At 38.2% G+C, this 115,315-nt stretch overlaps 2 protein-coding genes across 2 annotated transcripts; both read left to right on the top strand.

Moving 5' to 3' along the window:
- Positions 1-20,049: 20,049 nt before the first annotated feature.
- LOC139716319 (small ribosomal subunit protein eS17-like) lies at positions 20,050-28,715 on the top strand. The gene is made up of 4 exons (XM_071627878.1): positions 20,050-20,059; positions 23,457-23,608; positions 24,540-24,711; positions 28,332-28,715. The coding sequence occupies exons 1-4, from the start codon at positions 20,057-20,059 to the stop codon at positions 28,404-28,406; spliced, it is 402 nt and encodes a 133-aa protein (XP_071483979.1). The 5' UTR covers positions 20,050-20,056; the 3' UTR covers positions 28,407-28,715.
- An 11,110-nt stretch (positions 28,716-39,825) lies between these two features.
- Positions 39,826-102,827, top strand: LOC139716371 (RNA polymerase II elongation factor ELL-like). The gene is made up of 11 exons (XM_071627917.1): positions 39,826-39,966; positions 63,817-63,864; positions 71,806-71,924; positions 72,374-72,502; positions 72,957-73,355; positions 74,200-74,320; positions 91,697-91,806; positions 94,422-94,638; positions 95,594-96,177; positions 97,490-97,706; positions 98,357-102,827. Exons 1-11 carry the CDS (start codon positions 39,832-39,834, stop codon positions 98,468-98,470), a joined length of 2,193 nt encoding a protein of 730 aa, XP_071484018.1. The 5' UTR covers positions 39,826-39,831; the 3' UTR covers positions 98,471-102,827.
- The last annotated feature ends 12,488 nt before the right edge of the window (positions 102,828-115,315 follow it).

Here is a 115,315-nt window from a genome sequence, read left to right on the forward strand (position 1 = left end):
TGCATTTGTATGTGAACGTGTAGGAGAATTAGAAATGATACGGAGGGCTTTCTTTTGCAATAATAACACTCTATTCAGCAGTGTCTGATGAGTATTGCCCCAAGCTAAAATTCCATAATTAAGGTAAGGGAGTATCAAAGAGGAGTATAACACCAGTAGGGTCTTTTCAGGGATATAAAATTTCAGTCTATTCATAACACCTATATTGCGAGAAATAATTTTGCAGATATGATCTATATGTATTTTCCAAGAAAGTTTATTATCTACAAAAATACCAAGAAATTTAAAATATGACACACTTTCTAAATTACAATCATTCAGAACTATTTCTGAGTTCAAAGAATCAACAGTATTGCTGAAAAGCATATATTTTGTTTTTTGAACATTCAGAGATAACTTGTTAGCTCTGACCCAGTTGGTCACTTTTTTCAATTCCGTATTTACTTGTTGAACTAAAGTTTAGAACATCGATATCGTTATGGGCAAGAAAAACACTGGTATCATCAGCAAAGTGTATAAAAGAAAGTAGCTCTGAAACAGAGGAAAAATCATTGATATAAATAATGAATAACAGCGGCCCTAAGAGACTTCCCTGTGGAACGCCACACGTAACATCTCTTATAACTGAATGATTATCTTTAATTGAAATAAACTGTTTTCTGTTAGCTAAATAACTCTTGAACCACTCCAAGGCCTTCCCACGTATTCCATAGTGCGATAACTTATGGAGCAAAATGTTATGATTAATCGTATCGAAGGCCTTGGAGAAGTCCAAGAATATACTAATTAAATGAGAATGGTTGTCGGTTGCATTAACAACTTTATCAATAAAATGAAGAACTGCATGGATAGTACTGTGTCTCTCTCGAAAACCAAACTGGCAATTTGTGAATATTTTATGCACATTACAAAAATTAATAGTTCTGATGTATATTATTTTTTCTAAAACTTTCGACAATGAAGATAATAAAGAGATTGGACGATAATTGCTGACATCCAGATTATTACCTTTCTTAAATATTGGAATTACTTTAGCCAATTTCATTTTATCAGGAAAAATACCATTAGAAATTGACAGATTAAAAATGTGGGCCAAGGGATCTGCAACTGAGGATATAACACCTTTAAGGATACAATTATCTATATCATCATAACCGGAACTTCGTTTGTTTGTTAAAGAGGATACAATGTCGATAATCTCATGTCTATTTGTTGGAGTTAAAAAAAATAGAATTTGGGTTATTCTGGCCTAAAAATTCAGTAAAATTCTGTTCTGTAGCCGGAATACCATGAGCAAGCGTTTCACCTATTTTTGAAAAATAAGAATTAAAAATATTTGCAATATCAACAGGGTCGTCAATTGTTTCATCATCCCACTTTATTTCACAAATTTCTGCTTTTTTATTCGGAATATTCATAGCCTGTTTTAAAACTTTCCAGGTATTCTTAATATCAGATTTGTATCTCAACAGCTGCTGAGAATAATACCTTTTCTTTTCCAAACGTAAAATCCTGGTTAATGTGTTTTTATATGATGTATATTTGTTCTTTGTTCGTTCAGTTTTTTCCATTTTGTATTTATAATACAATCGATTTTTTCTGTCTATTGAACGGAGAATTGATTTAGAAATCCATGGTAACCTAGGTGTTTTTTATAATCCATTTTACTTTTTTTGCTTTGGAATAATAACATCCAAAAGAAAATCAAACATTTCCATAAAATTATCAAAAGACTCATTAACATCATCGCTTTCATACACTCGTAACCAATCAGCATTTTCAAGAGCAGCATCAAGACTGGCTAACTTTTCACATGAAATTTTGCGTTTGAATAAAGGAGATGAAGGTTTTGCGTCATTGACTAAGGCTTTCAAAGTAAAGTGGGTCATAATTGGATAATGGTCGGTCACATCTGAAAGAACTATAAAAGATTCGGGAAGGGGTAGGGTATTGCAAAACAAATTGTCAATTAAAGTAGCAGAGTGATCCGTGATGCGAGTCGGTTTGGAAATGAGTGGCAGAAAGGATGAAGACAAAAGTGTTTCAAGAAACTCGTTGGGAATATGATCATTTCCAGATTTTAGCAAATCAATATTATAATCACCAAGAAAAAAGCAATCCTTATTTTGAAAAACTGGGTTTTTTAACACGTCTGAAAGATAAGTCACAAAATCTAAAATATTTGAATTTGGAGGTCTGTATATTACGCCCAATAACACATTCCTACATCCTGGGATATAAATTTCTACAAAAAGAGATTCAACGGTGTTATCCATTCTAGAAATGTCGTTATGAACAATACATTTGTAAATACTTGATACGTAAAATGCCACACCGCCTCCACTTCTGTCCGATCTATTACTGACATACATATTGTATCCGTCAATTGCAAAGGAATCTTCCGTAGTGGAAGTCAACCAGGTTTCGCTAAGTCCAATGACAGAAAGTGATTGGCTAGCATCGGATTCTAATAAAAACTTTAACTCATCGAAATGCTTATTCAAACTTCTTATGTTTAAATGCAACAAAGAAAATGTGTCTTTACAGAAACTAAAGTACATATCTTTACATTGATTTACTGTTACGTAATTACATAACATATTCAAATTTAAATCGTTAGTAAAATCATAAGGCAGTTCATTTACCGCTGAATTAAGATTATCGGCAACTAAGTTGTCATAAGGAGTTGTTTGAGTAGTAGGTGCCTCATCAACTGAGTCGGATTCAGATGTTGTGAGCCTACACAATTCAAAAAAATCATCATTTGGCACGGAATGAAAGGGTGCATTCGAGAGATCAGCCATAACAAAAGACGAGATTGCCTAAAATATAAACCTGCATTAACAGTATAGGTGTAATGGAGAAGTGCCAATTTATTATGCAAAGGGAGAATAACCAGCAGACGGAATGTGACAAAGCACGGGAAATAATCGATGCACATAGCAATGTGCATGGGTTGCGTAAATACCTGAATAAATAGAGGATCGTTGCGAAGGAAGAGAACTGGGAATAAAAGAATGCAGGATAAGTTGAGCTAGAAGGGTCAGTAACAATGAGAGAGAAGAACAAGGAATACACAGAACAGGTGAGCGAAGATTCGAGTGTCTCGGTGGGCTTCCGATAAATGATAAAAAGATAAACGTACACAAAAAGTTCGGCTGAGCATAATAGAAGAGAGAGAAATGAGTGTATGAAAACTGAAAAAGCCAGATTTATGGCATAGTGACGTAACAAAAGCAATAAAAACATAGCTATATACAGACAAATGACTGGTATACACATCGGTAGCAAATTTACTGCGAGTAAAACGGGCAATGGCGCCTTGAAAATCCACATAGGCAATAAAAAAAGAAGACAGAAATACTGGTGGTACAGAAATCTTATCATTACTATATTTCCATAGGATGTGCATCTATGTGCTACCTGTGTACCCTTTCTATACATAAACCTGGACATCCTACATGCTAAATACGAAAGGGTTACATAATTCATGCTCTATACACTAGTACATTTCTCACAAGGGAAGACTGCGAATACTCGGGTAAAGGCCCAGAATTCGTACACTCAGATCAGACGAGTATTAAAAGGTATGGACTATCCTTTAAAAACAAATATTTTCGTTAGAAGGAAAATATAACATAGATGAACATTGATAATCGTCTTTATCAGGGATAAAGAGGTAAAAAATATGATATATGTTTGTCTGTTTTTTTTCCTCGCATAATGTTATTTACATTCAAAAACTTTTTTTTTTCAACATATCCGGGCATCGGGAGATACTCCAGCCACATGGTGGCGCTGTTTATACATGTGTTAAGGGCTCAGTTGCGTATTCGTTCTTCCAAACAGCAAACTACTCAGTTGCGTATTCGTTCTTCCAAATAGCAAACTCTTATTTATCACTAGCATTCAAACAAACCAAAATATGCAATCAAACAAGAGGACAGTAGCATTACTAGGGAGAAAAAAAAATCCAGCAAGATCACAGTGAGTTCCAATAAACAATATTTCGAAACTTGCTTTTCTAGCAGACTACAGCAAAATTTTCACCTAAAGAGGCAAAATATTGTGATGTATGACCCTGTAATTGATATAGGGATTGCCTCTAAAGACAGAGGTGATTACTTGAATGAAAAACTGGTGATATATTACACTTATAGATTCACATATCATTCTTGAGCTGATGTCAAGTATAAAACTGCAAACAGTAGAATGATTTGCCCCTTAACATATCAGACTACTACATCCCTTGAAATGTCTTCAAACGTAAATTAAAGTCATTCCTCTTAAATGATTACTCTCGGTCAACGAATGAGGTCCCCGTCTGCATGTCATTGTCGATCTCGTCAGTGTGACTGGGCCGTCCGTTGAGCGGTCTGCCGTCACGCTGTCAGTAGGCCTATTCTCTTCGTCACCATCACTCTCCACTTTGTATCAGTCTGACAGGGCGCTTCAACATCTCCGATGACACCAGTTGACTATTTGGAGTTTGTAATTGCACTCCAAATTGGCGTAAACCAAAGTTTTGTGTTATCGTGACTCAGTTTTTCCTAATGTCCTGCTGCTCGCCGGTTCAGTCATGACAGTCAGATCCTCATCACATTCACAGCGTAGGTCGATGGTGCATTCAACGTCGATAAAGATTAGTTGGTTGACTTGGAGGAGGGGGGGGGGGGGCATGATGTACCAAGAAAGGGGAACTTCTGACTTTATCTCTGTGGTCTCCAACTATTCTCAAAGTTCCTCAAAATTCCAAAATACTCTGCAGCCTTTGCTTCACGACATAGTGTGAAGCCGCTCCCATGTGCTTGCCACTCTAGGGCTCACACGGGTAAATAATTCCCCATAGAGACGTGTGTTAAAATCCAAATTTCAAAAAATTCTGTAAAATAGCTGGGAGAAATGAGGTGTTTCATCTTCACTAACCTGAATAAGTGAGATATTACCTTTCATCCCTCAGATTGCCAGGGTGGGTTGTTCTGCTCTAATTCTGTCCAGGGGTCCGCAAAGCCAGACTACGAGTTCTTGTCACTCAAAAAATCACCTATTTTCCGTACACGTACCCAATGAAATATAGTCCCCTCAAATTCCATCAGAAAAGCTTTCATCTTCCAACCAAAATGCAGTTTGTAGAGGAATTCATACTCAATATCTACAGCTATTCAGTTTTTTGCCAAACAACATCATTGATTTTTAATTAATTTTTTTCTTCATTTATTTTGGTATCTTTGGTACGAATTTGTGAAGGGGTCTGGGACAGTCCATTTTATTTACAGGTGTGAGCCCTATAGTGGAGGTCATATTTCTTATTTGACTTTTAAACATCATAAATGTGTTTTTTATGATATTTGCCCCTACATCATATGAGAAATTACACTCTCAAGGATTATAAAGCTTCTCAAAGGGACACTTTTAGAAAATCATGCCCTTTAGGGTTTTTTTTAATAAATCTTGCAGTTTTGATCAGTTCTTCATAAGATGAATACATAGATCCAGGCAGTTATTCTTGATTGTGGGTGTGTCATCATCACCTTATAGCCTACAAAGTACTTGATAAGACTTTGTTTTGTCAAACAGACTAACTTTATATATTTTGAGCTGTTTCAGTGGTAGCCAAAACAAAGAAATACATTAAAATAACACAGTCATTCAAAGTTATGTGATACTGATGACTGACTGCTATGTACTAAGATCTAGTGACAAGAACATAATATTAAGAAAAGAAATAGTAGCAAGGCAGAGTTGAGGAGGGGGGGGGGAGTAGAGGAGAGAGGTAGAGAGAGGGGGTAGGGAGGGGAAGGGGAGGAAGGAAGAGATCTGACACAGTACAAGATACACAATACAAGATTAACACAGTCATTCAAAGTTGTGTGATACTGATGACTGACTGCTATGTACTAAGATCTAGTGACAAGAACATAATATTAAGAAAAGAAATAGTAGCAAGGCAGAGTTGAGGAGGGGGGGGAGTAGAGGAGAGAGGCAGAGAGAGGGGGGTAGGGAGGGGAAGGGGAGGAGGAAGAGATCTGACACAATACAAGATACACAATACAAGATTAACACAGTCATTCAAAGTTGTGTGATACTGATGACTGCTATTTACTAAGATCTAGTACCACAAGAACATGATATTAAGAAAAGAAATTGTAGCAAGGAAGAGTGGGGGGGTAGAGGAGAGAGGTAGAGGGAGGGGGTAGGGAGCAGAAGGGGGAGGGAGGAAGAGATCTGACACAGTACAAGATACACAATACAAGATTAACACAGTCATTCAAAGTTGTGTGATACTGATGACTGACTGCTATGTACTAAGATCTAGTGACAAGAACATAATATTAAGAAAAGAAATAGTAGCAAGGCAGAGTTGAGGAGGGGGGAGTAGAGGAGAGAGGTAGAGAGAGGGGGTAGGGAGGGGAAGGGGAGGGAGGAAGAGATCTGACACAGTACAAGATACACAATACAAGATTAACACAGTCATTCAAAGTTGTGTGATACTGATGACTGCTATTTACTAAGATCTAGTACCACAAGAACATAATACTAAGAAAAGAAATTGTAGCTAGATAGAGTTGGGGGGAGGGGGGGGGGGGAGTAGAGGAGAGAGGTAGAGGGAGGGGGGGGGGAGTAGGGAGGAGAAGGGGGAGGGAGGAAGAGAGATCTGACACAATACAAGATCAACATAAACCAGCAGAGCTTGTATGGGATGAATACTTCCCATAGACTTGCATGTATTGCGTGCATTCTCTATAGGGCTCACACGGGTAAATAATTCCCCATAGAGACGTGTGTTAAAATCCAAATTTCAAAAAATTCTGTAAAATAGCTGGGAGAAATGAGGTGTTTCATCTTCACTAACCTGAATGAGTGAGATATTACCTTTCATCCCTCAGATTGCCAGGGTGGGTTGTTCTGCTCTAATTCTGTCCAGGGGTCCGCAAAGCCAGACTACGAGTTCTTGTCACTCAAAAAATCACCTATTTTCCGTACACGTACCCAATGAAATATAGTCCCCTCAAATTCCATCAGAAAAGCTTTCATCTTCCAACCAAAATGCAGTTTGTAGAGGAATTCATACTCAATATCTACAGCTATTCAGTTTTTTGCCAAACTACATCATTGATTTTTAATTAATTTTTTTCTTCATTTATTTTGGTATCTTTGGTACGAATTTGTGAAGGGGTCTGGGACAGTCCATTTTATTTACAGGTGTGAGCCCTCTAACTGATTTCTCGGCTGAGACATGTTTTTTTATAACTAATTTACTAACAAACTTCCTTTCCCTAAAGCATTTCATTTGCTCAATCTTATATTGGGGTGTGGCGTTCACTAGAAATTAATTCCTTACTAGTCAAATGTTCAATTTGCTCCTCCTATTCGTTTCTGTGAAAACTCAATTTTCTATGATTCATCCATCTCAATTTCTGATTAACTCGCCCGCTGTCTTTTAGTTTCTTCATTCACTTGTTCTCTGTAACCACTGGTAAAAACTTTATTGTTTCTTGGTTATCAAAATGATAAACCAAATGAATATTAGTGTCCTTATGGCAACCAACGTCATCGTTGTTCTGGGCCATTATCCCTGAATTTGTCTTTGGAGTTCCTGTTTGACCCACTCCACTAAACAATAGGCCTAAATGCTAAAATAGAGGCACAAATTCTGGCAGGAGGGCCACCTTCTAGCTCAGAGGGTCATTTATGTTTGGGGATCAGAGGGCAAAAACACGTCATCACGTCATTCCCCGTAATGTGGCGCGGGGCTTTGGGGATGGAGAGTGCTGACCACTAGCGGGGAAAGTAGCCAACATCAAACTCATCAATTCCTACGACCGTAGACTTTTCTTGGAAGAGGTGGTTTTGACCAAAAAAAATAGATAAACGGTTTCATAAACTCCAAGAAGGGGAAAAGACTGAGCATATATTGACCTCACAGGGTGTCTAGGAAAACGACTGCAGTGTGCTGTTTTCTTTTACTCTCTATCCTATTCTATTCTATTCTATTCTTTATTATAAACATGTGCTAGTAGCCATCTGGGCTACAATTGTGTTTGTTTTGTACATCCTATAAAGGTCACCAGAGGTCAAAGGTAGAGCCCTATCTGTGCTCTTTGGAATATGAAGACAATTTCTTGTAAAACAGGTATGCTTGTTTTTTACATCTTAACCATGTTTGTCATTAACTAATGACACTACAGATCAATATTATGACCTTTTAGAGGTCATTGACCTCTAAAAGGTCACTAGAGGTCAGAGTTAGAAACCTGTCTTTGCTCTTTGGAATATGAAGACAGTTTCATTGCAAAACAGATATGCTTGTTTTGCACATCTTAACCATGTTTATCATTAACTAATAACATCACAGATCAATATTATGGTACTTTGAGGTCATTAACCTCTAAAGGTCATCAGAGGTCAAAGTAGAAACCTGTTAATGCCCTGTGGAATCAGAAGATTTGTAGTACAAATGCATATTTAGTGCAACGTAACCAAGATCTAAGCCTATCATTCACAAATGCCTCCAAACATCAATATTCCGATATTTAAAGTTCATTGACCTCTGGAGGTCATCAGAGGTCAAATCAGACTTACCTCCCGATCTTAAAATGAATCTTATGGTATGTACTAACACTGGTGAAAGTTTCATACTTTAGTCAAATTTTGCACAATTCTCATGATTTTGAGGGCTTAACCGCTCTATTATAAGAAGCCTTAGTATTTTATAGATCCCAAAGTCATTCATTTCTATGCAACCTGGAAGAAAAAACTGTATGCAATGCTACAGAAATCGTATTCGGTCACATCTGCATTCAACTCTCTGTCTACTGGAAAAATTACTTATCATGTATCTTACTGACATGTTTTGCTATATTTTTACTGCGCAATGAGTATATTGCTTATGTTTCTATATTTGTGCGAAGTTATGTTATCATTTTAAATCTTTGCACTTGTTATTCTCTGTCTTATTGTCTTTGTAAAGTTTGTATTGAACTTGTAGATTGAGTGGGAAAATAAATGAAATCAAACCAAACGAAACCTCTAATGAAAACTGCGTAGCGTCGATCCATTAAACTGTATTTACGATGTACAGGACTACTGAATATTAGTATCCCAGCAACATAAAAACGACAGGTGGTGTGAATTTTGAAAATCACTAGCGTATAATAAATGAGGGGCCCTACCATGAATCCCTAAGGGACGCCTGTTTTCTAGCTATATTAAGCGTTAAAAGAATTGTACAGTTTTGGTTGAGATGAGGGCTTCATGTTTCAAATTTTTGATGATGATTTTTTTTGTGTGTGTGGAGATATTAAGAAGGTTTTCACGGCATAATGAAAGAGCACAAAATCATAATTTTAAGAGAAATTCAAAGACTATTTGATGAAAATTGGTTTTGAAATCGCTGAGTTATCCAAAACAAAGCAATCCTAATAACAGATGGGACCCGTTTGGATATACTTCAGCCATTTCAAAGCTGACTTTCATCAAATAAATTTTGAATTAATTTTAGAATCGTATAATGCTCTCAGGCATTTCATAAGGAAGTTAAAAGCTGAATCCTCACCTCAACCAATACTATATCATCCCTTTAAGATACCGAAAGCAAACTGATGTTTGAGAGGAATTATGGCTCCAATACAACTCCGAGGCCTCCTGTCCGGATAGTCCCATAACGAGACAATTTATTCATTTCTTCATTTTCATTCATTCATTTATTTTTCCATTTCCAACAGAAACATTGAAATATTTTGCAGAAATTGAACATAACTACACATAAATTTCATCATGATACAAAGTAAAGGATAAGTTTACAAAATATTACAAGTATACGGCAATGCTGGAAATGGGAAGGAATGCTAAGAAGCATGCAGTGCTTGTATTAGGGTAGTCTGGTATAGTATTATGTGACTGTTTGTGTCGAAGGCCTTGGCGAGGTCCAGAAGAACACCGGACTGTAATCGTCTGTGGGGTATACATCGTCTTTTGTTTGGTTTTGAGCTGATACTAGTATCTTATCAAATAAGAAAAGGAAATTGCATGTGCTCAGGAGTAAACATACATTGCGTTAATAATTCAAATGCTCCACGTGAGTCATAATCTTGAAGTAATCAGTCAACAGAGTTCGAGCTTTCATTGATTTTTTTTTACATTTTCTCTGAAGGCCAAAATGCTCAGAGGCCACTTTTTGCATTAGAGTCTTTGCAACAGGAAACACATGGATATTTTGTCATTTCATGCACAATAATTATTATATCTAACGATAACAATAATAATAAGGTCTTAATTCTCCAGGGTAGCCTCTTCAGTGTCTCCACTGCTCTACCAGAGGGCCCTGCCATTATTATTACCCTATAGCGTTGGCAGGTACCCATTTATACACACCTGGGTCGAGAGGGACATGGTGGGTAAAAACATCTTGTCCAAGGACGTAGGGGCTGGGCAGGAATCGAACTCGGATCCTCCGATCGGGAGTTGGGAGTCTTATCCACTATGCCACAGCGCCCCTACTCTTTATGTCAGAGCGTGGCATATTTAAGAAAGATAACAATTATGCATCAAAATGAGTTACCATAGTATATTAGAGGGAAAAAAATGAATTGGCAAGCATCGTATCGAAGGATTCTGGACATTAAGCACAAATAACTTGTTAGCAGCCATCTACGGTAGATGTTAAAAATATGCGTGGGCCTATATAGATCTCGTGTGCAAACACACTGCATATTAGAGACAATTAATGCTGATCTACTACGTCTTGAAACGACCGAACACCTTAACAGTACGATTGTATGTTGATCTATTCAGATGCCCCAGCCCCCTTTTGAGGGGAGGGGGTTTTTAATGAGCTATTTTCACAAGGTCATAATGAGTCCTGTCATGAGGAGCTATGAGCGGCTTAGTGTATAATATAATGACAGGGCTAGTCACTTCACTTTTTATCTGAGAAAACGACTGGATAGTCTATATTCGGCTGCAATATAGCGCTGGTCTCCATTGGGTCCAGTTGGATGTGAGGCGTTACCACTTCACCGGGTTATGCACCCTGCTCTTTGCGATGAATGAATGAAGCAGAATCTGTCTGAGGACAGAGTGTTTTGCCTCTTATGTATGACACCCAACATTGCTCAGTTACACTCAGGATTAGATTCCGGGATTTCTGGATCTGGAGGCAGACGGCGCTATAATCCGATTAAGCAAAATTATCACCCGCCGTTAAATCACGAGGTCCCTTTTCTTTTTCTTTTTCCGATTCCCCTGGCTGCAGCCTGCGTTTGTCCTCTATCTTATAGACAAGGTACATAATTCTCATTTGCCTAGCCCTTCGGAGGGTTGCTTGCTTCCAAGCCAGGGGAATCGGCTTACAAACAACCGTTTTCCTTAGCAGACACATAAAACTAGTCATTTCCGTTGAAAATATCCACATATCCACACAACAGTCTAAATTACCCTATTCCTATAAACCTAAAGTACACGTGTCTCCTTCCTTGTTCTCGACTCGGCGAATGGCATTGTTCTGTATCCTGGCAGTAAAGCCATTCCGGAATGATTAAAAAAAAATCCGTCAGTTACAGGTCCAACACAGTTTGGATGTTCATTTGTAATAAAGTGAGATAATTAGGTTAACCCAATCTGAAATGTTGAGGCTAGTCCGAGAGTGATAGCCATGTGGGTATAGGCCCTATAAGAGCTAGAATCGATGATGTGAACAGTTAAGACATTGGGGAGAGTTTTCTTCCCTCCTTCGATGATGTTAGCATTCATTGGGGACAGACAAAGAACAGAAGTGTTGTGATGAAACATTAACAATTACACTATTTACACTGTCATTGCAACTATCAACGACTTTTCAGGGTCTATTCTTATCATTACAGTAATTGTCGTGGGCACAAAAGAAGAGCTTTTCTTTTTTTTTGCAAAATGATCTAACTCCAAAGCTGCTAAACGCAAAAACACCAAATGATAAGAAAATAAGGGATGTTTTAATTCACAATTTGAAAAAAAAAAATGCTTGTTGAATTACAAGCGAGGTACAGCTCGAAATGTTTTATTTCGTTCTATTTGATGACATAGTCATTGTTGAAAATGGCGCTTAGTCCATTTTCAATGAAACTGTTCAAATGTATTCATAATGCACTGACTCAGCCAAAGAAGCATTAGCTAGTTATAACAGCCCGATATCTGACTGAGATGTTCTAAGTCCTAAGATGGCGCTGTTGATCCTGTGGGGAAAGATTAGATGTGAGGAGAAGAACATAGCAAGATCAAAACGAAACCTGGGATCATCATTAGTAGCATTATAATTATTTTGATAGGAATAAAGCAGAAAAAGATAAAGGTGGTATAAAAGGGAAAAGAGAGAAGATGGTGGATTCGTTATCAGTCCGAGGATGTTTTAATCGCATTATGAATTATTCTTGAGTTGATATTTGTTTTTGCTGAGCAAAAAAAAAAAAAAAAATCAGCAATGATTGACAAAGAAGATACATGTATCATCAAATTTCGTACACACAAGACCTCTTATTAAGCACATCTAAAAAAGACTTGACAATATATGTGTTGCCATGAAATATATTGTATGTTCTTTAATACTACCGTCAAAACGCAAACAAATTAATGTCGCGTACAGTCACGACAGTAGTCTGGCTTCCAGACCCTCTGCCCATACTATTTCGCTATCCATGATATTGACGCCCTCAACGTCGAAAACTAGTATAGTTTAAGTTGATTTTCTCGCGCAGAGGGTCTGGAAGCATTCGTCTTGGAGTTAATGGATTCCGCCCGATTTTGGGCGGAATCCATAAATCTGTCAGCGCTCCCGTCCTCTGAAGCGCGAAATTCGAATTATCCTGCTCAGCGTGTTATCAGAGCCGGGTGGTGGGAGGACTCTCCCTACTACCTGTGTGTTGGCATTGCGGCGTGTGTGTACCAATAGTGTGGATGATGTATACTGTAGTATGCAGGATGAGGGTGATGGTATACATTCAGGGAGGCGTATATTATTCTACCTCTCTGCACACGAACATTCGGACTTTTCTAAGATCTAAAGTAAGGTCGGATGGAAGAATCGGCAATCGTAGACAGTGTGTACTCCATGATGTGTATTCCTAAAAGTTTTCGATGTTTTTGATTGTTACTCACGTTTTTTCCTGTTTACTACTATAGATGCGTACAATGGTCAAGTGAACTATATGTTTCCAATAATTTTGTGTCATTGTGTCTATCGACGAAATAAAAAATCACATATCCTTGTTACTTATGTTATAAGCTCAATGAGGAATAGGTGTCCAAGGAAGATTTTTTTTTTGTTTCTTCATTTGTGCTGGGTTTATTTTTTTTCCAACTAATGTAGGGCCTATAGTGCAATACAATCAGTAAAGTTAACAATTGCGAACCACATTTCCCTTCCTTCCTTTACAAAGTATCTCAATCCCAGTATTTTAATGCATAACCATCTGAGTCGTTTTCTCGTTTCCACTATGTTGTCTAATGGATTTCTTTTTGTAGGCTCGACTTGGGGAAAACCAGCAACATTTTTTTTAACCTTTTTTTTTAAGTAGGCCTTATGAGTATGAATGTAAAAACCGGTCTAATTTGACTACTAGTATACTGAATCCTACAAATAAAGCAAAATTCACGGATCTTTGACCAATGAAAACATACAAAATGGATGCATATTTTGATAGAAACTGGCAATTTCAGATACACATTTTTTTTTCTATTTGATTATGTGATATTGAGTTCACTTCAATGATTTAATCTTAAAGGGTGTGTACAGTTCTGGTCGTGGTGAGGATATAGCTTTGAACGTTTTGCGAGATATTCAGAAACCTTCTCAGTTCTAAGGGGTATCAAAAGTTTATTCGATGAAAATCGGTTTTGAAATGGCCGAGATAACCAAAAACAAGGTGAAACAAAGAGATCCTAATAAAGTTGTGGCATGTCGCCTTTTATTATTAGCACTTTTTTTTTGGATATCTCAGCCATTTGAAAACCAATTTTCATCAAATAAACATTGAATCCTTCTTAAAATTACATGCTCTTTCATATTTCATAAGAGGCTTTTCATTATCTCACTGAGGAATGTTCAAAAGATGAATGCCCACCTCAACCAGTACTGTACAGTCCTTTTATAGGTGCTATTTATAGACGTGGAATGCAATCATCAGCTCAATGTAAATGAACATTATCTGAGGTCCCAAATCTTTCCGACATTCATCAATGGCGGCGAATTGGTGCTCAAATATCCAAATGAACAGCATCAACAGTGAAGTATTTTAATTTGGTTTTTTTTTTTTGGGGGGGGGGGGAGGGGGATGGTTTGGGTTTTTTTCAGAGAGAAGAAGTTAACAATTCATGTAGACATTATTGTTGTTGTTGTTGTTGTTTTAAAGAACGAAAGAAGAGAGAGAGAAAATGGGGCCCTATACAAATAATTCGCCCCAGACAGCACTTAACAAAAAACAAACATTATAAATCTTAGAGAGATATAGTTATTGTTCTCATGATATCAATGATCATTTTCGACGAACAATGAAAACTCTAAAGAGGTTTCCCAAATCAGGTATCCGGAATTGTGAGTCTCAAAATCAGGCATCTTTGTGGATGAAAAAATTGAGGCCCTCTAGAAAAGCAAAACAACAACAACAACAACAACAAAACCCTGCAAGTATAATAGACTTGATTGTGGCGATATTGATTGATGCACAACGCCTTCCGCTGTATTTGTTCGTATTAATCGATAACGTTAAACTCATACTTAAGAGTCAGAACGATGAGATACATTACAAAAACACATACAATTTCTCCATCTGAAAAGCATAGTGCTTCCACATGCTCTGTAAAATATGTCGATGACAAGCTATTATTATTGCATAAGGCAGGCTAATATTCGGAGAAGAGCTATGATTCAATTATGACCTGTGCACGGGAAAAATATAAAAAAATTTTATTCAAGCTAAAAGTATCTGAATTGGACATATTATATTCTTTAATTTTTTTTCAATGCTTTCATACGTATAATTCTCATTGTTATAATTCGTTACGTTCCGAACAAAGTTCGCTAATGCGAATGATTAAGTTCATTATTCCGAAAGTTTGTCAGTGCTGAAATGTAATAAGTTTCGTGAATCAAAAATTTATGATTAATCCCAAAATGAATGCAGAGCCGTAATTCTCCAGAAGGTTTGTTGATCAGATCACGTTATTCGGAATGACGAACATTATTCAATAGCATCAGATGATATTGAATAATGTTCCTTATTCCGAAAAACTTAATTAGGTTCTTTATTCCAAAGTTTCGTTTATCCCAAAATGAATGAAGGGTCGTTATTCCAAATGCGCGTCAATCTGGTGATGAAATAGGATTCGTAATTCCGAAAATAAAACATGTTTTATTTTTCAGCGAAATGCGGTGTTGTTATTGTTAAGATTAATATTACGCAATGAAATTTAAGGGAAGAGCGCTGGAATACAATTGGAATTTTGGATTGCATTATTGATAGAAAACGAATATTTCCTCTTCTTGCTCCGTATCCCACCTTTCCCATATACTCTATAGCCAACATCGTCATCGGGATGAACCATTCTTTGCCACATTCACCATTCAATTATCGGAATCAGGAATGTAACAACATCAATATTTACAAAAGGTCACACAAGTGCTCGGTTTTCCCACCTCCCTGGTTATACCACCTATATGGCCTACATGCTTACATCCTATAGGTCCAAGGAGCATATCAACTATATAAAGACATGCATATGGTGAAATGGAGAAGTTTGTCGTCGAGGGATTAAAAAGCAAAAATTACAGGATGGAGACCAAAATTAATAGTTGGTTGTGGTGTGCCATAGTACCGAACTTATTTCTGTTCTCTACTTATCTACACTCAATTTTCATTTTGCATTGAATGAGGTAATAAAAGCAGCCAACTTGCGTTGCTTCTTATATATAGAAATAAAAAAAAAAACAATTAATAGTCTTACGATGGGGAGATAATTGTCTCTAAACATATCATTTGTCATAAACTTGGCACCTGTTTCTTTTATAGAAAGTTTATTATGATTAACTAATATGGACGGGTCTCTGATAATATGAAAAACAATGAAAAAAAAAGTACATGAGCATCTTTTGAGAATTTGAATTTTGGCCGTTAATTTTGTTGCATGATGACCTTGGGAAACGAAGTCTTTCAGCTGAAAATATCCAAAACCAAGCTGCAATGATAATTCATTATGATTGCACTGTATACGTCCACTTAATATATGCCAGCAATGAACCATGTTAATTGCGACTTAAACTAAATAATTAGTATTCTTTCTTGCATATATACCCATGGATGTTCTTAGCAAAACAAGGCTTTTTAAGGGGGGGGGGGGGGGGGCATAATTGCCCCGAAGCGCATCATGCTTCAAACAATGGCCTTCTGTCAAAGAAATATTTTTTTTAATTATTTGTTTCATTATACATAACCACTTCAGACAAGGTTTTTATCATCAAGTGACTTTATGAAAAATAAATTGGAAATGAATAGATGTGGCTCTTATCGCGCGTTCTTTTAAAAACTGGTTCCCCTATAGATGCTATAATTGCTAAATGAATGGATGTTGGAGCATAATAGTGGTAAGAAGTGACCTTGTACAGCTATCAAGCGGGCTATTTCAAGGGATAGAAGATGCCGGTGTATGGAGACATCTTATGTTGAGGGGCCACAATACCCCAGCTCACCTATGCATGCAAGTGTACTTCATTTTTCTTGTGTGTGTTCATACATATCCCGATGTTATTATCTTGGTGATTATCATAATTTTATGTGTGAGATGAAGAAATAAACAATATCGTTATATTTTTAAGTTTAGTCAGTTGCCGCAATGTTTCCACGAGAGGGACACGATATAAGAACTGATCGGAAGAGCACGTTGCTAATCATCTGTTTCTTTTTTATTCACTAGCTGCTATTAAGTTATAGAAAGAAGGGTCTCAACTGAACGTATTCATCAGCAAACACGAACATAAAAAATACATGTACATAGAATAAAACATTCATATCACATGGGCCGCCCACCCACAACTCATCTCCACATACAAAGTTTTTACAAAAAATTTTGCACAATACTCGATCTGCTGCACTTTCTTTTTTCGACTTCATTTTTCGCTCTTTGGATGCCATGTGTCTTGGGCATGGTGTATAGCTCCGTGCATAGTGTGGATATAGTGACTAAATAGGCCCTATAAGAAACAGGATTATCGCACCAGAAAACCTTTCCATGCAGTAAACAGTGCATGGAAATACTCCACGGACAGTGGATGCATGCATGTAATGTATATGGAGAGTGTCCTTGGGACCTCTGGGTGAGGATGCAGGCAGTCAGGCACAGGCGCAGAAAACTGCGCCTGTCGAAAAGCGCCGATTTCTGCTATCATGAATATTATAATGACAATACCCATCATGCCACGCGATGCTCGTAGTGTAAAAGGCATGGAGAAAATTTAGGTGATGAAGACACCTAATCGATATTAATTTCGTACGAAAATTCTAACCTTGACACTTTTCTGATATTTCCTCTGTAGTAAGCCAAATACCTAATCTTGCATAATAATCATTTCTAGGGGAATAAAACCTTGACATCTGGCGTAATTCTGGTCGGAATACATAATTAGGTAAATGTTTTTTGAATGGCCACCGGTTTGCCCTCTTTTTAGCCTTGTGCAACAGGTGTTGGCTAGTGTAACAGAAATGTACTCCTTCCTATCAGACCTTCCTCTCTCCCTTCTCCTCTCTCATCCCCTCTCGTGGCTTCTTTCCCTTTCTCTCCCCCAGCACAGCCACCTTCCATCTCTCAACGCATCATCTCTTTCCCCCTCTCTCTTCTCTGTGGTACTCTCCCCGGCAGGTTGGGTTCTTATCACTGTTGAGTAAACATAGGGCAGCAGTTTAAAACAAGGAAAGTGTTGTGAAAGTGCGGCCAGGCTCTCTGTGGGGCCTATACCTCGTACCTCCCTGGTCTTGAACTGACCATGGGCAAAGCACAGAGGCAGGGGCTATGCGATAGGTATTGCAGTTTTAGATTAGATTCCTCAGAGACAGAGTTATACAAGAGAGCACATAATAAACATGAGTTATCAGAGTTAATTGCAGATGATTCTGCAAAGGAAGCAGAACAGCGTAACATCGTAACAGCAAGGTAATCCCAATGACTCCTACTTCATTCTCAATCTCACTAGCCTATTTCTTGATTTATAAATGAGCTATGGTCAGTGTGGAGAGACCTATATAGCGCATGGTGTTTGTTGGTGAGAGCGTATGGCTCTGGATGTGCCTGATGCATGCTGTATATTTCGATATAATTATGGTGATACAGTGCAGTATACACATACATACTATCGTGTTTTGGCAATTTGTCTTGCATACAGTACTTAGTGCACTGCAAATCAGTAAAAAGCAGTAACGGGCGCCTGGTACACAGACGATATCAATGGAACCGACTGTTCGCGAAAACTACGAGAATCGATTGTAGCGGGCACACTTGCTCGGCGCTCGGGCGGATAACCCCAAAGTAGCAGTTTTCTGCGCCTGGCGGGAGGCGCAGTTTTCTGCGCCTGTGCCTGACTGGCAGGGGTCACTAACGTGACCTCTTCCTTATTACGTAATGACAGAATGATCGCCCTCGCTCACTGGGGGTAAATTTAGGCTCCTCCCACTTGAAGCGAATGTGCCCAGACCCTTTGCCTTCGGCAAAGGCGGCGACTTCGTCGCGGGGCGGCGACTTCGTCGCCGCGGAGTCCAGTTGGCAAAGGGTCTGGAAACCAGACTAGACTGACAGTGGCAGATCCAGGGAGGACCGCAACTGGCGCACGCCCCCCCCCCCCTTTATTTTTTGTAGAAACAAAAGAAATAAAAAGAAAAAATGGGGGAGGGGTGCGTGCGCCCCCCCCCCCCCCTCCCCCTTTAATTTTTTTAAACACGCCCCCTCTTTACGGAATTCCTGGATCCGCCCCTGGCGTATGATATTTTCGATAATCAGTATGAAAGAAAAAAACCACAACAAAGTTTCGTCTTCTCAATTATCGCAGGCATTGGCATAATAGGCCATTATGATCTCAGCTCTTCAGTAAAAAGCGTACATATAATTTTATATATATATATATGAAGAGTTTTTTGTTGCAAAAACCGATAAGTCCATATTTGCCAAATGGAGATATTTGCCATTAAAGGTCAAGAAAAATAAAGAGAATGATTTCTTTTGACCATAACTTCAAAAATGTACCTTTTTATGTAGTGACCAATATATCATTTAAAAGGTATTATTTTGTACTTTATGACAGAGACCGTACTTCAAAATCTTTAAAAATGGACTTATCGGTTTATATCATAATTATATCACACACATAATCATATACGTTTTTGAAGAAGACAATCGCTGTCGATGTTTACTTTTTACTCGAATTGCTAAATGTTGTTTTAAGATCTCTAAAAGAAGTTAGTGGGTATGTGGGTTTATTTTTGCAACTTAAATGAATAAATAAAGTGTCTACTTACGGTTTTGTTTATTCATTTGCAAGTTGTTTGTTTTTAATTGAAAATACTCAAGTAGGCCTATTTTCCAACCGATGGGCCCAGCGGTTGTTGAATTTCAATTCTAGAATAATTATGCAAAAGCTCAGTCCCTCCGCTAGGTCACTACGCTTAGCTATTTTCAAACAGTTTGAGCAGTATGACAAAGTCTTGAAATAACTAAGAACAGCGACAGTACATCTTTAGGGCCTACGAGAAAGATCACTCCCCTCTTTATACGTCCAGCTCCTCAGACAACTTGTACCAAAGATCCTAGGTAGGGAGGTGACCTGATCCTCAAAGAGATTTTCCTCAGTGACTGGGGAGGAGAAAAATCTCTTTGCCTGATCCTACACAAGTCATGATCTTTGCTCGAAGGCTCTGTCTTTGCAGCTTGTACCAAAAACATATGTTTTAGTTCGGTGGTACCAAAGAGCGTACGCTCGCTCTTTGGCTTGTACTGTTAGCACGCCATCTACGTTGCGTAGTCCTCTTTGCTTTACGCTGTCGTCAAAATGGTTAGTGGAAGTGTAATTGGCAAGAAATCTACTCAATCAGAGTGATTTAGCTCTTGAAAAATCATGAATTATAAAACGTTATATTCTTTGATAATGTGTAATGACAGAGAAAATGAAAATTAAGACTTCATTGTAATTTCAAATGTGATATGTAGTAGCCGAATAAAAGCTCAAATATATCAACGGATGTCACTTCATGTGTAGTCCCATGTACTAATCCTTATGTATGTTTTCTTGTGTGTGGACTATAGTGTAATAAACAACAGTAGTTACATGTGTTTCATGATATTATATTTCACTTTTTCACCCTAATATCAGGTCGATAGGACAATGGTGTCCCAACAGTAGTATTGCTCTATGCGTAGGCTATCATATACTATCACTTTTACGTAGGAGACTCGGTAGAGGAACCTGACATGAAGCTGCTAGAAAATATCTTTCTTGCAGTTGCAATGTTACAAAAAAGCTACCATTCTTTACAACATGCAAATACAATGACGGGACTGGTTCCCCTTATATGCAATCGTCAGTACAATGGATGCTCAATAGGAGATTGCTGCCAAAGTATTTTGGCACTAATACTCTTGCACCTGTTTGTCAGATGATCTCCAAACATGCACAAACTCACTCCAACACTGGCAACAGCCTTGAATATTTGCATCTTACTTACTGACTGAGATTCAAGCACAGGGGCAGTAGAAAAGGAATTTTCACCATTTTGGCACTTTTACACTTGTCCGAATAAATTGATCGCAGTTGGTTCGTCATGCAATAACTGCGTTGCACAGGAGCAAACAGTGCAAACACGTTCACAGCATGCAGCGAGCGCCACGATTGATCTGAATGTAGCTATCATGTGTGCATAGGATAGTGACCAGAGCAAGTTCTTTTTTGGTATCTTTGAAAAGATGATACATTTTCCGCCTTTCTCTCAGCTTAGTTGCACCAAGTCGTGATACTATGAATCAAATGATAGCGATTGATTGAGGATTGAGGTTGTTCATGCTGTATGTGTGTGTGTGTGTGTGTGTGCATGCGCAGTCAGACCGTAGCACGTATGCTAATGAGCCGATCCGGCAAGATTTATTCAGCACTCTCGATGATCTTCGCATTTGAAAGGTGTCTCGTCGTGCGAGATTTTGCAAGAGTTTGACAGGGCTATGGTTTTCACAGTGTAGTGACTTGTACATACATTCATCATGGCTACAAGTCACAATAAATTGTTCTGCAGACTCTGATCTTTATTTTGATACTAAATTTGCATCCATGCTTTTCACGGAAGATTTTGTCGTCTAAAAGTTCGTTTTTGGTTCCTGACCGGTTTAAGAAACTGTTGTTTCTGATTTTGGCTTTTTCGTAGAGAGGAAGCTTAAATACTCATCATATATTGGAGTCAAGGAGATGCAAGCATGATTTATACTAGTTTTTCTGTTTTGAAATGTCTGTAAAATTCACTCCTAAGCCGGAAGTATGCTCCACACAAAGTGTACAGTGGCGCGAAAGAGCTCTCTCATTGGACAGTGCTCGCATTCAGCACTTGAACTTGGCTTGAACTACACGCGTGCCAAGAAACCGCAAGTGGCATCAAACTGTTATGTAGCAGCGTAATGGCGTAATGCAAGCGCTGAATGCAAGCGCTGTCCAATGAGAGAGCTTACTCTTGAGATTGCACGGTTTCAAGCTGATCAGCACTGATATCGATGTATATTTTACTGGTTCCTGACCGGTTTAAGCAACAAATTGTCAAGATGTTTACATGAATAGAAAGATTAAGAGGTAGACTACCAAATAATGCATTTTCATTGAGATGCAAAGTGAATTCGGTATTCTTTTGACGTCTTGAACGTGTACTGCACGAATTACTTTTTTCATCACTTCTCAAGCTCAAATTATGCTATGATACTTTTCATTTACAATAATTTGAGTTACATGTGAAGATGGTTTACATATTTTCCTTGAATTTGCTACCAAATTTGTGAATATAAGGTGTATTTTTGTTGCCGAAAGCCAAAGGACAAAATCCCCTTCCGCAGCTCATTGCATATGCAAGCCTAGAGTGGGCTTGCATACGAGTTGAATAAATATGAGCGAATTATCGGGTGCTGCGGTCTGACTGTGCGTGCGTGCGTGCGTGTATGTATGTGAGAGAGAGAGAGCAAAAGTGTGTGTAAATGAAAGATTGTGAAAAATGTTACTAGACAAGGGTGAAAGAATATTAATCCTATATGGCTAGGAAACTAGGAAAAGGGGGTAAAGGTAATGAAAGAAAATATGTAAAAAAAAAACAACTCAGAAAACAATGAAACAAAAGGTTTACAAAAGAGAGGGGTGGAAGGAAAGAAAGTAGAGAAACTTGCATTACAAAGGAAAGCAAGGGAGAGATGGATACGTTTGAAAAAAAAAGAGGAAAGCAAACAGAAAATATAGATTGAAAACAGAAAAGCACCATTAGGTAGAATAATAGAATGAGAGATGAATCAAAACTGGATGGAAGTAAAGACGAATAGGATTAAGGAAAGAAGGAATTATACAGGTTGAAAAGGAAATAAAGAAAATGATTCATTAGAACGACACATAAGAAAAACATTGGAGAGGATAGAAAGGAAAGACCCTTGTAAAAGGAGGGAAAGACAACCCATAAAGGAAACAAACAATATAGGCAGAAAATACAGTTAAATAGGAAATTGAGAAAGTTAGAGAAGAGAAAAACTACGAAGAAATGATTGATAGGAAAGAAAGGAAAATTTAGGTATAGATTCTATCTGAAAATGAAAGAAGGAAAGATAGAAAAGAAAGAAATATATAAGTGGCAGCACACTCGATCACTTTGAAGCTACAACTGCTAATGCAAGACTTGCCCGATGAATAGTTGAGAAAAACAGATTTTAGCTTTTTGATGACACCATAGAAAAACCTGTGACGACAGTCAGACCAAATGATCAACCTTTAGTGCATGCACTGAATGTATTCATACTGTGCTTGTGTACAGAGCAGCATTTCAAGAGATTGAGATTTTCCAACAATTTTGTAACACTTGTAAATACTAAAAGTGTTAACATTTAACTTCTATTTTACTTTGGAGACTCAGATGCAAGTATTTAGGTTACTGAATAACAAAGGTGAGTTTGTGCATGTTTGGAGATCATTTGACAAACAGGTGCAAAAGTACACTACATATAGCGCCCAGCATTTTTTAAGCTGCCTTTATATACACAGTATCACAGCCTTTACACACGTCATGACATTCAAGTAGGCCCTATAACAATAAGCATCATCAGTTATTTCCTTGGAAGCAAATATCAAGACATTTCTTTCAATAAGAATATTCCTACCTGTGGTATGCATACATGCTTGCTAAGAATCTTTCATGAAGATTTCATTCATAAAATAATTTCAGGGTCGTGTCAGGACAAAGACGGTGAAGAAGGCTGCCAGGGTGATTATCGAGAAGTACTACACCCGCCTCACCCTTGATTTCCACACCAACAAGAGGGTATGTGAGGAAATCGCCATTATCCCCAGCAAGCGTCTCCGCAACCAGATTGCAGGGTAAGTGCTCTGAAGAAAGAGGTTAAAAGTAGAAAACTATCATCAGTTGGGGAGATGGTACAATAGGAGATTAAGGCTTCTACCAACCTTAAGTAACTTGCTGGCTAGCTTTCAGAGAAACGGTACAATCACTTGGCCTGAAGAAGTCCACAGGAGTGGACGAAAGCTAGCTAGCAAGTCACTTAAGGTTGGTAGAAGCCTAAATCTCCTATAGTGGGAAAAAAGTGCTGTATACGCCAAACATTTCACAAGGTTTTTATTTTCACGAATTTCATGAGTCAGGTGCGATATGCAAAATTAAAGACATGCGAAAATAATGACTCTGATCCCGATATAAATGTGACACACATGTATACATTTTTCCGTTAAGTACAGTACTCCACGATCGTGAATTTAACCACTTGCAGAATTGTCGGGAAGTCCCTATTCTCGAAAATTTAGACTCGCTGCATATAAGGCGTATACAGTAATTGTCTGTTTATGCATTACTGCTGTAATTGCAAATAAGATATGGTCATAAATTTATCTCAGAGTAGAGTAGATTCACTAAACATTTGCATTGGAAAACTAGTGGATATTTATAGCATACCTGTAGATTGAATACTGGTTTGTCATACCTGCAGTTACTCAAGTCAACCATTATTCTATGATGTATTATTCCAAATTTGTCGTCAGTTTTGATATTGGAGTTATGTGAATACAAGTAGGATGCAGTTTTGGATGTTTTATATTTACAAGTTCAAATTTGAATTCCAAAGCTCAACAAATTCCATTCGCTTAAATGATTAGCATTTGTTAAATAAGGAAGATCAAAAGCAATGGATCAGCAAAAGTATTTGTAAGGTCAAATGAATATGAATCAAATAAGGGATCTTAAGAGTTAATATTTCTGACCAGAGCTATCTGTCATTGTCATGTGTCTGTGGGACAGATTCGTGACGCATCTCATGAAGCGCATCCAGAAGGGTCCCGTCCGCGGCATCTCCATCAAGCTGCAGGAAGAGGAGCGTGAGAGGAGGGACAACTACGTGCCCGAAGTCTCCGCCCTGGAGCAGGACATCATTGAGGTGGACCCTGACACCAAGGACATGCTGAAGCTTCTGGTGAGAATTTCCTCCCGTTCTCAGGGGCAGCGAGTCTGATAGTAATATTGTTTGTATGTCACGCAGGGAATAATTTTCCTGGTATTGCATTGCAATTTGCCATGCACTTCTACACCACTGCTACACATACTGTTGTTTTTGTTTGTTTGTTTTTTTTTAGTTTTCTTCCATAGAAGTGTACAGGACACCATCTTGAATATTGTTCATCAGCTGAAATTGCTAATCAAATATGAGTACGAAAATTATTCCCCGTCACGAGAGATTATTAATTGTAATGAGTGAGGTGGTCATGTGATCTTACCAAGGATTGTGAAGGGCGTTATGTAGATAACTACCAGATGTTTGCAACAAGAGCCACTTTTGCAAGGATATGAAATATTTTTTGGCCTCATAGATACACAATGGCACAGTTCAAAGGCCTCAAGGTTTTGTAGATTTTATATTTGCACAGAGAAATTTAACTGGAAAAACATCAAACAGTTGAAATGTTTTGCATAGAAGTTAACCAAGCAGAGTACCAACAAAGAGGTTCCATTATGATATCATAAGCACAACAGAGATATCCTTACTTATTCCCTTTACCAGTGGTTTATTTGACATTTGTGGTCACAACTGTATATTCCAGTTTAATAAATTGCATAAATTGCATCTGTGTACCCACATCTGCCAGAGTCATAGACTCCCAAAGTGTGACTTCAAGCCATTCATCACCATATAAACTTGTTCGAAGCTACCTTATATAGCCAGAATGTCTGCGAACACAGGTGTTGCTAGCAATGCTTACTTGGTTCCATTCCGCTGCAAAGCATTCCGGTTATAACGAACATGGAAATTTTGTTGTCACGAAGTAAACATTCAGATCCCAGAATTATCATTTACATGACTTTATGTATGCATTATTAGTTTGGCATTAATGAAATGTTGATATAATGAAAGAAAACTGCTGTACCCGAGGGCTTTGTTATAACAAGAGTTGCCTGTACCTGAACCCTTGTGCATGGATACCAGCATTGCTTAGTGCAAATTGATATTAATTTCCACAGTGGCAAGATAGAGATTCAATCTTTTCACATCAGAATCAATTGCTGAACACAGTAGGAATAGGAAAAAAAAATCACCTTTATATCATTCATTTTTAATGAACATGATACATATACAAAAGAAAATCTTAGAAGCAGCTGGATAATATCAGAAGTAACTTTGAATGACCTTATTTCAGTGTATACTAAACTCCTCAAAAAAAAGTTCTGCAAGTGGAATTTGACGTATCATATTTCTCTCAAAACTATATCATTTCATTCAAACGTGACATCATAAGAAAGCCTGATTATTTATCTTTAAAATGAAACCTCACTTGCTGTGATTGGGTGTTCTTGGAATGTGCAAAACAGCTGAGTTATGGGGACAGATCAAAAGTGAAAAGTTGCAATAATTCTGCTATTGATAATGTACAGCCTTGGTGAAAAAAGGTCACTGGAATAAGCAATGCTGAAATGACAGCACTTTCAAAAACTCCCGTTTCCTAGACATTAGATGACTGTTTGGTCAACCTTTATCTTTAATTTTAATCTGCAGATACTACTGCATTTTTATGCCTCCGCCACGAAGTGGTGCCGGAGGCATTATGTTTTCGGTTGTCCGTCCGTCCGTCCATCCGTAATGAATTTTGTGGACAGCGTAACTAAGAAACCTTTTGAGGTATCCTAATGAAACTTGGCATGTATGTGTATTAGGGGGTGAAGTTGTGCCTATCAACTTTTAGGTGCACATGCTCAAGGTCAAAGGTCAAAAGGTCAAGGTCAAATACGTAAAATTTCATTATTTCCACCATATCTATGCAATGCCTGAAGATATTTTTTGAAACTTAGTGTATACATGTATTACCCAATTAAGATTCTTTGGTGAAAGTTTGGGGTCATGAGGTCAAAGGTCAAAAGGTCAAGTAAAGATATTAAAACTTAACTTTTATCTCTGTATCTTGGAAATTGTTCAAGGTATCTTCATGGAACATAGTATATGTACTGACTGGCAGTGAATATCTAGAGAATTTAGGGTTCATGGGTCAAAGGTCAGGGGTCAAAGGTCAAGGGCAACACTTCAAAATTTTACTATTTCCCTCATATTTATGCAATGCTAGCAGGATTATCTTTTTTTATTTTACACTTGGTGTATGCATGTATAACCTAATAGAGATTCCCTGGAAGCTTTCTTTTTTCTTCTGTTTTTTTGTTTGCCTCAAAGGTCAAAAGGTCAAAGATCAAGGGAAAGTGCTGAACTAACTTTTTCCTCCATATCTCAGAAGTGGCTCAAGTCATCTTGAAACTTACTACATATTTATGCATGTTGTGCCTGACAGTGATTATCCTATGAATTTTAGGGTCAAAGGCCAGATGAAAATGGTAACAATGAACTTTTCATTATAGAAATTGCACTTTTTCTCCATACCTTGAAAATTACTCAATGCATAAACTTATGAATGGGTCAAAGTCAAGTTAAAGTCCTTAAATCCCCAAGTACATGCTCTCCTATTCATCCAATTAAACCTAGGTCAAGGAAGGTGAACATTCAACAGATTTGTGACAAACTTGTCATTTTAATATTTTTTCCAATTTTTGTGAAAATGTAATCACACATTGTCTACATGTACTATAGACGTATTAGGAGAATCATGCATTATGGCGGAGGCATACCAGTCGCCTTAGCGACATATCTAGTTTAATTCATGGATGAAGCCTGGAATCTAATGATAATCTCACAATGCATTCTTTTCAAGCACATTCCTTCCCTGAAACGACAAAGCAAATGGGAATTACACTGTTTAACATAACATGTTTGCTCTGTTTTGCAACATTTCACATTTGGCCTTTCCTCATACTTAGTCATGCTGCGCATTCCAGAAATACCCAATCATAGCAAGTGAGGTGTCATTTTAAAGATCAGTAATCAGGCTTTCTTATGATGTCACATTTGAATGAAATTATATAGTTTTGAGAGAAATATGATAAGTCAGATTGGACTTGCAGAACTTTTTTTGAGGAGTTTATAAAAGCACTCGGAGAGCACAGACATCCAAGCAGCTCATAATTCCACTCGTATGCAAATTATGCTGAAAGTGGCCCTATTTCCCAATTTAAAGAATCATTTCCAGTAGTCTCTGCCTTATCCTCCTGCTGTGCCCCAAGCACACCTCTAATGCCTGCTGCTTGAATTCCATCATTTGTTGGCCATGCTGGTATTTGCCAAGGATAGAGAATCCTTTGAAGAAATTAAAAAAACAACAACAACAACATTAGATCCAGATGATGATCTACATCACTACCTAAGTGTAATCATCTGTTCTATGTGTCATCAACATTGCCTTTAAATTTCATCCATATCCTTTCACAGTATTTTGAATTATTTTGCTATTGGACAGACAGATAAACCAATATCAGCAAACCAATTACTTTCTGGCGAAGGTAATAATTATGTAATGTTAAGTTTCTTCCATGTCTTTTGAAGAAATTACAAAAACTTTATATTGTGCAAATGTCAACAAAGTGCCCTACATCCCCCCCCCCCCAATAAACATTTGTTTGATGATACAGAGATGTGTTTTCTTTGCATTTTTTTCCTCTCAGGATTTCAACATCACCAACCTGCAAGTGACAGAGCCAGCCGCCCCTGGCATGGGATTCCGTGGGCCCCGTATCTAAGCACATCGTCATGAAATCATCCAGGCAAAAAGCAAACCCCTCGTCAGGTGTCTTGTCTTGAGGCATCAAGATATTTCTCCCACTCCACAGCATAGCAGCGCAATGACCATGTCTTAAAAAGGACCCAACCACACGAGCCTCCCCACTTCCCGCAAGATGCCAGTGCTGATGCCACTGTCTCAATACCTGTCCAAGGTGGCGCTTTGAATAAGTGAAGAACTTATGAGAGAGATCTCAGATCTAGGCAGTTTTTTGTGGGTTCTGTGCATGTGTACAAAATAAAGCAACACAATTCAACCTCAGTTCATTTTGGAGTGCACAAATGGTTTTGTTATGTCCACGGTCTTGTGTGCTGTTTCTTTGAAGGTATGCCGGAGTAATGATGCACTACGTAAGTCTTTTATCCCTGTGATGTGGTGGATAAGCACTGTATGGAAAACAACAAATAACAGTACTGCTATTGTTGGTTGCTGCTGTTGCTGTTGTTACTATTTATTTTTACCTCATGATTGTAATGATAATGATGATGATTATTATATCATTGTTATGATCTTATATGAAAGTCACCAAAAATTAGTGAAAGAGCAAAATTTTGTACTGTATATTTGAAGATTTCGAATTCCTCTTCAACAAATTCCTCTACCTGTGGACAATGTGATATAGAAAACATACACATGCTTCAACTTTGCCTTTAAAGGACAAGTTCACCTTCATAAACTTAAGGATTGAGAGAATGTGGCAATATTAGTAGAACGCATCAGTGAAAGTTTGAGGAAAATTGTACAATCGATGCAAAAGTTATGAATTTTTACAATTTTTGTGTTGGAACCGCTGGATGAGGAGACTACTAAGGCTCGTGATGTCATATGAGTACAACAGTGTAAAGAAAATGTAAAGAAAATTCAACATATTTCCACTTTTTTCGCATAATAAAAGAGCACTTGACTTGCCTCTTTCTAAAGGCAATGGGAATAATATTACCCATAACATATGTCAGTAACGAGTCAAGGGAATGTGTACTTTTTTTTAAAAGATGAAATTTTGTGAAATTCTCTTTATATTTTCCTTATATTGTTGTACGCATGTGACATCATACACTGCAGTAGTCTTCTCATCCAGCGGTGACTGCACAAAAACTTCAAAAATTCATAACTTTTGAACGGATTGTCCGATTTTCCTCAAACTTTCAATGATGTGTTCTACTAATATTGCTACATTCTCTCAATCGTTATATTAATGAAGGTGAACTTGTCCTTTAATGTTATAAGGCAGCAGAGCCATCTGGCTTGCAATATTTGTGGCTTTTGTGGAGCTGGTTCCAACTCTTCAGAAATGATGATGCCTAGTTTGGAAGTTTTCATTTGGGTTGAATTGTTGGCTTAAAAAGTATATATCCCATCCTGCTATTTGAAAGTGACCTTATTTTTGTGCTTCAAAGCCAACAATACACATCCATTTATCCTGCAACAGATCTGCAGAAATCTTGTATTTACTGTAATGAGTTAAAGGAAACCAAAACCCAAAGAGAAATGTGGATTGAGTGAAAGCAGCAACATTAGTAGAGCACATCAGTGAAAGTTTGAGGAAAATCGAACAATCGATGCAGAAGTTATGAATTTGTAAAGTTTTTTGTGTTGGAACCGCTGGATGAGGAGACTATTAGAGGTTATGATGTCATGTGTGGACAACAAAACATGTATGTAGAAAGTATGAAGGGAATTCCACAAAAATTAACTTTTCTAGCATAATGAAAGAGCACTTGACTAACTGCTTTCAGAAAGCAGGGGGAATAATTGCTACCTTTAACATATCTCGGTATGAAGTTGGTGGAATGTGTAATTTAATGAAAAATGAATTTTTGTGGAATTCCCTTTATACATGTGATTTTTTTTTTGTGTGTGTGCTTTTGCACCAGACAGCCTGTGTGTCGTGATGATGATTGATGCTTGATGCGCATTTTGTGTGTAATTATGCCTCCGCTACGAAGTGGTGCCGGAGGCATTATGTTTTCGGGTTGTCCGTCCGTCCGTCCGTCCGTACGTACGTCTGTACGTACGTCCGTACGTAAGTACGTCCGTACGCACGTCCGTCCGTACGCACGTCCGTCCGCTTTCGTTTACGCGATAACTTGAGTAATATTTACTGGAATTTTACCAAACTTGGTCCAAGTATGAAGTATGATGGGGCAATGATTTGATTAGATTTTGGGTGAAATCGGCTGAAGGTCAAAGGTCAAGGTCAAATCATGAAATTGTATCCGTTTACGCGATAACTCAAGACTGGATGGAGCAAATTTCACCAAACTTTGTTGGAGGATGATGTATGATAAGAAAATTACTTGATTAGTTTTTCAGTGAAATCGGACAGAGGTCAAAGGTCAAAGATCAAGGTCAAATCCTAAAATTTATCTGTTTACGTGATAACTCAAAACTGGATGAAGCAGCTTTCACCAAACTTGGTCCAAGGATGATGTATGATGGGACAATTAGTTGAGTAGAATTTAGTGACATTGACAAGAGGTCAAAGGTCAAAAGGTCAAGGTCAAATGCTAAAAATGTTGCTATTTCCCCCATATCTATGCAATGCCCGCAGTTATTTTCTTGAAACTTAATGTAGACATGTACTACTGCGTAAAGATTCTCCAGAGAGAGTTTCATGTCACAAGGTCAAAGGTCAAAAGGTCAAAAGGTCAAAGGTTAGGTAAAAATGTTGCAATATCACTTTTCTCGCAAATGGTTCAATGTATCTTCATGGAACTTGGTGGATATGCATGTAAGCTGACTGGCAGGGATTATCTAGGGAATTTAGGGGTCATGGGTCAATAGTCAGGGGGGTCAAAGGTCAAGGTCAACTCCTTAAAATGTTACTATTTCCCTCATATACTAGTATATGCAATGATAGCATTATTAGTTTTAAAATTTAATATATATATGTACATGTATTACTTAATAGAGATTCTCTTGGAAATTTCCAGCCAGAAGGTCAAAGGTCAAAGGTTAAGGGTCAAAGGTCAGGTTTATATGAAAAAAAAAAGATATATTTTGTACTGTAATTACACTCTTTCTTCATACCTTGAAAATTATACTCAATGCATAAACTTATAATAAGGTCGGTCAGAAGTCAAGTAAAAATTTTCAATTCCCCTAATATGTGTACAGGGTCTGCACTCTTTAATAGACAATTATAGCAAACCCAGTTCGTGGAAAGTGAATATTCAAGATATTTCTGACAAGCCTGTTATTTCGATATTTTGCCAGTTATGTGAAACTGTCATCACACATTGTGAAGACATTGTACTATACACCTATTGGGAGAATCATGCATTATGGCGGAGGCATCAGTCGCCGTCGCGACATTTCTAGTCTGTGGGTATGGATTCTAGAAGTCACAGGTACTTGAAAATTTTGCTGCATTTCAGAGGTACTTGTCAAACTTGCAACAAGAGGATTTAGTTTCGACCGTTAGTTGACTGTGTATGAAGATCTCTGAAACATGTATCTCCCAGGAACCAATTAAATCCACATAAATACATAACAAAGCAAACAGTTTAATTGTGATATCATACACTGCATCAGCCATCTCCAAATGCCCAAATGTGACACAAACAAACACGGACACACAGACATACAAACAAACAAACATACATATGGGGTGCAGAATTGACACAGATTTTGACTGTAGGAAATGTCCAGTCCAAGTGGGAAGCTGTGAATATTACAAGCTTCAATAGAATGTATGATACATTGTACAAGGTCATCCTTTGTGTGTGTGTACGTGTGTGTGCGTGTGTGTGTGTGTGTGTGTGTGACTGTATATGTGCATTTCCTGAGCAAGCAAGCAAATTTCCAGGCAGAATATGAAGGAATTAAAACTAATACCACATGATGATGACAAAGTCAAAGAGAAAGTATGTTTTGCAAACAAGTCAAAATAACTGCTCCACAAGCATCGTGCGTATATAAGAGTTAAAATTTGGTTCATTCCTCCCGTTCTCCCCCCCCCCCCCCTCCCCATAAAAAAAAAAATAGTCACCATGTCTCAGCTGAAGATTGGTTTCCAATGATGATTATCACTGCAAGATATATTTTCTTTCATTTGTTTTTGCCATATGACGCAAACGGAGCTCACATGTTAGAATTTCACAGTCAAGAGCAAATGAACCACCGACTTACTCTATCGAGCTCCCAGGTTTCTAAGCCTCGTGCATTTTGTCACATTGATTTACATAGTGACACACACACAATGTAATGCCACACTTAACGTAGTTACAAGTCACCCACTTTACAGACTGGTGATAGGGAGGACGCGCGTGGGGTGGGGGGGGGGGGGGGGTTTGGGTGGGGTAGTATGAGTTAAATGTACATTGTATTTGATACCGTCCGGTATATCGAGATATAGCTGTAATGTAATTATCACTAGTCTATTGCCGCTAGTTCACACAAAATTTCCTCTTCTGAACACTGCCTTAATCAAACATCTGGATGTTCTCTGCAAAAACTCATTTCTGCTTACACACTCCTTTGAACCAATAATAATTCAAATATGTATACAATGTTGTAAACAAGTTTTTGACACCAGCACTGCCTTCTAATTAACTTCATCTTTTTTGTTTGTCCACACTCGTTATCACTCATAATCTCCCCACAAATTTCACTCTACACTTTACGACCTATGTCGAAATAACAGAAAAATACATTTACAAACTGTAGTAAAGTTTCGTTGCCTTACGTATTTTAGCTAATACACTACAGTTTGCATAACTTATTCGCTCGTCTGGCAAAACAATAACACAGTATTAGGGAGCAAACTTTCAAAGATTAGCTTCTTTTGTTCCGGAAGGAATTGCCAGATTTCCGTCCAACCTGTCGGGGTGTGAGCAGCAGTGGTCTATAAGCATGCATTCCCAGACGTAAGTTTCCTTTCTCCCTCTATAGATAAAATGTCCTGAACTTTTCCAAAGGAAAGCATAAAAGAGAAGAGAGGAATTGGAGAAAATCTAAGAACAAAGAATAAAAGAAGAAGAGGAGAAGGAGGAGGAGGAGAAGAAAGAGGAGGACAATTCGGATGAAAGAGGACATCGTTCATCTCTTCATTATGGGTCCATGATCCCTTATTGGACTCGTCAAAGAAATCCAGCTTATCGGAATCTTAAATTGGCCTTATCCAAATCTTGTTTTGTCTTTTTCCTAATCAGCTTCATCTCCGACAAGACAAATCATTCATTTATCTCCATAGTTGGTTTTTGTTTTGTTTGTTTGGGGTTGTTTTATGTGTGTGTGTGTGTGTGTGTGTGTGCGTGTGTGTGTTTATTTTTTTTAAGGGGGTGGTCGTTTGTCTTACTTCCGGAGGAAGTACGTCTATTTGGAGTATGCGAAGAGTTGCCTGCAGTGATTTAAGGATACAGTTTGCGTCATTAGTTCGCTGCGATGCCAGTTCGATATTGCAAACTCTAGGCCTATTAATCACAACGTAAACTTCCGGTTGCTGTAAAAATTATTTTTCATGAGCATGATCACAACAGTGTACATTGTACTTGTATGCGCGACAAGGAGACGTGCCATGGTTGTGTGTGCCGTGAAAACATCGAGTTTTCAGTAGGGTCACTATGAAAATTTATAATAGCCGGAGAAACCGTCAAAATGGTTTCTCTTGCTTTTCAGGAAAGTAATTCGGAGGTCCCCCCCCCCCCAAACAAACAAACAAACAAACAAACAAACAAACAAATAAACAAACAAGCGAACAAAACACAACATATATAGTATAGAAATGGGCCTTGTTAACAATGATGACTATAGTCCTACTTTAGTTTGATATCAATACATTGTATGTAAAGCGGAATCATCTTCAAGCTTTTCCATCTTTCGAATAAAATCATATAAGCTCTAATTCAAATCTGAATATTATATACAATGTATATTTTAATCATATAGTATATAATATGTAAAGGACTATGTGTACACACACTCACTCACAAAATGATCTGTCAGACACTCACGAGAACAAAGATAATACAAAAGAAAGAGAGAGAGAGAAGTGGAGATGGACGGAAAAGCAGCGGAGTTGAGAAAAAAAAGGGCGAGGAGTTTGAGAAGACGATGAGGGAGAGGAGAAGGAGAAGGAATAAGTGGAGAGGAATAGAAATACACTGTAGTAAGACAAAAGGGGTGATGATTTGAAGATGCTGATGCGTCAGAAGCGGAAGAGATTTGCTCTGGTCTTATTTTCTCCAAGGACTTACAGGGTTAGGGTTATAAGGGTTGTGATAGAGTTTTAGGATTACATGTAGTTTAATATGAGGATTATGATTAGGCTTAGGGTTAGTTATGATTGTGGGTAGGATTTATGTTTAGTTTAGCGTGCAGATATTTCATGGGACAATTGTTGCAAGAGCAAATGTCATGGGACCACACTTAATACTCACGAAAGATTGAGTAGACTTTGTACATCAGTGTATCATTTTTTCTATAATTAGTGTCTGTATCTCATTGGCGTGGAGACGTGTGACCTGGTATATAAATTATGACGACTGTACCATCACTTGTTGCGGTGACGTCTCCGCAATTCTCCTTGAGACGAGCCGGGTTTCCCGGGGAGTGGCGGGAGAAAAGCATGTTCGATTTTTACGGAGAAGTTGTTATTTCAATTTTCCAGGCTCCATCTATAGCCTGTCTTTCAGACGTCTCCGCGACGTCTCCTAATATGCGGTCACGTAAAGTTGTCCGTGACGTTTCCCAGGCGTGTCCTTGAGGAGACCCACGATGAGAAAACGTGGCGGAGACGTCTTGGAGAACTCCCCGGACTGCCGGAGGCGTCGTCACGGAGCCTCCGCTCGATATATAGTACTGGATGTATCACATTGTCTGGAGACGTCTCGGAGCTAGTTGCCTTCTTGGTGCATGGGAGCGCGATCATAATTATTCTCTCTCCTACCCCTCTCTTTATTATTATCATTATTGTTATTATTATTATTATTATTATTATTATTATCATTATTATTACTATTGTTATTATCATTATTATTATTATCATCATCATCATCATCATTACTATTATTATTATTATTATTATTATTATTATTATTATCATTATTATTATCATTATCATTGTCATTATTATTATTTTGTCTTTCGAGTCGCATCAACATTTTCTCCGCAGTGAGATAATATAGGCCTCTAAGGGATGCTTAAAGCAATCCAAAACTGTCCAATACGACTTCATAATGATAAATCGAAGGCGTTCATATGGCTATGAACAGAAACTTTGTGGAAAATGAGTCTCATTATGTTCATGTCTTTATTCGTTTGTTATGCATGTTATGATTAATTCGTCTGCACGTTATGCGGAGCAGCACATCAGTGTTGAAAATGCAAATTTTGGTCTGGACGGAAATGATCAGCCCGTCTTTCTCACGCAAAATCGAAGTGAATGAATGGCCAGAAATACAGCTACTGTTTTCCCCAAAAAGGTAGAAGGATTTTGGTTGTATATTAAAGGAAGGGATGACGTATGCAAAGAACGAGAAAGCAATAAGCAAGCACAATCGTTTTATGACATGCCTTCGGATTCGGGATATCCGGTAAGTTCAAAGAACGTTGTCATCCCACGTAAATGTTTAACCACATAACCACATTCATCTTACCCGTATAAAAGTGAGTATATATGATTAGCGATAAAATTATAACATAATCTTAAAGGGACATTTATGTTAACAATAACAGATATGCCACTATGATATTTTTTTTTAATGGCGCGAAATGATGACATATATACAAGCCTATATGGCATCACGCAATAATGCAGTAATCGAGAATTTATCATAAATGAATATAAAGTATGTTTTATATTGCTTCTTTCTTTTTTGTTTCCTAGTTCGGGGGTTCAGCCGTGGCTCCATAGTTCAAAATGGCCATAAAATGATCCTTTGTATCATGTTGAAGAAGACTTTCGGATGATTTTCAGACTTTTACATTTGAACATCTATAAATGGGTTATATCGGTACAGAGTTATAGTGGTGATTGTTATGAGGAATAAGAACGTTTTCAAAAATTATAACAAAATCACAGTGAACAAAAGTGATGGCATATAGCAGCTTCACTAAAATGCATGAGTGGGAACTCATGGAAGCAGCACAAAAGAAGAAAGCATGCATACATTAATATTCTCCTTAGGTGGACTAGTTAGGATTGCTATACTGGGATACGGAAATAATATAATGTGAGCCTCCTACGTCATCATCCTTTATTGTTCAGTGTAATTTGTTTTGGGTTTTTTAGAGTACAGTATTGGTTTGTCTGCTTGAGGATCACAACAAATTCCACAAATCTATACATGGCTTTATCAATTTATCAATGTAATATACTACACAATGTAAAATGATAAAAATCGTCTGGAATGTCCCTTTAAGTGTCGACATTACCAGGTGTATTATAATGATTTGTCTGGATGCATATTGATGTTATAAATTTAACACATAAAACAAAATCCTCTCTATATTATAAAGCAATGTGGCTCACACGAGCCGAGACAAGAGGGTAAACACATCCGTATTCAGATGGTGAGAGAAAGCATATAAAGAATAAGAAATACCTATATACTTCTCACAAAATATGATACTCTATAGATCATACTGCCATAAAAGTGTAACATAATATTATAGTACATGGTTACGTGATACATAATCTGTGATCTTGTCTTTGCGGTACATACTTTTGTCTTTCTTCCTTTCTCGTTATATTAATGTTATTATGTAACAATTTAATGGGAACATGGATAGAGTGGTGTGACGCATAATTATAATGTACATGATTGTGAATGTCATGTATATGTAAGTAAATAGGCCTACGCGTATCAGTTTATCATAATAAATATTATTACTATATTTTTGTTAAAACATATTGCTTATGTGTATTGCATTATCATTATTCAATCATAATGCAAAAATGCAACGTGGACGATGTAACATACTTTGGCTATCAGGGCAATATCATAAATTATGAATTTAAATCAAACATGACATGTGTATGATAATCGCTGCTCAAACCGTTTCCGGCGTTGCTCCTGATGGAGATTTCGGGAGGAACGTATAACATGGCTTGCTATTAAACAGTAGAATGGGAAGTTTGGATTCCTGTATGTGCATCCGTTGTACTGTAAATGTTACAGTCATGCATGATTAATGAAGTGCTATGATAAGTGCGATGTCATGATATCATGGATCGTGGTGCCCAAATGTCTTAAATATTGTGCAAATAAACCTAACAGAAAGGCGGAAGGTTCGGCAGTACATCAGGCCTGAAATGAGAGAATTTTTGCATTAAATGTTGAAATATATTCATCTTTAAAGAGCAATGATTAGGGTCACCTTTACGAAGATTTGATGTTATCCATGATTAAAGAAACTCTATACGCCATACTCGGGTTGACTGTGATTAAAAAAAAAAAATGTACATTTTACTTCACACATGCAGCAGTAAAAATTTGAAATGTTTTCTGTATAAAACCAAACAATGGGGAAATTGTGAGTCTGTTGGTAGTATCATCGCTTCATCTATAAGGTGATTGTGACGTATGTGAAGCTATCTTTTTAAAGATCATAGTTACAGCTGTAAAAATCACACAGTGGAAAGTTGGCGCCTTCTCACTTTACGGTTTACAGGGATGGTATAGTTTTGGCTTAGATGGGACTTCAGGTTTACAACTTTTCTTTGTGAGATAGGAAAAAAAAACCTCTTTTGAAATATGGAAGAGCATATTCTAAGAGAAATTCAAAGTTTATTTGATAAAATTGATTTTGAAATGGACAAGATATCCAAACAATTTGATACTATAGAGGTGGGACCCACTTTTTATTAGTATCACTTTGTTTTACTCTGTTTTTGGATATCTCAGCCATTCAAAACCGCTTTTCCTCAAAAACTATTACAATATCCTATTCGATTGGTATGCTCTTTAGCATTTTCATAAAGTGGTTTCTAAGTATCTCACAAAAAGTTAAAAGCTGAATCCTCACCTCACCCAGTGCTATACCATATCCCTTTAAAACTTTCGTATTTAATTTTGGAGTGAAATGAAACTTGAGATGTTCAATATTTCTGTGAAGAAGAAAGAAGTCGTGACGTCTCTGTGGCAGACTCTGCAGAGAAGGCTCTGAGACTGTGCCTTGTAGTGCGCCATCTACGTCATAATTTGCTTTTCTCCGAGACGAGGAGCTCGATCTCTGGAGGGTTACGAAGTGGTTGTCGAACATGTTAAAGGGAACATTTGGAGGAAATACATAAATCGATATGAATATGTGTATAAGTATATGCAGAGAGAAAGAAGGAGAGAGAGAGAGAGAGAGAGAGAGAGCTATAGAAAGAGAAATAGATGTGAAATTAGGGAGGGGGAGAGGAAGGAAGGGGAAAATAATAGCCTATCCGTGCGGGAGAATTAACTTTTCGGTGGTATAAAAGCATTCTATCTATCGATGTTTTATGCAATGAAAACCAGCCAGAACACATTTATCGTTAATGGAAAGGGATTTCCCGAAGACCTACTTGGAAGGCTACCAGGGACGGAGTATATAAACGTGTAAAACCGCAATGATTTAAAAGTGGAAATAATGATTGGAACTGCCATCTTTGCCGATCATGCGGGATCCTGAAATAATGCAGATATTGCCGATTATGATATGATTTATTCAATCATACTGAAATTCATTCGCCTGTAGGATTGTGTGGAAGGAAATCTTTTCTGCACTCCACTCTCACTATACCTTTCTTTTTTTTTCCTTTTTTTTTCCAAGTAGTGGTCTTGATCAAGAGTTACAATACCGTTACCACCCAGGATTATATCGTGTTTTCGACACTTGTGATATCTCTTTTTTTTTTCTTGTATTCTGCTGACAGATTCAACATGGTCTTCGTCCATCCAATATAATAAAGGCAACCAGTCGTGGTAATTTCCATCAATACTAGTATATTGTATTATGAATATACCGAGTTCGATCATCAATCAATCCATCGTATAAGGATAGATGTTGTTGGTCTTCTATCCAAGTGCACCTTTCTCTTTTTTAGACAGTTTCTCTTGGACTTTCAGATATACAAAGGCATAAATATGATGATATACTACACATTGATATGTACGTGTCAATCTGAAATGCTCTCATTCTCCTATAATTTGTAGATTGTCCATGAACCCCCAAATTAAAATGATAATGACTGGTAGGAAACTATTACATTAGTATGCGCGCTGCGCTCGTGCCCTTGCGAGCTGTGTGCATGTGTGCTACCTGCGTATGTACCATGTGCACCAATCGTGTCCCCATCGATCCCGTGAATGCATTTGTCAGCTGCACGAATCGCATAGCTATTATATCAGTTTACGTGAATGGATGAATGTGTGTGCGGAAATCGCAGTGCAGGCAGGATGTAGGCTTCAACCATGGCCGCCGACCTAGTCGAGAACTTTCAATATGGTTTGTCGAGTAACGGTCTTTCAGGGGCAGACAAGACTGTACTACTCCTCAAACTCACAGACCCATCCCTTAAAAGCATCGAACAGTACCAAAAACTAAAGGTAAGTTCGGGTTATAGATATTTAATTCTGATTTCATCCCCTCCTTTTTTGTTCGTTCGAGCAGCTGCACATACCCATGCATGGTATCGCACGCACCACTACACTGTCCTGTCCCTGTTGGCGTTCAAAGTGTGCAAATGACCACAACTTTGTGACATATTGTGAGGTGTTTTCTATGACCAGCTGTACATTGTCACTGAATTCATTCAGATATTGAGACATATTGAATGTAAATTACTAACTGTAAAAGTGTCTTTGTGTGTTTTCTGTTTGTTGGTTGAGAATTTGAGCAGACAAAAACTCAAGGAGCCGATATCGATTGAGCAGAGGTAACAGCTTGTAACAGCTGAAGGTGTCGTGCGCTGCCGCCAACACTGCAGGCTGCGCTGACTGGCAGCTTGAAGTCACGGCTTTGTCAGCACTTTGGCGCGCTGACTGAATAGGCCGCTTGGGCTTGGCTTGGCTTACCCCAACTCAAGATTATTTTATGGTATATTGAAAGGAACGATTTGATTAATTGGGCCCCAACTTACTTTGTAGTACATGACAGAACCCTCTGTCAGACTGTATGTGGCATAGAACTTTCCATGAATATTGCATGCTGGTGAATTTTTCTCTTGAATCTGTGACACTAAAGTAAATTTTAGTCAGTGTAAACATCAGAGACTCCAACCCATAGCACCTTCTGATCTGGAGATTCTCCCGCCTGAAACCCCTAGCAAACGGGAGACTCCATTTTGATGTGTACGAAGCGCGAAGTTCCTAGGTTTCTAGATGCTCTCTGGTGCTATCTAAGGCTTTTTCAACATACGATAGCGATAAGTAAGAAATCCTTTCCACCGGGAGACACAGAGCCAGGGCGGGAGAAATTAAATCTCAAGCGGGAGAACGGGAGATTTTGCAAAAATGGGTTTTCGGCGGGAGATCTCCCGTCGAAAACGGGAGAGTTGGAGTCTCTGAAACATTACAGTGTAAACTTAATCTTCTACTAGTTGTGTAAGTTTGAAGTCACACCTCTACCCTACACTGTTCATTTATTTTACACTGAATACTTTATAAAGACTAGCTCAAACTCTAATGTAAAGCAAGCTGCCCATAATTTGACCATAATGATGTCCAAAATTTGACCGCTGGCTACACTGTACATTATGTAAAACTTTTGGTTTTGCATGCAGTCAAATTTTGGCACTTGAGGTTTTGTTTTGTGTTTTGTCTTGTCCCTTAAACTTTCTTTGTTGCAGATTATGGTACCAGTGTTCTCTGTCCCTAAATGTATACCCCTGGGTATATATGTAGAATGCATTTAATACAACAAATGTATTAAAAGGCATTCATATTTGGACCAAGGAAAATTGCTGCCTTGCAGAATCAGTGAGCTAATCAGTAATGCTTTGCTACATTGTAGTTTGATATTTTTTTGTTCCAAAGGTTCATTCGAAAGCATCATCTCAAGATGCTTTCTGATACTGTAGCTTTAATTTGGGTTTGTATGCCATCACTCCTACAATGTACAATATCCTCCCCCCCCCCCCAAAAAAAAAAAAAAAAAAAAAAACAATCCGATTTTCGCATTGATAAGTTCTTCCAATATTATTAAACTGTCTCAATGCTACTTCAGGGTCTTAAGGTATAACATCCGAGCTATATTTCGCAGAAAATCCCATTTAATTTGATTAAGTGGTCACAGAGAAATATGGATCATTGTAAAGCATGTCATGGATCTGATTCTTCCAAGTTAGCACTTGTATGTTCTTGAAACTCCATAATGTGTGACGACAATGGACGAACTTGGAGGGAAGGGATTCCTGACATGCGCTACAAAACTCCTCATTTCTGTTTGACCACTGAAGCAAATCGCATGGGGTTTTCAATTAGATGTGGGTGATAAGTTATAGTTTCATACCCTGAACTTGTATTTGGATTGATTCACTATTTTTATATTCACTGTTTTATTTTTTAAGTTATCATTGCAAAGGGTCCTGTTGTATTTTTTTTTTTTGGGGGGGGGGGCATACGGTACAGTGTATGTGTGCAGATAATAATAAATTAGATTTGAGAATATGGGATTTGTATTCTTTCTCTCAGATGCTTCAGCTGCACTAAGTTACATTAAAAAAAATCAGTTTCTTTGTCAGCATTTGTTTATCTCAGAGAAATTTGAAGAAAACGTGGCTGTTAAAAATAGATACCTACACATGGTATAAAGCATGGTAATAATTCATGCTCTGAGAGATCTGTATTGCAAGGGGACAAGCTCATCTGTTCTATGTAATCATCATCTGCAAAATAGATTCTGCACATATACAATATAAAAGAGGTGTACATCATGCTTCGGGCTGTATCCACCTTTGATTATATATTGTATGTTAACATTATATTCTTCAATCATGGGTAGTATGGCGGTGATTTGATTGTACACTGTTCACGATGCAGCAATTGCGATGTAGCATGCTTTCCCCTACGTGCAAAATTCCTCGCTCATCAATATTCATAATATTCGTGATGCATAGTGTACTATGCAGGTAAAGCTCATTTGAACCAGTTGCACCTGTGCTAGTTGAGGTAGCCCTTTTAAATGTTTCACATGCTGTAAATGACCTCCATCAGATAATTACATAACCAGAAGGTGCACATCATGTAATTGTAATGCATTTGATGATGCAAGGTTGAATGCTTCTTGTTAAAGGAAGTCTGCGATTCCGTAATGGCATTAGGGAAGTCATAACCCCCCCCCCCCCCCCCCAAAAAAAAAGGAACTAAAAGTAGGCAGTGTGCTAAAATGTATTCTATTCAGATGATATGACTTGGCCGAGGCCTATCTAGAATGACAGATAAAAGACACACTCTAGTCAAGGTCATTAGTGTGCCCCTTCATACAATGTACAAAGCCATGCCAATGTGTTCTGTTCCTACCTCAGAATTTTCTTTAACATCAAGAATTAGATACCTCTCTTTTTGTCTACAGATTGTTCAAATGTCATTTGATCAGATTTTTTTTTTTTTTTTAAATCAGAAATCTCAGTATAAACTTTACTTATTGATTGTATTTTTCTTTCCAAAAAAAAGAAAGAAAAGAAGAGTAACAGTGTGCCAACAAAATAAAGCATACAAGACTGACTGTCATGGCAGCGTCTCTCTGCCTTTAATGATGGCATATAATACTTGTTGTCTCAAGTTCATTGCTAGTAATTTGAACCTTTCCATTGCCACAACTTTTTAATGTATGATTACTATTTGATGCCTTGTGCAGCAGAGTTGTAGTGCTGTTTAGAGAAACGTAGTAATGCTTGGGAATTTACAAATTAGCCAACAACTGACAGTATTTCTTAAAACTACCGTGAAAAACAATAACAAAATCCTGCTGAACTCTGTGCAAAGGGTTTAATGGATGTCACTGTACAAAGCAAAAGTCCAGAAAAGCTTGACTGATGTCTGATGCTGGTGATATGTGTCAAGCATGGGACATCACTCTGTGCTGTGTAAGTAGGTGTGTAAAGTATGGTAGCTTCTGGTAGCACAGGGGTAAAGCATGCTGAACAGTTTCATGCAATCTGACAAGCACATTTTGGAACCTAACAAGCCGCTATTTGCAACATTTGCTCGGCAGAGTGTACCCTGTACTTTGCCTGTTAATCAGTGATCTTGTGGAGATTTTACAGATTACAGCGACTAACCCTGAAATGAGGATCTCTCACAGCAAACAGCTGGAAATCTGAATCATGAGTGTGTTCTGTTCATGAGGGACCTGGTGTTTCTCAGAGATTTCATAAATAATCGCACTTTGTAAAAGAGTGGATGGATGTGTAGTGTTGACTTCAAAATATTATTTATTTACTCTACTGTGGGTGACCCAGAGACGAAACACCTTTGCAGACTTTGCCCAATATTAAAGGGGATGAAAAGGTAAAGTTTGATAACTGATACATGTGTATGTGTTGACATTGAGGCATAATCCATGATAATGTAATCAATATATTTGTGTTGTTAAAGAAAGATCAACAATCAAGGGGGGTGGTTGTTGGCTTGTGGTTTGTGTATTCTATACGGGTTGTTTCGTAAAATATGGCTGGCATTGTGTATACAACTGCCTCTTTTGTGTAACAATTTTCTCTTTAACACTACATATTCCTAACTACTGGTAAACTTCAGTCACCTGCAAGTCCTGGAACAGAATACTGTTGGTTCTCGTTAAAAAACAAAACAAAACAAGACAAACCAACCAACCAACCAACAAAAGGCAATTTAGCCTAATTATTGACAGGCATGGTATATGTAATAAAATAATTTTGTAGATGTATTAGTATTAAACAGCAATATGCACAATTTAGCATTGTATAGAAACAAACAGTAACGATCTGGAACATTAATACATGTATATGCTGTTGTCTGTTGATGTGATTATTTGCAGTCATGTGGAGGACAAGGGGCAGATGGAGGGGGTCATTTTGTAGCCACTACAACGGAGGAGCTTTTTGCCACGAGGCTGTTTATTCGCATTGGGGTCATTTGCAGGGTACACTATGCTGTCTTAATGTACTGTAGTGGGGTCATCCGTCTTTCACTCAGAATGTCTGTACATTCTCCTTTATTGGATCTAGGCAAAATGCTGCCCAACAGTATTAAAGCTGAATGGCACGTTGTTTTGTCATTGCTACTCAATTTATTTCCCCCCCCCCCCCCCCCCCCACACGTAGTCCACTTATGATTCACTTCCGTTGTGCTTAGCTCCAAAGACATATTTGATCAGGCGCCTCCTCTGTATAGAGGTCACACATTTTTGTTTATGTGTGTGTGTGTGTGTGTGTGTGACTTTTTTTTTTTGGGGGGGGGGAGTACAGTTTACCGTATTTGTTTCAAGATCTGACAAATTTATCAAATGGTGCATTATTCAAGTATGAAAGAAGAACAACTGCAAAGATAAAGCAGATTTGATGTTTTCATTCATCAGTATGTTTGTGTGGCAACAATATATGTATTGCTGTTCAGGGACCGTTTATCTAGCAATGTTACACAGCATTCTGAATTCAGCCAAAACAATAGGTAAAGTAGTATGAAACGCAAAAAGGTAGGCCTACCGCTGTCGAAATGCGACTACCGTGTGTTAAAAAGTTACTACATTTGCATGTATTTTTGTCAATTTAATATTTTTCTTTCTTTAAAATCAGGAGCCTGGATACAGTGTTCAGCATGTACATTTTTATGCTATCCTAACCTTTGATATTTACTTTGATAGAATAGTGTGACTACAAGTCTTACTTATGCATTTATATCATTCAGATAATGTAAACCATCACATCCAATAGTTTGTATTTGTGTGGGTCAATTGCCATTTATGTGAGCCGTCCCATTAATGTCCTCATAAATCAAATTCATGATGTGTCCCTTGAACATTTTGACGTGTAGGCACCTACATGAATTGTACCAACTGTATCTTTCGGTCAAGGAGTGTGTTCAGAGATGAATTAATGCATGAAATTTATATCCAGTGCAAGATAACCAGCCTTATCACATGTAATCTGAGCTACAAATTGTTTCTGACCCTTGTGTAAAGTTGTACATGATACACGTACATCAACATATAGGAGCTGTAGAATACACTGTGGTTCCCCCGACAACCTGTGTACATATGCAACAGCTTCTGTAACAGGTTTGATCTCCGGTCAGGAATCTGATATGTAACATATTACATTGTATAACGTGCATATACTGTGAAGCAAGATATTTTTGCGGCATGAAATTTTCACGAATTGCCACTGGTATTCAATGCATTAGATAGTGTAGACAAAAACTTTCACATGCATTTTAATTTTACAAGCCTTGGCTCTCGCAAAATTCGTGAATTTAAAGTGCACACGAACATTTGTGGATGCACAATATGGGCCTACTGTGTGTGTGTATGTGTGTGACAGTGACCATTCCTCCCAGGACCTTCTGCGCATAATGTACACTTGTAGACTATGATGTCTGCGACAAACTGAATACTCAGTACGGCTGTAGTCTCTTGTCAGACCCCATGGCTCAGGTTCATATTCTGCACTGCACAACTTTACACAAGACTAGCTCATTTGGGTGAAAGCGGGGATGCAAGGGTTTGATGCATAACTGATTGGCATCTGTAATGGGGCCTTTTTGGACATGGATGCCTTCTTGGTAAATCACACATACAAGGCATGGATGTGATGCATCATTAATGTTTTAATAATGCAGTCATCTACCAGCTGTGCGTCAATTGACCAGTCCAAACTGACGAGTGGTGTCCATATTGTCCATAATTTTATGAGATACAATTAATTGTGTACTTTGAAGGACACAATAGTACAAATGTACATACAACTGTGTATCGTCTGTCATGAAAGGAAATTTTTGAAAAGTGAACTTACATTACTGTATGATCGCTGATGTATCATGTCATAAAATAATCAAAATATGACAGTGTTCCATCGATACCGAACTAGATTGTATAAAGCACCATCAAATACAAAATAGATGATGCGAACAAGACTATTTATAGCCTCCATGATTAAACACATGGCATTCCATAGCACTCCACCTGTACTCAATGGGAAAACTCACCTGTGTCAAGCCTGTTGACTACAGATGTGTTCAAAGCATCTTTACTTGCATAAAATCTGCATACCAAACGTTAACTGATTTAGCGATAAACTTGCTGATTGACCACTAAAATTCCATCAGAGAAATTGAGGAGAAAACAGTGGTAACTAGAAAAACACTCGGGAGTGTAGACCTCTGCCCAGCAGCTCATCTCCACCCGTTGTACACACATATTGAAAATCGCCCAATTTCCCAATATACATTGTACTCTAGAAGCCTTTTGTTTGTGAATACACTGTATGACATCAGTTTCCAGCTAAGCAGTTCCTTGCCCGAGCAGAGCAGGATACGTTGTATCATGTGCTTTTGATAGTGCACGTATGCAAACCTCAAATACATAGGCCTATGCGCAGCTTGAACTCATTGACCCTTATCTGCCAGAAGATTTTAAAAATCCTTCAAAAATGCATAACAATTCCTGGCTCACTACCAAACTTGAATCATCTGTTCCTTGTGTCATTATCAACTTTTCCTTCAAGTTTCATTCAAATCTATTCTCTACATTAGGAGTTATTTCGCAAAAGGACAAACTAACGCCAATGATCACATACACACCTTCTCCTTCCTTGGCGGAGGTAATAATATGAAAAATCTCAATGTACTCCCACCTTTTGTGGTACAGTTAGTATTAGCTGGAAAAAGACGGGCAGCGTAGACTAAACTCCAGCCACAGGGCATTTACCTCAAGGCTACAGACTGCCTGGAAAAGACACATCTCATTACAGTGGGTAAGAAAAGCTCTCACACAGGTGGGCATTTTAATGTCAGAACAATTCAGAGGAGACAGGAACTGCTGAGGTGGTAGTGAAGATTCTGCGTGGAGTGCAGATATCAGTTGGACCAGTTTCTGAAATCAGGATATACAATTGTATTGTGCTGTAGCACTTAGAAGAGCATCAGTGCTATGACTGCTGCTATGCTGTATGCATTGTCCAAACTACAGTGACTATCTGGCAACATCTCAGAATATGAACAGATTTGCTTTAAAGAGCAGAATTTAGGTTGTAGATGTACCGGTATAATGTATTTCAATAGTGTGTTTGGGTGTTTTCTTTTATTACCTTTCTTGCTAGTCTATATTACACGTAACTACCCGGTATCTTTTGACTACTTCCAGAGAATGAGAAATATGACAATGTTAAAAAAAGTACACATATGTGAAGTTCAGGTACAATGTATGAAATACACATTAAAGACAGGGTAGGCCTATAATGACAATTAATAACTCATCAACTAAACTTCTGTGATATACCGTTGTCATGTTAATAGATTTGACATGTTAGTGTAGATAGCACCTTACATACATGTACATTGTAGTATTTTTGCTGAGAAGGGTTGATTTCATTGTTATTTTTGAGAGATACAGTACATTTGTACATAAGATGGAGGGGTGGGGGGTATGGGTGCTTGCGTGTTTGAGTGTTAGAGAAGAGAGAGAGAGCGAGCGCAAATAACTACATTTATGGCTACTTGAGGTCACTTGTGACAATGTGCCAACCACTACTTCTAGGAAATGGGATATTTTGATTGTGAAGGGAACTGACCAGTGTTGTCCTTGCGGTGATTGTGTCTATGACATGTGACTCTCTCCTGGAGTGTCTGTTGTATGACTGACACTCCTTATGGTATGTTATAATCTCTGATACTTCTTCATAAACTTTATCAAGAGAGTGTCTTCACTTTTGCAAGATAGATAGAGTATTTTATACGCCAATATTTCACAAGGTTTTTATTTTCATGAATTTTGTGAGTCAGTTGCTTTTCGCAAATTTAAAGACACACAAAAATATTGACTCATAAATGTGATGTGCACGAATAATATTTCTCTGTTCAGTACAGTATTTCATGATTGCGAATTTACACTGTAACCGCTGGCGAAATCGTCAGGAAGTACTGATTTGTGAAAAATTAAGACTCGCTAAACATATGGCATGTAGGCCTATAGTACATATGTGGTGAAAGCATGTATTAAAATAGTCTTCCCAGGGGATATTTACCTGAATATTGATTTGGAATTCATATGATAATGTAAAGAAGTTACCTTTGAAAGTATGCTTATTATTACATGTACCTGGTACTTCAAGTAATTTCTGGGATCTACAAGTGTAGGGCCTACATACAATTGTACTTGTATGTTTGCTACCAATCTTGTATCATAGTGGTTACTAGTTGTGTACGTGCAGTAGGTGTATCTCTCTGGTGTCTGAGGCATAGCAATGTTTACACACTCACCAGCGGCTTGTGTTTTGAGGAAAGGTGCCTCCTAATACCCCCCCCCCCTTTTTTTTTTGTAAAGAGTTCCCCCAAAACATGGCACACTGTGTGAGTCTGGCATGTACATGTACTGTATGTTGTGCTAGATAGCATAGCACGAGTCTAGCACAACCTCTAGTTAACACCAGATGAGGGGACTCTATAAGCGGTTTCAGTGTGAACACAGGTCACACACTTCGAGTGACCTGCGCTGTTTGTGGCGGAGTGCACACGTGCACATGAGAAAATGCCCGCCTCTCGAGGAAGAACATGCTCCCACTGGTTTGCATAGAATTGTTTGCCAACCTCGTGCTAGATGACCAGGGGTCTCTAAAATGGGGGTATTTCTGACCCCCTATCTGAGCAGGTAGGCCTTATATATAACAAACAAACAAACAAACAAACTTGTTTTCGTCTGGCAAATATCAATTGGCAAACGTCCTCCAGAGGTTCTCCTAGTCAGGTGCCTCTTAAACAGGGTATTATTTGAGAACAGAAGAAGCTGTATTGTAGTTTGCATTCCATGTTTTGTGAATGTATTTCCATAATGCATCATTGATATTGATGACACCCCCCCCCCCCCCCCCCCCCCCAAACACACAGACACACACAAATTTGGACAGTGTTCAAGTACGGTACTTCAATTTTGCTCCCATTTGCTGAGCTTCAGTGTTCAGCATATTGTACATTGTAAGTACTGTATTTTGCAGTAGCCAGTATAAAGTGTGGTGTGTGTTGCATGAGCTGGCCATGATGGCCTCATGGTAGAAGCATGGTAGAGAGTAGGAGGGGAGCTGGTCAGAATCTTGCTGACTGATGCCCCAGGGACCAGGGTTGCTGGGTTACCTACATGGACTGTGGCATAAAAAAGACCTCGCATCCAGGAGCTGACATGGATTGTAATACTGGGAAGATGGGGTCTTGGCTGGGGCTTTGGCTGCTGTTGTCAAAATTGTATGTCTTGCCTATTAAAAGCTGTTACCATGCTGTGTTGGAGGTGATCTAAGATATTTTTGACTTGTTAATTACAATGTGTGTGCCTTACAGTAAGGCCAAGTAAAAAAAGAAACCAGTTTCTCGTCCTCGCGCGCATCGATTTTGGCCGCCGCATCGATTTTTTTACTATTTACTATTTTCAAAATGGCGCTGAAACTACCAAGAAATTCATAATTCTCGTCCCAGCCCGCTCCCCGCCCGCATCAACTTTTTTGATATTTACTATTTTTTCGGCCGCCGAAAAAACAAAATCGACAATTCACCTACCAATCGTGATGTCTCATTTCTAATTACGCCTTGCGTCCTCTGCTTAGCTGGAGTACAGCTGTAGCTTCTGTAGTGCGTATGTAATAACGCACGCATTTCACACTGCGAGCTCGGCAAGAAAGAATGACCCACAAAGCAGTCGAACTGTAGTTGGATGGGCGCGGCGCGCGGGCCTGGGCTGTGATGTACAGCGCACTCGGTATCGTCGTGAACGCGAGAGCGGCAACATTTTTTGCGAACAATCGCTGATGTTCCACGCATATTTCGCGCATTGCTCGTATTTTTCCCCGTTTCTCATACTTTAAGCGGATGAATTGTACTGTACAAATGCTTGTGAGGATTGTATCGAGTTTGTATGTATACATTTTCATGTCATTGTGACTATGTGCATGTGTGTGCAGTGTCGGAAGGTACGGTGCCAGTGCAGTGGCCGTGCTGGCCGCGTATACGTATGCGTGTCTGCAGCTGTCAGGGTCCCCATCCCCCTGATCTATCAGCCGTCTGCACGCTCGCATGAACACATTCGAATGTGTAGAGGCCCAAACACTCTGCTCTGTAACGTTGCATCTGACGGCGATGTATTGTTCTATTTTGAAGAGAAAATGAATGCGCTTTTCCAGCAAATGTAGAATTATTAAAAAGGTGTATCTACAAAATAAATAACTTTTCCACGGACTCTGGTTTGTCTCGTATTTCTGCGGGATACTTTTCTTTACTATGTAAATTCACGGACACGGCCGTGAGTCGTATCACACTGATACAATCATTCATCATCCAAATGATGAGTGATTATCAAATGTCTTTTTAGAACATGAAGAAACATCTTTAAATGTTTAATGCTATAATGCCATATCAGTATCATTTTGACATCCATCTGCAATTGTACCAGCCAGTTTCTAGTTGAATGTGCTACAATTGTGCTGTGAAGAGAATCTCTTCAAGAGATGCAGATACATACCATCTGTGTGGACACAAAAAGTCACAAACACCAATGATTCCATAAATAAAGCAGTGTTTTGAATATCATGGAATTTATTTCAGTCGTACATTTGTTGATAGAATGTTTTATACCTGATGCAATTAATAGCACAATACATCAGAATTGCAAGTACACTGTCACTGGTATCAGAAATGCCATTAACACTAAATACCAGTATTAAGATGGTCATTTTCCCTTGACATAAACATCTGTAGTGTACGTAGTGGAAAGAAAAAGCAAATGTATTTTTGCATGCATGAAGTTTCATTTCAAGTATGGTACATATTATATCTATGCACAGAGTGCAGGCAAGACATACTTTTGGGACCTGGTCTCTCGTAACACAGCTACCAGAGTGATATTTCATTTCATAAATTGGATAGAAAATAGTATAGCCCTCTCTCGTTACCTTTCTCAGAATTACCGGACGAGAAACACATATTACTTTCATTTTGACAATTCTCGAAAAAAATAGTAAGATATCAAATAGTAAGGGCCTCCCTCATCGCCTTGCTCAAAAAACCCGGACGAGAAACTGCTTTCTTTTTTTACTTGGCCTAATATATAGGCCTACAATCTTATTATGTAGGCCTACAATGTATGTTGCCACTGTGAATGCTACACCTCTAATAAGCGATATTGGTATCATTGCCAATACATGCCTACTACGTATACATTAAAACTCGTACATAATTTTTTTTTTCTCCTGAAAGTTAATTTTCTGATCTGCTTGAAATGTACGGTGCCTGCTTTAATGTTCTCTATTTCTTCATCATCATTATCATTATCGTTCCTGATGGTATTATTGGACTGCTGTCTTTAAATACTATGTGTACATAAATGCATATTACTACATATGTAATTACATGAAAAAATATCCTTTTCATTCTAATACCTTCTCAAATGTGTTGTAAAGAGGAATTATTTCTGCATCCATAGTACAGTGTAAGCATACTGTTGACATCACAACTGATTTGTAATGTAGAAAGCACATCCTACGGTATTAAAGGCCATAACAACGAAACATACAAGTGTACAATATTCCAACATTCTTTTAACAGGGAGATTTTACAACTGAATTGTTACAAGATTACTGGAAGATCAGAGTACTCAAGGAATATTTCTAGTGAAGCAAATGAACTTATGTTTGTCTTGCAACGTTTATATGGAAGTAAGGCGTACATGTAGCAGTTCATTCATAATGAGATGGTGAAATGTACATGTACGGCTCAGACACATGCTTAAAGGTACTGTTTACCATTGGGAGCCGCTATTTAAAAAATGTTCAAGTTGTCACATTTGATGCATACGCATGATTGATGCATGCGCATGTGTAAGTCAGTTGTATCACATGACATCCTACTATATAAAAATTTTGCAATTAAGCCTAATATATAAGGAAATACCACTGGATTTCTCAATAAACCCTTTACTATAGACAGTTTATTCTAAAAACAATTCAATTGTAACTATTGTTCACTTTTTGTATTATTGTTGATTATAGTTTATACTGATTAACATTTTTACATTGGTTGTTTCTATCCCGAACTCACATATTAGAACTATTTTGGAGCACTAAAGCTGGTTTTTGTTTCATCTGCAAATGGTAAATGATACCTTTAATATGAAAGTTATCCTTGGCAACCCCATGGGTTTGTAGTCAAGAAGGGCAGGCATTCCACACTGTGATACCTTTATTTGGTTTCTGGTCCATGCTGTGACAGCTTGGCTCTCTGAGAGCCACAGACAGATAGGGGGAGGGGGAGGGAGAGAAAACGTGCTACGCTGTCATTCTACACCAGCGCATCTCTAGAGGATCTGTTGTGCGACACGTGCAGATTACTGCCCCACGATAATTGATCGTGTACAAGTATGGTCAGACTGGAGGGAGGTTGAGCCGTGCTAAGCTCCATGCAATGATTCACTCACACAGGCAATTCACATGTGTGCATATAATACACATATGTCATTGCATCTCATTAGAGTATTAGAGTGCATTTAAATGTGTTGATTGCATTAAAACATCCTCTTAAAGGAACTTCTTATTTTGTTAATATAGCCAATTCAATGCTCATATATTAAAGGGATAGTACAGTATTGGTGGAGATGAGAATTGGGCTTTTAACTTTTTGCGAGATACCAAGAAAACACTTATGATATAGTACAGAGCATACCATTTTAAGAGGAATTGGAAGTTTATTTGATGAAAATCGGGTGTGGAATAAATGAAACATCCAAAAACAAGGTAAAACAAAGCAATCGTAATAAAGTGTGGGTCCCACACTTTATCAGAATTGCTCATTTTTGGATATCTCAGCCATTTCAAAACCAATTTTCATCAAATAAACGTTAAATTCCTCATAGAATTACATGCTCTTTCATATTTCATAAGAGGTTTCTCATTATCTCACAAATGTTTGAAACCTGAAATTAGGTCTCAACCAAAACTATACGATCCCTTTAACTGGACATTGAAATTTATTCACACTTGGTCACAGAATTTGAATTTCAGTGAATTCCCAAATGACACTGGATTGCAAAAGGTGCTGAGGGCATGGTTTTTGTCAGTCATAAAAGCCACCTCCATTACCCAATTACAGTGCATTTGACATAGGCCTACAACATAGAACTATCTTGTCACATGGTGTGTCCAAAAATTCACATTGTGTCACAAATGTTTTTTTCTTCATCAGGAACCACAAAGAAGATGCCATATTACTATAGCGATAGTTTTTGGGAAAAAATGTGTTGCTTTAGTTTGTTTTTGTTTTGGCAATACTGTATTGTGATACATAACGGGGGCGGATCCAGGAATTCCGTAAAGGGGAGGTGCCTTTACAAAATTAAAGGAGGCGCTCACTTCCCCCCCCCCAATTTTTTTTCTTTTCATTTCTTTTGTTTCAACAAAAAAATAAAGAGGGAGCGCGTGCCCGGTGCGCCCCCCTCTGGATTCGCCACTGCATAAAGCTGTCTCTTAAAATCTTTTTGTTCATTTTTAGAGGACCCAGTTTTGCTGTCTGTCCATTGATCCTGACTTGTTTCTGCTGGAATAAGACGTTTACAACATCTGCCCTGTGTCGCTTCATAGTGATAGCCATGTTTACAGATTGCGGAGTAGAGACACACTACTGAAAATGAAAGTTCTGTCATTAGAAATTGCACATTACACTGTATGTACTGCATGTTGTATTCGTGCACAAGAGTACATCATGCATTGCTGGTTTGCAATGTCCTTCCTGTTTCAGTGGAAACTACATTTTGATAGTTCCATTTAAAGGTCCTGTTTACCTTTTGGGAGCAGTAATTTAAAAAAATGTTCAAGATATCATTTTTGATGCATTTTTGTAGGTTAGTTGTATTACAAAACATCCTACCATATAAAATTTTTATAATAAAGCCTAAAATATACAGAGATATCACTATTTTCCTCATTAAACCATAACTGTAGACGGTTTAGTCTGGAAACCTTTTTATTGTAACTATTGTTCACATTTTGTATATTTAACAATACTTAACATTGATTATATTTGTTCAAGTTTTTACATTGGTTGTTTCTATCCTTAACTCACATTTTAGAACTATTTTGAAGCACTAAAGTTGGGTTTTTGTTTCATCTGCAAATGGTAAATTATGCCTTTAAGGGACTGTACAGTACTGGTTGAGGTGAGGATTCAGCTTGGAACTTTTTGCGAGATACAAAAGTTGTATAAGTTAGAAACCACTCTATGAAATGTTAAAGAGCATACAATTTTATTAAAGGGGAATCAAAAGTTTATTTGATGAAAATCGGGTTTGAAATTACTGAGATATATCTAAATACAATGAAAAACAAAGCAATCCTAATAAAAGTCATGGCCTGTCAATTTTATTACATTGTAGGATCACCTTTTTGGATATCTCAGCCATTTCAAGGCCAATTTTCATCAAATAAACATTGAATCCTTCTTGAAATTACATGCTCTTTCATATTTCATGAGAGGTTTCTCATTATCTCAACAAAAACTGTTATAAACGTGAATCCTCACCTCAACCAGTACTGCATAGTCCCTTTGTGCTTCAGTTTAACAGGAAAGGGGGGGGGGGCACCTTTTTTCTTTGTACGCAAAATGATCAGTCAGAGATGCAAACTTTACATGCAGTTAGGAGACTGAGGTAACGTACTGTACTTTGGATGGCTATTGCCAGTCCATGCCATTCCAGTGGGATGGGGAGATTTCCAATACCTGGTAACTCAAGTTTGAATGAGCTCAATTATCCACAGCGAAGTGCATTTCCAGGAATGCAGACCTGTCTGTGGAATTCAACAGATTTCCTGGGCAGGCATGCATTTTGTTAAACCAGCTGTAGCAGAGTTTCAATAGCAAAGTTGAATTGGTAGGGATGTGTGTGTGTGTGTGTGTGTGTGTGTGTGTGTGTGTGTGTGTGTTTGTGGGAGTGTACATCAACATGTACAGTATGTGCCTGTATGTGTATGTGTGTGTGTGTGTGTGTGTGTGCACCTGTTAGTCTGTGTATGTGTTTGTGTGTTTTTGTATCTTCTCTTTGCAATTATGTAAAAGATATTTGACAGACAAGGTGGTGTATTACAGAATGTTTATCAAAATGGATTTTGTGTGAGTACTCGAATCATGATTGGTATAACATATGCTACTGGATTCCTTTGTATAATGTTTTCTTTGCATGTTTACATTTGTGTGTGTGTGTGTGTGTGTGTGTGTGTGTGATCAGACATCATTAATGAGTCTGATCGAATCCATTCATTTAATGTAAGAATTTTAGGTACATGTATTAAATGCAGTGGTTGCGTTTCTTTGTGTATTACTCTCTTTTTGCATGAATCTGTATAATTTCTGATATGTCAACAAGCAGCGTTAGTGACTGGGATACTGTATAAGCTGTTATTTACGCGAGGGTTTAATTTTCGCCAATTTCGCGAATGATAATTGGTCCGTGAATGTTACAATGCGCGAAAATGTCACCATGCGCTATTAAAAGTAATATTGCGCTTAAGACCTCTCTGTCAATTTGCAAAAACAACGAAAATGTCTGTGAGATCATTGTATCATATTTTGAGATTGTGTATCGTTTTTAAGTCAGAATGATTTCTTGTCTGACTGCATTTGTGTGTCATGAGATGCCCCCTTTCAAACACGATCTTTAAAATTAAGAAATGTATGTGCATTTTTAAGGTACAGCTGTAATATGAGTGTTGTGTTTCTCCAGACGGATTTCCTATTAAAACTATTCAGGTATTACAGCTGCATTGCAGAAAATAGTAATTGTGATATTTCTGTCATCGTATTTTAGTCCCGTTTACTACTGAAACCCATGAAATGTAAAGATGCATGCTCACAGGTTCCAGGAAAAACTCTGTTGTAGGAAAAGTTTAGGAGCTAAAAAGATACTAGGAGATTGAAAGGAGGAAATAGAATATGATCTCATGATATGAGAAGGTTTTAGAATTAATATCTGATGTGAAAATTTGAATCAACAGTTTCTATTAAAGCAGGAAATGTTCATATTTACATGACAGCCAGATGAATAAACTCTTTCATCATTGCAGCATTGTCAACAAGGAAAGCAAGGGAGAGAATTTTACCATGATTTAAAGGAAACCAAAACCCAAAGAGAAATGTGGATTGAGTGAAAGCAGCAACATTAGTAGAACACATCAGTGACAGTTTGAGGAAAATCGGACAATCGATGTGAAAGATATGAATTTTTAAAGTTTTGGTGTTACAACCGCTGGATGAGAAGACTACTAGAGATTATGATGTATGTGTGGACAACAATATAAAGAAAATATATAGGGAATTCCACAAAAAATCCATTTTTCATGAAAATTACACATTCAATCAATTTGATACTGACATACTGTATGTTAACGGTAGCAATTATTCCCCCTGCTTTCTGAAATTGGTAAGTCAAGTCCTCTTTCATTATGCTAGAAAAGTGAATTTTTGTGGAATTCCCTTTATATTTTCTTTATATTTTTGTCCAAACATACCGTACGTCACAATCTCTAGTAGTCTCCTCATCCAGCGGTTCCAGTACCAAAACTTTAAAAATTCATAACTTTTGCATCGATTGTGCGATTTTCCTCAAACTTTCACTGATGTGATCTACTAATGTTGCTGCTTTCACTCAATCCACATTTCTTTTTGGGTGTTGGTTTCCTTTAAAGTACAGTGAACCTGACAAAATAATGTAGTAATGAAATTGTGAATACTTGTTTGAACTTGTCGCCAAACCCGCTCAATGGATACATCCACATTATTAACACAAGTTACAAAATGTAGCCTGCATAATACACTGTAGATGCTTCTTGAATATGATTAGCGAAGCCATTTGTCTCAACTCTATTAAAAGGGGAAATGTCCGAAAATGTTTTATGGGAAACATCAGTGCTTTTAAAATCACTTTGACTTGTAACAAATTGTCATCTCGAATCTGTGCAGTCTTAATTTCTGGAGCTCCATCGGGAGAACACAAATGTTGTGGTGGATTGGAGTATTAGAGAATGATTTGAAAATAGAGGAAGACCTGTGTTACATGTAGGTTAAAATGAATGTATCAAACAAACGCTAAAGGTTTGTACATATGATACATCACGCGATACCCCGGGATACCACGTCGTGTAGCGCCACCTCACGTCCACTCGAGGATGGCTGCAGAAAAATGCATGCCCTGTGTGTGCGTGTACTATATAGTCACTCCCATGCCACTGCACATTATACTATGCATGCATGGTACGCTGTGCTAGCTACATAGCAATAGCGTGTGCTTCAGTGCAGTGCAGGGCAGTGCAGTGCAGTGGCTAGTGCGGGCTAGCTCCAGCACCAAAATAGGCCTAATTTCCACTTCTTGGCAACCCAGGGTACAACCTTTAAAAAAAATAATAATAATTCAACAAAATGGCTGATTTTTATTTGGTACCCCGGGATACCATTTATGTCATCATATAGTAATGCACCTGCTCAGTGGGAGGTACACGTAGGTAGTTAAAACTTTTTTTTTTTTTTAAACAGTGATGCATGCTGTGTGAGCACTTTAAACTGTTTAGAAAAAGCACTGGCAATCTGACAACCTCCCTCCCCCTAAAAAAAAAAATGGAAAAAAAAAAGAGAGGAACTGCTGCGGCTAAATATTATGTTGATGTTTTAATTGATATTACTGTGTCTTGAAATTATTTCAAACATTTTTACATAATATTTGACCGTGCATCTCAAAACGAACATAAAGTCGCACACACTGATTTTGCGTGAGGACTGAAAATAAGTGAAATGGGTCAACCTAGCCGAACTTGACTTTTTCATATTTTCTGAAAGAGCGGGTCTTCTTTTACATTATGCTAAAATTTGGTATCATAAAACAGGCAGGAAAGTGTGTTTTTTAGCAGATTATCTCGAACATTTTTGGTAGAATCGTGTGATTAGGTGTGTCTGTAGAATCCCTTTTTCATTTCTGAAAAACCTTGTCCATCCATACTCTTCACTTTCAACTCTAATAACTTTTGAAAGGATAGTGCTACTGCTTTGAAAGTTGGCATTGATTATGGACAGAATGTATTAATGAGGCATGCTTAATTTCAGTTTAATCTGATAATCCCTTCATTGTTGTTACTCTGGTGCTTTACTTCCTGTTTTTTGTCCCATTCATCGCACAGCCAGCACGGTTTGGTAAAGATTAAGCGCTTGAATAGACACTGTACTTCAGAGCCTCTTTTCTCAGTTCACACTTTTCCTGAGTTTGTACTTTCTTTCCAATATATAGATAGGTTAGGAGAGTCCATTTGATTTGATTTATACATCATTTTAAAGCTTAAAGTCTGCTCTTTCAGAATATGGTCTTAACTAAAAATTCATGTCTGGCGACTTTTTGTTTGTTTTGAGGTGCAGGGTCACATATGTACTATTTAAATGTAATTAATGCCCTGTCGATTATGACCAAATTTATGAAAATACAAACTGTTGTACTGTTCTCTGTGACTTTACTCTTGTATGAAAGTCTATGGAATATGGAGTGGTTTTCCTTTGAACTTGGTTGTAAAATACATTGTGAATGTGTTCGGAAGGCAAACAGTTACCTTATGACAGTGTATGTTGTACAATGTAGTTTCAAGTCACTTGCTAAATTTATCAGCCAGGACAACATCGGCATTGTGTATTGCGGTTCAATGAGTTACATGTACACTGGTGAAGTTCCAGGGACCAATTCCTCAGATGTCTAGTCAAAAGGGCTGATTCGTTGCCCGTCATACTACGGTGTAAAGTCATCTGTGACTAAGCTAGAAAGTGTGATGCTGTTAGGTAATGTCATGGGGTCATTATTAGGGCAATAGGTACATCATACCCTCGATACTATCCTTTACTACACACCATGGCTATAATATTTGACACCCCATCCCCCAAATATCCCACTTCTACAAAGTACCTGTGACACTTGTATCAATGACAAAAATGATAGAGCTGTCCTACTCTTAGCAGATAAAAGATTTTCATTATCATGGACAAGACCACATGAAAGTTTGTTTGTTTGTTTGTTTTTTCTTTAAAGAGCAAATCCAACTGTACCATTTTTAGATGGAATTTATGCAGTACAGTGTAGATTGGAAATGAACATGGTGTATTGAAAATGTACATTGTATAAATGCCCATTCATGCTTTTCTGTTGAATACGCAAGTCAGGTGCTATTTGGGAAATTAAAGACATGTGAAAATAATGACTCTGATCTGGATATATGAATGTGATGCACACATATTTCTCCATTCAGTAGGCATACAGTACTTCATGATCGTGAATTTAACCACTCGCGAAATCCGAAAATTTAGACTTGCTAAATTAATATGGCGTATAAAGTAGATTGGAAATTGAATATTGTGTATTGAGAATGTATACAGTGTGAATGCACATTGTATTCATATGCTTTGCTGTTGAATACAGCTGACTGTGATATTGGCAATAGGCAATTCTGGTTGATATACTGTAGTGCAAGAGCAGTTGGTTCTACACACACAATGTACATGCAGTCGTACGTGTGGCACATACTCTGTACCTACAAAGACAGTTTACCTTTCCACCCGTTACTAACAAGAATGATGGTCAAGTGTGTTGTGAAGCTAATAGTGCACTTTTGTTTCTTTTTTGTTTCTTTTTTTTTTTTAAGAAGAAAGGTTGTCCAGTGAAAAGACACATGCCCTGGGCTTCTCATTTTGCTGTTCCTTAATGCCATGGCTGCTGCAGCTGTACAATGAAGTTGCGTAGTCTAATGACCTTGAGTCATGCCGGTTGACACGAAAACTTTCTCCCAAGTCCCCACGCAAAGAGTACCGAATGCACGTCAGTAGCTGCGTGCTGTGAGTCAGGCGCCTGGCAGTGTATAAAAGTCAGTGTGTTACGACGCAAAGAGGGGGTAAAAAACAACATGTCTTGACGAAGGGTAGGGAAGGTGTAGGGAGGCATGCGTGACTGGATGAGGCTAATATTTTGAGTGTGACTGGATGAGGCTAATATTTTGAATGTGACTGACTATGACAAGTTGCACATGGCAGTCCATGTGTTCACACTGTTTGGGAAGATGCCTTTCATACCATTTCTTTACCACTTTTAATGTAAATAGTAACTGTATGCCTTAGAGTTTGATGTAAACAGACCATGGTTTCCTCATAAACAGTTGTACAAGTGATGTGCCATGCTTGTCCACTATTCAGAGATGTACTGTTCTGTACATAAACTGTAAAGGACTATGTACACTGTACCTACATTTGTATACAGGTGTACAATGTACGCATATTGTAGGCCTACATACTTTATGCACTTCGTCATCAGAATTCATTGGCACAAATGATATGTTTTGCCATCAAGTCACAATTTACTTTTTAGCCATTTTGAAAGCTACAATGTGGTTGATGCAGCAGTAAATGGTATCATGCACATTTAAAATGTACAGCCTGATGTCTCCCAACGTGGTTGGTTTCAGTTAAGTTTCCCCCCCCCCCCTCTGTCTCTCCCCCCCCCCCCCCCCCCCCTCTCTGGCTTATAAATCAGCACATGTCATAGAGAATAGAGCACAAGGAACAAGGATTTATAACTTGCTCTACTCTCTCCAATTATCTCATGGCCTTACCCTTGGATCCGACCATGTCCTCTAAAGACCTTTAAAAGAAGAAGAATTGCTGTGTAGGCTGTTGTTTTTGCAATGTATTGGGTTACATTTTTGCAAATTGCTGTTGGGCAGCGAATTTAACAGCACACAAAAATGTTGCCATGCACAAGGTTAATTGTGCATACAGGATAGCCTTGGTGTCAATTCACGAAAACAACATCTCATGAAAATGTCCCTGACCTCCTCATTCGCGAAAATATATGTGCGCAAAAATGATAGCTTACACAGTGTTAAAGATGTGGGTTGACACTACAAAGAACCCAGTAATGGTACTGTGTGCTTTAGAGGTTGGCCTCATGGATGCTAGTATATTATGTGTAGTTGAGATACAGTCATGACTATACAGGGTGTCTTGAAATAGATAGGCTGACTTAAACACCTGTACAAATAATGGGCTTGTCTGCTGCATGGCTGGGTGTCTAGTACTTTGTGTCTGCCGAAATGTGTTACAGGCGTTGAAAGAGACTCTTGAGATAATGGCGATGGTGAGGCTAGGACGGCGGCAAAGCGTATCATGTTTCAAATATCCAGTGTGTATGTTTGCCGAGCCTTGAAATCACAACTGTATTTCATTATTCATTATGAAAATTACCATACTGGTCGTAAACGTGCATCCAGTTGAATGACACAGACTCAACGCATAAACCAGGCTATGTTTTGCTTAAAGCCATAAATTAATATATTAAGATACATAATTTCGTTACTAGATTTCTGTCATATTAAGGCACAGGATCAGTTTCCTGAAAATGCTATAAGTGTGTATGATGTAGCACATTTCCAAGAATAATTAGTAATGCACCAAAAAAAACACTCTATTACTCTTCATTCTACAAATGTATGTCATATCGTCGTGTGATCTGTTCTGCCAATACTCACAAAGCTAGGATCAACATATTAGTTGTGAGTGAGTCATGAGGAAATACCATTTTATGCTGTAAACATTACATGATGACATATCATTAAAAGTGAGACAAATTTGGGACTTATTAAAGGGGACTGCCAACTGAACAAGACCTTTGTTTATAAGTTGTAGAAAGATATACTGTTTTTGCTCTAAAAACACATGCTGGGAAGTATACGATCTGTAGTATGGCTGTAATTTCTGTAAAGAGAAAATCAAGAAATAATCATGTTTATAGAATCAAGTATTTCGTGATTCCACATACTACTGTTATAATCATTTGAATACATTCAATGTTGCTTCTAAATTATTACATTCACTGTTGCTTTGTAAATTATTACGTTCGCTATATTGACAGTAGTAAAGCATCAGCTGCAAGCATGCATGCATACAAGTACGGTAGGTATAAACGAGCTACTTTATTACGTATGCACGCCCTGTGGTTGTGACTGGGTGCATGCAGGGGCCAGTGATACATAATTCTACATTACATTGATTGCATTGAGTAATGTGCCACGACAGAACATCAACCAGGCAAAATATTGGGCGAATATTGTCCTTTGTGGAGTCAATATGAATTGTGTAGATGGTTGTGATATATGCATTTATAAGTAATTTATCCGTCATTATACAAACAAGTTAAAACAAAGTCCTTACCTGGTGCTACACTACAAAGTGGATGTCAAGAATCTCAGCCAGGTATTACACATAGATGTCTGTATTATTCCTTTTTATTGATAAAAGTAGCGCAGTCACGGTAGCTATTGCCCACCATAAATACTATAGGTATTGTGTGATTTTAAAGGCAATTATATTTTATGAAGTGAATTTCAGGACCTTCCATATTCACAAAATATAACCAAAGCTCTTAAAATGTCATAATTTGTGAATGAATTGTTAAATTTCCTTCAAACTTCACATGTTTTCCAACAATTCTGCATTCAGCAAATCCACACAATTCTATTTGAGGGGAATTCCAATAAAATGGTGGAAAGTGCAAGTATAGGAAGAGTGTGTATTTGCAAATCAGGGAACACTTATTTCATTCTTGTCTTTTTTTTAAATGTACAGGTGCACAGTGTAGCAAGATTTGAATCATTCTATGGTATGACTGTGAACTTTGCACATTGAGTGAAAGTGACTCGTGTCTGCTTGAGCACTTTCCATATCTAATCATTAAGCTGTAACTACATGTGCATTTGCTCTTGTGGTCTAATACCTGCATGATTGTATTGAAAGGGGAAAAAATGGGGGGGGGGGAGGGGGAAAATCCCCCTGTGCAGACAAGATTTATACTTTCCTTGACCTGTTCATTTGCTGGCTGTGCAAAATCAAGATCAAAGTTCAGTTATGGATGTACAAGTATGGTTTCGGTGAAGTGTAGTATACAGGTATTTCTTAGAAAGATTCAGTTTCAATAGTACCTGAAGTACTTTCGAGGTGTGGTGTTGGAGTAGTGAGACTGAGGAGCACATGAATTACGTGCACTTAACCCATTGAGGACGAGTCCCGAGTATACTCGGGCAAGCGTATATGAGAAATGCGTGTTGTAGCAAAATCAAACCGTCCTCAACGGGTTAAAGGAGCAGGGTTATGAAGTATTGACTTATGCCTGCTGTGTGAGTCTGCACAAGCACTCATATCCCTTCTCCCTTTTTTTCTTGTTCTCTTCTCCAGTATTCAACCAACAAGAAACCTACCATCCAATTCAAAGGGAACAGCGGCGTAAGTACACAATGACCACCATCAGTAACCATGGCAACCACTTTCTCCATCCTCTAGCCTTTCTTCTGCTTCCGTATTGCCAACTCCTGTGGAAAGATGTGAAAGATGATTGACCATAAAATGTCATTTTTTAGAAGATTTTTATTTTGCTTTCAAAGTGTACATTTACCTTTGCACAGTCAATTATGAACATTTGCTCTTTACTTCACTGCTACGTGAATGCTGATAAAATGGAGAAACGTTTAAAGTAATTATCATTTCTAAAGCAAGAGATGAAGCAGTCTTGTGAATTATTTTGCTGAGATATAAATGCCCAGGTAAGCAATAAGCAAGTAGGTGTGATAGACACGTGTGTACACTGAACTTCACAAGAAAGAAAGAGATGTTTGCCATTACTTCTTGGATAGTATAACAGAATAACAGTAAATATTCAAAATGTGAATTACTGTGGATAGATTAAAACACAATATCCACTTTGTTCAACCATATAGATATTTTGGTGCCAATGTTTTGTTTTGATGCCTGAAAAAGGTGTAGCACATATTTGCAAATCCACCCAATAATCTTTGAATGTTGATGATACTCTTTCATTCATGTTTTGTAATCTATATCAAACCTTGTTTTGTACACACAGTAGGTACCTGTATATTATGTTGATGGAGATGAGTGTCAGGCTCCATGGGAGGTGTCTTTATGTTTTATGTTTCAATATATTTCTCTCACTCTCATGGGATTTATCCTGGTAGGTACTACTTGTAGTTTTCTGCGGTCTGATGCAATTTAGGTCCTATTCTGCAGCTGACAATAATGACCCAGATTTTTTACTGAAGGTAAAGAATGCTTTTGGGTGCATGTGAAATATTGTGTCACTCCAGTTGAAGTTCAGGTACAGACTGTAGTACTAGGCAGGTGCATCAAATTGGATGGAATTCTGCTTTTTTCACCAAATGATATTTATGTGAGGATGCAGATTGGGTGGTTAGTATTTGTTTTATAGAAAAAAAAAGAAACAACCCTTATGATGATGAGTTTAATCTTAGTGAAGATTTCCCCACATATGTGATATGTCTCATATAAGGTCAGACGTCATTTCTGGTATGACTCATCAGACTGCCAAAAAAAAAAAGGAAAAAAAATGTGTCTTACAGTTATTTTGTTGAGATTTTGGAAAAAGATTGATCTTTTTCGTATACTTACTAATGTCACACCAATACAGTCAAATCCGTGCAAGGTGATGCAGCATGAGTTGAATAAAATACTGTATACATACAAAAAAAAAGAATTGGTCTGAATAACCATCACAAATAGGCCCTAGAATGATTCTTACCCAAGGGGGCAAACCCGACTGTTCAAAAACATGAAATCCATGAGAAAAACAGATTTTGATGCTGGTGTTATTTTTGTTAGCGCCCTTTCTGTGTGAGCTTCGGATATGACATACAGTACTGTATACGCTATATATTTCGCGGGGGTTTTATTTTCGCGAATTTCGCGAGTCGGGAGCTATTCGCGAAATTAACAACACGCGAAAATATTACCTTCCAAAATGAATCCCTTGCCTTGATGATACGAACATTTCAGTACTAGTATACCATGTCACGGCTTACCGAACAGACCATACTGGCTAGGCTTGTTTACGCACGTCCACGTCAACTTACGAATACTGTAGAGAGCCAATCCATTATCGCAAGGGGACCACTCGTCAGAAATCTAGGGGACCACTCGTCAGAAATCTAGCGCGATGGACTTAACCACTTCAAAAATGTTGAATTCTAACTTACTGGTTCGCAGAGTTTGGCAAGTCTTTTCCATGCAGTGTATAACTAGTATCATTCTTATTTGCTAGTAAGTTGAGAATTCACACTTTCTTTGCCACTTCATATTTTCTCTGGTCCCCCAATCGCGAATTTAACCACTCGCGAAAATGTGTGACAGCGGCAATTCGCGAAAATTTATGTACGCGAAAATTATAGCGTATACAGTATTTGGTGATGGCAACTTGTAGCACTTGATATGTGCGCTGTAAACACAGTATTCTGATTGGTTTCTGGTTAATAATGAGGCGATGAGTCATAACTGGACGAAGATTGAGGAGAAAAAAAAAGACAAAACAAGGCTAAACACATGAAAATGCACACTCACAATGACACAATGACAGCAGTGCATTATATACAATGTACTGACCGTGATTTTGACAAGTCTGCTATAATACAACCCCCTCCCCTTCCCCTTCCCCTCTCCTTTAGCCAGTCATGAGCTGGTAGGCCACTGGCTGTTGGATCTAGGATCAGTGATTGTTGAATTGTTAGTTACTTTTAATGACGTGGTCAGGAATCACAGATTACGTTACTATACAAGATTTGTACACACTATGCACATTGTGAATGAAAAGATTTTGATGCTAAGGAAGTAGTGTGTGACATAAAAAGCAACAGCGTTTGTTTAACGCGGATTTGTTATATTCCCATACTTGGCTTGCATTTCTCGAGCGTTTGCCAAGACCTGGATTTGTCACAATCTTGCCCTTAGAAAAGAACCAAGCAAACAGAAAAAAAAAAAGAATGAGAGACAGTCTCCAGTTAACAATGAAGTTGGAAGCTTTCATGGAACTGATTTAACTAAGCCAGTATGACTTACTCACTGTGCTTCAACCTTATGTGCATACACAATAATAATTGTAGAGATCTACTGTAATCTCAGCTGGTGTTACATCATTGCAAAGAGCTTTGCTCTGCAATCGTAGTTATTCCAGAACAGCTTCTTGGCAAGGCCCTTTAATACAGAGACTCAAAAGCAAGTCCATGGACAACAATCACGATTTCTGTTTTTATCGAATACATTCATTTCCATGCCTGGTAACAGGCGCTAGTAATCATTTCCAGCATTTCTGTATACTTACAATATTTTGTAAACTTATCCTTTATTTTGTATTATGATGAAATTTATGTATTCAATTACTGTAATATAGTTGTATGTTTCTGTTGGAAATGGGGAAAAAATAAGTGAATGAATGAATGAAAACTGGCGTACATTAAAGAATGCAAATTCACACGCAGCAAACATGAAGAAAACAAATGACATGTCAGATTTACCCTTTCGATGTAACTACTTTTTAATCAAAGATATATCATATAAATTATATTTCTAATTGTGTGCTTTTATTGTCATGCTAGTTTCATTTTGGGAAATGCACATTAATTTCTATGCCAAAAATTTCCATTTTTACAGTCCTGCTTCTGTTAGTAAGTGGAGGTTGACATTGCTAGAAGCCTCTATTGGCTGAAGGGTTGAGCCAATAGGGGCTGCAAATGTAGTTCATTTTAATACAACGTTCACGAGCAGTAAACATCAGCAAGTTCTGATCGCACATGTTTGCCCAAGTGTCTCTGTTTGCGCTAGGCTGAAGAGGATCTCTGCTCCCAGCATCTCTTGAGTTTGTCAATATTCTTTGTCCATAATGTGCGCCGTTTTGATGGGGGTTCGTGACACCTGTTCAGCAGAATCATTGCACAATCAGTCGCAACATGATTATAGACAACTGTTGGATAAAAATATAACGTAATATGTGAAATTAAAACATGCACAACAGGGAAGGGCTATGCCACACTGGCAATGTGTCAGCAACAAATGGAGACCTATGAGATACAATGTAAACCACGCAACTGTTGTAGTGCATGATAAAATTGTATAATCAGCCATAATAATCACACGATGCGAATTCTGTGGAGAGACCAACATTCAGTTTATATAAACCATAAAGAAAAACAGCCTCTGTACCACCACATGTGTAACTCTAAATCAAAGGCTGCATTTATCAACTTACCCCAGTTTGCATCAAGTTTCAATACCCACTATCAAAACATGTAGGCCTATGCAAATTCCTTTCGGATTTCTTGACTTGTTGCATTTATCAAGTCTGTTGTAAGTTGATTGGGAGGTCTTGTCACTGCTCAGTTCCATTGCGCAGTTTGACCCAAGGAGTGGAGATGTGTAGTTGGCAGTGGTTGGCATGGACAGGTTCGTGCTATGAACACATTTCAAAATTACTTCGTGTTTATCTACTCTATTACAGAAATGCATTTCTGGCTCAAAGGCAGTTGCGATCGAACTGATTTTGGCGTTTCAGAAATGCATTTCTAACCCCTTAATAAAAACAGCTTTGCATATATAGACTGTCCAAAACTCCTTGTAAATTGTTTGGAAACCTTAATTCTGTGCCAGAAGTGAGTTGATAATGCACTCGGAGCAGCAGCAGCAGTAGCTGGTAAAAGTAACAGAGGTGTGACAGTTCACCTGTCACCAGTCCCATAGTCTGGCTGACCATTGGGAAACCACTTTAGATTTTACAAGATTTAGCTTCCTCTACTCCTTGAGGTTCTCAGGTTTTTATACTTTGCTATTCAGTCAAGGCCAATCTACACTGTGTGACAGTTAAACCCACTGTTTACCAGTGGGAGCAGTGATTCAAAAAGTTCGCTTTATCACATTTGATGCATATGTGTAGGTCAGTTGTATCACAAAACATCCTATCATATAAATTACACGATAAAGCCTGAAATATGAGCAGATATATCACTATTTAAAAAAAAAAAAAAACCATAACTGTGGACAGTTTATTCTAGAAACAGTTAACTACTGTAAAACATGATATATTCGCGACACAAAATTTTCGCGAATTGGAGCCGACAACCTTTTTCGTGGCATGAAATTTTCGCTAATTGCCACTGGCGTTCAATGCATATAGTGTAGACAAGAAATTTTGCATGCATTTTAATTTCGCGAATCTTGGTGCTCATGAAATTCGCGAAATTAAAATGCATGCGAACATTCCTTGTTTTACAGTATTTTATATTTTGTATATTTAACAATACTTAACATTGATTATACTGATTAACAGTTTTACATTTGTTGCCTCTATCCCTAACTCCCATTTTAGAACTATTTTGAAACACTAAAGCTGGGTTTTTCTTTCACCTACAAATGGTAAATAGTGCTTTTAAGAATGAATAAAATACTCAAGAGTGCCTTGAATGAGACTAGTGATGCGAAGGAGGAAGCTTGTCACTTCCTGTGGGAAGGCCATGACCTCAGTCTGACACTACATCCTTGGAAATAATACATTCACAGCCTTGTACCATAATTGCTCTTACTCCTTGTTTGTGGTCTTCACTAAAGAGCTCATGCACACAGTCATTACTTTTATCCCTTAATGCTGTTATCAGTCATTGTTACATCTCTCTCCCTTTTCCCCTTCTCCTTCTTTTTCATTGATAGGATTCCAGTATCCCCCTGCCCTGTCTATTTAGTGAGGTTCCCTTTAATAACCTACATGTATCAAGTCCCAGATTCCAAAATTCTGTGGTTCTGTATTGGGCCGTTTTTTTCTTCTTCTTCTTTTTTTATTTCTTTCTGTTACTATTGCTTACAAGCATATTGTAGGACCCAGTTTAAAAAAAGAAAAATGATTTAGGCATTGATATTGATAGAAAATAATAATTTCAGTTGCAGAAATTTCAGAAGCTAACTTACTTGTCAAATTTATCGATTATGAATTAGTGGTGCATTTTAGAATGTTGAAGCCTATTTCCCTTATAAATTAGCAGAGTTTTTTTCTTTGTATCTTTCTTTTCATCTTCATGTAAATCTCAGATATAACCAGATCCATTTAATCTTTCTCAAATATACAATGTATAGTGACATGCAGAGTTGCCAATTTGAGGATGAAAATATAATATTTTCTGCAGCAAAAAGATCCTCAAGGATTCAAATGGTTAAAACCATCAAAAGGTCATTCACTTTTTTTTTCTTTTATCTCCCCCACGTCCCCCATGCTTATCTTTAGTCCTGGTGAGAGCTGTATGTAAAATATCATGTCAGCATCATGACCCAAAAAACCCTCTCTACTTGGAGAATTACTGCCCGAATCCAAAGTAGAGACATTTGAATTAAAAAATAAAGATAAAAATAAAAAAAGAAGAAGAAAAGAATATCATGTGTAGGCCTACTGTGAGCTTCATCTATAAATATCAGCATTATCTAACACAGGTTTATATTAACAACATTTCAGGAATTCACAAATTGGTTTATTTGTGTAATGTCTGTTGGTATTTTCATCCAAAATTGCTTGTTTGTCAAACTCGTATGTGAATGGCGAAGGGAACAATCCGAAAACTATATTTAGCGCTTGCCTTTTCAGTCTATTCTGCATATAATCTCTGCTTTGCTTTATATCTGTTTATATGCTTCAATTTTATTTTTAATCCTAAATTATTCACCTGCAGAAAAGTCCATGTTTTCATTTGTGTCCAATTGAGTAACTGCGTTATTTCCAGACAAACGGTGCTGGATGAAGAAGAAAAAGTAAAAAACAGTACAGAAGCTGACATTTCTTTAATCACACCAATGACATTTACATACAATTTTGTTTTTGTTTCACATTTAGTGGCATGCACTATAATTTGAGTTGTAACTCAATGTTATTTGAAAGAAAAAAAAAACACAATGGAGGCAAGCATATATTTTGAAGTGCTACACAAATAGCAAGGATTTAGATTTGTACTGTATTATCTTGTTTGTACTTGAATCGGAGAACAGCTTTTGCAGAAATATATTTTTATTTTTTTAAGGTAAAAATTTCAAAAATCCTTGCACAGGAAAGGCATAGAAATTGTCTCTGTCTAACAGTGGAAATTCCTTAGGTAATACAACAGTGGGATTTTTTTGAGAACTACTTGTCACACAACCCAAATCTCCTCCTGGATCAGTTTGTGCAAAGTTTCCAGTGCAACATTACTGTTACAGGACAAACTATTTTGCAATAGTGCTACCGGATGTACCTGGCGTGCTACCAGATTACAAGAGTATATCAGGATGTTTGTTAGAATTGCCAAAAAACTCTTCATTGTTTGAGATTTTTTCCCCCATGTATTCAGTCTTGGAACAAAATCAAATTGAAACCTAAAGCACACCTTTGGGAAATCACCCAAACATAATCAAAAGTTTCCCTCTTTTTTTTTTTTTTCCACAATGGCCCTTCAAGGATATTCTGCATATTAACTCCCCAGTGATTATACTAGGTTCATGTTTATGTTCTGGAGGTGAGAGAATCAAATTGTAATGTAAAAGTTAGTGAAAAACAGGTTGTGTGTTTGTAGCGGTCTGCCATTATAATGATAATGTGCTTCTTTTGATATAGTTTATTATTTTCTTGACTCCCCCCCCCCCCCCCCCCCCGTAATTGAAATTTATAAGTTGGACTTTGTCTTTTGTACATTGCTGAACAGAAATATTAGTCATATTTAATCACCCCATCTATCTTTCCACTAGTAGAGATATCAATGATGGATAATATATATAATATACCAGCACTTACAGTAATATTTACCACAATTTCTTACATGATCTTTCAATTTAGATCTTTGATTGAAGAATTAAAAAAGAAAAACCCAAACACTTTGTAGTAAGTTGTTTGTAGTTCCCCTAAAATGATCAGTTTCCGTCATCCAACCTTGTGAAAACCAAAAGCAAACATCCTATTACATATATCCTTTACACACACACAAATAAAGAAATAGAAAAAAAAAAATGAAAACATCAGAATGACTGACTTGATCAGTGGCATCTGGTGTTCCCCCTCATGAAAGCATGCTTTAATACTCTACATAGGCCTACTTTGTAACTATGTACCTTTCATGCAAAATTGTTTTCTAGCATATGAATGACCAAATACAGGTAGCTCAGGGGAAACCCACATGTAGTAATGATAAAACCCACATTATACAAATTATTGAGTGGCCTTTAATCAGACCATTTTCTTATCCTGATTTCGGGTCTTTTTGTTGGTTATTTTTGTGGATAGGCCCACATATATATTTACATTATATTTGTCTGTCACATCAAATTTTAAGTACACCTGTAGGTATATTTTGTTCTTTTTTACAGGTGATAACATTCCCTAGCAAGGAGGCCAAAAATGGCGCAAGAGAATTCAAGTTCACTGTCCAGCCGCTGCATGCCCCGCCCACCAGTAGTTTTGAGTGCATCCAGCACTATCGTAACATGTGAGTTCAAGGCTTCCGTCAACTTGTTTCAAAGTAAATGTGAGCGAAGGGAAAAAAAAATGTTCAGTTTGTCTTGAGGGCAGAACCAAATTCTAGTTTCCTCTCAGAATTTTCCTGACATTAATCTGACTGTGTCCAATGTATACATTTCTTTTATGTTGTGCGAAAGCCCAAGTACTTTGAGAATTAATAATCATGCATTTGCCATGCTACACCAGCTGTATCATAGCATTTGTATAATAGAACAGGTTGATATTTGGAGATGGCAAAAATGAAGAAAATTGTAGGCCTTGGAATAAATAAAAGGCTGAAATCCATATTTACCTAGTAGCCATCAGTGCTAATTAAAGCAGAAATTTCTTGTTGATTATAAGCGATTCTCTGGCATGCAAGCAAGATTGTCACAAACCCACTCTGGTTTTGACCACTCATTGCATGTCTCCTTATAGCCGCGGGGAGGACAAGCTGGACTCACTGGGGGGCATCCAGACCAAGGTGACGGTCAGCGGGACGGACGATGTCTACCAGACCACCCAGCAGAAGATGAAGCTTGCTGACCAGGAGATGAAGAAAGTCAGGTGAGGCCTGACATTGCTGACTTGTTAACTCTTTCTCTGCCATGCTATGTGGTTTTCTTTGCCAGTCAACACTTGAAAGCACTCAAAAGATTAAGAAAGAATATTTGTAAATCCATCATTGAGTGATAGATGTAAAACCACATGTCTGTATTCAGGCACAAAATTCTAGGGAACTCTGCAACTCATTATGACCCCAGGTTCTGTGCTAGATCAAAAGATTGTGCAATCTTCATAAGCAATGCACACTTTGTGTTGTCAAAATTTGGATTTTGATTGTTAGGGTTGTACCTAAGACGCAAAACAAGCAAATGCAGACGTAAAGTAAACTTCGTTACATGTCAGATCCAGTCTTGAAACTACATCGCTATGGCAAATGATATCTGTGAAGGTCGCAAAATGATAGTGGAGGGAGCAGGGTGTAGCTTCATTTTTTCTTTTTCATTTTATTCCATAGCACCAAGGAGGTGCAGCAGAACCAGTTCAAGCCAGGGCATCGCGTCAAACGGAAATCGATCTCCGCTCATGCCAAGAAGATCATCTCTTCATCGACATCCAGTACCAACAGTCCCGCAGTATCTTCCAATTCCATTTCGTACTCTTCCACGTCATCGAGCTTCAATGTTTCCTCAGTGCCAGCCACGCTGATGTCATCATCTTCGTCGTCGTTGATGTCCACCTCGTTGCCGTCGTCGTCTCGTAACTCCCACTCTGCGTCCCTGGCCACCTCGAAAAGTGCAATAATGGGCAATAGCAGCAGTAGAAGTAGTGGCCCCAAGCCGTCTGGTTTCAGTACCAAGGGTAGTACCGGTCTCTCATCGAGCCAGAAATCAGCAGTACATAATAGATCCTACAGGTGAAGAGATGCTTTGTTCTTTATGCACTCAATTTTTTTTACTCTATTAAATCTCTCAACTGATTGATTTGAAACTAGAAAGGCACTTTGAGAGCACAAAAACAACCGATCCATCTAGCAGTCATGATTGACCCTGTCAATGATAAAGAATCCTTCAGAGGTAATCTTAAAAAGTTCCTGGATCCAGATGGTGTTGTAGATCACTTCCAAAATTTCATCATCTTTTCCCTGTGCCATTGTCAACTTTTCATGAAAATTTCATCCAAATCTGTTCATAACTAGTTTTTTTTTTTTGTTGCAAGCGAACAAAAACAAACAGACAAATCGAAGCCTGCAAAACCATACCCACCTAGGTGGAGGGGATGATTATATTGTCTTAATAGCTGTATTTTTCCCAAATTTGTCAGTAGAACGCAACATGGGAAATAATGTATATCAGATTATTTGTTCAAGTCATATGAAATATGCCAGCTGTATGAGAGCATTGTCCATTCCACCTGAACTATTAGATGATCAGGTAATCTCCGATTGTAATTTCCACAAAAGCTCACCTTTTGGCCGTCATTGCTCTACCAACGTCAATAAGATGGCGTTCTGAGTGGTTTTCAGGGATGAGTTGATAGGGTCATGTTGTATTTAATATAAGAAGAGCTTTATTCAACAGTGCAACAACATATCTTTTTTTGTTTTTCACCAGCTTTAAATTGATCAGTACTGAAAACTGTCATCATCAGCAATCACTTACTCAGATCTGTACAGTCATGATATATTGAGTTCCTCCTCCCCTATAAAAGGTTTGTTTTAAGACTTGAATTTGCTGTGTGCTTTCTCTCTGGCCACCTAGGGATCGAATCATCCACATTCTAGCTCTGAGACCATTCAAGAAGCCGGAGCTTCTCGTCAAGCTACAAAAGGATGGCATTCCCACCAAAGAGAAGAACCAGCTGGCCAGCATTCTACAGCAGGTAAGGGTCACGGCCTTCATGTGGCAGGTTTCCCGTGGGATGAATTGGTAATACATCCCAACCTCGATTATCCCAGTGGTCGATCCAGAGGGGGGCGCACTGGGTGCAAGCCTCCTCTTTATTCTTTTTCAAAACAAAATAAATGAATTTAAAAAAAAATGAATGAAACCCAGAAGTAGCACCAGAAATATATTTTGTGCCACCCCTTTACGGAATTCCTGGATCCGCCCCTGTATCCGACCCTCTCTTATTCGGACTTCTCTATTATCCGGATGCCTCCAAGCAGTGAAGACAAAAATAAAAAAGTAATTTTGAACACAATTCAATCTCCTACAGTACTTGCGCAATTTACTTATGATATTCCCTACAGAAATATTCTATGAATTTTACAGCGAAGTGTTTCAATTTCAGGACTGTGATTTTAAGTAGGCTAGTGTAAATTACACTACTGTTGCGGAGTGCACTAGCTACGTAGCTACACCATGCCACTGGGTCAACAGCCTGCTTGTACTCATACATTGTATGAGGGTATACATTTGAATATAGCACCTTCCATATCGGACCAAATCGCTTTTCCGGACGGACGCCGGTCCTGACATGGCTGGATAACAGAGGTCGGGACTGTAATCAAAACACACTGGACTCTGGAGTGCTGAATTCACTGACAGGGATGAAGCCAACTGAGCTTTGCACTCAATATGTGGAGCGATGTTGGTTCACAAGACTTTGTTAGGATTGTGTCAAACATGATATTATGTAATCACACAAATGATAAAATGGCTGCCTACTGCCTCGTAAGCAGTGCACGAGGTTTAACACCTCCACGCCCTGGCACATCACCTGGAGTGTTTCTATTCACTGATTGGCCCAGATGTCTGGGGAGGGACTGTCACTGAGTAGAGATTACCTAATCCCCTAATCCCCTAATCCCTCTAGTCTATGAGTTGTCACCATTGCCTTTCTATTGGACTGAGACATTATCATATCTAATTGGGCTGTCTAACTTGCAATACAGACACTCCCGCTATATCAAAGTCCTCAGGACTGGCAGTTTTCTTTCATTATAGCCAAACATTAAAATATTCAAAGATGTATAGATGATAATTTTGGACCTGAATTTTTGCTTTGTTGTATTGAGATTTTCTCTATAATCATGTTAATGTTAACGGAAGTGCACTGTACTAGTCAAAGTTCCTTTTTTTATTAAAGTCTTTTTTTTTTACTTTGGGGTGGGGGATCAACTAACAACTAAGGAATACATGCTTAGTGAGTTCTAGCTAACTGCCCAGGCACATAGGGTTAATGTGTCCATTTCAGTCAAGGCATCGTCGGTATTATCTCTCACAGATTTGTGAACGTGTGCAAACTATATGTGAGAAATAGAGATTCGGTCTGGGTGTACTTTGGGCACAAAGTCCACTGGGTACTTCCTCTACTGGTTAATGCTGGCGGCGGCATCGTTGGGAGCAGTAGAGATTACGGAATCTGTGGGTCACAGGTTGAGTTTGCCGTTAGTGTGTGATATGTATTTGAGTGCTTGTCAACATAGATGGTCCTTATCTCATTGGGAATTGCATGTATTAGATGTGCACACTGCAAACTGGTCTCTATCTTCATTTCCTCGCTGTGTGTTTTGGTTTAGAAGAAAAAGCCGTTGGGATTCGTATCCTCTGTTTATTCAATGTGCTTCAATAGCGGGGAGTGTGAGTTCTAAGATTTTGGTTAGGGGTGGCAGGTGGTAATGTGGGGGGGGGGGGTGGGGGGGTTGGGGAGTGGAGTGGGGGTTGATAGGCTATCTGTATGGAAACCTGCCAAAACATGTCAGGTTTTTCATCTTGAGTTCCCCATGAGAAATCTATGACTGTTTATTCTAGCGTAATGTAATGTTAGCCGTCTAGCAGCTCACTTGTGATGGATATGAAGTTACAAGTGATATGAAAAGTCATTTCTTTGTTTATGGATGACCTAGAATACAATGTAAAAAAAGAATTCTAATCAGGGATGGAAACCTGCGAAGAAAAGTTAAATATCAAATTTCTGCAAAACTTATTAAAAGGTCTGCATTCTAAGCATCTGTTTGATAGTTATTCAAAAATTTGAACAAAGCACCCAGTCTTGGTAAGAAATAGACGTGTCATATTGCTGACATTTTGAAGCATTGCAGAGAAAGTTGGGGTACCCTTTGTTCAGTACTCAGGAAGTAGCATGTAGTTTTTCATCTTTATACTCAACATTTTAGTAGGATCCGGTGTTGATTTACTACAAATGTTTCCTTGAGCAGGACTGTATACCGTGCCAGACAAATACCCCACATTAAAGTTATGTCTCATTAACCCGTTGAGGACGGACTGATTTTGCAACAAGACGCATTTTCCATAGACACCTGCCCGAGTATACTCAGGACTCATCCTCAACTGGTTAATGACTCCGTATACCCAAAGAAACAGAAAAGCAGCAATGGTGAAGCAGAAAGACCTGCCTACCTGAGCCCTTTCTAGCACTTTAATAAGCTTGTCTGTCTGTTTGTTAGTCTGTATGTCGCTCTATCTGTCTCTATCTTTATATTTATCTATTCATCTATTGTTAAACTTTATGTATGTTTATGGTATGTATCTGTCCACCTACAGTCAGATCTGTCTATCTTTACCATCAATTCTTCTATCTGTATACACTGTACATGTATAATATCAATCTGGCAACCTATCTGTCTATTTATCTATCTACCTATCTATCTTTCTATCTGTCTATCTATCTATTTATCTAGTTTGTATCAATTCAATTGACTGTACCTGTGGTATTTGTCAGGTGGCTGTTTGTTTGTTTCAATGCATTTTGTGTGGCACAGAGTGGTGGTAGGTGTAGCCAAGTCTCTGTAGTCAAATCCCTATTGAGCTCTCTCTTGAAGCTTTGGCAGAATGTAGCCATGATTGTTAAATGAACTTTAAAAAGTAATCATTTGAATTTTCCCAGAATTTGAAAAAATAAAGCTAGCAAAGTGGACCAAAAATAGTACATTATATCAATTGTTAAATGAAATAAACTTTACATTAATGATTTTGAGTGGGGGTGAATACAGTAGAAGAAGAAGAAAAAAAAGATCTCAGCTTGTGAAATTCTTCAGATTTCTTATCATTAAAGTGACTGTTTATCCCCCAAGTTAGTGCAACCTTGAACACTCATCACTGATTCACAGATACCCTACATCAAGGAAGATATAAATAAAGCTCAGAATAGTTGTGTGACAGCGCTGTTACTGCATATGTGTGATAGCTAAAAGAACAGTAGGGAACATTTGCAGTGATCTATACAAGAGTACAATCTCAAGGACACTTTCTTCATTTAACCCTTTGTATGCATTGAGTGCCAAGTGGAACAGAAAACTCCATAACATTATACATACTAGCCAAAGTCCCTAGCACAGAAGGGGTTAAATCCCTTGCCAACTTGATCAAAGGTGGCACATGTCATAAGCAATATAGGAGCTTTACATAGTGGGGGAGGGTGGGGATGGTGAAGAAATAGAGAAATAGGGGAAAAACAATGAGAAAAATGTCTGCCTCTTAGAGAAAAACAAGTAAAATACCAAATATGGCCAGGAGCAACCCAAATACAGTGGGTGTGTCATGTCACTTGTTTCTGGGAAGGGGGAGGGGCTGGGTAGAAGGGGCTGACGTCGTGCCAAAACATGTAGATAAAAAGAAATGTACCATGACCTTGTGATATGATGTTGGTTTTTTGCTTTTTCCCTTAGGGGGAAATTAAAGCAGACATACCTTGTAAATGTACTGTAACTTCTGGTATGTGGGTGTTGATAGACCTTCAAGCAAAGGCACTATGTTGTGGTTAAACAACAAAAAAGAATGATGATGCTGCCAAAAAACTGCCTCTTATGTATCTCGTGCAACACTGGTATTGTGGTTAGCACTTGTTGCTGCTAGCATGCCACAAAGTGAGAAGTGGTGGACATCGTTTGTGAAGTTCATATGAATTTTTTACTTATTTATTTATTTATTTTTATTAGAACAGGATAAATGAAATCTGTGCTACTGATGTTCGGGACTGTCCCATTAATTTGCCAGTTATTTTGCACCCCCCCCCCCCCCCACAATACATTGTACCAGTAACTACTTCCCGTTTTACCTAGTTTCTGTATGTAGGTTGTTTGGGTTGTTCTACTAAATTAATATCAATACATCCTTGACATTATAAACAATCTGTAGAATGTGGGGAAACTATAAATGTTAAAGACCAGATATTGTTAGTATCATCAGATGTAATGTTTCACGCTTTATAGTTTTATGTGGCCTGTGTTATCAGCATGTAATGTGGCCTGTGTTATCAGCATGTACATTGTAATGTAGGGCTTAGCATAATTTGCTAGCTCTTAATGACAGCTGGGATTTTTGGTCTGTGTTGCACTTCCCTTTCAGGTTTACCACATTTATTTAGTACAGTTGAACCTCTCTTATCCGGCCTCCCTTTATCCGGATCTCTCTATTATACGGATGCAATCTCGCCGTGATTTTTTTTAAATAATTACGGGAGGAAAGGGGGATTCCCAACTCCTTGAGAACTGCTATACAAACACACATGAATTACATATTACTTCCAACATGATTAACATACATTACATCAAATTTCCTTCCAAATTCTTGCAAACACGAACCTCTATTTTGGGTTCTGTTACTGAGTGTAACAATGAAAAGGTTGCAGTGTACACATTACTACATGTGGTACTACAAGTCAATGGGCTACATCAGTATGTATAAAGTATTGAGTCTCCCGTATCCGGCCAAATCCCTTATCCGGATGAGCCCCGGTCCCGACTTGTCCGGATATGAGAGGTTCAACTGTATCTGTTATGGTTTTTAGGATCATTAATTGTACATAGCAGGTTACTCCATACATAACTTCATTTATTGAGGTGTTCTATTCTTACCTCCCCCTCCCATCCCTAGTCCACTAGGGCAGTCTGCACATGTCACGAAAGGGGGGGGGGGGGGGGGGGTATAAAAAGTCACCGGTATAGATTGCTAGAGGAGGCGTGTGATGTTTCCATGCTACAATGTAGTTGTCAGCTTGTACCGCTCACAAGTTATTCACTTGTGCTGCATGTGAACACCAACCATCAGTGTACCAAGAACCATGTGTGTACCTCCTTGTCAATATTCAGTGGTGAATATTGTTTCAAGTTGTCATGTAAAACTCCAGTAACTGCAATAAATCTGGCGCGGTTATTATTATTTTTTTTCGTGGTGTATGTAAAGCCAACACTGACTAAAATGGACTTCCCCTTATTACTGTCAGGATATTCAGCAAAGGAAGTAGTGGATGGCAAAAAAAAAAAAGAGAAGAAATTTCTGATGTACACACGTATGTGTATACATTGTATTTACATGTATAAGTCCTGTGTGCTAGTCAGCTTTTAGTTTACTATGCATAGGTATTGATTTTATGATACAATGTAAATTGCACCTTATGTCATAGCTTTTCAAAGAAATTGGACTAGTTTTTCTTTTGTAATATACTTACTTACCTATGCAGTTCATCAACCTGAATGTTCACATTATGTAGTCCTGAATGTTTTGATGCTCATTGGCAATGATGGTTTCATATTCTTGACTGGGAGTCTTGACCAACTCTTGTCCATAGAGTATCAAATGACTGTAGGTATGAATGTTCAAGAAAACATTAGGAAGCATGTAATTTTACTGATGTAACATAGTTGACTATAAGTACTTCTCTTTATGACTTTTTGTGGGTTGACCTGTACCGATGGTAAGTCGAGCGCAAACACTTGAAATGTGGTGCTAGGAAAAACAAGAAGATGTTCTGATGAGATTGTGTAATTAGTTTGTGCAAGAGAGCAGGAAATATGGCTGAAATTGGAACTGGAGATTCTACAGTATCAGACACAACATTTCCTTCTTGTCTCTCCCCCCCCCCCCCCCCCCCCCCCCCCCCCCCCCGAAAGAAGCGAGTGTCTTATCAGTTATAAGAGGAGAGGTTAGAGGAGAAGGTAGTGGAGAGGTTAGTGCTGGTAGAGAATTCTTCCTTTGATCTCTTCATATTGCTTCAGCATAATTGTGTATCTGTTTTTTATTTTGCTGTGTTTTGTTTTCTTTTTTAGCTCTGATAGCTGAGTAGTTTGTTTGTGCAGGAGTGTTAGATTGCCGGCAAGAGACCGACCTAGATATCAAAATGCAATCAAACCTCTTTCTCGAATTGTTTGGTCTCATATCTCAGGCCCCTAGGGTCAGATAGATGACCCTTGGAAAAGAAAGACAAAAAGCAATGAAAACAACCGAGAAAACAAGATGCCATGTTGGAAGATTATCTGTAATGTACTATATCAAATGACGAGGATTTGGCTTTTAGTGTGATGAATGTCTTCACATTTATGCAGTGCACAGGTTAGAGATTTGGCTAGACAGTCCCATACACTGTAGATGCCAAATATTAATAATATGTAATAATTTTTAGTAAGTTTGAGCATGTGGCTTCTGGTGGCTATGCAGTTACAGATGGCAAAGATACAAGTGATCTAGACCCAATGATCCAAAAGAACTAATGCCTGAGAAATTTACACAAGGTGCCTCCTAAACTGCCCCTCCCCCATGGATCTCTCATACCTTAGCCCAACCCTCACAGTTGTGATGCTCCTTTCCCACCGTGCGTGTATGTGTGTGTATAAAGTGCTGGATGGGGGGGGGGGGGGGGGGGGGAAGGGGTTAATTCATGTCTGCTTTAAAGGGTGTGTACAGTTCTGGTCAAGGTGAGGATTTAGCTCTTAACTTTTTGCAAGATATTCAGAAACCACTCTATGAGATGTCAAAGAGCATGCGATTCTAAGGGGTATCAAAAGTTTATTTGATGAAAATCGGTTTTGAAATGGCTGAGATATCCAAAAACAAGGTGAAACAAAGAGATCCTAATAAAAGGCATGGCCTGTCGCCTTTTATTATTATCATTTTTTTGATATCTCAGCCATTTGAAAACCAATTTTCATCAAATAAATGTTGAATCCTTCTTAAAATTACATGCTCTTTTATATTTCATAAGAGGTTTCTCATTATATCACTGAGGAATGTTCAAAACATGAATCCCCACCTCAACCAGTACTGTACAGTCCCTTTAACAGTCTTACATTTCTCCTAACTGGCAAAGGGCCACACGTTACTTTGTGAGAAGTAATGCATGTGCTGTTTAGACGTCAGTGTTCAGCAGTATGATAGGACATATCTTATGGGCAATTCCGCGGTTAGTAACGCTACATTTGAACAAATTTAGATATTTGTTTTTACTACTAAATTACCATTTATTCATTTCAAGCCAAAATTATGTCAAAAACATGTTCATCCTTCCCAGGTTTATGATATAGAAAAGAATGAATACAATCCAATAAATATTAGAATTGCTATGGCAACTTAAAGGGCTGGTTAGTAACGTTATGAAAAAAAGGACATGACAAAAAAATCAATGTCTTGTAACAAAAAGTGTGCAAAAATTCAAGTTACTTCAAACAAAGTGTTGCATTAATTTCAATTATTGCATCATGACAAATGTTCACACAATGTTTTTTAGCAGTTCGACCAATAATTTCTTAGCTAGACCCCCAAAAGCATGGTTAGTAACGTTACGGTTAGTAACGTTACATTTGTCCGGAGTAATTCCGCAGGTCATTTCACCCTTTTGTAATTGACAAAATGTCACATGACTTCTGGAGTATTTAAATGTATTTATCTTTTACCCTTTAGCAAAACTTTGAGGAAAAAATTTCAAAGGAACCCACTGTAATTTGCATTTAAGTGAATTTCAGCATCCCCAGTCCCACATGTACATTTTAAATGATGGTTTTAGATCTCGCGAAATCAATCAATACGAAAGATAAAATCTACTGAATTTGAAAGACCTTAATGACTGGTGAACATCCATGGCATTAGTTGATACCTAGATTAAAGAGTAAGATAAAGAGGCACATTTCTTTTATCCATGTCATGTCCACCTAACTGCGGAATTGCCCTTATCATGTCTATTATATCTTGTACATCTTTATCGCATTGTTTGTCCAGTCCTTCCATGTTCAGGTGGTCATATACAGTGTATTCCAACAGTGCTTGTGGTATAAACACGAAGTCGTGGACTTTGTTGGACCTCGACACATCTTATTTCAAGATCAGTGAGATTTAGGTGATGTGATGATTTGGCTTCTACTGGGATCAAGAACATGTACTGTATACAACATCTATTTTTTGTGGGGTTTTTACTTTCACAAATTTCATTAGTTAGGTTCTGTTTGTGAATTTTAAAATGGGCAAAAATATTAGCTCTGATCCTGACTTGATTATGATGTGCACGCATACATCTCTCCATTCATTACCGTAATCCACAAGGGAGAATTAAACCACTTGCAAAATTGTCGGGAAGTCCCAATTCACTAAAAAAATATACTTGCTAGAAATATGGGTATACAGTACTGTAAAACAGCATGACTCTCGAGAGTGTTTAGATGGTGCACAAATAAGGAGGAATGCGCAATGTATTCACCAATCTTTTTTGTTTGTTTGTTTGCAGTTGAGCATTTGAGGAGCGTGTTTTTTCTGCAGAAAGTGTTTGAAAGGTTACTGCCAGCTCCGCCCCCAAAATATGATTTGGAAGTCAATTCATACACATGGTTGTTTTGTTCCTTAATTCTGGAGAATCATGAATGGAAAACATCTCTGGACTGTCATTTGAATCACGATTTGAATCACGATTGGAATTACGATTCAAATCACCCTCCATGATTCTAGTTTGCATACACAAGGCAAAAATGCATCATTTGAATCATAATTCTAGTGATTTATATGTCATTGGAATCGTGATTCAAATTATGCACTCAGGGTACATGTGAAGACAGTGTGTTGAATGTATCTGTTCTCCTGCTGGCTCATTACCAAGGGTCTGGATCATATCAGGAATGCTGGCGTCCGTAGCAAGAGGAGAGGGGACGGAATGTATGTATCATAAATGTTTGCACATGATACTTTAATAGTGTTGTGGTCTTAAAGGCATGGTGTTGTATTAAAGTATATTAGAGTAGTCACTGGAATCATGAAGAGTAGCATCTGTTCACTGAGTATCTAAACATTTCACTAGTAATATAATAGTATACTGTATGCTTGCTTAATTCTGTCTCAAAATATAGAAGTTATGCCAGGAAGAAATCTTTATTGACCAAGTATTTTTTTCCTCTCCGCTGATGGTACAGTTGTATCATTTATCTTTTGCAAGAAATTGACAAATAGATTTCTGATTATGTTTGCCAGACTTTGCTTGAATTTAACAGAATAGGTGCCTTTATTTCACAGACTTATCTTTTTTTTTAATTTTTGGTGAATTATCATGCTTGTTACATTATGAACATTCAAAATTTTACCCATGTTGGTTTATACTTTGCTAGGTGATATTCAAAACCCAGCACAGCTTTTAGTTTCTATGCAGAAAATGAGAGTGTAGTTTCTCAAAATCAGGAGTAATACCATGTTTACATGATATGCATGCAAATGAAAAGTGATTTCTTTAAAAAGTCTACCAGAATAAATACTGATGTGAAAGCCTATTTTCAAAAGATCTTGTGCTATCCCCCACTCTTCTTTCTCTCTCTCTCTCTCTCTCTCTCTCTCTCTCTCTCTTTCGTGTTTGTGTTTCATACAAAGTTTGGGGCTAGAAACTAATAATTCTTATGTTAGCGCTTCTGAGCTGACTTTGTTCTGTGTGCATTGACATAAAGTCATCACCAAGTTTGAATCATGATGAGTGATTGTGTATTGAAACATCAACATCTTGAAATTAAAAAAGGTGATGAATCACAAGGTTCCTTTGTGGATGAAATATCCTGGAGTCGTTCCCTCCCCTCTACAATAAATGAGGATGATCCACGAGGATGGCTGCGTGAGTTGTTGATCTGGTATTGTGACCAGTCTTCCATACTTCCCCCTAGATTAAATGATGACCACCAAGATTTATGATGTGTGCCACATTGGAATACATTCTCCTTTTATTACACCCTGGATAGCTCTTGCCTGCCTGCCAGTTGCTGTGTGCTCTTTTGGCAGTGCGCCGTCGTTAAGTGCTGCTAAGAATGGACAATGCTGGCAAAGGTTGCGACATTCTTTCATATTTGCGATATAGTTTCGCATGTGGAGATTCCTTGAGTCGATCCGTAGCAGGCAGCTTGAATCTCCTCAACGTGTGTGCTGTGCTGTAGCTCATGCATACTTTTGTGTTTATAACTGCACATGGCGTGAAATGCATCCATGTTTGTTGTGAGGTTTACAAAGTCTGCTTGCAGTCTCTATGAGAGATGTATGTTTGCAAGGCATTTGATTAAAGTTTAGAACATCATAATGATAGCTAGACAATAACATGGAGAGGGATGGAGTCACATGCTCATATTCCTGTTTGTACACATAAATTTCTAAGCAATCCTTAAGCAATTAATTTGATGCTACATTTCACATTTAACCCGTTGAGGACAAGTCCCAAGTATACTCAGGCAGGGGTCTATGGGAAATGCGTGTTGTAACAAAATGAACCCGTCCTCAACAGGTTAAGGGTGGTCACTGTTTAAAGGAGAAGAAGAAGAAACGTGTTTTGTTCACATTTTTTTCCTTTATAAGGAAAAAAAGAGTATGGCAAGCATTTTGACTGATGGATTATTAGTAGGCAGGCTGTGGGTCGGACAAAAACATGCCATATCGATTCTTGGTCACAGGCTGTTTATTCAAAGCATCTCTGAGTGATTGCATCGTCCATGACAGACTCTGGATGTGCTAGCTTGATGACTGATCATTACAAAGGGGATGGCATTGTCATTTCGACTTAAATTGCGATCTGCAGTTCTTAAAGGAGAGAGCTCTACAAATGATTTCGTGTCCTGTAAAGACAAATCTATGTATGAAATAAACTGCATACATTGTATGACATATGTGTAGACAGATGAATTCTGTAATAAAGACCCTACAGGAATTTGATCATGCATTTTTATTCTTAATTTGCATCACAAAACACTGAATTGATCTATTGCTTGCCCCTCCATCACATCTCAACAAGAGTAGGTAGGGGAGTTCATGATATTCTTGCAGGCGTATAGCTCAGTGCAGCTGATGAAACAACCGTGGAGGGGCTCCTGGCTAGCTCAGTTCCAACCCATGTGAGTCAGCTGTGCCATTGGTTGTCATGGCTTGTGTCATGATTTCAACAAGTCCTGTTGGCTTCATGGTTTTTCAGGATGATCCTGATAGCTTTGGAAATGTCATACCCCCATCCAACTACTTTATGAAATTGCAAAAATATCTCTGCAATTTGTAAAAATTGTCTGTCATGTTCCTCTAAAGAGTGACTTACGCAGTTTAGATCAGATGTTGGTTGGCAGTCTGATAATTACCAGTTGTTTTATATCAGGTACATTGTAGTTTGTATGGAAAGATGTTGTTTTGGTGAAAAATGAGAGAAGGCAACAATTGCTTGGGATTTCATTGATTCATCTCATTTTCTCTGTTACGTTTCTTTTTTTCTTTTTTTTCTTTTTTTTTTTTTTTTGGGGGGGGGGTTATTTGTGTAAATGCCCTGAACTGTATGATTAGATTTGTTGCTGGCCTAGCAGATGTGGACAAAATGCATGTTCTATCTATATGATGATTTATTCCCGCCCACTTTTTGTGGTTTAATGTGTCTGTAGTAAGATCACACTCCGTTGAGAATGAAACGTAAAACCAACAGAATGCAGGATGTGGCAACACTGTTCTTCTTGGTTCTCAGTTTTGAGGTAGTTCTTCTTTTTTTATATTACAGATGAAGCTGATATGAAATGCCTGTGGGAAAAAGAAATGCGGATGCTGTGCATGCATTACACACAAATTGTGTGACAGTAATATTGTCTGAGTCAAAAGACGTGCACAGAAGTAAAAATGATTGACTATAATATTGAAATCTGTTATCACATCCATGGTGAAAATGGGTAATATGGCAGTTGTGTTGCATCACCACATCTCCATAAAGGTCATGGTTAAAAAAAAAAACAAACCAGCAAACAATATTTTGAATTTCAGCAATGATGGAAGAAGCGTTTATTAGAATCAAGTCGAGCTTTTTGAGGCAGGATGAGGAGGCAAGTTATGTGTTTCACTCTTGTGTGGATCTGCTGATAATCAGAGGTTAATTTTCATTTAGGATAATCTGAAATTCTGATAAAGTAGAAACTTTTGCACATTTTTCCCCCACTAGGCCAATTTCTGTAAATGTTGCTTACCTATAATCTCAGGATTGTAGTCATTTTGTGTGATAATTTAGTATCTCCATAAAGTTTTGTAATTACTGAAGGATTTTGTTTTTTTGGAGTTGAAATTTCCTTCTGAGTGAAATATATTTCATGTTTACAGAATTTTTTCTTCCGTATCAGTTTGCAATGTTTGATCAAATGCAATAAAATGTGGGACAGCGGTAAACTATGATGGAAATTGTCATAAAACTATTGAAGTTTGTACCATGTTAGTTCAGTTGGCCAGAGGTTTATAGGTTAATGTCTATGATTATCTTGTTTATCAAGTACTCAAGAAGATACTGTAAACGTCAATATTTTCGCGCGATTAATTTTTCGCGCTGAGCGGCTCGAAAACATATTCGCGGGTTCTTAAATTCGCGCTCGGCAGCGGGTTAATACACAGTCGCTGTTTTCATCCAGCGATGCCAGCGTACGATAAGCGACGTAGCGAGCGGCGCGAGTGCGAGTATAAGCGCTCAACTACGTAGTACATGTATTTTACTCGATACATGTTCTGTAGGACTAGTACTGTAGTCGCGGGGATGTAGCACACCAATCGGCCGTGGGCTCGGTGCATGCGGTGCGTGCGATGATACTGCTATATGGGTAAACATGTCTGTACTACGTAGCAGTATCATTGACGAAGCGCACCAGGCCGTTCAAAATGTGCATAGAAAATTGCGAAGATATGTTCGCGCGTTTTTGAATTCGCGCTAGCCGAACGTAGCGCGAAATCCGCGAAAATTAATGTACCGCGAAAATTTCCACGTTTACAGTACTATGGAAGTTGGGGGGGGGGGGACAATTTGGCTAGATGCATGTAAAAGTGACAGAGAAAAACAAAAGAATGGATGAATATTGAAAGTAATTGTTTTCTGGGTGTGAGATTATTTTCTAGCATGTTACGAACGAAATGAATGAATGAAAAAAAAAAACAAACATTGTTGTATCTTTCTTTAAGTTGACCTGACAGAAATATGACCAGCATTTAGCATAGCGTTGTCCACTATATGTTATTTTAGTATGGAGCTTGTGACGTACATGTAGGCATTAAGATGTCAAATGCATTCGTCTGCTCAGGGTTTTCTCCAGACAAGTGAATCTTACAGCGCTCAACTCTTCTCAATCTAGGTTACTCAGATGACCTAGATATTGACTGATAGGTGAATGATGTCTTCATATAAACAATGGAAAGAAAGCTGCAGATAAAAACCACCATCTCGTACCTTGATGCTTCTTATATGATCATGGGCAGCAGCATTACAATGGTATTAGCTAGGATAACAAGCAATCTTTAAGGGGGGGGGGGGTTGGGAGGTGAGTAAAAACAGCAAGAAAGAGTACAGAAAATGAGAACGTGGTGAACAGGAAGGCCTATCTACCCTTGATAAATTTTGAGGTCCCGAATGTGTTTTGGGTCACTCTAGTTTGCTGATAGCCCTCTAAGCGTTTACCGTCCTTTCATTAAAACCAGCAGCAAAATGACAGTGAAGTGTTTTATTTAATAAGCATATTTGTAGTAAACATCAAGATTATTCCTTGACATTGTAATGTCTGTATGTTTTTTTGTTTTGTTTTGTTTTTACTTTAAGTGCCAAAGTTGCTATGGTGATAAAGAATAACTGATGAGTGTGTAGTAACCTGCTGCCTCCCTGTGTACCATCAGTTTAAGTCACACTGTGTGATGCTAACTATCTACCATGTATCTCTGCCAGTGTAACACAACATAGTGTTAGGAGGAATGGTACTCTGGAATAACTCTTTTAGTGTTATGATATATAGTTTGTAAGATCCTGCTGGTACATCATGTAGGCTTTTGTAAAGTGTACTGTAAAACTAGAAATGTTCGCGTGCATTTTAATTTCGCGAATTTCGCGAGAGCCAATGTTTGCGAAATTAATATGCATGCAAAAGTTCTTGTCTACACTGTATGCCTTGAATGCTAGTGGCAATTCACAAAAATTTCATGCTGCAGAAAAGGCCGTCAGCTCCAACTCGCAAAAATTTCATGCCCTTAGATTTTGTGCTTTACAATACATAGCTCTGAGAACAGGGTTGCTTGCATGTAGAATCGCAGTCTTCTGAAAGTCTCTTTTCATATTGTAGATGATTTCATATTGGTTTAATGCAAGTGCACCAGATATTCAAGTATGTATGTATTGATTCTTTATGGGATGTCTCAACGTTCATGGAATCTCCTTGCCTTTGTAACCTTTGGTTTAGGGAGATACAGCTAAGTTGATTTTCCATGAAAACACTGCATCCTCTCTTTTTGCATCACATCTGATTCACTGCAACTTAGTGATATATCCACTTCACAATCCTCATTTCCTCTTCCCCGTAAAACAAACGCTCTGAGTAAAAGCCCGATGCTTTTTACAGATCGCCCCTATCTTTTGTTAAAGCTCAAGCGCATTTCAGTTCAGAGAAATACATTGTTAATAGAACTGTCTGTAATCCTTTGTTCTTGATAATTGATGGAAAGGAAATGTTGATCCTTCTGTTCATAGGATTGAGTATAGTGGTCCAACCAAAAATGAGCAAAATTACTCAAATTCACTGAAGGTTATGTAGCTGTCAAAGTTGCTATTTGTCTTAATTGTTGATAAGTAGGATAGGCTTTACATAATAAATGGGATAGTTCTCCTGTATGAGAACATAACATGTTTTTACTTGAGTAAAAAGGTTCTCTTTTCAAATATTTGACTCATCAAACTTTGTTTTTTTGTGTCAAAACCTCTTTCATGTCGTGTGGTTTGTGATTCTTTCTTTCTGTTTTGATGGTGAAGTCAAGAGCAGGACTTTTCAGTGGATTTCCCTGGATTCCCCAAACCAGGCCCGAGCTTTAAGCCCCGTTCCTCGCTCCTTCCTGTAACGGCTGCCATGCTTGTCGATTACGATCTGGGCGAGCGCTGGCAAAGGACAAAAGTGTCATTGTAGGCAGAGCTTGGCATTGGATTGCTCTTGATAGGGATTTAACCCGCTGTGACTCACGCTCGGCTAATTTATCTCCCGAACAAATCTTGTGGGGGCTCCTCATTGGCAGCTTGGGGGTATGGTGAATGTTGTTTTGACCCAAGGAGGGCAAGGATATGATATAGCAGCTTCTGTTCCCCCCCCCCCCCCCTCGAGGGGGAGAGAGTTGATGTGATTGACAGTATAAGGAACGCTTAAAACTTTATGCAAAAATATAAATACTTCAAAACATTGATTGTATCATAGCCACTTTCATGCACATGTTGAACATGTATATGTTCTCTACCACCAGCATTTAATGAATGTACTGTAAGTGTAAAAGCTGTTATTTTCGCGTACAGATATTTTAGCAAATTGGGAATTCAGAGACATATTTGTGAGACATCATTTTCGCAATTTGACAACGAGGCCGCCTTATCTGCACTAATGCCTGTGTGTTTACTGGTTATTCTGCTAGTGCATCAGGTGGCGATATTTTCGCTTGCTGTTAGATTCACAGCCCAACAGTGGAAAATGAAACCCTCACAAAAATAACAGCTTTTACGGTACTTGTGTACTGGTAGAAATCCTTTTCCAAAGTATTTTGGTATTTCCAGCATATAGTACAGAGAGTTTAATTCAGAAGAAGGATTAATTATTACTGTTATGAAGCCAGGAATGCTTCTGAAGAGTGATTTTTTTTTCTTTTGTTTTGCAGCCTGATCACCTATATACTCATTACATGTCCAATCTAATGTGATGAGACTTACAAACAACTCAAACAAATTGTATCCAATTCACTTTAAAAGGGAATACTAGATCACAGCACAGCGCCTTGTACAGGAAGAAAAGAGAGAGTATACGTATCATAAAAACAAAGCCACAATACACAGGGAGTGATGCATGCCAAGCAATGAATGTCAGTAGAATGTAATGGCTCATAAATCTTAGAGATTGGGGAAACAGCACCCATACTGCAGTATCTCCTCTTCTTTGACTTAAAGAAAAAAACAAGTAGAAGAAAGATTGCTTTCTTCAGAGTTACTGGAACTTGATGGCACTCTGTTTACAAGGATTTTGATATGGCAGGGAAGTAAAGAAAAACTGTAGAAATGTAGGTGTTGGAATGTACGGGTACATCATGTACATGTGTTCTATATGTACTTTGCATTCTACTGGGAGCCTATAGACTGTTTCTGTAATATATTACAATAAACATGGATGTTTCTTTTCTTAAGCATAGTAACAAACCATTTTATTCACCTGCTCCCTCCCATTAAGCTCCATAGGCAGGGATTTGATTGGTTGTTGTAGGCAGGGCGGGGCTCCTGCAATCTTTGTGGTCGTTTTGGGCAACTTTTGTGAACAAAACATGCATAAAATCTGATTCAGAATGCATTGCAAAACCAGTGTATTTGGGCAAATGTGCCTGCCAACATTTGGACTCATCACATAGAAGGTTGCTTCAATAGCACCTCTTGCTGCAATGGCAAATGTCATGGTAATCTGTAATGACAAGATTCTCACTTCCTGATTGGCTGTTGCTACAAGAAGTTGCTATTCTAGCAAACAATCAAGAAGTTGCTGTCCTAACATCTGTTATGAAATGAGACACTGGCCACAAAACAACAATGGACATCCCTTACATTTTGGATCTAGCTGTAGTGTACACCAAGGGTCTCTCCCCAGAGACCACACTAGGAATGGGTCTCTCTGTTTGATTTTTGAACACTTTGTAAAGGTTCATTTATGATGGTATGTACCAATCGATGCAGTTGTACATGTATGTGTCTGCTAGTTAATAGCTAAAATCAATCCATGCTGTAAATATGAGTGCTGTGACGTACATAATTTGATTCAACAGATAGCCTACATCTTGTTATTGGTTTCATGTCAAAAATGAGATTTACAGTAGGCTGCATTCAAGCTCCAAAAAGTGAACCAAAATGAACCAGTCCAGTATGTTTCTATAACACTTCAAGTTTATTGCAGGGATTGAAACCATTTCCACAGTGAAATTTACAATTTTTTTTTTGTGCTGAATTGTACAGAAGATTGCTGTCGTATGAAAAATATAATGTATGTCTACCCCACATGTTATATATTTCTCGTTGTAGGTTGCTATTCTTGCCAAGGACAACTCATTTGTGCTGAACAAGAATTTGTATAACGAAGTCACAACAGACTGGCCACTTTATACAGAGGAAGACAAGCAGTTATTGAAGAGGTGAGAAACACATTAAAAATCACAAGCAATTTATTTATTTATTTATTTCTAATCTTTTCCATTGAGCAATTCAGTTTGCTCGATGGAAGCGGAGCTCTTGTGGCTTGCGTTTCACATATGTGACCCGCTACAACAAAATGATCCTAAAGTCGGGCGAGGTCGATTATTTGAAAATTGCATGACAAAATTCCCTAATCTTTCTGCTTTAAATTGATATATAACTCATGTTATGAAAATAATCGGCTGCGGAGATATCGATGTTTAAAAGAGAGCATGTCGAGACGTCTGGGAAATCACTGTTTCGAAAAAAGCGCCCTGAAAGTTTTCCTTGCGACGCAATCGCGATCAAGGGACACGCAAGTCAGTTTTCACCTACGGACAATAGAAAGCAAACCCTAGCAACCCCCGAAATGCTCATTCAAGCACAGCGTCGGCGGTCTCCTCACCGACCAATCAGTGACCAGGATGCCAGGAGAAGCGGCTGGGCATAGCGCACCCCGCCCGCACGCTCCAATCGACCTGGCAGTGTGCGAACTTCACGCTTCGGTTAGCGGCAAGCAGCAAACTGACCAATGAGATCACTCCGGTCGTTGTTAGGGGCGGAGCCTATCTGTGGTGCTCAATCCAAATTTTCGAACCAGTTTCTGCTTCATTGAAACGCCAAAAAACATGGCCCAGAAAAACGTTATTTTTTGGTCTTTCCTTTCATCATTTTGCTTCAAAATTTTGACAGATGACAGAAGATATGTCAGACTCCAATAATGTGTCAAAATCAGAAAATCGTAAGTTTTGACCAACTATGATGCTCTGACTTCAAACTCGATTTTCACGGCTTCGACCGTGCGCGACTTTAGGACCTTTTTGTTGTAGCGGGTCACATATATTCCTCACAGAAACCTGCTTGCGCCATGCGTCATGTGTACAAAGAGTTGCTAGGTTTGTGGAGGCTGATTGATTTCCGCTCAAACTCTGCCTGGCAGTTATTAAACCCAAGATGGATTCATCTTGATAGCGCTGAGTGCCACAAACCCGATCTTGATAAATCTGTGTACAAAATTATATTTATATTACATAAACATTCTTGGGTGTGTATATATATAGAGAGAGATAATATGCCAGTATGTTTGTAATGTGTTCATGTCTTTAATTCAGTTTATAGTTCAAAGTGATAGTGAAAGGATGAATGATAAATAATTGGTCTTGCTTGGTCATTAGTGAGGCTTTAGTAGCTGTTAAATCCATTGGGGGTAACGTGCCTCAATTAGGCCGACGGAGTCTTTCGCACCCTCTGCTATGAAGAGCCTGAGGGCCGTAATTTTCTGTTTCCTGTGCTCTCTGGTGGCAGAGAGAGAGGGGAAAAGTAGAAACCAGTGTTTGCAACGATGCCTAGCCTCTCCTTAGTCACTTTCATGATTCATTGTTGCATCATCGATGATGTCACACTTGCGTATTGTCTGGCTCTGTGCATCTTGGTAATCAGTCACACGAGGACCGCATGATAGAATTATATAGAGGCTGAGCTGATGTTAGAGAAAAAACATATACGTACAGCTCAGACACATCTGAACTATAAAGGAAGTCAATATTATCTTGGGATGTGACCATGTTTGTACACTGTACATGCTGCAGAAAGAAAGATTCTGTGCAACTGCATTGATCATGATTAATCATAGAAGATATGAATTAAACTTCCTAGTATTTGTATATCCATTCATCCCAGTGTATCTAGTACAATGCATATGTAGACAAGCATTGGTTATACAATTTACACAGCTTGCAAGATGAAATGCAATATTCATTGTGATGATTTCTTGTAAGTGATTATATTTTCACTTTTAGAGAGAAAAGAATATTCAGTGAATGTGAAATGCGTATTACCCAATTGTTATATTGTAAATGTATGCTTCCACTTGAGAAATAAAACAAACGTTGACTCTCAGTGGGAATTCTTTTAATGTTTTGTTTATGAACACCAACCAGTGAAGATTTGATACATTAACAGCTGTATTTGATATATACACATTTCAAACACTAATTTTACTGTGTGTGAGTATACCGTATTAACCATGGGAGAACATGAGAAATATGAAGTGGTGAGTGCTATGCCATGGGGCATTGACTCTAGGTAACCATGGCATTCGGATGAAAGAGTTAATGCAAGACCTTTAAACTGAAGACCATGCAATGGTAAACTGGCCCGACTTGGATATATTCATAAGTACCCATAATGTATCGTGTACAGCTTTCTAGGTAGCACATACACAGCCATAGAATCTCAAATGGAGTTGAACGTTACAGATGAGTGTACACTTGGGCGCACATATTCGCTGACGAGCAGTTCTATTCTAACAGGCCAGCGCTAGTCGTGGTTCTCGAATGTATCCCAGAGGGCAGCAAATGAAGATCCATTTAATCAAGCCAACCTCGTCTCCACACGTTAACGGGTCTTCGACATACTGTGATTGTAGATTTCATCAAAGAGTTAAATCAGAAAATGAAAACATGCAGATTGCAAGCAAGTGATACATCTGTCTCTCCTACTACTGCAAAAATCGTGAGTATCCATCATGCAAGACTGAGTGAAATTCAGTTTTTCCTCCTTTTTCTCTTTGCAGGAGAAAAGCTGAGCTGTGTGTGAAGGATTCACCGTCACCCCCCTCCCAACGGTCACCCCATCATGCGCCGTCGAATTCCTCCTCCTCTTCCTCTACCTCCTCGTCCTCCACCGCCATCGGCACTACGGGTAACCCAAGTACTCAGTCCAAGTCCCGGACAGCCAGTCCCAGGAAGCATCCGGAGTCTGGGACCAGGACTAACTCCAGTTTAAGCCAGGTGAGGGAGGGGGCCGATGAGGATTTCAGAAATACTTGAAGGGGAATTCCAGGCCAGTTACAAGTTAATCTGAGAAAAAAAGAGTGAAATGTTACCAGCACAACAGTGAAAATTTGATTAAAATTGGATTAAAAGTAAGGAAGTTATGAAACTTTAAAGATTGCCTAATTTTTTGCCAAAGAGTTCTTGAAAAGTTGATATGAATATGCAAATAAGTGAGTTTATGATGTCATCACCTTACAATTTTTCAGTGATCATGGGCACAAAAATTATAAGAATTCAACTTTTCTGCAGTAAAAGTGTAAAATGTTATTTCATTCCTGGCTGAATAACTTCAAAATAATGATTAGTCCGATATTTTAGGATATGAGACAGTGGCCTAATCCTGTTTGAACCAAAAAACTGAAAATTTCAGGACTTTATATACAGAGTATATGGTAAGTTGTGAGATGATAACATTAACTCACTATTGGCATATACACGCATCCAATATTGACTGTTCAAGAACTGTTTTTAGGGGAAAAATGAGACTTGACCATATCATAACTACACTAATTTTTTTTTTCCGATTTTGATCAGATTTTCACGATTATGCTTGTAAATTGTTACTCGTTCTTTTCAGACTAACTGTTGCCTAGTCCGGAGTTTCTCCTTAAAGGGAGAACTCCTCTCTTTGATTCAGCTTGCTTTAACATGTGATAAGACACAAACATCAATGGAACAAAAGCTGGTATTCTAATGACATCTAACTCCTTTAGGAAAAAGCTTTTTGCATTGTTAGCAATTTGCAAAAGAGGATTATATAATGTCACCTTCTCATGATACCCATAAGTAAAGACAGGGCGAGCATGTCATTTAAAGTTTTTTATAACTTATTAAAGGGCAGTATGATTCTGTGAAGTCATGTATGTGAATTACTGGCACTTGCATGTCCTATACCAATGTTATTCCTCAGAAACGACCACTCTTGCCAGATGTCAAGGACTACACGACCAAGAAGCCTCGGATTGCCCATAATTCCATTGCTGCAGCCAAACCCTCAGACCAGCCCCAGCTGAGCCCTAGTGGTGGCAGTGGTGCGAGCAGCTGGGCTTCCAAGAAGGTGCCCAGCCCCGTGGGCCTCTTTAAAAAAGTGCCTAGTCCCTCGTCGACCACCAATGCAGCCCCGACAAACACCACCACTGTCAGCAGCTCACCGGGCAGCAACGCCGCCACGGCCAGCTCCCATCAAAGTGCCTTGTCGTCCCCGTCGGTTAGCACCACGCGCAACTCGCCGGACTGCTGCGATTCCACCGGGAACGGGGGCAGCGCTGCAGCATCCACGCTCCCCCCAGCACCCATCCAGGCAAGCAGTGGGAAGTCGACGGGCGGTGGCAGCAACGGGAGTGGGAAGGAAAACGTGGGATCGGGGCGTGGGGAGAAGCACACCAAGTCTTCTTCGTCGTCGTCATCGAGATCGAAGCAAGAGAAGAGGCCGGTTGGCAAGGAATCTCCCTCTGGCGACGTGTCCTCCACTTCGGTCGTTCCTGATTATGTCTTGTGAGTGGCTTTACTCTCCTGTTTGTGCACTTGAGGACTCATTGCTTGTCATGTTGCAGCATAAAGACATTAGCCCATGTGTCAATTTTAAATTTTGCATCTTAGTTAACTCCCTCATGTGATGAGATTTTAGAGCTCTTGCCTGTGATGTAGATGACCTCACATTGAGCATCAAAGCAGAGATATACATAAAAGTTTTAAAATTCAATAAAGGGTATTCAAGAGCTAAGCTGCTTTTTGACAAAAAAAAAGGGTCAATTAAACTAATGCCATTCTACCAGCCACACAATATGTGTAATTGGTGTTCGTCTTTATAGTCATTTAAAAGAGTGTTTTAAGCCATCATAGTGCAGTGTATCAATGCACATATCACAAAGTTGAATGCCTTGTATTCCATTGAGATCTCTTTTCTAAAGGCATTAGAAATGAAGGAAATAGCTTTCATGAACATTTCTGTATAACCATTTTATCTTCTTTGTTTCTCTTTCCCACCCCCTCACTATTACCATTATTTCCACTACCATCATTATCCACACAACCATCATCCACCCCACCACTACATGCAATACAACTACCACTTCCACCAAAACCCATTATAACCACATCTACCACCATCACCACTACCACCATTACCACCAACTACTACCACCACCACCACATCACCATCACTACCGCTGCCACCACCATTACCATCACTACCACCATTACTAACAACCTTTAACACTGCCACCACCATTACCATCACTACCACCATTACTACCAACCACTACCATTACCATCACTACCACAACTACTACCAACCACTACCACCATTACCATATCACCATCACTACCACCATTACTACCAACCACTACCACTGCCACCGCCATATCACCGTCGCCACCACCATTACTACCAACCACTATCACTTACACCACTATTACCATCACTACTGCCGTTACTACCAACCACTACCACCACCGTTACCATCACTACCACCATTAATTCCAACCGCTACCACCACCATTACTATCATTACCACTATTACTACCAACCACTACTACTGCCACAACTATTACCATCACTTACACCATTACTACCAACCACTATCACCACCATATCACCATCACTACCAATATTACTACCAACCACTACCACTGCCACCACCATTACCATTATTACTACCAACCACTACCACTGTCACCACCATTACCATCACTACCACCGTTGCTACCAACCACTACCACCACCATTACCATATCACCATCATCCCACTACCACCGTTACTACCAACCACCACCACCACTACTCATCCCTTAACCAACCTCACAGGAAATACACGCTCATCACCACCATGGACCAGCGGCACCGCTACAAGGAGGACTTCAACAACCTCTACCCGGAATACAGCAAGCTGCACAAGTACATCGAAGACATCCAGATGCGTTTCAAGGTGATGCAGGATGAGCTAAAGCATACACCGCAGGACAGCAAGGAGTACGGTCAGCTGCAGGACAAGGTCATTGAAGAGTACAGCAAGGTCACACAGGTCAGTGACCAACCTCTGCCACCTAAATACTTCTCCTTCCCCCTAGTCTACTTTATGCACATTGGTTCTCATCAATAGTTACGTTAGACAGTGATCCTTAGCCTCAAGGATAAGCTAACTTCGCGGATAAGCTCTATGGGGCACCAAGTGTCGCACCGTCGATTTTGTAACGAAATTGACCGTGTAACACTTAAGCTTATCCTCAAAGTTAGCTTACCCTCACAATTAAGTTTCACTGTCTGAACGTACCAACTATAAATGCACAGTGGTTCTCATCAATATTCATACCACTGGTTCTCATCAATTTTTATGATTGGTGGTTCTCATCAGTATTCATGCACAGTGAGTCTCATCAATATTGTGTAACACTGAATGATAAAAGGGAAGATGTTAATGCTTCCCAAAGATTCCCAAAGATTGACTGTTGACCAACAGAATACGAAGTGAAACAATATTGTCGCTTAACTACCATATTTTCATTTGTTTGTTGTTGTTTTTTGTATTGACATGATATCTAGATGAATGCAGATGTAGAACAAATTCATTTTTTGTTATTATTAATTGTGCTACAATTCTGTTCAGATGTTTGATCTACCTGATTTTCTGTTTCTTTTTTTACTTTCCTCTTATCTATTTCTAAACCACTTCAGGACGCGGGCTTCAGGGTCAAAGAGCAGCGCTTTAAAGACCTTCATGACCTGCTAGACCACATCAAGAAGCAGATCATGATGTACGACAACGACCGCTTGCACATGGACACCTAGAGGGCGTCCTGGTTGCTATCCCATGGTCCGGTAGAAGATGGAACTTCCTCGACAAACGATACTTAGGCCAGTTTAAAAGAAAAAGAAGCAATCAAAAGATGGATACAAAAAGGAAATGTTGTCAGGGTATTGTGGTAAAGTAGTCGATATAAAGAGAGAATGATTGTTGAGGCTAAATAGGGAAAATTTGTGCCTGCCTTCTTGTTACTAGTGTTTGGAATGTGATGGGTTCATCGCTTGACACTTAATAACTTATCCTGGTGTAGAGGAATTGTGCAGGTCACCATGTCACAGGGGAAGAAGTTTATTTTTGTCAAGAGAAGGAGAGATATATTTATGAGAAACAATCAAAGGATATTTTTAGGAGGCGACATCCTTGATTAATTTGCTCACATGCAGAGGTGTAGTTTTGCCTCAATATCATACAGTATTGTTCACTCTGCTATGCGCATAAATTTGCCCTTGAGTGTTGTGGCTTAATGGTCTGACTGACTAGAGAAACTTTAGTGTGTGGACACGGCAAGTGTAAACACTGTCAACTGTCACTCCGTATCAATGTGGTGATAGCATCACACACCTCTCCTTGTTTAGATATAATTTTGCATACTATCAAGATTCCTCTTGTTTGTTAGAACATACTGTAAATGTGGAAATATTTGCGGTACATTGATTTTCACGTATTTCACGCTAATTTTGGCTAACGTGATTCCTAAAACCCGTAAAAATATCTTCATGATTGTCTCTGCAAATTTTGAACAGGTTGAATCATGTGCGTCAATCATGCAATGCGAGTTCAAGAACAAGATACAGTGATACAAGATACAAGATACAGTGCGAAAAATTAATTGCGCGAAAAATATCAATGTTTACAGTACCCCCTTCTTCCCCAATATTTTGCCTCTACGCCATTTCCATTATGAGAATCCATCCTATGGGAATCACGATTTGCTTTATATCATGTTGATGGGAGAGATAGCCTTATTTATGTGTACAAAAGAGATTAAATTATGAAAGAACAAGTGTTTATTGCTGTTCAAGTGACAGTCAGCGAAGCTATTTAACCTGTGTTGAAATGACTGCCTTGAATGAATCAGTATGGAGCCTTGCACTCAATTTCCTTTACTACAGGCATTGAGGAGATGTAGTAACAATGAATGTGTATAATTTGACTGGCAGCTCGTTAACAGATTCTCAGTGAACCAAAGAGCTCGTTTGATTCCAGTGAAGAGTCGTAGATCTACGTAGATTGTAGCTGAAATCTGACCATTTCCATAATGTATGTCTAATGAAGAAACAAAAGATGACAGAAAGAAAAAGGCAGCACAAGAGATTTGAGATTCAGAATCATGCATTCCTATGTTAGATTGGAAGGTTACAATTTATGAAGTTGATCAGGGAAATGGAAGAACTGTCTGTGATTATTGATCAATGTCAGAAGAAAAATTAAGAAAGTTTGGTGATACGACCAGCTCTGTGAGCTGAACTTTGTCAGAGTTCTGCATCTACTTGCAGATGGCTCGTTTAGGCTTGCATACCGCTCAGTGAGATTGTGTCGAGTACATGTATGTGCAGGTACAATGTATGCTGAGCCGACAGTTTGGGTTTCAGAAAAGGCACACCACTGTGGATGGCCGGAATATGTAGAGAATTTGAAATGCGCGGGAGTTTGTGTTGGATCGCACCATCATGTGGCCGGTAGAATTTCCTTGATCAATGTGCAGCTCTCTTGGGGTGGTAGAAGACCCCGCCCCTTCTCCAGCCGAGTCCTATTTAGAGCTGACCTCCCTTCTCCCTCTGACACCTCTCTGATACCATCTTAGACATACACAGATACGTTTTGGCAGGTCAAAAATAGGCTGAGAGAAAGTACTTGATTGATATGGCTATGGTAAGTTAGGTCTGAACAGGAGTTTTGCGCCGTGGAAGAATTTTTCTGTCACAGTTAGTGGTAGCACGAGTTTGGACAAGAAATTTCTTAAAAAGTTTTAAAATCCAGCTGCCTGAGGTTTGTGGGAGAAAGCTTTAAGGAATGAAATCTTTTGTGAACTTTTGAGAGAAATGCTACTGCAACATCCAGTTGTCATGGAGATGATAAAAGCCGCCAATCACAGACATGAACGTGGGAAAGAGATGCTTAATACATTGCTCGATGTGGCTAGGTGTACAGTGCAGTAAATCTTTACCATAAAGGCATTGGTTCAAATAGAGCTAGAGCCACCACAGCCGTGACATCCTGGTAACCTTGGACCAAGAGTGGACCATTCACAGACATGCATCCCACTTACATTCCAGGCATTCCAGACCACGTGTCCATTACCCTGCCCTTGTTTCAAGACCAGACACCACAGCTATGTTATGTCATGGTAGTCTCGTCTCGGCAGACCCAGCCTGCAATGGAAGGAGAGGGTAGAGGAATGAGCTGAAGAATGTGCATCATTTCATCACTCCACATACAAACTCTGCTAGTCTCATCGTGGAAACCCCAAGTGAGATGCGAGACTTGAGCATTTGCCGTGCCACTGCAATACAAGTAGCTATCGGTTGGAGTTGGGATGAAGGGATGTTTGGTTTGTGGGACTGCAGCGTGTAACTACCCGTGCCAATATTGACATTAGCTTGACCCGTATCGTCAGACAAGTCGTGTCAGTCGTTCGCGGTGCCGCTCTCATTTATGACTCTCGCATACTTGCCGGTCCGCTGGGGATGAGGGTATCTCCCTTATGGGGACGTGGAGTGCCTTAAAGCGAGGGATGGGTGTAAATGAGGAGCTTAGCTGCAGCGGTCAAACTCTGGATGCCCTTGTTGGGGATGAGCGATCTCAAACACCAGTGTGAAGACAGTGAAGTATTCCCCAGTGCGGGAGACCTCAACTTAACCTGCAGTAGCTGGAAAGTCACCAGCCCTGTTATGGTAACGATAGTCATCCCAGTCATATTATCTGGGGTTAGTCCCGTGCAAAGAAATCCCGATTCTTGGCAGAGGGGGATAATGGCTAAGAGGGGATCTGTTAGGGACTTCCCCAGGTTTCTTATGCTCCATGGGTTGTCCTGCTGAAATGCCTTAAGCCAAGAGCATGGTACATTAGGCTGCCAGTAAATTACAAGGTAGACTCTTTATTCATTGATGTCATGATTCATTCTGATCTCTAGCAGCCAGGCACAGTACAAACTTAAATGTTTTTGAAAAGAAAAGTATATCTATATCTATATATCTATGTATATGCATACATGCAAAAAAAAAAAAAGAGGAAGTGCTGAAGAAATATGACATGGACACTGTTTTATGACTACGGACAACGGACAAATATATTTTCCTGACCCCGAGAGGGTCATATTTCCTGTTTTTTCCCTTTTTCTGAAATGATTGATTATGAGAAAAGTTACGTTTGAAAAAAAGTAATTTTTGTCTTGTGTGTGTCATCATGCCCATGTCTATTGTATCTTTTATATTCATGCATGTTTAAAAAAAGGCAATGATAGAAAAGATGTCTGTTTGTTTAATCTTGTATGGCTACATTTACTTCTTCATCACCTTTTTCTGTGAGACTGAACAACAAATGAGGGCAAAACTTTGCTGAATATGATTGTATTTTTGTGGTTGCATCAAATATGTACTTTTCCTCACGGATGTGGAGAATGTTTAGTTTGAAAAGTTCTTGTCTAGTGGTAGTAACTCAGAAGTAAGAGTGACACTCGAGTCGTGAGGGAGAAAACAGTCTTCGAGTTTCAAAAGCAGACACTTTGGGATCCATAATTTTTTTTTGCAGAAAATGCAAGCCGTAAAGCACCGCCACTTTGAACTGACGGACATTTTCTGCAGTGCAATAAATGTGTGTGTTCAGTCTGAACATTTTCTTCTCCTAAAGAGTTTGGACAGACAAATGCAAACTGGAACTAATGACCAATCAAGGTTATCAAGGTAAACCTGTGACAGGTACAGTGAATCCTGGCCTTCTGTTTGAATCTACAAAAGCAAGAAGCACAAGTAATCAAAAATAGTGTTGGACACCCCAAGAATTACTGAAAGATCCAGAATGTAAAGGGGAGGGGGGATGGTGATATGAAAGTCCAAATCCTTCTGCAAACATACTGCAAGTGTCTGTTTGGTATTCCTCAAGGCAAGCAAGAAGTGATGCCCAAAGTATCTTGGGTTTGTTCAAAAAGGAATCTCCAAACAGAGTGGTCCTCTTCATTGATGGTTTCTGTCCAGTTATCAGCTGACCAGGAAAACTCCTGAAGGTCAGCTGTGAAGAAGTCTGGAATATGATTTGCCAAAAGGGCCATTTGTGAGTTGTCAACATTCACTGGATATCAAAGAAGGGTGTAGTACTGCAGATAAAGATTGAGCAAGATTATGGAGTGGATTTATGCAAGTACATTGGTAATACATGTAGTCACTACCACAAAGTATTCTTCAAGCAAGTTCACTCAATACTTTACTTTGAGTGTCACTGCAATTAATAGCGTGAAAATGGTGACTGGCTGATACAAAAATTGGGTGCTTTCTACTGTTTTAAAAATGAGACGTCACTTTGCTGTAACAGCATGAATGACCTTTGTGCGTTTCAAGTCCTTGATCTTTTGCTTGATCTTATGCTTTTATTTTTGTTTTGTCTCTTTAAAAAAAAAGAAAATCTATATTTTGCATACTTTCAGTTGCTTTTCTGTGTTTGTCGTAGTACCTCGTAGAGCAGGCTGATTATAAGTAGAAGATATATTGCTGTGGCTAGCATTGGGATGATAGAATTTATGAATTTTGTGAAAAATCATGAGAGAAGCACAGTACTATATATGACCCTGTCTGCTGATCAAACATACTGCTACGTAAGTGGAGATGATCTTCCGTGTATGCTATAAAGGCTTGTAAAAAATGTACCTCTGTATGGGACGGCTAGCATAACAATGCTGACGAATTACCCTTCCCCTGAGAACACTGTGAGTCCGTGATGGTCAGCAGTTCTGGGATGGGAGGGGTTAATCAGCGCTTCACTAAATGGTTCCTATTAGTTTACAAGTGGAACTCAAAAGGAAATCACAAATGTTACCTTTAACATGAACCTCTGTGTACAGTGTGTGTTGAGTCAGTGCAAACAAACTTTATTATTTTATCACATTTCAGTTGCCATGGCAGTGCTATTACACCTTATGCAAATAGAGAGTAAAGATGAGAACATTGTTTGAGTGGATTTAATGGCAAGAAGAGTCGGTGACATGCAAATGTCTCACTGTAAACCTTGCCAATCCAATGTGTCTATTTTGGTTACTTTATATGGTCATAGTTCATTGCCTGTGTTGTAAGAGTTCATGCTTTTTCAGCCCAAACCTCCTTTGTAAGGTTGTCAAAATACTGTATAAGCTATTATTTTCACCAGGGTTTAATTTTCACAAATTATTGCGAATCGCATTCGGATCACGAATTTAGCAACAGGCGAAAATGTTGTGTTGCGCTGAGGTAATACTGCATCTATGATACCGTTGGTGTCAATTCACAAAAATGTCTCTGACATCCTCATTCGTGAAAATATCTGTATGCAAAAATAACAGCTTATACAGTACCCCATCAGACACATTCCGGCTGTGCAAAGTGGGTCTATCATGATTAGCCAGGCCTTACCTTGTTTTATCTTTATCATTCACTCGTGATCAAAAACTTGTCTTGTCTTTTCTTGTCCAAGTATTTGCTCTTGCAATATATAAATTGGCATCAATAATCCATCATTATTCAAAGTTTTTTGTCAAAGTCATAATGCCAAATCGCACCTGCATTATTCAAATTTGAAGTTAGATAAGTTTTAGAGACTCTGTACACGTATGTAGAAAACTAGCATCCTAACACCGAACATGTAACGAGAAAGATAAACACAACTTACATGTGACCTTGCCTTTGAAAAAAAAAAAAAATCATTATTAAGAGTCAATTGGCCAATTGCCGTGGTGAGCCTTTAAATATGCACTTTAGGTGCACTATGTTAATTTTTTTTTCAGTTTTTCAGTTTTGACATTTTCCTCCATTTCTTACTCATGCTGTTCAAACGAACCCTACAAAAAAGTTCTCAAGTCATTCAGCTATTGCAGTGTTGATTTGACATTACCTAGAATAGAATTTGGTTTCAAGTTTTAGAACAATAATCCTGCTGAAACTTGAGTTTTCAACAGATTCCTAACTTCAAAGCCTCTCTTCTCACAAGTGTAATCCCTTAGTCAGGATTGTTCTGAGCTTTTTTCGTAGGTGAGGAACATTGCTTTCAGTTTTAACAAGTTTACTTCTTTGGGAGAGGGGGGAATCACTTCCCTCAGCTTGCCTATCCTGAAATAATATCATTGTCTGGCAACAATTTGTTAGTTTGTGTTGTGCAAGGTCACATGTAAGTTTGACGCCAAAATGGCCCTATATGGCATTTATGCATATCTGACCGCCCGCCTCAAAACCCACAAAGTAGGCCAAAATGAATTTTTCGCTTTTCTAATTAGCTTGAAAGAGTGAGCTATAAGCTTTCACATGATATAAACTTGTTAAAGTTGGACCACTCTAATCCATTCATAAAGTAATTGAAATAAGAGAGATTTAGAATATGCAGTTTCATAGAAAAGGAAAAAAAAAAGGATTTAAAGATTAGGGTCACTCAGGCATGCTGTGCAGATGTATCAATGAAAATCTCAGTAAAAGCAGCACCTGTCCGAAAACATATGGTCCAGAAAAATAGCTAATATCTCAATTTCGGTTTGACAGTAGATAAAGAAGAGGTTACTCTTCCAGGGAAGACAAACTTTAAAAATTGAGTTGGTCAACCCAAGTAACTATTAAGTAAATATTTTGGTCCACTACAGATAATCCTAAGCTGTGATTTTGTGTGGGTTTTGAGCCGGGTGGTCACTATGGTAACCATGATCAAAGCCATGGTATGGCGATAATTGTTTAGTTGTGCTGGAATAAATGAATACCATGCAATGTGGAACCATATTTAGAACTCTTGACGCTGTTAACATCAATTTCAGTCCGTGTACAGGCTCCACAATATGATAAAGGTGCCTAGATTACCCGTGATACTGCGAAAGGATTCTCAGTATGCAGTGTGGTTAGATTCCTCTGCCGAAACGGTGTTGAGTTGCCGAGCAATTCACGTGCCAATGTTTCTTCTCATGCATGCAAGAATATCCACCATCCCCATGCACCTGACATTTATGCAATGAAACAAGAGAACAATTCCAAAACAAATGTTTATTTCGTCTGATGATACATTTTGTGACATGGGTGCTGTGTATTGTTACGCTTTAATCTGTAACGTGCTCACATTAACTGGAAATATGTATAGGTCCTATTGTCATTTCCATTCTATAACCATTCCGTGTGGTTTCTGATATCCAAAAGGTGCTTGTGTATCTGTACGCCAAATGTTTTCCGTTTTCTACCCCCAAGGGGGAAAAAAATTATGTTTCCATTGTAATTGGGATTTGGCTTTTTTTTTTTCTTGTATCACATTTCCATTTGCTATCATTTTTTCTGTGTGACATACGTATGTGGGAATTGGAATTATTTGAAGTACTGCTGAAATCTGTGCTACTATGAGCTCCTCAAATTGGCATCCCTTTTTGTTAATGTGATTGATGTGCCAAGACCTGTCCGTTGGTTAATTTTTTTCTGTGGCACAAAATATGGATAGGAAAGTCTTCTGGCATTGCACTTACAAATGTAGAGCAAAAGTTTAAAAAAGACCAGCAATTTGATATTTTGCATTTTTGTGTTTGCTTGTAATTGCCTTGCTTCCATGATATAGTTGCTTGAAGAGCGTGCCAATATTTGGATTGTACTTAATGCTGGGAACCCCTGTCAGGAGGGTAATGATGTAAATCACATGAACCATCATGCAAAGCTTTAGTAATTCATCTCAAATCACATTTTTGGGCTTTGCTGCTGACTGTCCGAGAATTGTTTGTGGTGTTTGCCTGAAACTAATAATTTGTGTATCGCCCAATGTTGCATTATTAATGAATAGTAAGTTACAGAGGGAAATTTTGCAATTAAATGAAATCTCTGAAAGATTGATTTTCAACTGTTTTTTGCTTTCATGTAAAGAAAAATCCCAAAATTCCTGTGTTTGAATTAAAGCCAATGAAGATGTTTTCTTCTCGCTTTGTGTGGTAGGCAAATTTACATGTTATGTGTGGTTAGTGTAGACATAAAAGGCGATAATCAGCTCATAGATATTCTGGCTTTGCACTTCTTCTTATTGTCTTCTTCTTTTTTGCCTTGCATCATTATTGTGAAGACTAAAGGTGAATTTTACAACCATCAACCAATCAACCAAATAGATTTGTGCAGCCAAGTATGTGGAAAACAGGGTTTGATTGCCAAGGCAGATACATCTATGATGATATTTAGATTGTGTCGAGTTGTTTTGGAATTAATATATAAATCTAATTGCTGGAAAACTTGTAGTTGCACATGTTTGACATGTAAGTATTGCACAATACTTTTTTTTTTTTCAATTGAAATTTTAATTCTTATCCCCTTTTTGCAAAAAATGAAAATAGGTATAGGTGATTAAGACAGAGTTTTTTTTTCTGTTATGTCCAATAAAAATACCATGATTGATATTAGCTTTGCCAGCATGCCTATGTTATAAACAGTGTCAAAAAAAAATCATTTTAAAAGTTTCTAGAATTACTTCTGCCTCATCAGAAAAAGTGGAGAAATAATGACCATTCTGCACTTCTGATACATTTTGATTTTTTGATTAAGAAGTAAATATATAAGTTTTGTTGTTTTTCCCCTTAAGAGGCTTAATGGGTTCGATGCGCCTTGTCAGTAATGTGTAGGATTGCTCAAACAATGTTGATAAGTACAATGTGTATGTCCAACATTTAGATATGTGTTTGTTTGTTTTTTCTGTTTTGTCAACTTAAATTCCTGCTAAGATTTGCATTAATGTGGTGTGTATCAAGGACAAATTGATGAATGGTACGAGCCGCTTAAAATCAAAGAGTTGAAGATCGGTTCAGTACGTTCTGGTGTCAGAAAGACAGACAGTTTGCTTAAATATTCAAATTGATGATTCTTAGGATTTTGATAATGCTCTGAACACTGAATAATCAATGCTTGTTTGCATTGATGAAGGGCAATTTGTCAATCAACTATTTGCTTGGGTTTTTTTTTTCCAGACTGTCCTTGTTACATGTAAAGATGCAGCTCTGAAAGTAGTAGATTATCCAATGTAAAGCTGTGCTAAGTATGAACATCAGAGGAGAAAAATGGTTTACTAAAGTGCTATGATAGTCCCACAATGGCTTTGAAATGAAAACATCTTTGACTTACAAAGGGCTGCAATGGTCATCAGCGTAGGAGTAACCAAATCCAACTGACAAGGCTAGTCAGTGTGTTTGTGTGTGTTTGCATTCTACAAGGGAGCAGGGACCTCCCTGAAGGGAACATGTTTTGTATGTAGTTTATGCATGAACCAGTATGTCTTACAAGCTGAAACTGGTAAAAAGGCGCATGTGCCAGAAACAGTGGGTTATGTGGTAGAATGTCTTTCTTGTCTCACGACCTAATGTGCTGTCAAGTAAAAGTGTAAGCTGAAATTTGGTGTGTACCAATTGGGTACCATATGTCTTCATGCAATGGAATCTTGTGACTGTTCTTAATTTTGCAGCCACCTTCAAAGCAGTTTTGTCGTTATTGTTTCTAAAGGCTACAAATAGTGATATGCAACCCAGCTCAGAAGAGCCAACAACGAGCAGGAGAATTGGGTATGAAAGAAATATGCACAGCAGTACTGCTCTGAGTCAGTACCACGTTGTCTTGTGGAAGATGCATAGATAGATGGATAGATTGGAAGGAAACCTTTGTATGTGTTTGTGTGTGTGTGTGTCAGTGTGAGAGAGAGAGAGAGAGGTAATGCATATGTGGGCCATCTCGAAGCTGTCATGATGGGCGTGTTTGATGACACTCCCATGACATAACGGTGGCAAAGCCCGCATCTTTGGCATCGGTTTTGACAAGTGAGGTAGTGGAGATCATATACTCTACTCTTGGATATCTGCTCTTAAACAACTTATATTATGATGAATTTGCATTGGACATTGAAATGGATGACTATGTAATGCTACAGCTTAAGATATGGTATTAATGAAAATGATGATTAAAATGATAATAGGATTAATGTTATTGCTGTAAATGATAATGATGATAATAATATTAATAATGATAATTATGATCCATAATAAGATAATGATGTCAGTAGTGACAACTGTAATAATCATAATAATGATAATGATGTTAAAAAAAGTAGTAAATGCTGTAAAGTGTTGATACTTTGGGATGTCGTTTGCACACAAACTATGCATATTGATTACAGCCCGTTGAAGAATTCAGCTTGACGTGGCCCACATGTGCATCTTATCTATCTTTATGTTGTGACATGATAAAGAAAACAAGAGAGAGAGAGAAAATGAGTAACCATTCTGTATTGAGATATGTTATCTGAGGTAATATGTGGTATGGTCAGACCTCGGCAATTTCAAAAAGAACTTGAATTGTACAGGTGCAGGAATTTGAATGTGAAAACGAACGTAACTATGCAGAGATGTTGGAGAAAGATGTGTGCATGTTACCATATTCTTCTTTTTCTCTCTCCATTAACATGTTTACTACTCCACAGCTATTTGCTATCTGAAAGAGGAAAAGATAATTGTGAAGGGTAGTGTGAATAAACAGGAGCACGTAACTTGTATTCAGTTTCCTGAATTCCAAGAGTAAATATCATCCAAGGTCAAAATGTACTTGCTGAAGAGAGGAAATATTTGTCCCATGTATTTTTCTTCTCTTTTTTTGTTTGTTTGTTTGTTCATAAATACATTTCATTTGGGCATGTATCTGATTGTACATGTGTGTCTAACAACATTCATTTTGTCAAGATTGAAATGGATGTCAAGTGATTTTGAGGATTTATTGAATCCAACCATAAGACATGCGAAATGATATGAATTGATTTGGAAAGATATGTAATACATGTAAGCCAATGTTCAAGTGACTTTCCAATTTTGATGTCACTGTAAGAGTGCAAGCATTTGGTTAGAAATTTTGAAATTTAATGCTCCCTGTTAGTTTAAATCAATATGCCAGACCAAGTCAAGGGGAATGAAGAAAGTCTTGGCATTTTGTCTCCAATAGGGTGAAGACTGCCCTTCCCAGTCAGTTTTGCCCTGCTTTTTCACACTAAGCATTCAAATTAGCATAGCATAACTAATACTTTTGTTAATGGACAAAAGGTAAGCTTAGATTCATTTTTGTAATTTTGTCATGTACCATTGCAAAGTTTGGCTTGAAATTTTGCCTGTGAAAATGGGTAACCCTTTGGATTGTGGGTGGTGATTGCATATTGGCATGGGATTTGATCTCAGAATGGTGGATTGGGTTGAGCTTGATGTGTTGAAGAATAAGGGGAACTGTTTACAAAGTGAAGATTATACACTGTAGCTAATTCTCCAGTTGAGAGTGATGGGAAACAAGGGGGAAGAGGAAAATATTGTACAAGATTTGAGGGGCAAGCATCCAAACTGTGCCACCAGTTGCTGAAAAATTCCTAAACTGGTCACCTGTAAAACAGAAATTGTCCAGTTTCTGTACTGTTTGTCACACATCTTGCAGGAAATGTGTTGCAACGCACTTTTTATGGAAGCAAAAATCATTTCTGCGTGCTTGATGTTTGATGGCAGTTAAGACTTCTTTCTTTCTGCCCAATGGCAACGTATGCACACACACGTATGCACGCACACAAGAATATGAAGATGCTACTGCTAGATTGGAAATGACAAATCTTGCGTAGCGAGATTTGTGCAACATTGAAATATTCAGTGATAATTGTATTAGCCTGTGCTGCCAGTGTCTTTTCTTGATATTCATTACAAAGTGACTATAAAGAAGTATTACATACTGTACAGTACATATATGTGGTCACAAAATTGTGGTGGAAGCAGAAATTGTTTCAACGCTTTCATTGTCATTTCTACTGCCCGTACCTGCCCCAGTTCCTCATATCATGGAGATTTTGATATGTTCCTCCCTTTTGGGTATCTAGATCATTTTCATCCCCCCCCCCCCCCCCCCCCTTCTCGGTGAAAAATAAGACGCGTGTCATGTCCAGTGATCTCATTCTACAACCATAAAAAGTGCACTGTAGTTTTTTCTTTTTCTTAAGAGCTGAACTATAATTTTCATTGCCCATTCTTAATGAATTATGTATATTGATTATTCATGTATTTTTGTCTTTTTTTTTTGAAAGACAATCATTGTATGTGTACTATCATTGGTACCTAAAGTCTTGTTCTATAACAATTATATTTCCTTCTCTTTCTGTTGTTGGAATCTTTTGAAACTGAATTATATTTGTGATGGCTATAATGAACTCTTGAATAAATATGAGCATTGAAAAACAAAACATGCAAAATTGTTTTGCCTTTGATGTTGTCTGTTTTGTATTTTTATATTTTTTTACTCTTGTTTTCCAGTGGTCTTGAAGCAGTGTTCGAACATTGCAAACTTGAACCTTGAATAAGTACAATTGCATGTAAAGGCTCATGTTCTTAAGGCAAGTTTCTTTGACTCTACTTTCGGCATAACTAGTGTTGTAAATACATGTTATCAAGAACAACTCGCAGATTGAAAGGAATAAAGATAAAATACATTGGTACAACGGTAGGGCAGATTTTTGTGGAAATAGTCAAGAGATTCTTCCCCAAATCTTTTCTTCTGTTCTCATGGCAACATTCAAAAAGATGAACTGACGTGTTTTAGCAAGTTTTGGTAAGAGAGTGATGGCCTACATAGAAATAGACTGACGTCTTTAATTTTATAAGAAAGATACAGCTGTATTCTAACAAGTTACATATTGAGAATGGTGATAACCAAATGTAGTGATGACTCTACACACCTTTTTATTTACATATGCTGCAACTATTACTACAATGTACTACATTTATTTTATTGTTACAATCTAAGTAGTACAATTATCTTACAATAAGGTGTATTTACTGTTAGCATTTTGATCATTGCTACTGAACCTTGTTATGAGGTCAGATAGATTGAGATACCTGATAAAACAATTTCACAGGTCCTATTCCTAATTTACATTCTTTTGTTTTCATCCCTGATATGAGATACCTGACATAACAAGGAAATTTAAGTGGTCCAAAGCAGCTTGTTATAACAAGGTTCCCATATACATTACCATTATCATCACCAAAATGTAGGAACACATTCAAAATACATGTGTAACAACAACAAAATCACCAAGCAAACAAACTTCAAACACCTAGCAAGCAAACAAACTTCACACATACCGGTACATGTACTTCACACCTATGAAAGATAATTTGTAGATTTCTGAAAGACAATGAGTTCATCTCTCACACTGTGGAGAGGGACTATAAATCCATGAGTGAATTTCAGCTAGGGTAGGAACAGAAGACCTTCAGGGGAGTTCAAACGCCAAACACAGCACGCATTCATGTTCGGTTTGGAGGCGAAGTTACTCACTAGTCAACACATGAGTGATCACATGGGAAGTGTGATTCACAAAGTCTCCTTTTAATAGCAAAATATAACAAAATAAGATGAGAAATATTGCCACATACAAATATATTTGATACTTAAATTAGTCATGATTTTTAAAATTCTCTAAAGGATCACAAAATAGACAAAAAGTAAAAACACACAAAACAAACAAACTAGCAATTCCACAAACAAACTAGCAATTCCACAGTGCTTCCAAGTCTCCCAGATTCTGCAGATTACCTGGAAACAAACATAAACGTACCTCTTCATGTCCTATAGAGATTATGATTTTCTAAGAGTCAGAATTGATCTGCTTACATAGAAACTATGAAATAAATGATGCTTTCATGTTGAAAACAGATGAGTACTAATACAGTGATATAAATCTGAAAGTGAAGGGAAGTTATTTCTAGTTCATTGGATGCCATGTCCACAGATAATAAAATATTTGAAATATTTGATCTAGTAATATTCAGTCCTCTTTCTCCTTAAGATCTTTGAAGTAATAGCTCTCTTCATACTAGAAAAATATCATCAATGGTGGTACATATATTTCTGTCACAACTATTACCTTTTTGCTTTGTGGAGCAAACTTTTTGGTGGTAATCCACCAGGGGTGCCTAAGTACAATGAAAGCAGACAGCCTCTTAAAAATAAAACAGCAAGATTGCTCATAAGCCTCAACACTGTGCACATCCATTTCAGGGACTGGCAAACCTCCCTTGGCATCAACGTGGAACTAGAATAGTAAACCCCATTAACCCATTCCTTACGGGAACCTGGTTTACCAGGTTCCCGTGGGAGCAACTGATATACGGGAACCTGGTTTACCAGGTTCCCAAAATGAAGACAAGGGTGCCTGCTTCAGTGGCCTAAATTCATGTTTCTTTGTGTTAAAATGCTCAGAAAAGTGGGTTTGATAAAAAGATCAGAGTTTATTATATCAGGATTTGTTCTGCTGTTAAAAAAAAGGGGTTTTACAGTATTATGTACCTTTTTCTGATTTAGTTTTTTGCTTGTTCTGCTGTAAACTCGTACGAACATGTACATAATGATCAAGGCTGAGATCAGTTAGAAATGCGGGTTCGCTGATTCCAGTCACCTCATTCAGGCACCTGGTTTTGTGTAGAACAAAAGATTCTGAGAGCTCATCAGCGCACGCTCTATTCATACCTCGCACCCGATCGATATTTCCATTGTTCACGGGCACATGTAGTTGACCATAGAAAGGGGGACACAATGAACCGCTTCACTGCCTTCACACAGCTGGATTACCAACCTGTGTGCCTCTCTGTTGACGGGCGAAAAGAATCTCGTTTGGGGGCATTAAAGGCACTCAGAGAATTGCGGAAGGAACGGGTTAATAATGTTGATTAACTGGTTCTCTGGATACAGTTGAGCAAAACACTTGTGTGCCTAAATTTCTGAGAATATAGTAAAATGTGAAATAAAAACAAACAATTATATGAACATATAGACAGAGACCAGCAATGAGTTTAAAATATCCCACGGATTTCTACATGGTGCCTGATTGTACGATAGCTTGTGGACAAGGATCAACCTGATATTTGGCACATGTAACTTAATAGTGCTTAAAATCAATAGGTCTCATCTGACGTTGCATAGATGTAAAAACAAAATTAAGTGGCATTATTGAACAAGTTAAGCGCATAAATGACATGAAGGTGTTATGGAGTAACAAGTATATAGATATTTAAAGTATCATATTGTATGTTCCAAAGTTATGCAATGTTGGGTTTGGAGATATATTTCCATGAGCACTAAAACATGTTACTTTGGGCAGTCAAACCAAGAGAAATCTTGTTTGACTTTAATATGTGAAAACAAAAAGAGGACAAAGGTGATAGCCAATAAGGTCTGTAAGACATAAACTTTAGGCAACTTACGTAATCTTTTACACGTACAAGCAGCACCAACCTTGCCAAATGATTTTCCTCTCTGATGACCAGTTATACCTCTTGAATGTTCCAATATTTGGCAGTCAGAATTCAATGATGTATTTGATTTAATTGACAATGAATACAAATATTATATGATTCAGATCGAAATCCTTCGTCACTAGAAACATATTTTAACCCTGTTAGGCCATTGAGTCATCATGTTTTTATTAACTCTGAATTTTAGTGCTTAACTTTTATTGTTGGAAAGTGACTGGATAGAACTGGTTAGATTCATTGTCAACTTGAAAGGAAAGTGTTAGCATTAATCTTCTTGAATGTGTTGCCAATTTAAAGATTACTAACAAATTTTACGATTTAAAGGCCTTTGATATTTCAGCAAACAAAATAAACAACAGCATATAACCAAAGACCACAAATTCATCGTCAACTTGAAAGGAAAGTATCAGAATTAATCTTCTGGAATGTGTTGCCAATTTAAAGATCACTAACAGATCATATGATTTAAAGGCCTTTGATATTTCAGCAAACAAAATAAACAACAACATATGAGCAAAGACCAATAATGAGAGGAGAAAAAGAAAAGAAAACAAAGATTGGCTGTTCATGGATGAATGGATGCATACTAATTCAACGAGAAGTCCTGCATCTGCCAAGGACTGAGTACGACATTGAAATCCTCTCTGTTAATGCCTTGTGCAGATTTAATGTGTTGTGGGGACAAATCAAACTGACACAATGGCTCTGAGAGAAGAAACCACACAATGCCATGCCCTGATAATAAGGTCATTGGTATATCAGATAAGGAAGCAGGCAGTACAATTGAATTCTTATCTTCCGCAGTGAGACCAGATATTTTTATCTACTTACCCTGCTGTGAACAAATTCTGCACTATCACAGATCTTCAAAAGAAAAAAAGAAACTTAGCACACCCTTTGTTACAGACAACGTACGAACAAACAAATAAAACATGATGTCCTTCCAAAGGGGGCAATTTTAGATTTTAACTACATTCTTTAAATAGGCTAGTACATTCTTCTTACATCAATTTGGTATTTCGTTTCTGGTATTTGCTGTCGCCATAAAGGCTCGGAAAAAACGTCCAGAAACAGATGGCAAGAATGATGCAGTACAGACAGGTAAAACCATAATTATGTTAAAAGCTCTCTCTAGTCTGTGATAATCTGAACTATTCATAGACTTTATACAGAATCAAACAGGCTTGTCAGATATAAACAATTTAAGTATATTTGAGAGAGCAGATTCAACTTCTGCTTTAGCCACTGTCAGATTCCTTCTCAGCAATTGAAGAGAAGTTATATTCCTCCTCGCTTTGGTACATTGGTCATTCATCTCTTACATTTTGCTTTGCAT

The sequence above is a fragment of the Diadema antillarum genome, unplaced genomic scaffold (genome assembly GCF_040938485.1).
Source record: "Diadema antillarum isolate AM-2024a unplaced genomic scaffold, OU_Dant_1.0 scf00000064, whole genome shotgun sequence".
In the NCBI taxonomy this organism is placed as follows: domain Eukaryota; kingdom Metazoa; phylum Echinodermata; class Echinoidea; order Diadematoida; family Diadematidae; genus Diadema; species Diadema antillarum.

Excerpts from the sequence above, each read along its gene's own strand:
- LOC139716319 (XM_071627878.1), top strand. Across the intron at positions 23,609-24,539 it reads CTCCGCAACCAGATTGCAGG|ATTCGTGACGCATCTCATGA; the intron begins GTAAGTGCTCTG and ends TCTGTGGGACAG. Across the intron at positions 24,712-28,331 it reads AGGACATGCTGAAGCTTCTG|GATTTCAACATCACCAACCT; the intron begins GTGAGAATTTCC and ends TTTTCCTCTCAG.
- LOC139716371 (XM_071627917.1), top strand. The coding sequence starts at position 39,832 with ATGGCCGCCGACCTAGTCGAGAACTTTCAATATGGTTTGTCGAGTAAC. Across the intron at positions 63,865-71,805 it reads AATTCAAAGGGAACAGCGGC|GTGATAACATTCCCTAGCAA; the intron begins GTAAGTACACAA and ends TCTTTTTTACAG. Across the intron at positions 71,925-72,373 it reads ATCCAGCACTATCGTAACAT|CCGCGGGGAGGACAAGCTGG; the intron begins GTGAGTTCAAGG and ends GTCTCCTTATAG.